Source organism: Stegostoma tigrinum, chromosome 13 (assembly GCF_030684315.1).
Source record: "Stegostoma tigrinum isolate sSteTig4 chromosome 13, sSteTig4.hap1, whole genome shotgun sequence".
Classification (NCBI taxonomy): Eukaryota; Metazoa; Chordata; class Chondrichthyes; order Orectolobiformes; family Stegostomatidae; genus Stegostoma; species Stegostoma tigrinum.
Genome location: NC_081366.1, coordinates 8,076,580 through 8,220,758, shown reverse-complemented (window position 1 = coordinate 8,220,758; position 144,179 = coordinate 8,076,580). Strand labels below are relative to the sequence as shown.

The following is a 144,179-nucleotide window of genomic DNA, read 5'->3' as shown; positions in this document are numbered from 1 at the left end:
TTGTCAGGCTGAATTCCCTCAACTGAAAAGACTCTCTGCTTTAAAAATCAACAATGATGCCAGATGGCCAAATAACCACTGCCAAATGTCGGGAAAAACCCATCTGGTTCGCTAATGCCTCTGCAGGGAAGGAAACCTGCCATATCCTTACCTCATCTGGCCTACACATAACTTAAGACCTACCCCAATCTAGTTGACTCTCAACTGTCTATAGACAATAAAGGATGGGCAATAATTGCTGGCTCGCGCCCACATCCCATGAATGGATAAAAAGAAATCATACTGCACAGTTCATAAAATATACAGCTTTCGATTTTCACATCACAAAACTCTCCTGGTATTTCAGTTTATAGTTCCAAAAATAAACTGTAATCTCTTAAAAGGTGCACACCAGGCCAACTATTTACCTTAACTTCATGGAGAGCTGATTACTGTTAATGAAGCTGTGATGTTATCTGGCTGAGCTGGCGTTGCCTTGTTCTAAGCTGTACCCTGACCTGATTGCATGTGTGTGGACAATATTTATCTGATTTTGAATGGTTCAGTGGACTTTTCCATAGACATTAGGCAGTAGCTGCTGTCATGTGGTGTTATGTGAGCATGTTGAGCTGGATTCAGGTTAGCTAATGTTGCAAAGTGAGGCAAATTATTTCTTTTAAGTGGGATTTACTGTGTGGTGAGTAAAAGTTGTTCCATCAAGGTTGCCCTGTCTGAAATGCCTATTCTGCAAAACCTCACCCCAATTTCACATCCTTTTCCCTTTGCAAATACCGTAGACCCCAGCCCAATCGAATTCCCCTGGGAGGTCAGAGAAGAAAAATGATCCTTGTTCAAAATCCTTTGAAATTCCTCCCCAATCCACCCCAGTGCTAATCAAAAAGGTTTCACTCTGTCCTAACATAGAATCCCTACAGTGCAGAAAGAGGCCACAAAGTCTCTGAAGAACAGCCCTCTGCCCTACATAACATCCCCACCACCAACCCTCACCCACCAAAATCTCTGACGCAGTTTTTATAAATTCAGTTCACTATTGAGTCTGTTGCTATATATTTGTTTCAAATTGAACTTTTCACTCAGGTTTTAAAGGGAACACTTTCTTTTAGAACACTCACTTCAAAGATTAAATCATTTATCACAGAAGGAAGAGATAGTAGGAACTGCAGATGCTGGAGAATCTGCGATAACAAGGTGTAGAGCTGGATGAACACAGCAGGCCAAGCAGCATCAAAGGAGCAGGGACTGCTTGGCCTGCTATATTCATCCAGCTCTACACCTTGCTATCACAAAAGGAAGTTGTCTTTCAATGCCAACCTTTTAAAAAAGCTACTCACTTTATCCGCTAGATCTTCATGTTGTCTCTTTTCCAAAGATTTCTCCAGTTGTCCTTTGGATGTCACTACTGACTCTGCATCCACAGATTACTGCTTTCCAGATGCTAACTCAAGAAACGGTTATGACCCTCTCACATAACATCACCTGAGTTTCTGGATTAATAGTCTAATGATAATGATTTACATGGGAATCAAGGATTATGAGGAAAGGGCAGGAAAGCGGACATGAGTTGAGTCAGATCAGCCATGATCATATTGAACGGCAGACCAGGCTCAAGATGCTGAATGGCCTACTTCTACTGTGACTTTGTGTGGTTTTATGGGCGCACTGCATTTCATGAAGAAATTGGATGTCCCAAAGTGCTTTACAGTCTTTTTGAAGTTTGTCCCAGTACGGAGGCGTGACACCAATTTGGCACAAACTACAACATCATATTGGTATTTTTAAGCCATATTGGTTGTGCAATAAATATTGGCCAAAACAACAGGATGTCAGACTTCCACTACGCTCTGTTGAAGCAGAATATGTGATATCATTGAGATCCACTGAAGTGGAGAGATGGGGTCTGGATTTAACCTGCTGCAGAGATGGGTAGAAGTGCTTGGTGAGAGGAAGAGAGAGACAGGAGGAATAAATGACATGGTCTTCATTACTCAGCCGTTTGAGCATAGGAGTTGGGAAGTCATGTTGAGGTTGTACAGGATTTTGGTGAGGTCTTTTCTGGAGTACTGTGTCCAGTTTTGGTTGCCCAGTTATAGAAAGGATAATATTAAGCTAGAGAGGGCTCAGAAGAAAATTACTAGAGTGTTGCCAGGTGTGGAAGGTTTGAGTTATAAAGAAAGGTTAGCTAGGCTGGCATCATCCTCCAACACTTCCGTCATCTGCACTCCGACCCCATCACCAAAGACATTTTTCCCTCCCCACCCTTATCTGCTTTCCGGAGGGACCACTCTCTCCATGACTCCCTAGTCTGCTCCACACTCCCCTCCAGCCCCACCACACCCGGCACTTTTCCCTGCAACCACAGGATGTGCTACATCTACCCCCACACCTCCTCCCTCAGCCCCATCCCAGGCCCCAAGTAGACCTTCCTCATCAAGTTGATGTTCACCTGCACATCTGCTAATGTGGTATACTGTATCTGCTGTACCCGGTGTGGCTTTCTCTACATTGGGGAAACCAAGCGGAGGCTTGGGGACCACTTTGCAGAATACCTATGCTCAGTTCACACTAAACAACTGCACCTCCCAGTCGCGAACCATTTCAACTCCCCCTCCCAATCATTAGATGACATGTCCATCCTGGGCCTCCTGCAGTGCCACAACGATACTACCTGAAGGTTGCAGGAACAGCAACTCATATTCTCTTTGGGAACCTGCAGCCCAATGGTATCAATGTGGATTTCTCAAGCCTAAAAATCTCCCCTCCCCCTACCGCATCCCAAAACCAACCCAGCTCGTCCCCGCCTCCCTAACCTGTCCTGTGTCCCAGCTATCCCCTCCTCCCACCCCAAGCCCCACCTTCATCTCCTACCAACTAATCTTATCCTGCCCCCTTGACCTGTCAATCCTGCCTGCACTAACCTATCTCCTCCCTACCTCCTCATCTGCACTCATCTTTACTGGCTCCATTCCTTCCTCTTTGACCTATCTGTCTCCTGTCCAACTATCTTCTCCTGTATCCATCTTCTGTCCGCCTCCCCCTCTCTCCCTATTTATTTCAGAACCCCCTTCCCTGTCCCCCCCAATTGCTGAAGAAGGGTCTAGGCCTGAAATGTCAGCTTTCCTGCTCCTCTGATGCTGCTTGGCCTGCTGTGTTCCTCCAGCCCTACCCCTTGTTATCTCAGCTAGCTAGGCTGGGTCTACTTTCACTGGTGTGTAAGACTTTGGGAGGTGATCTTGTTAAGGTTAATAGTACATGTCCTTTTCCTAGAATGGGGGATTTCACAACTGGGAGGCATATTTATAAGGTGAGCGGAAAGAGATTTTAAAAAGATATGAGGGGCAATTTTATAACACAGAGGGTCATTTGCGCATTGAATGAACCTCCAGAGGAAGTGGTGGATGTGGGCAAAGTTATGATGTTTAAAAGACGCTTAGATAAGTACAGTATATGAATAGGGCAGGTTTGGAGGGACGTGGGCCAGGAGCAGGCAGGTGGAACTAGTTTAGTTTGTGATTATGTTCAGCATGGACTAGTTCGACCGAATGGTCTGTTTCCATGCTGTCTGACTTTATGAGGAGGAGAGAAACATAATGAGTCTAGTGCAGGGAAAGAATGTTAATTTTAGGATCATAGGTAGGGGTTGATAACTCTGTGTGTGGAGTGCCCTTACTTCCCTATTTTTGCCAATTATCTTGACTGTGTCCTAACAGATACTGACCTCCCCGAAAGTGAAAATGGCTGTTCCTTCACCAGATACACGAATGAAATATCATTACCAAAATAACGAGAGCACTTTAGAGATTTGAATTATCTCTATTAAATCTCAACTTGGTCTTCATTGCTCACATGGGAAAACCTGAGTTTGCCCACATCTATGATGTCCCTCTGATAACATCCCCTTCCTCACCCTGCCTAAAGGCGATCTCAAATTACTGGGGCTAGTGAACTCTCCAGGCCCTGTTAACTGGCTAAAGCTATCTATTATAAATACAAAGATTATAGAATAGCTTTCACATTCCTGTTGTAAAGTTGGGTAGAGGACTTGTGGACTGGAAGTCAGGAAGTTAGGATATTGTGCTTGTAAAATGCTAGCGGGGAAGGCATTGCGTGGTCCCTTTAAAAGATGATGCAATTTTTCTTTGCTGAGAGATTTAAAATCGATGTCTGTGAGCATCATCTTGAAAGTTTGCAAGTACACTATGCGCACCAGAATTGGAACATTTGTACAGAAAGGCCATACAGTTGGCAGGCCAGGTAGCAGTTTTCACAAAGACAACAAGTTTTTGAATTTAGCCGATCAATCTAAACCAAGCACTTGGATACCAAGAAACCTATTAAATTTAAATTTGATGGTTTTGACAGCAAAGGACAAATCCTATTGTAAGAAATATTGATATGTCATCAAGAGTATAAAAGAAGGGAACAGTTGGACAAAGACCCAGAGCTAGTTGTTATCCACCAAAGCTAACAGCCCTCAGCTCTCAAGGGAGACTCACTGGCTCTCATAGCCCTAGAGAAAGCAGCACCTAAATACCGACAGTACCAATCGTACAACTAGTTAATATTCCTGACAGAAGAATCGATACAGAAGACAGAGAACATTCTGGAAGATAAGTAACTTGGCCATAATTTTGAGAGATTAATTTTCTTTGTATATACCTGAGACTTGAATTGGAACAGCATAACATTAGAATCTTGCATTATCTGGGAATGAAGGGGGACAGACCAATACCACACTCAGTTCTCTGTCTTGGTGAAATTAACTGATGTCAATGGGAAGGACGTTAGCCTTTTATTTAGCTTTGATAGTCCCTGCTCAGTGATGTGAATACATTGGCTTAGGATTTGGTTTTGATGTCCTGGTTGTATATGAACAGCTCATTGCCATTTTCTGTCAATAAGCGTAGCAGCCAGATACACGAATGAAATATCATTAACAAAATAACGAGAGCACTTTAGAGAAATATTATTTTTAATCTGAAGTTGGGAGCATGTACTATAAACAAAGAGGTGAGCCATGATGACTTTGGGAAAGGGAAAATGGATGCATTAGAAAAACAAATTATTGAAGGATTTGGGGAAACGATCATGCAAAGAAGCTTGAGTTAGATTATTCTTACAGAGCAATCGCACAGGCATGATGGCCAAATGGCCTGCATCTCTGGTACAAAGGAACTAGACTGAAGGCATGGATTTAAACTGAACCACAAATGAAGCGAAGGTGAAATGAGCAAACATGTTTTCACTCAGTGACTAGGGTCTGGAATGAACTTCCCTGGAAATGTGGTGGAGTCAGATTCAATTAAGGTATTTCAGAGGAGATTAGATGATTATTTGGATAGAAATAGTATGCAAGGAAAGGGAGAAGGCAGGAGGTTGGTGCTAGGTAATGAAGCTCATTTGAAGACCAGTGCAGGCACAATGGGCTTTTGCGCTTCTTTTTAACATTTCTGTGATTCCGTGAAATCATTGAATAGAATTAAAGAATCCTTACAATGTGGAAACAGGCCCTTCAGCCCAACAGGTCCACACCGAACCTCAGAGCATCCTGGGAGAATGCCTCTGACTATCCACTCTATCTATGCCTCCCATCATCTTGGAATCCACTAATCTCTTTTATTTACGTATTATGAAAAGGCACATGTATGGTTTATCCATTAGATAATACACAAGTAACTCCTACACGTTCCCAAAAGGACTAGAACCCATTTGTACACCCACAAAAGGCTACTAACACTTCCAGAATAGTCACAGAATATAAAATCGAATACACGTGCAGATTAGCAGTAGTGGCTGCTGGGGACTGTCAATGTCCTGATGCTGCACTCTATGCCATCACCATGTCCCTGGAGGGGTGTGCTCCTGCGGAAGTTTGTCTCTAGAGTTCTTGCTGGCTGTATGCCCCGAGGGTTTACTTTCATCCTTTTTCCTTCTCTTTCTCAAGTCATGTTGCCTTTTTCCTGTTGGCTCAGGCTAATTCAATTATCGCATATGTTTACCTTATTGGCCCTGGACCAGAGGCTTGTGTAGAATTATCGCATTGTCCCTTGGCCAAATAAGGCTTTTGCATTACCTCATCTTTCTTGCATTTTTTTCTGAACTTGGTTGGCACCAAGTGGTACTGACTGGCATAGGGCAGCTCCTAGGTCTGGGTTATCCTCGGTTCACAAGCTGCTTCTTTCTTTATATCGTCAGCATTTTTTTTTACATCTAGTATCTCCTGCAAGCGATATTGGTGACTGACAGCCCCTGTCTCCCCTGTCTCCACCCTTCTCTCTGCAACCTCTGATCAGCATCTTCTCTCTCCCTCTCTCTCTCTCTGCAGCCCCTGGTTAACAGTTCAGCGAGGTATCACATGGGTGGACTGCTGAGCAAGGTCAGTTCACATGGAATACAATTGGTTACAAAATTGGCTTGAAGCTAGGAGTCAGTGGTAAGCAGTCGTTTCTTCGACTGGACGCCTGTGACCAGCGGTGTGCTGCAAGGGGGCAGTGGCGGGTCCATTGCTTGTCATCAGCTATATAAATGATTTGGATGTGACGACAGGAGGTATGGTTAGTAAGTTTGCAGGTGACACCAAAATTGCTGGTGGAGTTAACCCTGAAGAAGGTTACTTCAGGGTACGGATCAGATGCGCTGTTGGCCTGAGCAGGAGGTGATAGGGTTTAATATAGCTTAATGTGAGGTGTTGCATTTTGGTAAGGCCAACCAGGACAGGACTTATATAGTTAATGTAGGGCCCCGAGGAGTGTTGTTGAACAAAGAGACTTAGGGTTCAGGTTCACATTTCCTTGAAAGTGGAGTTGCAAGCAAACAGGGTAGTGAAGAAGGCATTTGGTATGCTCGCCTTTATTAATCATTGCATTGAGTATAGGAGTTGGGAGGTCATGTTACGGCTGTACAGGACATTGGTTAGGCCACTTTTGGAATACTGTGTGCAATCCTGGTCTCCCTGCTATGGGAAGGAGGTTGCGAAACTCATAAGGATTCAGAAAAGATTTACAAGGATGTTGCCCGGGTTGGAGGGTTTGAGCTACAGGGAGGGGCTGAATAGGCTGGGGCTGTTTTCCCTGGAGTGTCAGAGGCTGAGCGGTGACCTTATAGAGATTTATAAAATCATGGGGGACATGGATAGTGCAAACAGGCAAGGGCTTTTCCCTGGGATGGAGAGTCCAAAGCTGGATGACACATATTTAAGGTGAGAGGAGAAAGATTTAAAAGGGATCTGAGGGGCAACTTTTTCTCACAAAGGGTGGTGTGTGTCTGGAACAAGCTGCCAGAGGAGATTGTAGAGTCTGGTACAATTACAACATTTAAAAGGCATTTGCATTGGTAAATGAATAGGAAGGGTTCAGAGGAATATGGGCCAAATACTGGCAAATGGGACTAGGTCAGTTTAAGACATCCATCGGCACAGATAAGATGGACCGAAGGGTCTGTTTCCGTGCTCTACAACTCTATGAGGCTATGACTTGGGCAGTACTTTTACTGAGAGAGGGCTACCCTCTCAGAGGTACTTTCATTCAGGTGAGATGTTAAACTTTCGAGCCTGTACAGCCTCGTAAATAGAGAAAGATCATGTGGGGTTATTGCCAAAATCTTGGCCATTTTTAATCCCTCAACAACATGAGCAAAACAAATGATTTGGTCATTAGCACGGTGGTGCTTGTGAGAGCTCGTTTTGCACAATTTGGTTACAGTGTTTCTGGCATTGAATCACTTCAAAATATAGTAACATAGTAAATAAGTACAGGAGTAGGCCATTCAGCCCTTTGATGCTTTCTGCCATACATTATGATCATGGCTGATCATCCAATCAATGGTATCTTCCCCCATATCATGGATCCCTTTAGTCCCCAAGTGCTCTGTCTAACTCATTCTTGAAATCATACAATGTTTTAGCCTTGACTACTTTCTGTGGTCAATGAGTTTCACAGGATCATCACTCTCTAGGTGAAGAAATTTCTCCTCAACTCAACGTATTTATTTGGGACCAAAGAGGTTGTGAAACTTATTATATAAACACTTCCTCTGGTTCTCTCTCTCCTTCATGTTTGAGTGTTCTTTTTGAGTTTCGATGGAATCTGGACATGACCTAGTGTTTGTATCCTATCACACTAGTTTACATGCAGTATCATCATTGAAGCACAAACTAAACTAGGAAAGAGTTAATTAAACATTCAAGCTTAAAACAGAGATTATTAAAGGCAAGAAACAAGACGCTGTTGAGGAGAAAAGGGATTTGTTTGCATGTTTATGAGCTTAAGCCAATAGAAGACAATGAACTCGTCCAAAAGGCTATTCAAAATGCTAAGAGTACATATGCCCATCTAGACTTAGGAGCAGACTAAGGCTATTCAGCCCTTCGAGCTTCATGTCAGTCTTTGTCTCAAAGAGGTCAAAAATTCGTAGACGATAAGGTGATCTTCATTTGTTCAGAGATTGGGTCAGATCCCATGTGGAGAAATTGAGTTCACTTTTGGCAACTCAGGAGTGAATTACTAACCTTGGACTTGGTTCAGTTGGTTCTACTAGGATGTTGCTGGGTTAAAAGGTTTAACGATTTAACCACAGAGAATGCTGGAGGAGCTCAGCTGGTCTAGCAGTATCTGTGCACAGTGAAACAGAGTTAACATTTCAGGCCTGGTGTGTCTCTTCATTGGAAGATCCAAAGAAGAGTCATACTGGGCTTGGCCAGTCTTACTATTAGCTGGGATTGCAGCACAGTTGTGGTTTGATTAGCTCACTTGGCCGGATGCTGCTTTGTAACGTGGGATGATGCCAATAGCATGGTTTCAATTTCTAACTTAGCTGAGGTTACCATGAAGGACTACCTCCTCAACCTCACTCCATGCCTGGGGTGTGGCGACCCTCAGCTTAAACCAGCATCAGTCGTCTCTCCATCTCCAGTGAGGGGGACAGCCACTGGATGTATGGTGACTCTGCCACTTCATTGGCTGTGCAGTGCTGTGGGAGGTAATAGGAGGCGCTACAGAAATGCAAGATCTTTCTTGGACTGATCATGAATCCAAGTTTCACCCCACACGTTGAAAACCCAGAATTTTACTTTAAAATTGACACCCTGCAAAAACTGTCACAAACTTTACAGACTTGTAAATCAATATGTTGAAATCTGTAAAAATGTATTAAATAATTAGTGATTTTGGCAGTAAAATCACAAACTAGTTTATTTATGGGCTTCTGGTGTACATTCTGTAAAATAGTGAATAAAACATTGGTTCTAAATGTCAGCATCTTGTATAAAGTTGTGACGGCACATTCTTCATCCTGCTCTGCCTGGGAAGTAGAGTCTCTGAATCAAATCCATGGGGCCTCTGGGACCTGCTGTTGTCGTGGTTGCCTAGGAAACAAGCCCAAGAGCTGGTCTATGATTCAGTGGCATAAAGCAACATCTGGGAATGATTTGCTACTTACCCGTGGTCATAGGAGAAAGGGCTTGAAGTTTGTGAATTAACATGAAATTTGACTGCGTGTCTGCATGGGTCTCCGCTGGGTGCTCCGGTTTCCTCCCAAAGTCCAAAGATGTGCCAGTTAGGCGGATTGGCCATGCTAAATTGGCCATAGTGTTCAGGGATGTGTAGGTAGATGCATTAGCCTTGGGAAATGCAGGGTTATAGCGAGAGCATAGGGGAATGTGTCTGGGTGGGATGCTGTTCGGAGGGTTGGTGTGGACTAGTGCAGCTGAATGGCCTGTTTCCACATTGTAGGAATTATATGATTCTATGAAATCATGCGTTAGTGTCCTTTCCAACTGCTTGGAATCAACTCTAGAAACAGGATTTAACCCCAGACCAGCCTCAATACTGTAGAATTAACACCATGTCAGCGCTAATATTAACATCAGAAATCATTACTTCACCCAGTATTAGTCATAAATATTAGCAATGAATAGCATTCACCAACAGAGAAGGCCACTTGGCCAAACGGGTTGATATTAGTGTCTAAACCTTGCTGAGTAATTAGGTCAGATCATATGGAGTACTGTGTACAGTTCTAATCTTCTCAGGTTTTGGAGTAGATTTGTAGCTCGGGTTGTTGGTGTTGAGGTTGGTTGACTCGCTGAGCTGGTTTGTTGTTCCGCAGACGTTTCATTACCCTGATGGGTAACATCATCAGTGCAGCCTCTGATGAAGCGTCATGGTTCCTGCCTGGCTTTTAAACTCTGGAGTCCGTTGAGCTGGATTTCCTCACTCCAGCTTTCCTTCTAGCGGAGTGCATGTGGGGTCGAGTTTGGTGCGTATTGATGGCTTTCTTCGTGCAGTACCAGGCTTCTAGGAATTTTGGTGCTCGTCTCTGCTTATGGATAAGGGGAACCACAAATTCGACTGGGACAACACCAAAATCCTGGGACAATCAAAGCAGAGACAAGCACGGGAATTCCTAGAAGTCTTGTCGTCCACGAAGAAAGCCATCAATAAACACTTAGAGCTCGACCCACATACACTCCCACTATAAAGGAAAACTGGAACTGAGGCAATCCAGATCAACAGACTCCAGAGTTTAAAATCCAGGCGGGAAAACACACCAATGCTTCATCAGAGGCTGCACTGATGATGTTACCCTTAAACTCTGGAGTCCGTTGATCTGGATTTCCTCACTTCTGGTTTTCCTTCGTAGGGCATTATCATCAGGGTAATGAAACGCCTGCGGAACAACAACAGAACAGCTCAGTGAGCCAACCAATCACAAGTCCTAATCTTCATTTACTGATAAGGATGTGGAGGTTACAAGCTGCAAGGAAACTCAGAAAGAGGAAGGCCTTGGATTTATATTGCATCCTCCATGACATTGCAGAGAACTCTGTGGTCATTGTAGCGCTCTTGAAATGAAATCACCATTGTTTTTGTGTGTCCAAGTTTTGTCTAGTCAATTTGTTGACCAACGGGTGGGCTGAACAATGTTGGGGAAACATTCACAATGTGGGTGCTCATGGACACGTCATGGTTTGACATCTGATTGAGCCGAGAGGTGACTTCCAAACTTGCTGGTGCCTGATCAAGGCACATGTAACTGGGGAAGATACCTCTTACTTGGCAGTGCGAATTGCTAACGATTTCTTCGAGACTCACCAGTTAAATTGCACTAGGGGCTACACAGTTCCCACTCAGGTTTCAAAGAATTCATTCAGAGATAGTTAGGAACAGGCGATGCTGGAGTCTGAGATAACAAGGTGTAGAGCTGGATGAGAACAGCAGGCCAGGCCGTATCAGAGGAGCAGGAAAGCTGACGTTTCAGGTCTGGGCCCTTCTGGTCCAGATCCTTCTTCATGATTATGATAGAATTCATTGCTGTTCCAAGTCAGAAGTTGGCCCTCTAATTCTCCCATTCTAGGGAGATCCCAGTCAAGTTTCATTACACTTCTGCCGTGTTCTGGGAACAGTAAAATGAGGCTCACTTTATTATATGCCCACCTCCCAATTCCCCACTCAGATCCCAGGACCTAGAGCTAAAAACAACTAGAGAAAATAAAATAATCCTGCACCAAAGTTTCTGTAATCAGGATGAGTGAGTAAAAGCTGGTCATATCAGTAAGCTATGAAGGAGGATCTTAAAACGGGGCAGAGAACAGTGGGGGTGGTAAGGTTTAGAGAGAGAATTCTAGACCTTGGCATCCAGGCTGCAGAAGGCATCTTGACTACTGTGAACTGGTAAAAATCAGGATGTACAAATTGTCAGGACTGGAGGTGAGCAGGGATTTCAGAGGCTGGAGAGTGTTGCAGAATTAGTGAGCTATGTGACCATGGAGAAATTTGAACAAGGATGATAAATCTCAAATCAAGATATTGTCAGACTGGAAGCCAATGGAGATTGGTAAGCACAGATTGTGATGAATGATTGGATTTGATGAAAGTTAGACTACAAGCACCAGAGTTTTGGAGAAACCTAAGTTCATGGAAATTGCAAACATCAATAACTGAACTTTAGTTTTGGAATTGTAAAGCATGGAGATAACAAGCACCTGGATGAGGGTTTCAGCAGGGAAGAAGAACAGAAGGGATACGAGCAGGAATGGATAGTACAACTCCTCAAGACTGCTACTAAATTCATAAGATCATGAGTGATCATCATTTACTTCAATTCTACATGTCTACCTGATCACCAAACCCTCGATTCCCTTTGTGCCCAACCATCAATTGACTTTAGTCTTGAATTTGCTCAACAAGTGAGTATCCATGGTTCTAAGATCAAGAATACCAAAGGGACCTGGCTCTCCAATTGAAGGAATGTCATAGAATCATGGAAGAGTGGTTATTTGCTCCATCAAACTTGTGCTAGCTCTTTCCAAAAGCAATCCAGTTGGTCCCACTCCCATTCTCTTTTGCCATGTTCCAGGGCTTTTTATTTCCTTCAAGTATCAAATTTCTTTTGAATGCTACTGTTGTACCAAAACCACTGTCCTTTCAGGAAGTGCATTCCAAAGCTGAGGCAATTGTTGTGTGAAGAAAGTTTTTGATTTTGAAAACCCATCTTCAGGCCTTCCTTTACTATAAGGAAAGCAACCCCAGTTTCATAGAAACAGTCCAAATTGAACCTCAAAGCATCCCACCCAATCTACACATCTCTGAATACTACAGGCAATTTAGCATGGCCAATCCATCTAGCCTGCACATCTTTGGACTGTGGGAGGAAACCAGAGCAAACCCACATAGACACAGGGAGAATGTGCAAACTCCGCACAGATACCTGAGGGTGGAATTTAACCCAGGCTCCTGGTGCTGTGAGGCTGCAGTGCTAACCACTGAGCCACCTTGTGGCAGAGGTTTCTTCTAGCCTCATCGAAATGACTAACCCAATACCTGGAACTGTTTCAGATTCTCATGCTAAGGAAAGCAGCCTTGCTGTGCTGAACAATGGCTCAGGGATACTATTGTAAACCCTAAGTGTAACAAAGCCAAAATTTTCCTTATGGCTTTCAATTACCCAACAATGGCTTCATTGCTCCTTATCCTTGCAAGATCCTCCAGCCCTACCTGAAATATCAGTGCTCCTCAAACTGTGGCCTTATCTACATCCTCACCTCTCCCTAAACCACCAAGGCCCTAGTCTCTGTATTTGTCCCTCTGTCTCTATCTCTCCTTTAAAACACTGCACCAAACCTACCTCTTTGGCCAAGAATCTGCCCTCATATCTCCAGATCAAATTTTATTCCGCAATGCTTCTTTAAAGGTAAAGGCACCACAGTCCCACTCTCTCATAAGAGTCATAGAGTAATAGAATGAGATGAAAGCAGATCCTTCAGCCCTCGACATCCGTGCAACCAGACATCCCAATCTGACCTAGTCCCATTTGCTAGTATTTGAGTAATATCCCTCTAAACCTTTCCTATTCATGTACGTCTCCTGATGCCTTTTCAATGTTGTAATTGTACCAGGGTCCACGCTCTTTCTCTGGCAGTTGGTTCCATGAAAAAGTTATCCCCCGGATCCCTTTATAAATCTTTCCATTTCACCTTAAACGTATGCCGACCTTTGGTAAAAGAAATTGGCCAGTCAGACAGGGGGTGGGTCTAACCTGAGGGTCGCCACACCTCAGGTGAGGGGCAATGCTTAGAAGGTAGTATCTGTGTGGTAACCTCAGCCAGCACAGGAATTGAAGCCACATTGTTGGCATTGGTCTGTATCACAAACCAGCTGCCTAGCCAATTGAGATCACCAATTCATCTTGGAATGCTTTGTTAAATGATATAAAGCTGTAGTTGTACTGCTGGCCTATTGCCATTAATTTACACAGAAACTCTGCATCAGTATGAAACTCATTTCCTTGAGAAGGCTATCTCCCTTGCTATTATTTTGTCAATGTTGACACACAGACAACACACTCATGGTGCTCGAAACAGAGTGAATGAAACTGTCTGTTCTTGGATTCCATTGCCCACAATTTCCTGTTAGTCTTGGCTGCTGAACCCTAGAAGGCAATGTAACTAAATACGAGAGGCCAAACACAAGAGTGTTACTGGAGGACAAGTGAGCAGGCTGCATTGTACAAATAGCTGTCCTTTTGCATGGAATGTTTTCTGATGGAATTCCACCATCAGTCTGATGCCAGCATGATTGAATATCTCCCTTTCTGAGTTTCAATTTCCTTTTCTTCCTTCTCATATTCTCACTACAGCTCAGAATCACTAATACATTCAAGTTCCACTCCAGAGACTCATGCACAAAATCGAGGCTGACATCCCTACACAGCACAAGGGGAGTGCTGCGTTGCTTGGAGGTGCTACCTTTCGGATAGAATGTTAGACTGAGACTCCATCTGTTTTCTCAGTGAATGGAAAATATCCCCTGCTATTGATCCAAGGAAGAGCAGGACAGATTCCTTTGCAGCCCTGGTCAATATTTATCCCTTAAACAAAATCCTAAAAAGAAACAGATTAATTCTTATCACTTCCACAAGCATCCACTCTCAGCTCCACTGACATTCAGTAATAGTACTGTGTATTCTCAACAGAAATTCACCAAAGACCTTTTGTCATCACCTTCCACGCCTATGACCACTCCCACCTAGAAGGGCAAGGGCAACAGATACGTGGGAATATCACCACTTGCAAGTTCCTCTTCAAGACACTCATCATTCCGACCTGGAAATATATTTCTGTTCCTTTAGTGTCGCTGGGTCAAAATCCTGGAATTCTTTCCCTTAGGGCATTGTGGATCAACCTACAGCACATGGACTGCAGCAGTTCAAAAAGGAAGTTCACCACCACCTTCTCAAAGGTAACTAAAAATGGGCAAGAAATGGTGACCAAGCCAGTGATGCCCACACCCCAGGAGTGTATAAAAATTCATGTTGCTACATGTAGGATTTTGATGGGTACTAACCAGCTGTCCCACAGAAGCATTGCTGACTGGGACTATAACTATGGTAAGCTGGGTGGTTTATACATATACTCAAATATACTTTTGGAGGTTGTCTTTTTTTCTCGAAACAATGTACAAAGGAATGGAGGAAAGCCTTGAGAATAGCACTAAGTAATGATGTAAATTTAGGGAACTGGTATAGGCAAGATGGATCAAATGGCCTCCTTCTGCACCGTCACTTCAGTGATCCAAACTAGTGGCATATGGGTATTGGTTAATATTTCAAAAGGTTTAAAATAAAACAAGATCAAACAGTCCTTCCAGAACCATGACCTCATCAAGTATGTGTCAGAGATTAGGTGATTGCAAACCCCCAGAGTGTTAATGGAAGATTGTTGATATCAGGTGGTTTATGAAAGGGAGAGAAATCATTTAAAAGCATTAGCTTGCATTTGGATGAAAACATCCAAAGATTTATTTTCGCTTAGAAAACCCAGAGGCTGAAAGGTTTTAGGACAGTTTTGGTGGAGACCTGGCTGAAGTTAGGATATAGTGCAGTAATTGTAACAAGATCAGCCAGCTGAGCTCTACGGAATATGAGTTCCCTGATTGGGGCTGTTAATTTGGTTAAATTAGGGAGCCCTGGCTGACAGATAAAAAGGTCGAGTGTTAGAGATATTGACACTCTGGTACCTGATTCTGAATGAGGCAGTACTAAAGGACTATTCATGTATTAGTAAAGGGTGACTCAGTGATGGTATACCAGCCCCAGTGGAGTTATTTCATACAGTGTGCTTCCTAGTAGGGAATATAGGACAGTTCAGGAAAGCTCAATTACCTTCATGTAGAGGTTTAACTTGTGAAACTTCCAGACCACAGTATTTGATTAGAAATCTGCAGATTGTCAAGAAAAAACTGAGAAAAATGACTGACTAAAATTTGAGAAAGATTAAGCTCTTATTTTTATGAGCATTGATGTAAGATGCCTTCACAGGTCACAAGTCAGAACTGGGGAGATGTAATTAAGTCAAGTTAACAATTTGACACAGTATGATCATTTCTCTGAGTTTTAATCACTGTGAAGTGATGGTTTTGGGGAATAGACACACTGCCTGTGTTTTAAGATCTTTCAAACCATGTTCTCTATTTAAATCATTTGATTCCTTTCCCTTTTGTATAATAAATTTTGTTTTCTTGTTAAACAAATTCTGCAATCTTGTGGCACAATGTTTCAGTGAATGACTGTCAAAATAAATAAAAATACATTTCTGATCTATCAAGGCAGATTTCATTCTGGGATCTAAATTGTCCAGTAGTGGCATCAACTGGGCCCATTCCTCCATGACACCCCGGTCCACTCCTCCATCACTCCCAATGCTTCCTCACTCCCCAACGGCACGTTCCCATGCAATTACAGAAAGTGTAACACTTGTTCATTCACCAAATTGCCCAAGTCACCAGACACACCATCCAGGTGAAGCAGCATTTCCCTTGTACTTCTTTCAATCTAGTCTATTGTATTCACTGCGTACAATGTGGTCTCCTTTACATTGGTGAGATTAAGCGCAGACTGGGAGACTACTTCATGGAACATGTCTACTCTGTCCATAGGATTGATCCCGAGCTTCTAGTTCATTACCACTTCACTAAACCATTTTTGCTGTCATTGTCATATTTCATGTTCCAAGCAAGCACAACACAAGCCCAAGGAACAAGATTTCATCTTCCATTTTGGCACTTCACAGCCTTGGACACTCAATATTGAATTCAACAATTTCGCAAACGGACTGCATTACATTTGTTCTCCACTTCTCTTACATTTTCTCCCCCACAGCTTTGTCTTGTTGACTTTGCACTTGGTGGAGAGGACCAATCCTCTTCCTTTCACACCCTAATTTACACCCACTTTAAATCTCTTCTTCTCTCTTCACTGCTAACAACACCTTTATCTTTTGAAATAGGCCACTGCCTCTGTCAAAAGTATTTAAAAACTTCATTTTCCAACACCTTTCAGTTCTGAATAAGTCATGCCAGATTTGAATATGCTGAGTTAACTACATTGGCAGGCACTCTCTGAGTAAAGAATCTGCCTCTGACTTAAATGTATCACCCCTCTATTTGCAGCTATACCCCCTCGTACAAGCCAATGTCATCATCCTCGGAAAAAGACTCTCACTGTCCACCCTATCTAATCCTCTGATCATCTTGTATGTCTCTATTAAATCCACTCTTAGCCTTCTTCTCTTCAATGAGAACAGACCCAAGTCCCTCAGCCTTCCCTCATCAGACCTTCGCTCCAGGGGCATTTAAACAGTCCTTGGATAAGCATATGGATGATGAAGGGATTGTGTAGGGGATGAGCTGAGATTAGTTCACAGGTCGGTGCAACATCAAGGGCCGAAGGGCCTGTTCTGCACTGTATTGTTCTATGTTCTATTAACACTGCTTCTTTTTTTCACAGAAGCTGCCAGATCTGTTGAATATCTCCAGCATTCTCTGTGTTTGTTTCAGTTGGAACCATAATGCACTTCAAAAATGCTTCAATGACTCGTTGGGATCTTGTTAAAATGCTCATCCGTGCATTCATTATCTCCAAGTTTGATGATTCTCATACTCTTCTGGCAGTGTCACATGTTGCATGTTGCGTGAACTTGCTGTTGATAACAACTCCTGTTTGGCCATACAAAAATATACCCAAAGAACTGCCGACACTGGAAATTTATGTTCTAAAGAAGGGTCACTGGACCTAAAACATTAACTCTGCTTCCTATCCACATATGCTGCCAGTCTTGCTGAGTTTTTCCAGCAATTTCTGGTTTTGTTCCCGTTTACCTGTCACCAGTTCTGCACAATAAATTGCATGGCCCTGATGCTTTGTTTTGAAAATGTGCAACCTTGGTGTTCAAATCTTTAATCGACCTCACTTCTCCTTACATTGGTAACCTCTCCAACCCTGGTCGACCTTATGAGATCTTGACATTCCTCAATCTTTGTCCTCTTTCTCATCTTCCTTTACTTGGCTGTAACGTCCGTTGCCAGGTCCCCAAACTCTGCAACATTTCCACTCCGCATTTCGCGGCCTGAATAATTCTCTCTATTTGGTCAGAAGTCACATGACACCAGGTTATAGTCCAACAGGTTAATTTGAAATCACAAGCTTTCGAAGCCTCACTCGTTCTTCAGGCGTTAGTGAGAGAGGTAGTGTCAGAGACAGAATTTATCAGTAAAAGATCAAAGGGTCATACCACTGATGTGGATGTATTAAACAAACCTAAGATACTGTTTAATCTTTAATCAGTTAGATTAATATGTATGTGTAAATCCCCGAATTCCACTCAAGTCACTGTTCGGAGAGTTCTAAAGGTTTTATCAGCGTAAAGAAGAGGTGACAGTTCAGGTCAGACACTGCATGTTACGTCTGAGACCTTGTTTAGAATCTGTTTGTGTTTTGGAGTCAGATTGATTTTATTTCTAAAGTAGGAATTTATAAAATGCCACATTGACCTACTGTCTATAAATTGTGTGCTTTTTGAAAAAAATCGAATGCATCTGCAAATACAGATTCAACCCATAGATTCATGTACAGTGTGTGTTTGTGTGTGAGAGCAAGAGAGAACGTGTGCATCACAAGCTTCAAAATCTCCCCTCCGCCACTGCATCCCAAAACCAGCCCAGCTCGTCCCCTCCCCCCACTGCATCCCAAAACCAGCCCAGCTCGTCCCCTGCCCCCACTGCATCACATAACCTGTTCTTCCTCTCACCTATCCCCTCCTCCCACCTCAAGCCGTACCTTTTCCTACCTACTAACCTTATCCCACATCCTTGACCTGTCCGTCTTCCCTGGACTGACCTGTCCCCTCCCTACCTCCCCACCTATACTCTCCTCTCCACCTATCTTCTTTTCTCCCCATTTTCGGTCTGCCTCCCCCTCTCTCCCTGTTTATTTCAGAACCCTCTCCCCATCCCCCTCTCTGATGAAGGGTCTAGGCCCAAACAGCAGCTTTTGTGCTCCTGAGATGCTGCTTGGCCTGCTGTGTTCATCCAGCTTCACACTTTGTTATCTAGTGTGCATGCGTATGTGTGAGAGTGAGAGTGTGCTTGCATTTGTGAGATAGAGAGAGAAAGAGTATGTGTGTATGTGTGTGAGAGAGAGAGTGTGCGTGTAAGAGAGGGGGATAGAGAGAGAGAGAGAGAGAGAGAGGGGAGAGAGAGAGAATGTGTTTACATGAACGAGAGAGTGTGAGTGAGAAAATGTGAGTGTGAGGGATTGTGCATATGAGAGAGCGTGTGTGTGAGCGTGAGAGAGTGGGGGGAGAGAGGGGGGGGGAAGAGAGAGAGTGTGTGAGTATGTGTGTGCGAGTGAGAGAGAGGGGGAGGGAATGTGTGTGTGTGAGAGACAGTGTATGATTGAGAGAGCAGGAGGGAGCGGGGAGACAGAGAGCGTGTGTGTGTGAGAGAGGGGGGGGTGAGTATGTGTGTGTGAGAGAGGGAGCAGGAGGGAGGAGTGTAGAGAATATATGTATGTGTGTGCGTGTGTGAGGGATGAGAGAGGGAAAGGGAAAAATTGTGTGCGTATGTGTGTACGTGAGAGGGGGAGGGAGGGAGAGAGTGTTTGTCTGTGAGAGAGAGAGGAGTGGGAGAGCATATATGTGTGTGAGAGAGAGAGACAGCAGGGAAGGAGGAGGGGGGAGGGAGAGAGAGAGAGACAGCGTGTGTATGTGTTAAAATGGCACCTAAAAATCAGACCTAAAATGTCACCTCTTTTTACACTGATAAAGCCTTTAGTACACTCAGGACAATGACTTGAAAGGAGTTTGGGGATTTACAAATACATATTAGTCAATTAAAACCTTCTAAGTGATTAAAGATTTAACAGCAGCTTAGGTTTGTTTAATACATCCACATCAGTGGTATGACCCTTTGATCTTTTACTGATAAATTCTGTCTCTGATACTACTTCTCTCACTAACGCCTGAGAAAGGAGTAAGGCTCCAAAAGCTTGTGATTTCAAATAAACCTGTTGGACTGTAACCTGGTGTCGTGCGATTTCTGATCTTGTCTGTCCCAGTCCAACACCAGCACCTCCACATCATGTCTCTATTTGGAGATTGCCGTAATCTTATTAAAAGGTGGAGCAGACACTCAAAGGGTTGGGTAGCCTCCTCCATCTCCTTTTTATAAGTTCGAAAGACCTTAAAACGTGGCTCTTTGACCAAGGTTTTGTAATGATTTATTTTTCTTTGGCTTAAAGTCAATTCCTATCTGAATGTGTTCCTGTGAAATGCCTTGGCAGGGTTTAATGCATCAACCGTGTGCTATAAATGCAAGATTTTGTTTTTGAGACATGTTAAAGAGTGCTTTCATAAAATACCTATATATGAGTTTGGAGCATAAGTTTAGGCCCCACCGTTCAACTCAGTAATGATCTGATTAATCCACATCCCCATGCACCTGCAAAAGCTTTGCACACCTCCCGTACTTATCAAGAACCTATCTCCAGCCTCCTCAAAAATATTCAAAATCTCTGTTTCCTCTGTTTTATCAGAAAAAGGGTTTCAAAGACTTATAGCTGCCTCGGAGTAAAATATTTCTCCTCATCTCTGTGCTAAATGATGGTACTACTAAGTTTTTAGAGTGACCGCTGATTCTAGATTCTCCCACAAGAGAGTACATTCTATCTATATTTTTGGTTTCAAGTCCCTTCAGGATCTTACACTTACGTAGAGTCATGGAGTTGTACAGAATAGAAACAGACTCTTTGGTCCAAGTCATCCATGCTGACCAGATATCCTAAATTAATCTAGTCCCATCATTCTCCATCAAATGTCATAAGCCACAGTTCTGGGTCCCACTCCCATTAACAGATATAAACTTGTCTGCCACCTCAGCGTGTTACTGAGGGAGTACAGCATTTCCTGGGAATCAGTTAGGCACCTTTTTGCCTTTTCTGGCAGACATGAAAGATCTCCTCATCGTCGTAATTATAGGCAGTTACTCACTAATGAGTAGGATCGTTCGCCTTGGAAATTTCATATGACTAGTCGTGGGCTCTATGGGTGCTTGGGTGATTAATGAGGCCAATCCTAGAGCCACACATTTGGCGGGTGCTCCTGGGAGGTGGAATTGGTCCGAGATTGAGTTTGACTTTAGTTTTCAGGCTGCAGGTAGATGGGCCTGCCGGCCATAGCTTTCCAGCCAGATTGATGCTGGAACAGCTTATTTTTACAGCACTTTTTCTAGTCCCTTCGCATGCAGGGGTGGGCAGAGTAGATCCTGGAGAAAGCTATTCGGTCATGAAGAAAGCTGCCAAAACACTGTCCAGTTTCTATTGAAGTAGCTATTGAAAGATGTATGAACAGAGGGGTTGGGAGAATGATTTCTCGTGTCAAAACAATTATGTAGAATCCACAGATGAGAAACAGGCCATCCAGCTAACTGTTCCATCACAGTATTGATATCCCACATGGCCTCCTCATACTCTTCCTGTCCTGTCCCATATCCCTTCCTCCTAACATATGGGAGAATTTAAGACTGGAGTCACCGTTTAAAAGACAGAGCTCAGGATAATTATTTTCTTTCAGAGGGTTATGAGTCTTTGTAACACTCTTCCAAAAAAGCGGCAATGGACCAAGGTGGAGTGAGACAGATTCTTGATTAGTAAGGAAGTGAATAGTTGCTGGGACTGGGGAGTAATCAGATCAGTTGAGATCTGACGGAATGGCGAAGGGTTGAGCGGCCTGCTCCTGTTCCTTGTCTGTACGTTTCCGTGTAAACTTACCACTTGCAGGAGGACCAGTAACTAGAGGACATGGCATGAAGATTATTGCCAATAGAGCCAAAGGGGAGATAGGGACTCTTTCCCTCTACTACAGCAAATTATGATCTTCATTTTTATTCTTTCCTGGGACATGGGCCCACCATTTGTTACCCATCCTAAATTGCCCTTGAACTGAGTGGCTTGCTGGGCCTTTTCAAACTCAACCTCTTTAATGTGTGCCAGGAGTCAGGAGTAGATCAAACCAGGAGAAGGTGGCAGATTTCCTTCCCTCCAGACCATTTGTGAGCCTGATGAGATTTTACTCTGCAGATGGGTTAATGGTCAGGAGATTTGAATACTAGTTTAACCAGTCGGATTTATTGACCTGCAGTGAATTTCATTTGTAGAGGAACATGCATTTATATAGGATAATAAAATGTGAGACTGGATGAACACAGCAGGCCAAGCAGCATCTCAGGGGCACAAAAGCTGACGTTTCGGGTCTAGACCCTTCATCAGATGAAGGGTCTAGGCCCGAAACGTCAGCTTTTGTGCTCCTGAGATGCTGCTTGGCCTGCTGTGTTCATCCAGCCTCACATTTTATTATCTTGGATTCTCCAGCATCTGCAGTTCCTATTATCTCTGATGCATTTATATAGCTTCCTTTTACAAACCACAGTGAAATATTTCAAACATTCACGGGAATATCATCTAACAAAATTTAACACATCTGGACCACATAATAGGGTAAATGATGATCACCATGAGAGATTCCAAGGAGCCTCCTAGGTGAAGGGAGGGTTAGAGGGGTTCAGCAAGGGAGTTCCAGACCTTACAGGCAGGTCTATTTGGTCCTTTGAGTCTGTTCCAGTCTTCGATAAGATCAACTCCATCTTCCTGCCTGACAAGGGTGCCATAAATCCACTCTCCCACTCAGCTGCATGGTGGTATTATTGCTGGGCTGTTAACCCAGAGATCAAGGTATAACATTCCAGGGACCTGGGTTCGAATCCCACCACGGCATATGGTGGAATTTGAATTCAATAAAAATCTGGAATTAAGCATCTGATGATAACCATGATGTGGATGCGCCAGTGTTGGACTGGGATGGGCAAAGTCAGAAGCCACATGACACCAGGTTATAGTCCAACAGGTTTGTTGAAATGGTTGGCAACCAGAAGGTGTTGTTGATAGTAGCGTTCGGAGCGCAGATGCTCCACAAGTCAATCACTCAGCCTGCGCTTGGTCCCACTGATGTAGAGGAGGCTACATTGGGAGCAACCGATACAGTAAACCAAGTTGGAGGATGTAGAGCTGAATCCCTGTTGGACCTGGAAAGTTTGTCTGGAGCCTTGGACAGAGGTGAGGGGGTAGGTGTACAGGGTAATACCTGCTGCAGGGACGGGCAGGTTGGTTAGCTCAGTTGGCTGGGTGGCTGGTATGCAATAGTGACGCTTTACAACATGGGTTCCATGCCTGCACTGACTGAGGGTATGGCTCCGCACCTTGTTATCTCGGATTCTCCAGCATCTGCAGTTCCCATTATCTCTGATCAGGAAAGGACTCTCTTTCTCAGCCTCACCCTTTACCTTGGGTGTGGTGATACTCAGGTTAAACAATCAGCTATTTCTCTCAAACGACAAAGTGTGGGACTACGGCGAGTGTTACCTTTATTTTGGCCAACCAGGCTATAAGGACCAGGTTCAGTAGTAACTTACAGAAAGGGGACGGGTTTTGTGGGGGGTTCACAAGTGCATGGAAAGGTTCAAAGCTTTGAGGAGGGCCTGGATAGGACTTTCAAGGAGCGGGCACAGACGCGACGGGCCGAACGGAATGTCTGAGTCTATCTGGGGATGAACCTGGCGGCTGGACAAAGCAGGCGGAGTCAGTTGTTGCCGCCTCCCCCGTCTCTCTACATCAGCCGCCAGCGACCTGACGAGATCCTCCTGCCGACTGCGTGGCTCAGACTCTGCAAGGACCGGGCGTACGACCGTTTGCTGATCAATTTCATTCGGAAATTAACGGGTAATTAACCGGGCACCGCCTCCACACTTCCTGTACCTGTCCCTCCCCCGTTCATCTGACTGTGAATTACAATCGGTGAGTGTCTGTGCTGTAATGTTTATAAGAGCACATCTTTATCTCTGCCTTCTTGCTGGCGCTGTGTTTTCTCTCTCTCTCTTCCTTCCTCCCTCTCTCTCTCTCTCTCTCTCTCACTCTCTCTCACTGAGGGAAAGTTTCAGGAATTTGCACCTTTGAATCTGCCTTAAATTTGCCTTCAAATGCTGTGTAAGAAATGGTGGCGGGGTTTCTGGATCTGGGAGGTCCCGCCCCGGAGTCTCAATGCGGTTTGCGGAGTTAATCTATCGCTGTCTTTGTGACTCTGCGTGTAAGCCTGCTTCTTGTTAACTCCCAACTGCACTCCCCATCCACCTAACTCTCGGAAAACCCCTCCCCCTGTCTGTGATGTTTCCCTTTTTGCCCCTTTCAGTCTGTGAGCTGAGGTGATAAAACACCTTAATAACATCCTCAAATCACCTGTCAACATTTCTGGGTTTAGGGGGACAGAAATGTTTCCAGCATCCACAGCGTTTTTAAAGCACTTCAAGTTTTTTTTTCTTAATGCAGGAAAAGACAGGGTAGATAAACTATTTTCACTGGTTGGGGATTCCAGAACTAGAGGGTACTGTCAGAGAATTAGGGTCAGCGCCTTCAGGGAGAGATGTTAGGAAGCATTTCTGCACAAAAAAAAAGCTGGTAAGGATTTGGAACTCTCTTCCACAAATGGTAGTTGAAGCTGGATCTGTTGTTAGTTCTAAATCTTGCTTTTGTGCCCTTAATACCCTGGTTTGACAGCCAGACCAGAAATTGCTAGAGAAACTCAGCAAGCTTGGTAGCATACGTTGGGAGAATACAGTTACACCCTGTTCTGAAGAAGGATCGCTGGACTCATCTTAACTGTTTTCTTTCCACAGATGCTGCCAGACCTGCTGGGTTTCTCCAACAATTTCTGTTTTTGTATTGGATCTTCAGCATCTGCATTTTTAAAAAAATTTAAGATATGAAGGGATATGGGCCAAAGGCTGGCATACAGAGTTAGACCACAGATCGATTGCGATTATCATTCAATGATGGAACAAACTGCATGGGCTGAATAGCCTATTGCTGATCCTGTGTTCTTACTTTTGCTGTTTTGGGAGGAGGGATGGTTTTGTGGCAATTGAGAGAACGCATAGATTCAATCTTATCTTTAAGTTAAAAAATTACTTTGAAGTTGGAATTCTACAGCACTGAAGGATTGGATGTATGCTGTACTGTGAACAGACAATTTATCTAATCCCTTTTACAGCTAATTAAGAACATATTTTTAAAAACTGCTCCTGCTGAGACCAGGTGATGACAGTCTATTTCTACACAGCAAGATTCCATGAGCAGCTGTGAGATAAATGATCAAGTCAGTCAGTTTTTAAATGATGCTTGTTACATAGTGACAAGCAAAATAGGAGCAAGAGTAGGCCATTCAGTATGATCAAGGCTGATCGTCCAACTCAGTCCCCTGTTCCTGCTTTCTTTCAATACTTTTCATCCCTCTATAAGAATTCTATTATCCCCATCTAGAAAGGGTGCAACGTTTTGGCTCTGAAGAGCATCCCACTTGGAGACAGAGACACATGCACACGTGTGCACACACACACACACCTCCTCTCTTTCCCCCCCCCCCCCCCCCCCTGCATTTCCCATATTGAACCTGGGTCCCTGTCTCTGCGAGGCAGCAGTGCGAACCACTGAGCTACCGTGCTGCCTATTGCAGTCTTAAATGGCTTGTCCTGTTTCCTTCTACCGTGACCTCTGGTTCTAGACTCCCTGGTCATCGGTAACATAAAACCAGCCCAGCTCATCCCCGCCTCCCTAACCTGTTCTTCCTCTCATCTATCCCCTCCTCCCACCTCAAGCCGTGCCTCCTAACCTTATCCCACCTCCTTGACCTGTCTGTTCTACCTGGAATTACCTATCCCCTCCTCACCTGTACTCTCCTCTCCACCTATCTTCTCCTCCATCCATCTTCGGTCCGCCTCCCCCTCTCTCCCTATTTATTCCAGTTCCCTCTCCCCATCCCCCTCTCTGATGAAGGGTCTAGGCCCGAAATGTCAGCTTTTGTGCTCCTGAGATGCTGCTTGGCCTGCTGTGTTCGTCCAGCTCCACTCTTTGTTATCTTGGATTCTCCAGCATCTGCAGTTCACATTATCTCTGATCGGGGACATACTTCTGTGTTTCCTGTGTATGGTCCCAGGAGAATTTTATAGATTTCTGAGACTCCCACATCATTCTTTGAAACTCCAGTGAATATAGTCCTAACTGATCCTGTCTCTCTTTGTGCATCTGTCCGGCCGTTCTGGGAATCAGAAGGGTAAACCTTTGTCCTGAGTGTAAAAGTTCCCACCCGGGTCAGTGAGGGGGAGCCACACTCACCTTTTGAAGTGAGCATGGGATCTTTTGGACTGTAGTTCAACGTCTCATGCACAAGATGGCACTGCTGACAGTGTGGCACTCCTTCACCACTGCACTGACGTGACAGGACTTGAGCCGCCAGCTTGACACAGCCGTGATAGTGTTCTCCACTCAATCGTGACCAAACCTACACTGACTTAAATGACAGAAGCCTGTCATTTCTTGGGTTGACTGTGGGTATGGCTGCGGCTGCCCAAGGTTTTGACTACCCTCCTTTGCCAGTGCTCAAACTGATCACCCACGCCCTCCACCTCCTCCAGGACTTCCAATTCCCTGGCCCCCAACACCTCATATTCACCATGGACGTCCAGTCCCTGTACACCTGCATTCCGCATGGAGATGGCCTCAAGGCCCTCCGCTTCTTCCTGTCCCGCAGGCCCGACCAGTCCCCCTCCACCGACACTCTCATCCGCCTAGCTGAACTCGTCCTCACACTCAACAACTTCTCTTTTGACTCCTCCCACTTCCTACAGACTAAGGGGGTGGCCATGGGCACCCGCATGGGCCCCAGCTATGCCTGCCTCTTTGTAGGTTACGTGGAACAGTCCCTCTTCCGCACCTACACAGGCCCAAAACCCCACCTCTTCCTCCGGTACATTGATGACTGTATCGGCGCCGCCTCTTGCTCCCCAGAGGAGCTCGAACAGTTCATCCACTTCACCAACACCTTCCACCCCAACCTTCAGTTCACCTGGGCCATCTCCAGCACATCCCTCACCTTCCTGGACCTCTCAGTCTCCATCTCAGGCAACCAGCTTGTAACTGATGTCCATTTCAAGCCCACCGACTCCCACAGCTACCTAGAATACACCTCCTCCCACCCACCCTCCTGCAAAAATTCCATCCCCTATTCCCAATTCCTCCGCCTCCGCCGCATCTGCTCCCACGACAAGACATTCCACTCCCGCACATCCCAGATGTCCAAGTTCTGTAAGGACCGCAACTTTCCCCCCACGGTGATCAAGAACGCCCTTGACCGCGTCTCCCGCATTTCCCGCGACACATCCCTCACACCCCGCCCCCGCCACAACCGCCCCAAGAGGATCCCCCTCGTTCTCACACACCACCCCACCAACCTCTGGATACGACGCATTATCCTCCGACACTTCCGCCATTTACAATCCGACCCCACCACCCAAGACATTTTTCCATCCCCTCCCCTGTCTGCTTTCCGGAGAGACCACTCTCTCCGTGACTCCCTTGTTCGCTCCACACTGCCCTCCAACCCCACCACACCCGGCACCTTCCCCTGCAACCGCAGGAAATGCTACACTTGTCCCCACACCTCCTCCCTCACCCCCATCCCAGGCCCCAAGATGACATTCCACATCAAGCAGAGGTTCACCTGCACATCTGCCAATGTGGTATACTGCATCCACTGTACCCGGTGCGGCTTCCTCTACATTGGGGAAACCAAGCGGAGGCTTGGGGACCGCTTTGCAGAACACCTCCGCTCAGTTCGCAACAAACAACTGCACCTCCCAGTCGCAAACCATTTCCACTCCCCCTCCCATTCTCTTGATGACATGTCCATCATGGGCCTCCTGCACTGCCACAATGATGCCACCCGAAGGTTGCAGGAACAGCAACTCATATTCCGCCTGGGAACCCTGCAGCCATATGGTATCAATGTGGACTTCACCAGTTTCAAAATCTCCCCTTCCCCTACTGCATCCCTAAACCAGCCCAGTTCGTCCCCTCCCCCCACTGCACCACACAACCAGCCCAGCTCTTCCCCCCCACCCACTGCATCCCAAAACCAGTCCAACCTGTCTCTGCCTCCCTAACCGGTTCTTCCTCTCACCCATCCCTTCCTCCCACCCCAAGCCGCACCCCCCGCTACCTACTAACCTCATCCCACCTCCTTGACCTGTCCGTCTTCCCTGGACTGACCTATCCCCTCCCTACCTCCCCACCTACACTCTCTCCACCTATCTTCTTTACTCTCCATCTTCGGTCCGCCTCCCCCTCTCTCCCTATTTATTCCAGTTCCCTCCCCCATCCCCCTCTCTGATGAAGCGTCTAGGCCTGAAACGTCAGCTTTTGTGCTCCTGAGATGCTGCTTGGCCTGCTGTGTTCATCCAGCCTCACATTTTATTACCCTGATCTTTTGCTGTTGGGTTTGACAGGGACTCTGTGCTATGAGCATGGCCAGTTTGTGATTCAGAATGACTCTGACTCTGTATTTAGGGTTGAAGTGGAAAGCGCTTCAGTCAGTACCTTCTCATTCCCAACCTCCCAACAGGGAGTGGCTCCATGTTGTAAGCAGAAAATTATTCTATTCCCCAGTATTGACTCCAATCACAGAAATAAATGCTCATGCACTGCCTGTTGTGTTTAATATATTGTATCTGCAACTGCATTTTCTAACAACTAGAATACTTCATTACCACAGAGTGTCAGACTCATTATGGTGCAGGAAGCCTATCATCTGTAAAGTAATTTGGGGAGCTCTGAAATTATGCATAGATTTATACAAGTGCAAGTGTTTCCCAAATCAAAAAGACCCTAATCCGAGAGCAGAAGTTAAGCCATTTATTCTGCCAGTCAATAATTCAACTGTTTAGTATGTTCAAACTGTACAGGACACTACAGATCACCACTGAAAACTCATTTTGGCCTCCTTATTAAAGAGACACTGACATTGGAGACAGTCTTGAGAAGGTTCACTAGGTTGATAACAAGGTGTAGAGCTGGATGAACACAGCAGGCCAAGCAGCTTCAGAGGAGCAGGAAGGCTGACGTTTCAGGCCTAGACCGTTCTTCAGCCCGAAACATCAGCTTTCCTGCTCCTCTGATGCTGTTTGGCCTGCTGTGTTCATCCAGCTCTACTTCCTGTTATCTCAGATTCTCCAGCATCTGCAGTACCTGGGCCTGGAAGGATTTTCTTATGAGGCAAAGATGAGTATGTTGGTCTCATACTCATTGGCATATGGAAGAATAAGAAGCCGCCTTGTTGAAACATACAGTTGTTAAGGGACTTGACACGGTAGGTACAGAAAGGTTGTTTCCCCAGTGGGAACGCCTAGTTAGGAGAGAAATGTTGAGATTTTATTTTTCTGACTGTAGTGAATCTGTGGAATTTTTTCCCACCAAGAGATGTGGAGGCTGGTCATTGAATATATTCAAGGCTGAGACAAATTATAAATCAGTCAGGGAATCGATGATTATGGAGAAAAGGCAGGAATTGAGAGTTAGAGGATCAGTCATAATCTCACTGGCTGCTGGAACAGATTTGATGGGCCAATGGCATAGTTGACCTTCTACATCATAGGGTCTTGTATGTTGCTTCAATGATGCAAATGTTATAACTAACTAGTTCCATTTTCACTTCTGGGCTAATTACAGTCTTCAGTTACATCTAGCATATAGCTCAAATAGGCCATTCAGCCCAACCGCTCTGTGATGGTATTGGAGGGAGAGAGAATTTTTTTTCCTGAATGGCGATGGGTTTCTTGAGTGTTGTTGGAGCTACATTCACCCAGGCAAATGCAGACTTCACACTCCTGAGTTGTGTTTAGAAAACAGTGGACCTGCTTTGGAGTCAGGAGGTGAGTTACTTGCTGTGGAATTCCTAGCTTCTGTTCTGCTCTTGTGGCCACAATATTTACTTGGTTGGTCCTGCATCATTTCCGGTCAATGGTCAATCCCCAGATATTAAAAAATGGTGGATTCAGTGATGGTATTGCCATCGAAGGTGAAGGAGAAATGGTTAGATCCTCTCATTGTGATGATGGTTACTGCCTTGGCATTTGTGTAACATGAATATTGCTGCAACCTATCAGCATCAGCCTGAATGATGTCCAGGCCTTGCTATAGTTCTGTTTTCACCCTTGTAAATCATCTTCCCCCAGAATATCTGTATTCTTTTCCATAATATGGAGAGCAGAAGTGTTTATGGCACAGTTAGCTGAGAAAATCTTTTTGACACTTACTATTCATTCGTTCGTGGGTTGTGGGTCTCATTGGCTGGGCCAGCATTTATTGCCCATCACTAGTCGCCCTTGAGAAGGTGGCGTTGAGCTGCCCAATTGAACCACTGCAGTCCTCCTCTAGGTAGACCCACAACACAATATTATTCAGCACCTAATGAGAAGGCGATGTGAGCGGGTTGGGGGGTGTCTAAGAAATTTCAGTGCAGTGCTATAGTTTGTTTGTCATGTTTACCTTTCTAGAATCAGCACCAATTATTTCTCTTCTTTTTTTTCTCTTGCTGATTTCACACTAGGTTCAGACGATGGTCCAAGTCAGTAAGATTTGCTGTATTGGAGCAGGATACGTTGGTGGCCCGACATGCAGTGTCATTGCACAGATGTGTAAGGAGATCACCGTTACTGTGGTGGATTTAAATGCCGAACGGATTAAGGCCTGGAATTCCAACCAACTTCCTATCTTTGAGGTGATTCTATTGACTCCCTCCCTCCTGTGGAAGGTGTATCCCTCCCTCCTCCCATCACTGAGGTGGGAGAGGTAATGCTTCTGCAGATAAGCCCATCTTTTAGCATTTTGTTTTTGAGAGTTTAATCTGGGTTCTGAACCCAGTCCCCTTGATGGTGTGAATTGATTCAGGATCTGTAGAAAACTAGTGATCTGTGAGGTCGTGGCTGATTTGATCTGTCAATGCCAATGCAATCCTTATTTGCTCAGTCTTTATGGGTTAGGCTGCAGAGAGCTTTGGGACTTGGGGGATTCTTTTTTGTGATCCTGAGAGGCTGCATCTTTGAACTGTTCTGCATCAACTCTCAAGGTGCTGCATCTAGACCTTTGTCTTAACTAAGAGCGACTATAGTCGGATTCCTGGGAGTTTGAACAAACATTTATTTACGTAGAATCGTACATTATACTGATCTTTGTAATACAGCTGTCAATTGCAGGTTATTCCATCCTCTTTTGAGAGTCTCAATGACATTTGACTGCTGATGTCAATGTTACATTGTCTGATACATCATCATCATCATGCCATTCTCAAAATACATTCACTGGGATTCTTGTCGCAGTATAAAAGCTAGTGATTTTTGAGAAGATTTGTAGCTCAGGTTGAGGTTCTGTATGTGAGTTTGCTCGCTGAGCTGGAAGGTTAGTTTTCAGACGTTTCGTCACCATTCCAGGTAACATGTTCAGTGAGCCTCCGATGAAGCGCTGGTGTTATGTCCCGCTTTCTATTTATCTGTTCGGTTTCCTTGCGTTGGTGATGTCATTTCCTGTTCTTTTTCTCAGGGGATGGTAGATTGGCTCCAAATCAATGTGTTTGTTGATGGAATTCCGGTTGGAATGCCATGCTTCTAGGAATTCTCGTGCGTGTCTCTGTTTGGCTTGTCCTAGGATGGATGTGTTGTCCCAATCAAAGTGGTGTCCTTCCTTATCTGTATGTAAGGATACGAGTGATAGTGGGTCATGTCTTTTTGTGGCTAGTTGATGTTCATGTATCCTGGTGGATAGCTTTCTGCCTGTTTGTCCAATGTAGTGTTTGTCACAGTTCTTGCAAGGTATTTTGTAGATGACATTTGTTTTGTTTGTTGTCTGTATAGGGTCTTTTAAGTTCATTAGCTGCTGTTTTAGTGTGTTGGTGGGTTTGTGGGCTACCCTGATGCCAAGAGGTCCGAGTAGCCTGGCAGTCATTTCAGAAATGTCTGATGTAGGGGACAGTGGTTATGGTTTCTGAGCCCGTTTTGTCTGTTTGTTTGGGTTTGTTGCTGAGAAATCGGCGGACTGTGTTCATAGGGTACCCATTCTTTTTGAAAACGCTGTATAGGTGATTTTCCTCTGCTCTGCGTAGTTCCTCTGTGCTCCAGTGTGTGGTGGCTCGTTGGAATAATGTTCTAATGCAGCTTCGTTTGTGGGTGTTGGGATGGTTGCTCCTGTAGTTCAGTATTTGGTCCGTATGTGTTGTTTTCCTGTAGACGCTGGTTTGAAGTTCCCCATTGGCTGTTCGCTCTATTGTGACATCTAGGAATGGCAGTTTGTTGTTGTCTTCCTCCTCTTGTGTGAATGTTATGCCAGTAAAGGGTATTATTGATGGTCTTGAAGGTTTCCTATAATTTGTTTTGTTTTGTGATGACAAAGGTGTCATCCACATTGCGGACCCAAAGTTTGGGTTGGATGATTGGCAGAGCTGTTTGTTCGAGTCTCTGCATTACTGCCTCTGCTAAGAACCCTGATATCGGAGATCCCATGGGTGTACCGTTGGTTTGTCTGTAGGTTTTGTTATTGAAAGTGAAGTGGGTGGTGAGGCACAGGTCCACTAGCTTGATGATGTTGTCCTTGCTGATGAGGTTGGTGGTGCCTGGTGTATGTGTCTTCGGTTCTTCTAATAGTGTAGTCAGTGTTTCTTTGGCCAGGTTGATGTTGATGGATGTGAACAGGGCTGTTACGTCAAAGGAGACCATTATTTCATCCTCTTCTATCTTGGTGCCTTTGATGTGCCTGAGTGAAAATTACTTCACACATCAACCAGTCCACCTCATCGCAAACACACTCTTTTCACCCCATTCCTATAATATTTATAATAGTGATAAAGAGGGAGAAAATAAATTACATGGGCAAACTAGCAAGTAATATAAAAATAGACTGCAGGAGCTTATTTAAAAATATCAAAAGGAAGTGCGAGACTAAATTGGGACCAGACCACTTCAAGAACAAAGCTGGGGAAATAATAATAGGAACACCAAGAAATTGTAAAGAAGTTGACTGAATACTTTGCATCAGTCCTCAAGGTAGAGGACACTAATAGCATTCCAAAAATACAATATTATGATGGTGCTAAATACGAGGAATGGGGAATAGAGAAACAAATATAAAAACTATCAGTAGTGAAAAGTGCTAGGGAGGTTAATGGGGTTAAAGGTCAAGAGTATCCAGGATCTGAGATGATGGGAACTGCAGATGCTGGAGAATTCCAAGATAATAAAGTGTGGAGCTGGATGAACACAGCAGGCCCAGCAGCATCTCAGGAGCACAAAAGCTGACGTTTCGGGCCTAGACCCTTCATCAGAGGAAAGGTCTAGGCCCAAAACGTCAGCTTTTGTGCTCCTGAGATGCTGCTTGGCCTGCTGTGTTCGTCCAGCCTCACATTTTAGTATCCAGGATCTGATGGGTTGTATCTCGGGATTTTAACAAAGTAGTACCAGACATAGTGGATACATTGATAGGATTCCTGGAAGATTTCTTAGGTTCTGGAAAAGTTCTCGAGGATTGGTAAACTGCTAATGTAACACTTTTATTCAAAAAGTGTGGGAAATATGCAAAATAGGCACCTATACACCAATTAGTCTCACATCTGTCATTGGGAAAATGTTTGTCTATTGCAATGGATAGAATAGCAGGGCATTTGGAATCACATCATTAATATATATTAACTCCGCTCGATTATTTTCGGGGCAAATCATTATTCAAGTTCTTTTGAGGAGCTCACAAGCAGGATAGATAAAGGTGAACCAGTAAATGCAATATATTTCCAAAAGGCCAGCAAGGTACCAAGCATAAGGCTACTTAATAAGATAAGAGCTCCTGGTGTTGGATGTACTATTTTAGCATGGATAGAAGATTGAATAACTAAGAGAAGACAGAGCTGGGGTGAAGGGAGGAATTTCAGGATTGCAAATTGTAGCTAGTGCTGTGTCATAGGAATCAGTACTGGGACCACAATTGTTTACAATACTTATTCATGAGTTGGATGATGGAAGTGAATGGACTGTAGATGATACTGAGAGAAATGACAGTGGGCAGGCAATGGGAAAAATAATTGTTTATTCCTCCCTAACACAAGAGTACAATGAGAACAGTGGCCAAACCATGGCTTACGAGGAAGGTTAGTGATAGTATTAGATGCAAAAACAGAAACATACAAATTGGCAAGAAAAAGACAATAGACCTGAGGATTGAGAACAGTTTAGAAGTCAGCAAAGGAAGACCAAGGGATTGATTTAAGAAGGTGAAAATAAGAGTTGGAGTACATTTACAGGGAACATAAGAACTGACTGCAAAAGTTTTCATAGTTATGTAAAGAGAAAAAGATTGGTGAAAACCAGTGTAGGTCCCTTACAGTGAGAAATGTAGGAGTTTCTAATGCGGAACAAGAAATGACTGACAAACTAGATTCATACATCGCTTCTGTTTTCATAAAGGAGAACACGAACAATGTATCAGAAATGATGGGTTTAGTGTGAGGGAGGAACTGAAGCAAATCTGCATTAGTAGAGAAATGGTATTGGAGAAATTAATGGAATTGAATGCGATAAGTCCCCAGAGCCTGATAATCTACGTTCCAGAGCGTTTAAGGAAATGGCCCTAGAAATAGTGGGTGCATTTGTGGTCATCTTCTAAATTTCTTCACACTCTGGAACAGTTTCTACAGATTGGGAGGTAACTAATATACTCTCACTTTTTAAAAAGGGAGGTGGAGAGAAAACGGGAATTATCAACCAGAATCTGACATCATTTGTGGGGAAGATACCACAGTCCATTATCTTTCTGGCTGCTCTGTTTGGTGAACTTGGATTCTTCTATCTAAGAGTTGCTAAAGTTTGATTTCTCGATAGTGTAACCTCTTCCTTAACTTGGATTTTACAGGCTGATGATAATTTAAAGTCCTTGTTCTATTCTGAACTGCTGTTAAGCGCTTCCTGTGAGTTCCTAACTCTGTCTGTTCAAACAACTTCATATTGCCTTAACTGTCAAATTAGTTTGCATTCTGTCTAGCCTCATACCCATCGTCCACTGCTTTGTCCCAGCATTGTCGTCATGCTTAAAGCAGTCACTACCCTAAAGCAGTGCAGTTTCTTGCCCTCTGGAATTTCCTCCCCAACTCTCTTCTGTTAGGAGCCCTCTAAATAACTATGGGTGTTGGGCACCTGAACTAATCTCTCTTCCCTTTGGCTTGCTATTGTATTTTCTTTGTAGGTATGGCTCCTGCAAAACACCATGGGGCATTTCTGCTTGGTTACTTTGGTCCATATCTCTCCAAACCTTTCCCATTCATGAAATTATCCAAATGTCCTATAAACATTGTAACTATACCTGCATCCACCACTTTCTCTTACAGTTTGTTCCACACATGAATCACTATCTGTATTTCAAAAAAGTTGCCCCTCAAGTCCTTTTTAAATCTTTCTCCCCTCCCCTTAAAAAAACCCTAGTTTTGAATGGATCTTTGTTCACCTTATCTACCCCCCGCATGATTTTATAAACCTCAGTAAGGTCACTCCTCAACCTTCTATGCCCCAGTGAAAAAAAAATCCCAGCCTATCCAGTTTATTTTTATTTCCCAAACCCTTCATTCCCAGCATCATTCTGGTAAATCTCTTCTGAAACCCTTCCAGTTTAATAATATCCTTCCTATAACGGGGTGACCAGAACTGCACACAGAAGACTGGAGTAATGTATACAAGTTTCCTCCCTGTATTTAAGAGAGGATATACTGGCGCCGGAGGAAGTTCAAAAGAGATTCCCTGGTCTGATTCCTGGGATGAGTTCTATTTAAAGGACCAGCCTTGACCAACCCCTGCACTTTCCTATAAACCTATGATTTTTTTTTTCCAGACCCTCCAGTCAATTTTATCACTGTTTCCATAAGTCTTTGGAGTTTCAAATCCTGTCTGTACAAATAGGCATTTAATGAATATGTTGATGAGACTGTGAGGTAAGCTTTGATGTCACAATAACCTTAGTAGCCATGCGTTAGTGTTCTGTTCAGAATTTGGACTGTGTACGCTCGGGCTATGCCACCCTGTAGCCTTACCATTGTGTATAGTGTAATAATAACCAATATGTAAGAGACCATATTTTTCATTTTTTTGGATCTACACATTGAAATGGAAATTGAACTGCTATAACTGGAATACCAGGAAAGTTTGGCAACTTGAAAATCAAGCGTTGTATATTGTTTGAGCTGTGTAATGTAATGTTGGTTTTTGGAGGCAGTAAGAGGGGAAGCTTGAGAATGAACAGCGCTAAGTGTGTCTTGAAATCAGAAAATTCTGCCTGGCAGTAGCCTGCTGGTTATGTTTTAAGTGCCAAGAACAGCAGAGATTGAAAAACATTCAGAGCCTCCAGTCAGAAAGTATCTCTCCCATCTCCCACACCCCCTCGTGCTCAGAAGTAGACAGCAAACCAGAGAGAGCTATTCAGGCACCAAAAGTCCTAAGTTCAACTGATGAGCCACTGAATCTAAATGATAATCATCACCTTACAGACTACAGTTTTGCAAAAATCGAGAAGTCAGACGAGGAATAACTTTTCATTTTGCGGTCTAAACTTTTGACTTCTGGAATTTTGTTTGCCCTGTATAAGTACAATATTTTATGCTCTTTCCCACCAATTGTATGTACGTCAAATTGTTTGTCTTAATTGTGATTAAGGGTACACACGTTTGGAATTTGAAAGGGTATTTTTTAAGTTGTGTAAATTAGGAATCTTTTCACTTTTCTTGTTTAAAGTTAGTTCTGTCATTTTTTTCTCCGTTACTGCAGAAACCTGCTGTGAAATGCTTTCGTCCTGAGTAGCAGTCATTCAGGAGAATTGGTCTTTTGGTCGTCTCACTGGGGTTTCACTAAACATATATTTAATGGTAGTAAGAACTGCAGATGCCGGAGTTAAAGATCAACCCGAAATGTCAACTTTCCCATTCCTCTAATGCTGCCTGGCCTGCTGTGTTCCTCCAGCTCTGCACTGTGTTATCCCATCTATGTTTAGTGATGGTTTGTGGAATAGTGGAACACAGTTATGAGTGCAGTCTTCATTGTTAAGTTGTGACAAAAGTTGCTAAGACGTTTGAGGTTTTATCAAAATCTGAAAACCCACATTGGAATACACAACGTGTGTATGACTTTCTATTAAAACAAAAGTTTGCATTTATGATCTCAGAACATTCCAATGCTTATGAAGTACTTTTGAAGAGTAATTTACTGTAGTAATGCAGCAGTTAATTTGCCGACAGTAAGATATCACACTAAGTGTACCATCACCAACAAACAGGCAGGTGGCCGTGGGTTGAAGATAGGTTTGGAGTCCGAGCTATCTGGGTACTGATGGCGATATAGCAGGATGGTTCTCAGCAAAGCTGGGGAGACAGTCAGGAAGAGAAGGTGCAGTTCAGCTGACTGACACCCCAGTGCAGTACTTGGGGGAGGGCTGCAATGTTAGCAGTGCTGTCTTTCAGGTGCCATGTTAAACTGAAGCTCTGTCTGGCCTCCCTGTGATACTATAGTAAGAAACACTTATAAATTGAAAGAGAAAGGAGAGACCTTCCATCCCTGTGTTCTGCTTAACCGCTATCACAGTAAACAAATCCTTTTGGTGATTTGCACTAGTCCTCTGGGTGCTCCGGTTTCCTCCCACGGTCCAGAGATGTGCAGGTTAGGGCCGATTGGCCGTGCTAAATTGCCCAGAGTGCCCAGGGATCTTTAGATTTAGTGGGTTAGACATGAGACATGGAAGGGAATGGGTGTGGGTGGGATGCTGTTTGGAGTGGACTTGTTGGGCTGAATGGCATGTTTCCACACTGTACGGATTCTATGAAGTGAGTGGATAATCTGTTTTGATGATATTTGAGGGACAAACATTAACTCAGGACACACAGAGAGAAGTCCCACCTCCTCTTTGAGATGATGACTTTGTTGAGAGTCTCATTCATAAGATAATACCTCCAGAGAAGCAAGCCTGACCTGATGCTGCACTGATTAGAAACAAAAACAGAAGTTGCTGGAAAAGTTCAGCAGGTCTGGCAGCATCTGTGAAGTGAAATCAGAGTTAACGTTTCGGAGCCGGTGACCCTTCCATCAGAGCTGATCGGTACTGGCACCTGGACTGTTTGCCTGAATGATGTTACCAAAGCTTCTGGAGCCCACAAACTAACTTGTGAAGGGAGAGTGCTCCCCACTAAATCACAGCTAATGTTCTTTGGGAAATGGGAGGAAAAGAACACTAGATGAGCTGCAAGGATATTTTTCAGGGTAAGCTAGGCAAGTTCATGGCAGAGAAATGAATAGGAGGGTGTGTTGATGAGGTGAGAAGAAATCGGGTTTGGGAGAGTGGGGAGAGACAAGTGAAGAGCAAAAATGTCAGATGGATCCATTGGCTGATTAGCCTATTACTGTTTGGTGCTCTCCTCTGCAATAAGACATCGCACATACTGGTTGGCAGGTTCAATTGACCAGTTATAATGAATAAACAATAGACATGGTGAATGAAAATGAGTAACCAGAGGTTGCAAAGGCAGCTGTCTGTCATTGAAATACAACATTAAGACTCCACTCCCACATTGCTAAATGGGTGGAATAGCTGTTGAGACACATGGTGTATGGTGGACTGTGGCCATGTGATTGTTGTCACTGTCAACATTATCATTGTACAATCTGCCACAGCCTTGTTAACTGACCCAGTTTCTCCCTGGCTCCCCTGAACGTCTTGGCACGATCTTGGATTTAATTCCCCATGTCCGAACTTCCCTTCTGGCAACTTGTCCAACTGATGCTGTGCAAACGTAGTTGGCGTGGACCAGGACAAAACATTAGAGCAACCCTGAATCCTGCACTGTCCCAGCAAGCGGGGCCGTGTGTGTGTGGATGCTGAGGGGTTGGTGTTTTCAGGCTCTGTTTGGAACTGAAGCTGAAAGGATCAGGGGTTCAGGTGGTTAGCACTGCTGCCTCACCATGCCAGGGACCAGGGTTTGATTCCACGTTCAGGCAATCGGCTGTGTGGAGTTTGCACAGGTGCTCAGGTTTCCTCTTTCAGTCTGAAGATGTGCAGCTAAGAGTGGATTGGTCATGCTAAATTGCCCATAGTACCCAGGGATGTGCAGGTTAGGTGGGCTTGCCATGGGAAATGCAGTGTTACAAGGATTGACTAGGGGGGTGGGTTTGGGTGGAATACTGTTTGGACGGTCAGTATGGACTCGATGGGCTGACTGTCCAGCTTCCACACTGTGTGGGGATTCTATGAATTACTTTCCACTCCCCATTTCCATTAACCCTCCTGCATCCCTCCCACAAAACATAGCTGTAACTGAGAGAGATAATGGGTGATTCTGTTAACCCCCTTTTTTCAAAATCAGTTGGTTCAGAGGAGTTTGGTATCCCATCATCTCTTTTATGTGGTTCAGCCACGGATAAGAATTGTTGGACAAGGAAAGACTCAGGTTCATCCAGTTTGTCTCCAACCATTCAGGTCAATGAGACAATAATAATACATGTAGTTGTCCAATCTTAGCAGCCGATAATTTTTATAGGTGAATCTCTGGCAGATTCGGACAGGAAGTGAGAAGATTCCCAGTTGAGTTGAATTTGTTCCTCCCAAGTGCAGAATGCTCGTCACCTGAATGCCCATTGGGTTTATGGAGATACCAACATACTGGAGACATGAAATGCTTTGGTTGTTAATGTTGTAATATCCCATGCTTGTTTTTTATGTTGTGAACCAATGTATGTCTTTTCTGATTCTACACACAGCCAGGTCTTCAGGAAGTGGTGGAGTCTTGTCGTGGGCAGAATCTCTTCTTCTCTACTGACATTGACAGTGCGATTAAAGAAGCAGATCTGATCTTTATATCGGTGAGCAGACTTAGCAGCCAGAGATTTACTGTTTTCTCTAGGAGTGCCTTTCTATCTCCTGGTTATAGTTTCAGACCTTCCTCTCCCATCTCTTCCTAATAACTTGGGACATTTTGAAATTTGTTTGCACAGTTGTTGTCGAATCCTGTCAAGGGACGTCTCCTTGTTCCCCTAAGTTAGAAATATACACAGTTTGTTTCAGACCCTCATGCTGGAGCTCCATTTTGTATGGCTCCTACTCCTTTCCAATGAGACTGGTAGACTGATCTTTCGGCACATGACTGAAAAGCAGCAGTGAATGTGACATATATTCACAGAACAACTATCTTCCAGCTCTCTTAAGAAGAATGTAACACTCTATGCTGTTTGCTTCATCTCCCCTAACAGTAAATCCACTTAATTTTCCCTTTATCCCCCACCAGGAACAGCATTTCCCTGCAGTGAATGGTACTGCCACGACCCAGTCAGGCTGTGTAAGGGAAGTTGCTCAATGGTTTCAAAAGGAAATTTTAATGGGCGTTTGAAGGAAATATACATAGAGGGATAGGCCATTGGGTGTGGGAGTATTACTTAAGGAGGCGATGGTCTAGTGTTATTATTGCTGGACTGTAATCCAGAGACCCAGATAATGTTCTGGGGACCAGGGTTCAAATCCTGCCATGGCAAATGGAATTTGAATTCAATAAATATCTGGAATTAAGAATCTAATAATGACTATGAATCCATTGTTGATTGTCAGGAAAACCGATCTGGTTCGCTAATGTCTTTCAGGGAAGGAAACTGCCCTCCTTACCTGGTCTGGCCTACATGTGACTCCGGACCCACAGAAATGTGGTTGACTCTTAACTGCCCTCTGGGCAATTAGGGATGGGCAATGAATGCTGCCTAGCCAGCGACGCCGTCATCCCATGAATGAATAAAGCAAGGAACCAGCACTAACATGATGGGTGAAATAGTCATCTTCTCTGTTGTAAATCACTCTGCAATTCCGGTTTACTCTCTCAAAACTCTTTGCATATTTGAACACCTCTATTAAATGTTTGTTTTGACTCTCATTGCTCTGAGGAGATTAATCCCAATTGTTTTTTTCCCTTTCTCCTCACAACCGAAGATTCCCACCCTGATGCCATTCAAGTAAATCGCGTTTGGACCCTCTACGTGGTCTTGGCATCTTGTCTCTGAATTGAGACTGAAATCTGACTGGTGGCTGGCTAAGTGCACCTCCCATTGGTACTCCTGTCCACTTGAATCACTCAGTCATCTTCCTCTCTTCCTTTGGTGATTGTAAATAGGTGAACACTCCCACAAAGACCTTTGGGATTGGAAAGGGTCGCGCCGCAGACCTGAAGTACATTGAGGCCTGTGCCCGGCGAATAGCAGAGGTGGGCAATGGGGGCAAAATAGTGGTGGAGAAAAGCACGGTGCCAGTGAGAGCAGCAGAGAGCATCCGGAGGATATTCAATGCCAACACCAAGCCCAACCTAAATCTTCAGGTAGGAGAGCACCTTTGCTTTTATTTCTTTAGTGGGTGTGAGTGTCATTATGGTTGATTGCCCATCCCTAATTGCCCTGGAGAAGGTGGTGGTGAGCTGCCACTTTGGATTGCTGCTATCCCAATACGGTGTTCCAGGATTTTGACCCAGTGACAGTGAAGGAACGGCAATATATTTTGAAGTCAGGATGGTGAGTGGCTTTGGAGGGGATCTTGCAGGAGGTGGTGTTCCCATGTATCTGCTGCCCTTGCCCTTCTAGTTTGTGAAGGTCAGGGCTTTGGAAGATGCTGTTGAAGGGGGCCTTGGTGAGTTACTTGTAGACGGTATCATTCTGCTGTCACTGTGTGTTGGGGACATTCCGTCATGGTTCTGCTCATGTCCAGCTGCAGGAGAACCTCTTAAACCTTGATTGTGGTAGGTTTTAGCCCCTGATTTACAATACTGTCCAGATGTAAGAAAATCGCCTTTCACAATCACCACTCGTCCCAAATAACCACCACGTGAGCAGTAATCACTGTTGTAAAAGTAGGAAATATTGCAGACAACATGCTAAACAATCAGGTAATTTGTTTTTCCTTCATTGTGTACTTTTGCGGTGCTGTTGGTTAAAGAATAAGTGTGATCGGGCAGCTGAGGAAAAATCCCTACTCTTTTTGAAATTTGCACTATGTAGTTTTTATATCCGACTGAGAGAATAGGCAGGCTTTTTGGTTTAACGTAATTTCAGAAAGATGCCACCTCAGAACCTGAAGGAGTGTCCTATCAATCTTTCCACAAACACTGCCGAACCTGCTGAGTTTCTCCAGGATTTTCTGTTTGTTTCCTTGTAAAGTTGAGGTGTATGAAACTCACAGGTCTCTGTAACTCCAGGTGTGGTCAGGCCAGGCTTTTGTTAGCTGAAGCATGACGCCTTTACCTTTTTGAATTCTCATCTGGATATAAAAACCTAGTTTTTTGTTTGTCGTCGAGAGAGAAGTTGCCTGATTATCGTTGATCCTTGGTAGAAGAGGTTCTGTACAATGCTCTAGCAGAAGAGAGTTGAGTGTAGCTCAGTGTATTGATATGTGAATCTGTGTATCCCAAGGTGCTGTCTAATCCGGAGTTCCTGGCTGAAGGGACAGCAATTGCCGATCTCAAAAATCCAGACAGAGTTTTGATTGGTGGAGATGAGACTCCTGAAGGGCAAAAGGCCATTCGGGCCCTCAAAAGTATCTATGAACATTGGGTCCCAGAGAACAAGATTATTACAACAAACACCTGGTCATCAGAACTCTCTAAACTGGTGCGTAGTATCTTAATTAACTACATCATTCTCTTTCTTGGCTACGTTCATGCCCAGGTGTCCTTGGAAAGGGAGCATGTTGTCCACCAATACCCTCAATGCTTTTAGAGAGAAGATGGCACCACAGGGGGTAGAGTGCATTATCTCCTCTTCCAATTCCATTTTGATTTAGCCTCCTTTCCCTCTCCCAACCTCTTCCTTGTCCTTGGTCTGCATTCTTAACAGGCTTTGCACGTAAATTAATCAGTTAGAGAGCACAGGTGATTTACTGGGGGTGCTTAATAGGTGGAAAATATGTTCAGTTGTGTGTAAGAGCACATTTGGATATATTAAAAAAAAAGATGCATTTCTAAATGGGGGCCCTTCAGTGCAAGAGATTGAAACACAATTGTAGAAAGGGGTGGTACTGAACAAGGTCCACGATGTCTGCATAGCTATCCAATTCATCATAAAACCCTATAAATGTTTTCCAAGGAAAAGTTACCCATCAGTCTGTTACTGGATCCTTTTCAGAAAGCACACTCGATGGCTCAGTGGTTAACACTGCCACCTGACAGCGCCAGGGACCCGGGTTTGATTCCAGCCTTGCGCACCTGTCGGAGTTTGCACCTTCTCCCTGTGCCTGTACGGGTCTTCTCCAGGTGCTTCGGTTTCCTCAAATTATCTAAAGATGTGCAGGTTGGGTGGATTGGCCATGCTAAATTGATCTGTATGCGCTGAGGGATGAGCAAGCTAGGTGGCTTAGCCGCGGGAAATGTGGGGTTACAGGGATAGGGGTAGAAGGGTGGGAGGGTCAGTGTAGACTCGATGGGCTGAATAGCCTGCTTCCATACTGTAGGGACTCTATGATCCTTCATGACTTATGATAAGAAGCTAGTTGTTGATTTGCATTGGGTTATGCCCATGACAGTGTATTTAGTCTATTGGGCAACCTATAACAGGACGCATTAGTTTAAAATTAAAGTCACATCATTTAGGAGTTAAGTCAGCATGGACTTATTCCATTCCAAACACGGTGGTACTGTTAGCCCTGACCTGGAAGTTGGGGGAGGGGGAGTCATTAAAATTTTTGACAACCTTCTCGACAGGTCGTTATTGGTAACAGTGTTAAAGGATATGTCTGAAAGTTGGGTAAGTATGGTTTGAACCTGATGATAACGTTTTAAATTGGACACTGATGTGCTATGCGTAAGTAGAGATGGTAGTGTGGTGGTAATTCAGTAACCAGAATGTGGATTTAAAATCTGGTAAAGGTGACCATGAAACTATTGCCAATTGTTGTGAAAACCCACCTACTTTATTAATGTGGAAATCTGCCGTCCTTTTCTGGTCTGGCCTGTATAGCAGCTGGTGAGATCTAAATTCTGTGAGAAAGTTTGGAATTGAAAGCTAGATTGTGTATTGGTGACCAGGAAACTATTATCAATTGTTGTAAAAACTTTCCTGGTTTAGTAATACCATTTAGGGGAAGAAATATGCTGTCCTTGAGAAGCCTGGCTTATAGACCCATCAAGTCATACAGCACGGAAACAGACCCTTCGGTCCAACCCGTTCGTGCCAGCCAAGTTTCCCAAACCAAACTAGTCCCAATTGCATGCACTGGCTCATATCCCTCTAAACATTTCCTATTCATGTACCTGTCCCAATGTGTTTTAAATGTTGCAACTATACCTGCATTTACAACTTATTCCGGCAGATCATTTCATATACAAACAGCCCTCTGTGTGAAAAGCTGCCCCTCAGGTCCCTTTTAAGTCTTTCTCCTCTCACATTAAAATACACCCCCTAGTTTTGAACTCCCCTACATGAGGGAAAAGACCTTTGCGATTCACTTTATCTATGCCTGTCATGATTTTATAAACCTCTATAAGGTCACCCTTCAATCTTGTACACTCCCAGTTTATCCATTTTATTTAAACTCAGGAATTAAGCCAACTCTGGGATGAGGACATCACCTACTGGGCCAGCATTTACTGCATTTTCCCAGAGCACAGTTTAGAGTCAACCACATACAGGCCAGACCAGGTAAGGATTGTGGTTTCCTTGCCCAAAGGACACTAGTAAACGAGAGACAGTAGGAACTGCCGATGCTGGAGAATCTGAGATAACACGGTGTGAAGCTGGATGAACACAGCAGGCCAAGCAGCATCAGAGAAGCAGGAAAGCTTGACGTTTCAGGTCGGGACACTTCTTCAGAAATTTTCTGGGGAAGGGTCCCAGCCCGAAACGTCAGGCTTTCCTGCTCCTCTGATGCTGTTTGGCCCACTGTGTTCATCCAGCTTCACGCCGTGTTATGACATTAGTAAACTAGATGGGTTTCTGTGACAATTGACAATGGATCCGTGGTCATCATTAAGCTCTTAATTTCCAGATTTTTATTGAGTTCAAATTCTACCACATGCCATGGCGGGATTTGAACCTGGGACCCCGGAAGCACCTGGAGGCCATCGCCCTCCTCCATACTCCAGACCTGCAGTGATGTGGTTGACTCTTAACTGCCCTCTGAAATGGCCTAGCAAGCCACTCCAGCAGGGCTGCGCAACCAGTCCCTTTCTAGGGATGCCGAGACGCTGGAGAAGTATAAAGGAAATGTAGTGGTTAATGAAACATCTTTCTGTGTTTCTTCCCCATCACCTCCACCCTGTTCGTCACGGTGACCCTTCTGTAGGCTGCCAATGCCTTCCTTGCTCAGCGGATCAGCAGTATTAACTCTATCAGTGCCTTGTGCGAGGCAACAGGGGCTGATGTGGAGGAAGTAGCCCATGCCATCGGCACTGACCAGAGAATCGGGAGCAAGTTCCTGAAAGCCAGTGTTGGTAAGGATCCTGTTACGTAGATTTTACAAAACAAACGAGCCATTCTATCCAATGATGATACTGTTATCTAAGCTGCAATTATGCTTCCTGTCACGCTATTTCATCAAACCACATCAGCACCATAATTATTCCTTTCTACCTCCTGTCTTTATCTAGCTTCCTCTTAAATGTATCGATGCTGTTTGTCACAAGAACTCTCTATGGTGGCAGATTCCACATTCTAACTGCCCTCTGGGTGTACAGGCTTCTCCTGAATTGGATTCATTACTGACCGCTATTACATTATGGCCTCCTGCTTTACCTTGCTCACAGATTGTAATATATTCTCCATACCTATCCTATAGAATCCCTCTATAATTTATGAGACCTCTGTCAAGTCACCCCTCCACCTAATTTTTTTTTATTTCCGGGGTAAAAAGCCTCAACTGAATCAGTTTTTCTGGAGTAATCTCATTGTTTTGGCACCAACTTTGTAAGTCACTGTAAAAAGGCACATGTTGTTAAAGCTTTTCATCTTACATTCATCAGGAAAATTTGCAAGAATATCAGTTCAAGGGGAAACCAGCAAATGTGCTACATGAGAGGACAGTGTTGATTGGGTGGTGAGGAGACTCTGGTAGAGGCTTCGATCGTAAGAACTAGGAGCAGGAGTAGGCCATTCAGCCTCTTGAGCCTGCTCCACCATTTAATACAATCATGGCTGATCTCATCGTGAGTTCAAAGCTCCATTTTCCTGCTCTCCCCATTATCCTTTGATCCATTGCTAATTAAAAATCTGTCCATCTGCTTCTTAAATTAGTTTGGTGTCCCAGCATCCATTACGCTGAGGGAGTGAATTCCAATGATTCATGACACATTGAGAGAAGTAATTTCTCCTCTTCTCAATTTTAAATCTTCTACCCCTTATCCTAAAACCATGACCCCTGGTTTGCTAGTGTCCCATATGAGAAACCAGACCTGAAACATCAGGTTTCTTGTTCCTCTGGCGCTGCCTGGCTTGCTGTATTTCTCCAGCTTCACGCTGTGTTATCTCTGTTCTGTATTTATTTTGTCAATCCCCTTTTGGCATCTTATAGATGTCAATTGGATTTCCTTGCATTCTTTTAAACTCCAGAGAATATAGGACTAAACTGCTCGATCTCTCGTCATAAGACAAATATTTCATCTCTCAAATTAATCGAGTTAACCTTGTCTGAACCTCCTCCAGTACAATCTCAACGCTCCTCATGGAGGGGGCCAGAATTATATGGAGTACTTCAGGTGTGGTCTCACTAATATCTTGTATAAGTCAAACAGAGACACGCACGAGAATTCCTAGAAGCATGGCATTCCAACCGGAACTCCATCAACAAACACATTGATTTGGAGCCCATCTACCACCCTCTGAGAAAAAGAACAGGAAATGACATCGCCAACCCAAGGAAACCTAACCAGATAAATAGAAAGCGGGACATAACACCAGCGCTTCGTCGGAGGCTCACTGATGCTGTTACCTAGAATGGTGACAAAACATCTGAAAACTAAACTTCCAGCTCAGCGAGCAAACTCACATCCAGAACCTCAACCTGAGCTACAAATCTTCTCAAATCTTGTGAATGTCTTGTATAGTTGCTACAACACTTCCCTACATCTGTACACTATTCTTTTAGCAATGGATGCCGCCTTAATTATCTGTTGTCTCTGCATACTACTTGTCTGTAATTCATGCTTGAGGACTCCCAAGTAGGTCCCTTTGCACTGAAGCACTCTGACGTTTCTTTCTTTTTAGATAACAAGTTGTCTTTCTGTTCCTCTGACCGAAATGGATAACCTCGCACTTATCTACGTTAACCTTCATCTGCCACCTTTTGTCCCATTCATCTAACTGATCTCCATCCATTTGTAAATTTCTTATTACTTGCAATTTACTTTCCCACCTATTTTAATATCATCAACAAATTTGGTTACAGTACTTTCTATCCATATTATTCAAGTCATTTGTATAGATTATAAATAGTTGGGGCCTGAAGGACCAAACCTACTGACATCCCTGTAGTTACATCTTGCCAACTAGAAAAAGACACATGTATCTCGATTCTCTACTTTCTGTTGGTGAGCCAATCCTCTATCTGTGCTAATAAATTACCCTAATCCCATATAATCTTACCTTTTGTGCAGCACCTTTACCCACGACATGTTGGAAGTCTAGATATACTACATTTACAGGATCCCCATTATCCATATCTTCAGAGAACTCTAGCAAATTAATCAAAATGTGACTAACATTTCTTAAACCCATGCTGACTCTGATGGATTGTGTTTTGATTTTCCAAATGGCCTGTTAATACTACTTTAGTAACAGAATCTATTTCCCAGTAACACATGATAAACTGACTGTTGTATGCTTTCGTACTTTCAGCCTCCCTGCCTTTTTAAATAAGAGTGTTATATTTAGCATTTTTATAATCGAATAGATTTTTCCCACATCTGAGGAATTCGGGAATATTATTACTATTAGGTCCATCATCTCTCCTGCCACTTCCTTTAAGACCCTAAGATATAGTCCATCAGCCCATGGGGACCTGTCTGCCTTCAATTCCAATAGTTTTGTCTACACTTTTTCATTTGTGACAATTATCGTTCTAAGTTCCTCCCTTGCTATACCTCTGCATCACCTGTTGCTATTGGGATGATATTAGTTTTCATTGCCATGGAGAATATACCCAGTAATACTGATTGACAGTTAACTGTCAGTCTTTTTTCAGGTTTTCATGATCATAGAAGCATGGAATTTTTATGGTGCAGAAGACGACCATTTGGCCTGTTGTGTTTGCATCAGCTCTATTATTTGGTCCAACTGTATTGCCTAGTGCCAATCTCCTGCCATTTTCCCCATTTCCTGCACACAATTTCGATCCAAATAACTATCCAATGCCCCCTTGAATGTTTCAATTGAACCTGCATCCTCCACATTTCCACACAGTGCATTCCAGACCCTAATTACAGTCTGAAAAGTTTTTTGCCTGACATCACTCTTGCTTTATTGGTTCATCACTTTAAATCTATGCTCTCTCATGTTTACGAGTGGAAACAGCTTCTCCCTATCCACTCTGTGCAGCCTGCTGATGATTTTGGAAACCTCAGTCAGATCTTGGTGGCACGGTAGCACAGTGGTTCGCACTGCTGCCTCACAGCGCCAGAGACCCGAATTTGATTCTACTCTTGGGCACCTGTCTGTGTGGAATTTGCACATTCTCCTCGTGTCTGCGTGTGTTTCTTCCCACAGTCCAAAGATGTGTAAGTTTGGGCGGATTGGCCATGATAAATTGCCCATAGTGTCCAGGGATGGGCAGGCTGGCTGGATTAACCATGGGAATTGCAGGGTTACAGGGATATGGTCAGGGTGTGGGTCTGGGTCGGTTGCTCTTTGAAGGGTCAGTGTTGACCTGATGGGCTGAAGAGCCTGTTTTCATGCTGTAGGGGTTCTATGCTTCTACAATCTCCTCTTAGCCACATTATCTCCAGGGAGAACAGCCCCAACTTCTCCAGTCTATTGTCATAATTCCACGCCTTTATTAATAAAGCAGCAAACACTGTGAGCTTTATTAACTGCTCTCTCCACTTGTCCTGCCTCCTTCAATGATTTGTGCGAATATAAACCCAGATCCTCCTGTTCCTGCACCCCCTTTAGAATTGTGCCTTCTGTTTTTTAATGTCTCATTTTCCTTCAGGCATTGTAAACCAGGTGCATTGACAGTAGTCGGGGCAATATCCTGAGAAATGAACTGGTGAATTGCTTTCATCTGCTTTGTTGAGTTGAAAATACATAATGCATGTTGCTCTTCTTTGTGTCTCCAAATAGCAGGACCCTGTGTATGGATACAGAGAGCTCATGCGCTACACTGTGAGCCTGACTGACAATCCTAAATTGGTTGTCAGTGTAATCTGTCACACAATGAGGACTGCCCAAAAAATGCTGACCAACAATAGATATTAGACACTCTTACAATTTTTGACTAACAAATTTTTAAGTTTTCCACTTAAAGGGTAGATGACAGCTATTTGGTGATTTATTGATTTGTTGCTCAGGGCAGTGTCCTGACAAATCAAATTCAACCTGTCAGGTTTAAAATTTAAACAAAGACTGGCTGTTAACTGTCAATCATAGCTCTACTAATCAGAGTCCACTTGTGAACCAATCAGCACTGTTCTCTCATCCAGTGTAATTGTTGGTTTTCCCCTTGAATTGGTATTTTCATCAAATGTCCTGATGTGAGCAAGATGAAAAGCTTTGACAAGATATCTTCTCCTGGCTTCAGTTGAGTTCTGTACCACCAAATGATGATATGAGGAAAATTTGAAACTTCAGAATAGATTGCTGGTACTCTCCCAACCAACTTCCAACCCAAGTCAAAACGAAAAGAATTTGTCTTGATGTAGAATCTTGCTGAATATCTTTTGTAAGTTATTTTAGATTACTTCCTTAAACAGTCTTATTAGTGAGCTCGTCCAAAAGATGTATCAACTGGGTTAGTCATCATATAACTTGTCTTTAACACAAACATGTCATTCTGGTCAGCCCATTTTCACTCCAGTCCTTATTCAGTATCTGTAATGACATTCACCACAAATTGCATTCACCTGATAGGCCAGTAATTCTCTCTCCCATTCTTCTTGACGTAATGCAGTAATATTATAGCAAATGTATAACTTTGTGGGTTTCCTAAATCAGGAGGGCTTGGCAAAAAAGTCTGACAACTTCGGTTATATCCTCACCCACTTCTTTTACTATATTGTTGTGGAAACCCAAAACTTCAGTCCCATTATTTTCTCCATTATTATTTTGTTACTTTATATTGAAATACCCCAAGGTCTTCTCCATTGTCAGTTTCTTTTCTATGAGCGTTAATTTATTCAGTAACATTTCCTTCAGAATTGTCTGTTTCAATTGCAGGCTTCGGGGGCAGTTGCTTTCAGAAAGATGTTCTCAATCTGGTTTATCTTTGTGAAGCCCTCAATCTGCCAGAAGTGGCCAGATATTGGCAACAGGTGAGAATCTACTGAGGAATGAATGAAATTGTCATGACCCTAGTTGGAAGTTTTCCAAAGAAGCAAGATACAAATGTATTCTTTCAGCAATCAGTCTCAGGATAAGGGGTCGATTGTTTAGAACAATGAGGAGAATTTCTTTAACTTGGAGAGTTGTGAATCTTTTGGCTTTTTCTGCTCCATCGTGTATTTTCAAAGCTAATATCCATAATTTGTTGATCTTAGGACATCAACAGATCGCGGTTGGTTAAAGGGTGCGAATGAGAAGTTGAGCAAAGTATCACCTGTGACCGTATTGAATCATAGGGTAGACTTGAAGGGTTGAATGGCCTACTTGTGATTCTATTGATTGCCTTGCAATGTTCTTAAATGGAAACCTAGATCATGGGAACATCTCTGAATGTAGGTCTGATGCTTGGGAAAATCTAGTAACCAAATTAGGGGAAGAAATTCACCAATAAACCCAAAAAAGAACTGGCAGTGGGTAACTTTCTTACCCATATAGTGGAAAGTGGAACTCACTCCCACTGGGATTAGTCAGGATGGAAAGCATAGATGCATTTCCAAGGAAATGACAGAAACTCAAGGGAGAAAAGATTAGAAGGATGTGTGGACAGGGCAAGAGGAGGTGGATTGGGTAGATGATTGATTGCAGCACATTGGTAGTATAGCCCAGCTGGGCCGAATGGCTTCTATCAATTTTCTGTAATCTTATGTGGCAGGTGATTGAGATTAACGATTACCAACGGAGAAGATTTGCAGCACGAGTAATTGGTTGCCTTTTCAACACCGTCACCGATAAAAAGATCGGATTGTTGGGTTTTGCCTTTAAGAAGGACACAGGAGACACAAGGTATGGTTGATGAATTTTTACAGACCTTACACTGAGATACACAGTCCTGTACAGATGGATCCTGTTGTTAATTCACTGCAATCTTCGCCAGTCTTTGCAATTTGCTCTGCGATATCATTGTCAATTAATCTCTGTCGCCCTCTACCTGACCTCAGACTTTCCCTTTTATTCTCTCATCCTCTTCCCACTCTTAACGGTATAAAAGCCATCACATTTCTATCTCTAGTTCTGGGAAAGTCTTCTTTCAACTCAAAATGTTAACTCTCCTCACAGACCTGCTGAGTTTTTCCAGCACTTGGCTGTTCATGTCCACCATGTTGTTTTGGGAATTTTTATTCGTTCATGAGATGTGGGCATCACTTGCAAGCTGAACATTTATTACCCATTCCCTGGCTACCTCTGAGAAAGTGGCCGTGGACTTTCTTCTTGAATGCAACTGATTGGCTTGTTGGGTCATTGCAAGAGACAGTTAAAAGTCAGACACATTGCTACAGTCTAGAGTCACATGTATGCCAGATTGAACATAAGATAACAGTGTGGAGCTGGATGAACACAGCAGGCCCGAAACGTCAGCTTTTGTTCTCCTAAGATGCTGCTTGGCCTGCTGTGTTCATCCAGCTTCACACTTTGTTATCTTGGATTCTCCAGCATCTGCAGTTCCCATTATCTCCGTCAGATTGAATATGGCAGATTTCCTTCCCTTAAGGACTCATAAATCTATTGGCTTTTTTTTATTATCAAACCTTATAATTGTACAAAATATTCCCATAGTTTTCCTTTTTACTAATGTTTAATATTTCATTCATTGCAGAACTGGAAGTAAGTTTGACTTTTGAATTGATTTTAGCCAGTAAGATTTCTTTCTTTGTGTAAGGAACTTCTTTCCTGTGAATTAGACTAATGGAGAAACTGGAGGAGGTTGTAAGGATTCTAAACCGGGAGCAGGAGAAAGCCACTCAGCCCCTAAAGCGTAGTTCACCATTTTACAAGATTGTGCCTGATCTGATTATGTCTTAGAGCAAAGGTGATCAGATGGCCAAGGAGAGATGTGATACAAAGTGTTACAAATCATGAATTTCAAACAAAAATGTGAGGGGGTGGGCGAGAATTTATTTCACCTGGTGCGTTGTGATTTTCAATTCACTTCCTCATGCACCTGCAGAATGGTTCTCGCAGCAGAAGGCTATTCAGCCTATTGTATTCATGCTGACATTTTATAAGAGTCAATCAGTTTTTTTTAAGTCTGTCTTTTCCCTGTAGTTGGGAAGTTTTTAGAAGGGTTTTCTTTTCTGGTAATGATCTAATTTCGAAAGGGAAGTGGGTAATTGTTTTGAAAAAACATAAAATGTTGTAAGACATAGGGGAATAGAAGGGGTATGGGACTGATTTGGATCATTTCTTCAGAAAGCTAGCAAAACCACTGGCCCGAGTGGCCACCTCCTGAGCTGTACAATTTGCTAAAGTGCATGGTTTCAAACCAGATCGCTGTTGGGTCTTTGAATCAACAGGCCTCGAGTTTCAAGAATGCTTTCTGTTGCAGGGAGTCATCCAGTATCTACATATCTAAATATCTCCTGGACGAGGGAGCCAGGCTGCACATATTTGATCCAAAAGTGAAGAAGGAGCAAATTATTCAAGACCTGTCTCACCACAATGTTTGTGATGATGATCCTGACAGGGGTATGTATACAGGACAACAGAGAACTTGGGAATTTTCGATGTGATAAGCATTAAATGAAGGAGGTTCACGTTAGCTCATCCATCCGGTGAAACCAGCAGTCATGGTGTGTTAAATGTCAGGTTTCTGCCTGTACCAAGCCTCGCAACCTCATTCCAAACATTCATTGCAGTGCGTGCAGTAAATTTGAGGGAGTCGGGAACATTTGTCATGACTTAGGCTATGGGCACATTTAGCCAATTTTGGTGGTGCAGACTCAATGGGCCAAAGGGCCTCTTCTGTATGATTGTGTGGTTGTTTGTGGCCAATGTGACCACTAGGTGGAACCCACTTTAAACAATGAGCTCCTCCTTTGGTCCGCATTCATTATTTTCGATTTTTCACCTTTTGTGAAGCTCGTTAGCCCTGGTGGTTTATAAAGTTTCTGCTGTTCGTGGACGGGCAATGCTGTCATTTTCCTTACCAGCAGAGTCACTCCTGGATTCTGGCAGATTACTGTGGATAGACTGACTGCCGTTCTTTCTGACTGAAACTGAATTAATGAAGATACCGACATCAGCACAGTGTTTTACCTTTTAAATGTATGCATTCTTAACCTGTAACTGAAGGTGGTATCCATGAATATTTTAAGCTTTATTTGTGCACTTTAAAAGGCCTCTGAGTTCGGAACTGATGTGATATCAGAGGCCTGGATAGATTACAGCACCATATTTGAATCAGAGAGAGTGGGAAAATACACTCTGATCAGATAAACATGAGAAAGGTCTAAACTGTAGCAGCACAGCAATGGGACTTAGAAACATACAAATTAGGCACTGTTCGCCCCATCCAATCTGTTCCACCATTCAATATGATCATCTATCCTCTCTCTCAACACCAAACTCCTACTCTATCCTCATACCCTTTTCACACATTTAGGTTTTAGAAATATATCTGTTTTATTATTAAATAGATTCAGTGAGTTAGCTTCCACAGCCTCCTGCAGTAGAGAATTCCATAGGTTCCCCACCCTCTAATGAAAGTATTTCTCTTCATCCTGCCTAAAATGGCCTTTCCATATCCTGAGGCACCATCTTGGGTATAAAGGTACCTAGGTACAAAAAAACTAAGGTACAAAGTAGTAAAAGAAACAAAGTTAAGAGTTAAGTATTAGAGATCTTCATTGAATAAGCAGAAAAATAAAGAAATAAGTTAATAGTTAACATTAAATGCCCCTTTAATATGATCTGGAAAAATAAAGGAATAAAGTTAAAAGTTTACCAGTTCTTGCTGGGGCCCCAATCTCTACCTTTTAGTTCCCTCTCCGCGAAAACTCAGCTGCCTGTTCTCAATCGCCATCACAGATACTGGGAGATCACCCTCACTGCTTGAGTGACCAAATTACCTCAAAAAGCTAGCACCGGCATGATGGGGTGAATGACCTCCTCTTATTCCGTATCATTCTGAGAGTTTTGATTTATGTCATCTTACTGAGTGTTGGGTAACTCTCTTTTTTTTAATGGAGAGGTTTGGGAAGCAAAGGGCATTCTCATCCTAGTCATCTGCACCTGTGACCCTTGGTTCATCTAAAGACAATTGCACCAATATTTATGTTGCACTTCATTGTCGCTCTGTGTTTCAGGGTGTCCCGAGGCGGTGTAGGCAATATAAACGTATGTATATATTAAAAACCACACTATCCACTGAGACACGGACGCACGCACACACGTGTCTCTCAGTGGGTGGTATTCTTGGTGCAGTCTTTAAGCTGAGATGTTAAACTGAGGCACGCCCCCTCGGGTGCATGTGAAAGGGCTCATTACCATAAATTTAAAAGGTGGTTTATGCCACTACATTTGACCATTACTAATGCCTCGACTAATGTACCAAAAAAACCCAGTTCTCTGGTCATTATCACATGGCTGCTTGTGGGATCTTGCTATGCACACATTGGCATCTAAGGTGTCAATGTTACCACAGGAACTGCCTCAAAAGTACTTTATTTGATTATAAAGTGGCCTGAGAACACACTGCAGTTTTGAAGGATGCTATGAAATGTAGCTTGTTCATCTATTAATGCAAGTTCTTTCCTTTTTATTAGTGTCACGTTTGGTCACCGTCTCCTCAGACCCTTATGAGGCTTGTAAGAATGCCCACGCTATTGTGATCTGCACAGAATGGGATATGTTTAAGGTATTAAAAATAACTGCTGCTATGGTTATTTCCTCCTCTTTATTCCTTCCTGCTTTTCACCCTGATCTTGAAGATAAGGATGTTGCCTGGATTTGGAGCCCATTGACATTAAAATCCATTTATTTGACTGTAGAGTTGTTGGAATCAGGTCTACCCTGTGTTGTGAGATATGCCTATCCCAGTAATAATTGTGTAGAGAAGGCACGCAAAGTCCTGACTTAATTTCAATACATTATTAAATACATGAATTGTACCAGACATGTTGGTACAGTACAAAGTAGTTAGCCATAGTCCACAAATATCTTCATATCTCCTTCCATTAGAGGGAATTGGTTAGTTGAACTTAAGGTGACTCCATTCCACAAGTATTGGGTAATGTGAGGAGATGCATTGCATGAAATATCATAGCCAGTGTGGGGACTGAACCAGCACTGTTGGCGTTGGAACCTTCACTGTAGCTGTCCAGCCAATTGAGCTAACCAAGCCTCTCAAAACATGTGTACATTTGCATTGAAACAGGTCTGTGTTGGTGTTTTAAGTCTGCAAGAATCTCCTCCCACCCTTCTGTCTCACCCTTTCAACAAAACTTCCTGTTCCTTTTCTTCCCCCATGTACCTCTGTCACAGAAGGGATGATATGGTCGAATTCTTCAAGGTGTAAACAGGAAAAGACCAGCTCAATGAAGAGAAACTATTTTCACATTTTAGGGATTCTAGAACTGGGGGACATTGTCTAAAAATTAGTGCCAGACTGCTGAAGAGAGATGGTTGGAAACACGTCTACACACAATGGGTGGTAGAATTTTGGAACTCTCTCCCACACATAGCAGTGGAAGCTGGATCACTTGGCAGTATTAAATCTGAGACGTTTAAGCTTTTGTGAAGCCAAGAGATTAAGTGGTGGGCCAAAGGCAGGTTTTGGGAATTAGGCCATTGTTCAGGCATGATCTTGTTGAAGGGCGGAACAGGCTAATGGGGCTGAATGGCCTACTGCTGTTCCTATGTATGTAAAGTGTTATGAAATCCAAATGACAATTAGGTTTAATTAATCAATATTCAAATACAGGAGTCACCTTTTTCGGCTGATTTCTTTGATTTTCAATTTGTATTGTAAAAATTCTGAGGCCTAACTCCCATTCTGAAGGTGGCCCATTGCCTAGACTATAGGCGAGGGTTTGAGGTAGGAACTTTCCTGCTCTGTGGCTTGCTGCTGCACCGCATACTTGGATCTATTTTTATTTACAATAAGGAGAGTTTCCCAGGACAGGGACAATAGCCCTTTTTTTATTCATTCACTGATGAGGGCGTTGCTGGCTAGGCAGCATTTATTGCTCGCCCCTAATTGCCCTGAGGGCAGTTCAGAGTCAACCACGTTGCTGTGGGTCTGGAGTCACATGTAGGCCAGACCAGGTAAGGATGGCAGTTTCTTTCCCCAAATGGCATTAGTGAACCAGATGGGTTTTCCAACAATCGACAATGGGTTCACGATCATCATTCGATTCTAATTCCAGATATTTATTGAATTCAAATTCCACCATCTGCCGTGGTGGGATTCAAACCCTGGTGCCCAGAACATTAACTGGGTCTCTGGATTAATAGTCCAGCGATAATACCACTAGGCCATCGCCTCCAGTGACTGAGATGAAAATTGTTAATGTTGTAAAATATTTGGTAGCATCCACCATCTTTAAACATTGGAAGTGATTGTACAACAAGGGAAGAATAGGTTCTGCTGTAGTTTACTCCAGTTGTGTCTTCATTCGCTTGCTTGGAAAGCCAATATTCACAAAGGAATCTGGCCAAAGGTCAGTGGAAAAATATTTCAGTTAAAATTCTGGTTATTGTTTAAAACTCATTTATTAAAATCATGATAAGGTGAAATGAGGATCATGTTAACTTCGGAGAGTGTCAGAACCATTGTCTTATTACCTGTTGAACCTTCATTCTGTATGCTGAGCTGTGTATATTCACATTTCATAGAATCCTGCAGCCTAGATGAGACTATGCAGCCCCATCAAGACTGAACTAGCTTTTAATGAGAACAATAAGTTTGTCCTGCTCACCAACCCTTTGCTCATATCTCTGTAATTTTCTTCTTATTATTTATTTAATTCACTTTTGAAGGTTACTGTTGTATTTAGGCAGTTGACTCTGAACAGGCTAACTAAGATACCAACACAGCTCCACCAATTGGATTTAAGTAGCTTAGATTCCCTTCAGTGTGGAAACAGGCCCTTTGGCCCAACTAGTCCACCCCGCCCCTTGGAGCATCCCACCCAGACCCATCCCCCTATAACCCACACACCTCTGAACATTACGGGCAATGTAGTATGGCCAATCCACCTAACCTGCACATCTTTGGACTGTGGGAGGAAACCGGAGCACCTGGAGGAAACCCACGCAGACACAGGGAGAATGTGCAAACTCTGCACAGACAGTCACCAGAAGCTGGAATCGAACCCGGGTCCCTAGCGCTGTGAGGCTGCAGTGCTCACCACTGAGCCACCGTGCTGCCCCAAAGTAACTGTCTCTGGGAGGAGCTAGCTAGTTTGTTAGTCTTGGATGCTAACAGTGTAGGTAACTTATGTTAGTCTGCTATCTCTCAGGAGATAGTCATACAGCATAGAAACAGGCTGTTCAGCCAACTATGTCTGCTGACCAACTAACACCAAACGACACGAACCCCATTTCCCAGCACTTGGTTCTTTGCCTACTATGACCTGCCATTTTAAATGCTCATCCAGATGTTTCTTAAATGTTACGAGAGTACCTGCCTTCGGCACTCTCTCAGGCAGTATGTTCCATATACCTACCATCCTCTAAATGAAAATTATTTTCTTCAGATGTCCTGAAGACAACATACTCCTCACTTTAGAGACAGCAAGAACTGTAGACACTGGAGTCTGAGATAACAGTGTGGAGCTGGAGGAACACAACAGGCCAGGCAGCATCAGAGGAGCTGGAAAGTTGATGTTTCGGGTCGGGATCCTTCTTCAGAAATGGGGAGGGGAAAGGATAGGGCGGATAGGTATCAGAGAAGATGGACAGGCTGTGTCAGGTCAAGGAGGTGGGGATGAGAGGGAGGGTTCATCATGGGATCAGGCCAGGGGCGGGGAGATTTTAAAACTGGTGAATTCCATGTTTAGGCCATTGGGCTGCAGGCTGACAAGGCAGAATATGAGGTGCTGCTCCTCCAGTTTATGGGTGGTGTCACACTGCCCCACTCATCCCACTGATCAATCCCCATCACTCCCGATCTGCACTCGCCTATAACCATCCCACCTACCTTCCTCAGCCCCACCCCTCTTCTCTATTTATTTCTGAGCTGCCTTCCCCATCCCCATTTCCTCCACCTCAACACTGTTTTCTCATACTCCACACTTTAAACTTATGCACTTTAGTCTTAGACATGTCTGCAATGAGGAAGAGACTCTTGTGATCAATGCTTCTCAATTTAGTACGCCATAATCAGACTCCCCGCTCAGCCTCCTCTGCTCCAAAGAAAACAAACCCAGTCTCTCCTCAGAACCGTGACTTTTCATGCCAGGCAACATGCAAGAAAGGGTCCCGACCCAAAACGTCCGCTTCCCTGCTCCTCTGATGCTGCCTGGCCTGCTGTGTTCCTCCAGCTCTACACTGTGTTATCTCAGGCTCCAGCATCGGCAATTCTTACTATCTCCTGGTGATTCTCCTCTGTACCCTCTCCAGTGCAATCACATCCTTCCAATAGTGTAGCCACTAGAACTGCAAAGAGTATTTCATCTGTGACCTGACCAACGTTTTATAAAGTTGTAAGAAGACTTCCTTACTCCTATATTCCATGCTCTGGCTAATGAAGTCAAGCATCCTGTAAGCTGCCTTCACCCTGTCTACCTGTGCTGACACCTTTTAGGAATGTAGGGACTTGTACACCAAGGTCCCTTTGTTCCTCAATACTCCTGAGGGACCTACCATTCACCTTCCCTCATTTGATCTCTGAAAGTTGATCAGCTCGCACTGATCACAAATAAAGTTCACCTGCCAATGCTTTGCCCAATTTATCAGTTGATCGATACCAGATTGCAACCTGAGGCCATCCTCCATGTTCCATCCTTGTTTTCTACCAATACAGTTAAATCGTTGTTGTACAACTTGACAAATAGATACTAGATGCTGGAAACAGATCAAATGATAAATTATTTCCATGTGTGCATGGGGAGAGCTAGTCATAATACTGAAGTGTAGAACCAACTCTGCTGGGCTAAAGGCACCTTTCGGCTTTACACAGGACATTATGTATTGAAATTACAACTATTGAATTATTTTCCCAGCTTACACAGGCATTGTATATCTGCATTTCACCTAAGGCTGGTGCTATCCTGCTGATAGTAGCATTCCTGCATTCCCTGCCTGCCTTTGTGCATCAGTGGTTCCCACTTGGTTTTCCAATTAAAATTATACCCTTAACTAATCTAATCTGTTTCAATCCCTTCACCAGTCTTAAGCTAATGTCATGCTACTATTTTGTAATAAATCACCTGTTACTCAAGTATATGCCCCTTCTGCCAAAGACTTATTAATGGTTAATCCTCCACCGCTTAATACTGGTAAGGCTACATACAGACCAGCATTGCAGGAAGGTTTGGTGGCAGCAAATCTGCCCAGAGAAGATTCTCACAGAGTCAGTACCCAGCTGTAGGAATCTCTTACAACAGTTACTATGAGTCTGTACCCATCAACTTACCATTAGCAGAGTCCCAATCCAAACCACTTATTGCATAATAATAGTTTCTTGCTATCTTCTCTCTGGTCATTTAGCTTTTTCCCTTGAATTTGTTTCCTCTGGTTACTGACCCTTCAGCAAATGCGAACCATTATTTCTCTTTATACTTCCTATAAAACCTCTCTGTGATTTTCATTGGTTTGATCTAATTTGAGTTCCAGTACTATTTTCATAAACTGTTGTGCACACTCACCAAAACCTTCACATTTCTTCCCAAAGTACAGTCCTCAGAATTGTACACGGTATTCTAACTGGGATCAGACTGGTGTTTTGTAAAGTGTTAACTTAAAATCCTGGCTTTTGTGCTTTCTGCCTCTACTTGTAAAGCACAGGATCCCGTGTGTGTGTGTGTGTGTCAGCTGTGGCTTCACTTGACAATGTGCTGGTCTAAAAGAGTTATGTCAATCCAGGCAAACCATCAAGTTGAAAACTGCAATGTAGGACTGAGGGAGCACTGCACTTTGAGGTGCCATCATTCAGATGAGATGTTAAACCAAAACTCCAACTTGCCCTTTGTGGTGTATCACAGGCCACTGTTTTGAAGATGAGGAGAGACTGATCTCTGATGTCTTGGCCAAAATTTATCTCTCATTGAGTATCATTAAAGAACCGATCATCCGACTATTATCACATTGTTGTTTGTGGGAGCTTGCTGTTCATAAATTTGCCGCACCATTTCCCACGTTACAACAGTAACTGGACCTTCATCAGTCGTAAAGGGCTTTGAGACATATAGTCCTGAAGGGTACTATAAAAATGGGAATGTTTTTCTTTGGTGCTGTTAATCTGTCCCCTTGAAAGATTTCTGCACTGATACTATTCTTGCATCTCCCTCAAAAATATAATTAGTTATCTGGTGTTGTCTTTTCTCATTCATCATATCAAAACTTAGCAGCTCTCACTTTCCTTCATTGAGTTTGATCTGTTGTATGTCTGCTCACTCCACCAGCCTATCTGTGTCTCCTGGGATTCACTGTCTTTCTGAACTTTCTTATTCACTAACATTAATGTGGGTATTGCCTGTCCCTAATTGCCCTTGAGAAAGTGGTGGTGGGCTGCAGCCTTGGACCTGCTGCTGTCTGTTTATGCTCTTGTGAAGAGTCATACAGCACAGATGAGGCCTTTTGGCCCATCAAGTGTCACTGACCTATCTGTACCAATCCCACCTTCCAGCACTTGACCCATAGCCTGCAGTGTTATCATATTTCAAGTGCTCTCCAAGTACATTTTAAAGTTTGAGGTTTCCTGCCTTCACTAACCTCATACTTTATACCATCTGCAAATTTTGAATTTGTACCCTGTATCTCAAATCAAGGTCACCATGACTGAGACTAGCTTTATATTCCAGAATTATAAATTTCCACCAGAAGCCATGGTAGGTTTGAAGATACACCCCCAGAGCATTAGCTTGAGATTACTAGTCCTGTGATATCACTACTGCACACTATCTATCCATATGAAGACTATACACTGGTGGGAAGCCAGGAATGTTACCAAGGAGTCATAGTGCAATTGAAGGGTGTGTAAGGGAGACGAGGAAACAGATGAGCTTGAGGAACACTTTATTTCTATCCATGTTGTCGTTTAGTTGTAGGAATTAATGGACTGCAGTCTCAGTACTGATAGCCCCTTCCTGCCACTTCAAGTTCTGCGACTGAGTAAAGATTATTGAGTTCAAGTCCCACTTAAGAGCCTTGAGTACAAAATCTAATTTGACCCTTAGCACAGTGTTCCGTCAGGGGTTTTGGCCCTATCGGCCTCCTAAGGTGAAGAGGATCAGGAGGTCTCCTTGGTGTCCTGACCTATCTTTTGATCAACATTACAAAAATACAGGATCTTGTCACCTTCACATGGTTGTTAACGGTGGTTGCTGTATGTAGATTGGCTGTTGGATTCCCTATGTTGCTACAGTATGTAACATTGAGTGAATGTAACGGCATTGAGACATCTGAATGTAAAGAAGGCACTTCACACAGGAAGACCTTTTTTTAAGTTGGGAAATGCACATAATGACACTGCTATTCTTGGCCTAAAAGCATATGTTGAAGTTGGGGAAGATCTGTAATCTGAATGCTGAGTGCTATTACAGTAACTCTGCATGTTCAGATTTAATTTTTGTACATGTTTGTGCCTCATTTCAGTCTGTTCTGCAGTCTTGAGTAGACTGATTTTGTAAACTTGCATTTACTATCATGTTGTGTATAACGAGGATATTATTTGCAGATTCTGTCCTTATCTCTGTTTAAATTTGTGGCCTTTCAGGAGCTGGACTATGAGAGGATCTACAAAGCAATGCTGAAACCTGCATTTATCTTTGATGGCAGACGCATTCTAGACAGTCTCCATGAAAAGCTTCAGCATCTTGGTTTCCAGGTAAGGGAATAAATGGCAGAAAAGGACTCAATCCAGCATTGGGATGGATACTTTTGGTCAAGTCCATGGCTGGTTGAGGTGGCTAGGCTAGCAATAGCTCTGATATTCTGATGATTATTCACTTAAAAGCCTCAACTCTGTTTAATGCCTTTCACTCAAAATGGACAAAAGCATTTGATTAGCCACATCAAGGCCCATGTTTATCTAATGTTTGGCCACTTCAGCTAAAATTCCTCCCATGTTCGGCTGTGCTTGTGAATGGAGTGTTATTTACTGCCAAATGTGTGAAATAAATCCACATCGCTGTTTTGCTGAATTTTAATTTTAGGAGAGCCTTCTTATCTTCCATTGACCCTGCCTGGAGACCAGCTTAGAGGAAATGTTTGGAATGCTCAGAGCCACAATCTAGTGCCTTTAATGCAACTTTTGTTTCCCAAATTCCATTTAACAGGTTGAAACTATTGGAAAGAAGGTGACTGAGAGGATACCATTCACAGCCAACAAAGATATTTCCAGGATCGACTTGCAAGCTCCCCCCACCAAGAAGCTAAAAATTTAATGGTTACCCACTCCTTGTGACTTTACATTATGCATTTTGTACACTCAGTATTAGTTGTTTTTATAAATGAGGAAAAATTTTCAATATATATCCATCATGCTAAATAACACTACTTGACAATTTTTAGGTAGTTTTTATGAAATTGTTATGGGGTTGGGGGGGGATAGGGATGAGGGGGGCCGTCACCTCAATTTGTGTTTTATTTTGTAACCGTTTCTTTTCGATGGAGTCCATATACAGGGCCCATTTGAGCTAGCAGATGTTTGCACAGGTTACACTGTCTAACCTGCAATGTTGTTACTAAGTTATTCTGAATTTTTAGTCATAACTCTTAAGTAAGGTTGTAGTCAGGGGAGGACATGTGGAAAGTTAGTCCTTTGGATATATCGTCCTAGTTTCTTTCCCCGTCGACTAAGCATGGGTGCCAACTATGAAAGTATTCACAAAGGTGCCAAAACAGAATCTCCTGCCTTCAACCTCACCATCACCCATACTCCTGACTGTGGTTGCCTAACATTACCACCTTTGCAGGGCACTGCCTTCCAGCAGCCATTGGGAGAGCAGGTAGGCTCTCCTGTTATCCAAATGAATGATACATGACAATCAGACAGCATGATCGTTGCCCCTCCCAACAAGAACGATGTTTCCTAAACGCATAGCTTTGTTTAATGACCTGACAATTTCTTCCCTGGGGTGGCCTGCTGCCCTTTCTCTGTGGTAACATTTGAATCCCTGGAGAGTTTATAACCCAGGACCAAGTGAACAGAATCTTCATGAATTGTCTTCCCTTTTCTATCCCTTTAAGGAGCCCTGATTTTGTAACCTTCAATCCAGACGTAAGTTTCCCGAAAGGCTGCCACTTTGTACAGTTGGCAGCCTTGGCTGCTGTTGTTCATTGAAGATTGCTATCTTCATGCCAAGTCCAAAGCCACGCAGGGAGGGGGAGGAAGGTACTAGGCTTTTTGATTTTTTAACTTTGCTTTTTTTCTGTAACAAGCCCTCCATGTGAGGTTCCACTTCAAACATCCAAACTTAGAATTTTCCAAAATGGAAACATCAACAGTCCACTCAGAAACTGAAGATGTTGCTGAAACAAGATTGTCAAATCGGTGTCTTTAATATAAGTAGCATGCATTCATACACTGAGGTCCCCCTCTGGAAACCAGAACAATATTTTCAATGGCCTCGTGACTTTTTGAAATTACCCAGGAGCTGAATTTCCTTCAGGGGTGACTCTAGTTCCCCATTCCTTTCTCCATGGCAATGCTTCAGCCAATCAGCATTTTTCTTTTCTCTGTGTGGTATAACTTGTTGTGATTATTTGAAATTTGGCATTCTTGCATTTGTCTCGATGAGTGCAAGACGAAAAGCTTTGATAGCAAGTCTTTTTTTCGGTAAATTTCTGTATGACCAAACGGCGGCCTTACTATAGTAGCAGCCTTGGGTCCTTGAACCATAGCAGGTTGCTACCTTTAAAGGGATTTTTATAGGGGTGTGGTTTGATCCTCCTGTTATTGGTCAAAGCAGAGATCCTTAGGTTGTACACCCGCTGATGGCGAAACGAGGAAATCCTCGAATCTCCCTCACCACAGGGAGACACTTCACTCCCATTCACCAGGCAGTATCCCACAGGATGGAGAGGGGCACAGGTTCTACACCTTTGCTGAGGACTTCAGTAGCAAGTAAAATCAAAAACGGTGTAAACATGTCACATTCGATCATATAGTTAGGTTAAAATTACTCCTGTAACTCACAGATGGAACGGTTAAATGGTGTTGGGAGGAGGTCGCAACAGCAGTTGAGAGGAGCCATGGTGCAAATTGAGATCACAGCACAGGTTCAGTTTACACGCTAGCTGAGTTAAACGTGGGAAGCGCCTCCTTGCCTGCCCCATGTCTGATGTAGAGAGCTGCTCATCAATCTATCTCACCAGTTGTACCTCACATCAAACAGAGAGCGAGCGATGTTACAGTCTGTCCTGGACTATGGCTAATTACCTTCCTAGAAGAATGGAGCTTCGTTCAAAATGATCAGAGTCGTCACTGGCATACTTAACCCTTAAGAAAAAATACTTTAAAAATGTATGAGTGGATTTAAAAACCCAAGGGAAACAGCCAATGAGAAATTAGCAACCAGGGATTTTTAATACAGAATTTTTATCCATTGAATTATTGTTTGCAAACCATGAAGTTTGGACATGATCAAAATTTTAGGTTTTTTTTTAAACAAGGAACTGGAGTCAGTAATCTAGTTTATTATGAAATGTGAAATATAGAACCTGTTCTCTATTTTAATAAAAGCTGGTTTATCACAACCTGTAATATTTGGATGAACTTTTTTCTCCAATACCACAGGATCAGATTTTATTGCCATTGAAAGCAACTTGATAAATAAAAGTAGTAGAATCTTTAATCAGAGGGATGAAGTATGTATAGGTTGCGAAATGAGACAGAAAAGGATTGAGTCATAAATCCCAAGTTAATAACTTTCAATAGTGATGTTAGGTATCGATTAATACTGTGAAAAATGTACATGGTACGTACTCCTGTATTGGCTATACCAAGTGACTTTTCTATAAAGATGACTTCTGTGTAAACCTTTTGTTTTGTGTTCACATTGAAGAATAATCCTATTTGATACGCCTTTTTCATAATAAAATTGAGATTTGGAAACTGAAAGGATTTTGTTCACAAGTTTGTTTTCACGTACACCATCAACAATGAGGGTCAACACTTGTCCCAGACATATTCACTTTAGCATCAACAGTCCCTCTTGTTTGAAATAAAACTGGTCTCAAAGCATATGCTTTGGTTGGACCTGCATTTGATACTTTGTGTGCAATGATGTACTGTTTGGTTGCTAGAGCAAAATATACAAGATTTCAGAGGAGTTGATGTCCTCGTGATATTATTGCTAGCCAACGAATACAGGGACCCAGGTAGGTTCAAATCTCACCACGACAGATGGTGGATTTTGAATCTAATAAAAATATAGAATTAACAAACTAATAATGACTATGAAACTTGTCAAATATCATAAAAACCCATCTCGTTCACTAATGCCCTTTCAGGGAAGGGAAGTGGGTCTGGAGTCCTATTTAGGCTAAACCAGGTAAGGATGGCACAGTGTTACAGAGATAGTGGGAACTGCTGATGCTGGAGAATCTGAGATAACAAGGCGTAGAGCTGGATGAACACAGCAGGCCAAGCAGCATCAGAGGAGCAGGAAAGCTGACGTTTATTTCTACACCTTGTTGTCAAGGATGGCAAAGTGGTTGATTGTTAAGTGCCCTCTGAAATGGCAAAGCAGGGCTGTCCAATTATAGCAATTGCTACAAAGTCCCCAGCGATTCAAGAAGGCAGTTCACCACCACATTCTCAAGTAACTAAGGAAGGGCTGTATATGCTGGTCCAGCTGGTGATGCCCATGTCCCAGAGTGAATAGAGATAAAAGATTTTAATTGGTGTAAACACACCAAAAGATGAGAATTTCCTACTAACAAGACACATGATGGAATGCACTGCCCGAAACAATGGCAGCAGCAGATTCAATCGTGACTTTCAAAAGGTTGTGTTGCAATAGGCTGGGCTGGGCTCACTCCCTGCACCTGAGCAAACATGTTAAAGTGACTGGAGTTACTGTGCTCCACCTGAAATGTACGACGTTTGAGACAAGGTCCGAACTCTGGGGAAGAACGTAGTGGCTCAACAACTCGGGATCTGGGTGGCTCACAATGCTAGGATCAGGGGCTGGGGCTGGAGGTCCAGGCCAGCAACAACAGGACCTGTGATGAAGAAATACAAAAAATAGAAGCAGGAGTAGGCCATTCAGCCCTTCAAGTAGGCTCCACCATCCAATATGATCATTGTCTGATCATCCAACTCGGTTGCCTGTTCTTCCTTTCTCCCCGTACCCGTTTGATACCTTTAGCCCTAAGAAGTATTCCTGTCTCCCTAAAAATGCATGTCCTGGTCCCTGCTTTGTGGTCTTCTGAGAATCTTTTCACCAGTTAAAAATTCACCAATACTGTGCCACCAACCAAGCACAAAGATGCCTGGCAGGGTTGTGTCCATGCTGGGGCCTGCAGTGCAGGTTGAGTGCAGCCTTTCCTGTCTGGTCAGCAGCAGGAGTGAGGCAGGTTGTTTCGAAAGAAGGAAAATTGGCAAAGGGCCAAATGGGGGTGGGCAGTGCTAATTGAAGAGCTGTTTTATCGAGTTAACATAGCCATGCTAGGCCAAATGGCTCATTACTTCTCTGCTGCAGATTCTGTTCTCTGATTATGTTTGATTTTTGTAATGTCATGTCAACGCAATGTGTGGTTTAAAGTTTTGGCAAAGATCTGTAGCTCGGGTTGTGGGTGATGTTGGTGACTTGCTCGCCGAGCTGGGCTTGTTCTCGTTCAGACGTTTTGTCACTGTGCTGGGTGACATCATCAGTGGAGCCTCTGAAGAAGCGATGTTATTCTACTCCGCTTGGAATTTATGCTGTCTGGTCCGTTATGGTGAGTACTGTGATTTCCGGTTTTGACCTGTATAGGTTTGTATATGGGGTCCAATTCTACGTGTTTTTTGGTTGAATTATATGTGGAGAACCACGTCTCTAGGAATTCCTGTGCATGTCTATGTTTGGCTTAGGCTGCTGTGGTTACTTTATCCCAGTTAAACTGATGGCCTTCATTGTCTGAGTGTACGTATTATGCAAGCCAGATACAGGGTCAAAACTTGGGTGTGAGTTTGCTCGCTGAGCTGGAACCTTCCAGCTCAGCGAGCAAACTCACATCCAGAACCTCAACCTGAGCTACAAATCTTCTCAAAACTCGCTAGGGTCAAAACTTGCCCTTTCTCCTCTCTGAGTTCCCTATCAAAAGCTGCATCCTTTTTTTAAACTTATGTACGGATTGAGGGTATCACTGGCTAGGCCTGCATTCCTAGTTGCTCAGACAGCAGTTAAAAGTCAACCACATTGCTGTGGGTCTGGAGTCACATGAAGGACAGACCAAGTAAGGATGGCAGTTTCCTTCCCTAAAGGAGATTAGTGAACCGGGTGCGTTTTTCCTGTCAATCAACAATGAATTAATTCAACTTTTAATTCCAAATTTTTATTGAATTCAAATTTCACCATCTGCCATGGTGGGATTTAAATGCTTGTCCCCAGAACATTACCCAGGTCTCTTTAGTAATAGTCTAGTGATAATAGCACTGGGCCAACACCTCCTGTTTGCTGTAACCCCAACCAGACACATACCCACTGCAAAAAGATTTTTAAAGGAAGTTGTCATCTCAGCACCATCATGTCTATAACAACCCAAATTTAAACAAGTACAATGAAGCAGCGAAGGAAAATCCAATTTTATATTTCTTTTACTTAATCTTTGTCCATCGATCCTCTGCTATGCTGTTACTTGTATTTTGCCAGCTTGTAAGGGAGGCAGAAATCAGGACTTATTATCTTTTAATCATTTTCTGTATGCTTGAGTTTTAGAGACAAAAATGATGACTTGTTTAACTCAAGGATTCTAACTGGTATATTTCTTTACATTGAGTACATCATTAAACACATACTCATTCTTTTAAGCATTCAAACCCTTTTTTTTAACCAAGCCAGGAATGGAACAAAGAGAAGAGTCAGTTTACAACCTTCCAATGCGGTTGTGTGTTTGGTTTAATCAGCATCACTGGACTTTCTCTGCGAGGTACTGGGAAATAGACATTACCAGCAGCAGGAACCAATCTAAACTGTCTGAATAAGTGGTGGAGGCAGGTTCAACTGAGGCATTCAAGAGAGTATTGAATTTTGTTTTTGGACAGTAATGATGTAGAATGATATGGGAGAAAGGCAGGTAATTGGCACTAGATAATAGAACGGAGTCAGGCACAATGGGCTGAATGGCCTTTTTCTGCACTGTAATAATTCTGTCATTCTGTGACTAGAGGCTAAAACAATCAAACTTTATTTTTAAAATGTACAGTAATTTTTAAAAACTTGTTGTGTAAGTAAGGTTGCAACTCTCCAACACCATTATTTTGAGTGTTGCTAATCTATGCACAATAGGAATCTCTGTTTTTACATGATCACAGAAACAGATTCCTGGGTAAAACCTCCAGGCGGATGTACTCGGCCAGCTGTTCTGGTTTAGTAATGAAGATTACTTTTTTGGCGGTGTTTTCGTCCAACCTGGAAGATTGGAGTTGAGAAATGCTCACATTGCATGTCAGTTTAGCACTAAACTTCAGTAGTGACTCAGTGGGGACCACTTTCATCTCCTGAGTCAACAGGTTTTAATTTAAATAACCCCCCCACTCCCTAGAAAATTGCTCACAAAATCTGAGCAAAAACAGATTGGTGGAATGTTGCTTTTTGGATTGGAGGGATTGGTACTGGGTCCACTTTTGTTTGTCATTTATACAAATGATTTGGATGAGAATATAGCAGTCACAGTTTGTATGTTTGCAGAGGCCACCAAAATTAGTAGTATGGTAGTCAATGACAGGATTTATCTAAGATTGCAAAGAGATCTTGATCAATTGGGTCAATGGGCTGAGCAGTGGCAGATGGAGTTTAATTAGGATTAATGCAAGGTATTGCACTTTGTTAAAACAATCAAGGGCAGAACTTACATAATTAATGGCAGGGCCCTGAACAGAGTTGTCGAACAGACAGAAGTAGGGGTTTGGGTACGTAATTCTTTGAAATTTGCATCACGTGCAGACAGGGTAGCTAATAAGATGTTTGGCATAGTTGCCTTCATTGCTCAGTACTTTGAGTATAGGAGTTGGGACATCATATTGAAGTTGTACAGGACATCGGTGAGGCCTGTTCTGGAGTACTGAGTGCAGCTTTGGTTGCCCTATTATGGAAGGATTCTATTGAAGTGGAGAGGGTTCAGGAAAGATTTTCCAGGATGTTGGCAGGAATGGAGGGTTTTAGTTATAAAAATAGGCTGGGGCATTTTTTCATGGGAGCATAGGAAGTTGAGGGTTGACTATATAAAGGTTTATAAAATTATAAGGGGCATAGATAAGGCAAAATCAAGGGTCAATAGACAGTAGGTGCAAGAGTAAGCCATTCAGCCCTTCAAGACAGCACCACCATTCATTATGATCATGGCTGATCATCCACAATCAGTATCCTGTTCCTGCCTTATTCCCGTAACCCTTGATCCCACTATTTTTAACAGCTTTATCTATCTCTTTCTTGAAAGTATCCAGAGAATTGGCCCCCACTGCCTTCTGGGGCAGAAGTCTTTTCCTAGGGTGTAGAATTTCAAGGCTGGGGGCATATTTTAGGGTGAGAGGAAGAAGATAATAAAAGGACATGAGGGGAAACTTTGTTTTACACAGAATGGTCTGCGTGTGGAATGAACTGCCAGAGGAAGTGGTTGATGTAGGTACAGTCACAACATTTAAAAGGCATTGGATAAGTATATGAATAGGGAATGTTTAGGGGGATATGGGCCAAGCACAGGCGGGTGGGACTAGTTTAGTTTGGGAACATGATCAGTATGGACCAGTCAGACTGAAGGGTCTTGTTTCCATGCTGTCTGACTCTAGGGTAGAACTCCAGGGTAGAAATGAGGAAATGCAGCAATGCTGGGTTTCATTGTTCACACCAGGATCCTGTCTCCTCTTCCCAGTGAAGATACAAGATCTGCAGGCACAATTTTGAATTGCAGGATTCTCCCCAGTGTCCTATCTGACATCTTGATCTCAGTATTTTCTAATCACCCTGTTCAGACATGTTGTCATATACCTCTGGAGCAGGTGGAACTTGACCCTGGGTCTCCTGGCTCAGAGGTAAGGACACTACCATTGGCTACAGGAACCTTCCAAGATTTCCCTACCAACATTGGTAATAATAAATCAGTCTATACGATCAATATCACCAAGTAATGTGTGCCTTCAGTGTACATATTAGCTGCTGAGTCCTGTGGGGTGACCACCAGTCAGATGTGTTCATTTGACTGGATGGTGCTTTGGGACATGAAATTTCTATAAAAATGCAACTTTTTCTCTGAAGTGATTTGGTCCATCAGTTAGTAACTCTGTTATCTCTGAACTCTCAATCAGGACCGACACTCCCAGTGCAGCATGAAAGGTGTGTTGCGCTGTCAGAGGTGATGTCTTCTTGACTAGAATTAGAACCTTCTGCCCTGGTGCAAATTGTAGAAGAACACAGTAGGGGGGTGGGGGAACAGGGGAGTTCTCCTGCATCACCACAGAACTCCACCAAAAATATAATTGACTGGTGTTTGGTTTCATTTTCTGTCTGTGCACAGTTGGTTGCTGTAACTGCCCGCATAATTACACTGTCTGCACTGGAAAACGGCTATCTCTTTGGCTGTGGTGTTTTGCACCACCGTGAGGATCAGAAGTGAACCATGAGTACTTTCTTGGTACATTCCAAGTGTCAGATCTTTTCAGCAATGATTCAGAAATAGATGTTCCTCCTTTAGGAACATCTCCCATTTGTACGTACTTTTTTTTTACCAAGTATGAGTGAGTTATGGTTGGCCTTGTCCAAGAGAATGGCAATGAGGCATGAAAGAAGAAAATTTATAAGAGGTAATGAACTTGTCATCAACTCCTACCATAGTATAAAGGGTTATTGCTTAATTTGTCTACTTTGTTAATGACATAAGAGATTGTATGACCCCACCCCCTGGAGAGAGACCTCCTACAAAGCTGACCTTGTCAATAGAAGAATGCATCATCAAAAGGTAAAGCTACCAGCAACCCCATTTGACTATTGAACATGACCAAGGACACAACCTCTTCCTAAGACCCTGCTACCACAATAACGGACTCTTTTTGTCATTTGTGGGAGCTTGCAGTGTGTAGATAATCGGGATTGTTTCCCACATTAAATCTGTGGCTACAATTCAAAAGGAGTTCTTCTGAATCGCTGTAAAGTAATTGGGAATGTTCTGACAACGTGAAGGCTGCTGTAGAAGTGCTGCGATATGTTCTGTGTACGTAGTGAAGTGAAGGGGAGATTAACTGTGGCAATAAAAGCAAAATACGGTGTTTGGAATTCAGACTGTCACTGAATATATTCAAAACTGAGTTCGTCAAGGGGGTAGACAAAGGAAGTGGAATTGAAACCTTGATGAAACCAGCCATGATCATATTGTGCAACAGACATGAGGGCTGAGCGGCCTAACCATGCTCCTTAGATTCCACAGGAGTGAGATATAACCTTGGACCCAAACCCCACCTTCTTATCTCCGATCCCTCCCAGCAATGACATAGCTGCCTAAAGATGGTTTTATTTGTAAGAAAAGAACATACCAACTGCGTATAATTACCCAGCAGCCGCTGAAAAGCACCGGTGGGTTAACGATGAGCCAAATACCTAGTCGCTCTGGGTAATAATTGGAGAGCAACCAAATTAAATTCTTAACAAATTGGTAATCCATGCTATTCATTGAAAAGTCTTTCATGTCAAACACAATGCAGAAGTTATCACAGACGTCGTCATCACACTGACTGCCTGCTGTTTCCTGTGGAGTACAGAAGATGTTAAAAGATATGGCCATTTTATTAACTCTCTGTATTAATCTTCAGCCATATCACCCCTTTCTTGAATGCATAAACAATAATTCCATCTGCCTGTTCTCCAATAGTTCATCCAAGAAACCAATCTGTGTGTGCACGATGTAGCCAATAGGCTGCATCTTAATCCTACACTGCAGCAGATGGGTTAACAGCTAAGTATCTATGAGGATTATGGGAAAAACTGGACAACTTCACAACAGCAGTAGTCACTGGCTGAACCAGGCACTGCTTCTTAAACAGGAATCTGGTTATAAAGGTGTTAAAAGACTGCTTGGCCTTCATAATTATCAAGGCTACTAAATTAGGATCAGGAGAGAGGACAATGAGCCAGGTCTATGTTGTCTATACAATCCCTGGATAGATGATCTTAAAGTCACAAGTGTCCTGGACAGGAGGCTAACTTTCATGAGAAAACATACAAAACTAAGTGTTTTGAACACATAAGCAGTGTAACCTGGGAACTATTATTGCAGAAGCCAGACTCTGAACTTTGAGTTCAGAGATGAAGGGCAGACCCAGCTGAGTGACTGAAACCTGGGCAGCTCTCCCTCACCAGCGTGGGTCATACCTCAGTCTCAGTGATGAGTCTGAGGCAGCTTTGTTTTGCAACCTGATAAAATTTATCTTGCATTGTTCAATGGATTAAGTGACAAATAAGTACGTAGATTGCAGGAACGGGACAGGTTGTAATCATTGTGTTGAGTAATGGACAAATGTGTCTTGTCTCTGGGCTTATATTTATATTTGCAGGTGGAGTGGACTCAGCATTCCCTGGATAACCTTCACACTGTCCTCCTCTTCCTCTGCTCAGCTTTTCCACAATCTTACAGTGGGATGGCCAGATGGAGAAACCAGGAAACCTTGCCACTGACACATATTGGTCCAGCTTTTCTTGTATACCTCAAAACAGTTCTATAGTAGAACCAGAACATTTGCTTCCAAGTATTACTGTTTTTACCTTCAGGAGGGTGAGGCCTAGGAGTTGGCTGGGCCTCCATTGCCCCACCTGATGTCCTAAGTGAATAATTAATGACTAATAGGTTCTAAAGAGAATCATAATGTTGGAACATTAGCAGATGCTGGCAGACCTGCTGAGTTTCTCCAGCACTCTCTGTGTTTATTTAACAACCATTTGGGGTTGTTTGCGACCGAACCTCAATTTTCAACATGGTGGGAGGAGTTCAGGAGGTATTGGAAGTGGAGGAGGAATGGACCATGGTGTCCCAGAGGGAACAATCTTGTCATTTCTGTGTCCATTTCTGTGGATAGGCTGACCACCGATGTCCATCAGAAACCTACTAATTCCCACAGATACTTTGACTATCCATCCTCACGCCCAGCTTCCTGTGAAGGCTCTATTCCATTCTCCCAGTTTCTCCATCCTATCCCTTTCATGATGATGCCACCTTCTGCAGGGGGCTTCAGAAATGTCCATTTTCTTCCTCAGCTGAGAATTTCCCACCACTATAACTGGCAGGTTTCTTAGCCCTGTGAGACCCATCTCCAATGCTTCCACCCTCACTCCTTCTCTTTTGTCCCAAAACAATGATAAGGTCCCCAGTCCTCACTTTCCACCCCACCAGCCTCCGCAGCCAACGGATCATCAGATCTGCTACTTCCAGTTGGATGCTACCACCAGACACATTCCCTTCTCATTCCTTGTAAGAATTTCACAGGACTGTTCCCCAACTCCTACTCCGCTCCCAAAACCTCCCCATATTCCCCGGCACCTTCCCATGAAATTATAGGATGTACAAATCCTGTCCATTTACCTCCTTCCTATCCAAGATCCCAGACACAGCTTTCAGGCGAAGCAGCAATTTATCTGTACTTCATTTAATCTAGTCTACTGTATTCACTACTGCTCACAATGTGGGTCTCCTCTACATCAGAGAGACAAAATGCGGACTGGGTGACCACTGTTCTGGACACCTATGTTCTGTCTGCAAAAATGACCCTGAGTATCCTACCACTTCAACTCATCGCCGTGTTCCCATGGTGACAATCGTCTCAGGCCTGGTGCAGTGTTCCAACACAAACCGGACGAACAGCATCTCATCTTCCATCTAGATACCTTACAGCTTTCAGGGCTCGACACTGAGTTTAACAATTCCAGCATGTGAACATTCTCCTCCATGTTTGTTAGCTTCACCCTATATCCCGAGAGCCTGTTATATCTGGATTGCTTCCAGCACAGCCAACCCATTTCCAACCACTTACACTTCTCACTGGTATTCTTACTCAGCATTTCTCTCTCACTCTCTGCTTATCATCAGCTATCTCCTTATTTGCCAATCCCTTGATTTTCTCTCTGTCTCTCTTTGCTTTACTAGGATGTTGCCTGGTATGGAGGGAAGGTCTTACGAGGAAAGGCTGAGGGACTTGAGGCTGTTTTCATTGGAGAGAAGGTTGAGACGTGACTTAATTGAAACATATAAAATAATCAGAGGGTTAGATAGGGTGGATAGGGAGAGCCTTTTTCCTAGGATGGTGACGGCGAGCACAAGGGGACACGGCTTTAAATCGAGGGGTGAAAGATATAGGACAGATGTCAGAGGTAGTTTCTTTACTCAGAGAGTAGTAAGGGAGTGGAACGCTTTGTCTGCAACGGTAGTAGATTCGCCAACTTTAGGTACATTTAAGTCGTCATTGGATAAGCATATGGACGTACATGGAATAGTGTAGGTTAGATGGGCTTGAGATCGGTATGACAGGTCAGCACACCATCGAGGGCCAAAGGGCCTGTACTGTGCTGTAATGTTCTATGTTCTATGTTCTCGCTATAACTGGCAGGGTTCTTAGCCCTGTGAGACACATCTCCAATGCTTCCACCCTCACTCCTTCTCTTTTGTCCCAAAACAATGATCGCTCTGGGCACCATTTCCATGTACTCTATTCACTCCCCACCTCACATTATCATCATCAGTGTAAATACCACCCCTTCCCAATTATCCAGTTCTGTCAAAGGGTCACTGGACTTGAAACATTAACCCAGTTTTTCTCTCCGCAGACGCTGCTGGATCTCAGATTTTCCAGCAATTTCTGTTTCTGTTTCAGATTTCCAGCATCCGAAATGCTTTTTTTTAATCAAATGAAGGCAAATAGGTGGAAAGGACGAACACAAATTCACACTATACGGTCTTATCGAATTCCCTCATACACTTAGAGAGAGACAGGAGAATAAATATTTTAGAAACTAAACGGCAGTAATAGTAGAGGATATCAACATCCTACTATTAATTTAGATAATCTATTTGTAAAAGGTACAGGGGACACAATTTTATACTGTGTTCAAAGACCTTTTAACCAGTACATAACAAATCCAATTATAGATGTGGCAGTTCTGTGCTTAGTCTTAGGGAATGGATTGGAATAAATGGCAGGTTATCAATTGAAGGGCATTTTTATAGCAGAGATCATAATTGAGTTAGTACGGAAAAGGATAAGTCAAGGAATAAAAGTTTTAACATGTCAAGAGACCAGTCTTATGATGTGATGTTGCAAAACTTTGGTTACTCAAAGGTAAGTCAGTGAGAGACCAGTGTGAGGTATACAAGTGGAGATGGAATAAAAACAGAAATTGTTGGAGAAACTCAGGGAATCTGGCAACACCCATGGACAGAAAATAGAGGCGACATTTCAAGTCCAATGTACCTTCTTAAGAAGGATCTGAGGGTACTGATGAAAGGTCACTGAACTTGAAATGTCAATTCTGTTTTTCTGTCCACAGAAGCTGCTGAAATTCTCCAGCGATTCCTATTTTTGTTTCAGATTTCCAGCATCCGCAGTTCTTTGTTTTATTCTGAGGAGGATCTGGAGTTCAGAATGTATCTGTTTCCGTAGAGAGAAACAGCACTCCCACCCTTGCCAGATGTCAGGAGATATGCAAGATTGAAATGGGCAAATTAAAGAAAACTTATATCATTTGACTTGAGAGTACAGTACCACAAGGCACCTTGAAGAGTTTAAAATGTGTAGGGAAGGAAATTAGGACAGCAAAGAGAGGGTACAGAAAAATATCAGCAAGTAAGTTCAAGTAATATTGGCAAGATTTACTATGGAAAGAGTAGGGTCTATGAGAAACCAAAAACTTTACATATATGTGGAGGTTCAAGATGTGAGCATGGTTCTGAACAAAGAAACATATATGTTTTCACAATAAGAAAAGCATGAATCAGACATTGTAGATAAGGTGAAGACCTGTAAGATATTGGATGGGATAAACATAGTGAGGGATGACTATTAAGGGCCTCAGCATCCCCGGTCCAAATGACATATAATTCTGGGCTGCTTAAGGAAAGAGACTCTGACAGTCACTTCCCACTCCTCACTTACCACCGTCCTGCTGCTGAAGGATAGCCAATGTTCACAGTTGTTTGAAAAAGGAGAAAGCAATAAATAGAGAGATGACAGGCCAGTCAGCACTTCTTCACTGGTGGGCAAGTCATTGGAAAAAATTTTGACAGAAGGAAGATTAATCAGGGGCAGCCAAGTATGGATTTGTTAAGGGGAGGCTCTGTCTGACTTAAGCAGATTGAGGAAGTGATATGAAATGTCACTAAGGGCAGCACATTTAATGTAGTCAATGTGAACTTTAGCAAGGCTCTTAACAAGGTTCCACATGACAGACTGGTCAATAAATACAAAGCTCATGAAAACAAAGGGAAGGCTGGATCCAAAAATTGGTGAGTGGCAGGAATCAAATAGTTGTGGTTGATTAGTGTTTTACAGTGGTCAGTGCTGGATTCCTTACTACTTACTGTTTCCAGTGTGAATCAATGATTTTAACTTGATAAAATATTTTGGGGCATGATAAAGTATTTCACAGATGATTTTGGCTGAGTTATTGATAGTGAGGAAGGCAGCAGTAGACCACGGGAAAACATCAATGGGCTGCTCTGATAAGCAAAGCATTGGCAAATGGATTTCAATCCAGTGAGTTTGAGCAAAGGCAAGTGAGGAAGTAAGAGATTTGACTATAAATAGTAGGATTCTGAAAAGAGTAGAGATCTAGAGGATTACTGAAATGCATTCCTACAAATCTCCAAAGACCAAAGGACAGTGGAGGAGGTGGTTAAGGGAGTATTTCCTGTATTCATGGAAACATACTGTACTGAAGAGATCCTCCAATAGATCAAGTGTATGGTAGCTGAGACTTATAGTATAAGATAGGAGATTACCCTAGTACTGAAAAAAACTCTACTTAAACTACAGATAAATGACTCTTCAGATTACTGATCAACACATTACTGAAAGGATATGCTGACAGTAGAGAGGATAGAGATGAGATTTATGAGAATTTTGGCTGGGCTGATATTTTTACTGATCAAGAAAGATTGGACAGACTGGGATTTCTTTTCTTTGGAACAGAGGAGGCTGACGGGAGATTGAATTGATGTCCGTAAGATTGTTAATGGCCTACATAGAGTGGATAGGAAGCATCTATACCCAGAGATGCATAGGTTCAAACTGACTGGGGTTAGGATTAAAGGAGAATTGAGGAGAAATTGTTTCACCCAAATCTCACGGTGTGAAAGGCTGGGATAGAGGCAACATTAAAACATTAAGATTAAAAAAATACACTTGGACATGCTGTAGAGGTGCTGCAATCAACAGGGCTGCAGTCTAAAAGCTGGAAGGAAGAATTAGGCTGGACGGTTGTGTTTTTTAGCTGATGCAGACATAATGGACCAAATGACCTTCTTCTATACCATTCAGCATTATATGTCCTTTGACTCAATGCGGGTAGCTATATATTAACCACTATTTAAAATGTAGTTCAGGTACTCAATGTTCAATAGTTTTAACAAGCACTTAATATAGGGGTAAAATTCTTATTAAATTGGAGTATTTAAAATGTTCCCAACATGTATTTTTGGGCATCAAATCTGAACTCACCAAAAGATATACAATGAACTTCATAAGACTTTGCAGGTTCCGATCCTTTGCATGATGGAGTTTGGCTGTTACCAATAAAATGGGCCTGAGGGAAGAAAATTACACAGTAACTTTACTTTCTTTGATTTAACTGTGTGATAACTGGGTGGTTAATTGTATTCAGTTGATTGACATTCATTTGGAATTCACTTGTATTCTTAGGGTGGGACGTGGGTCTTTTGGTGCAATGGGTAGTGTTGGGTATGGTCTGGGCCAGAAGTTCTGGGTTCAAGTCCCACCTCAGGACCTGATGACAACAGAGAATGAGGCCATGCAGATTATCAATCTCCAAATCATCGTAACAGGCTTCTGGCAGGCAGCTGTCTCACAATACATATAAATATATAAACATAAAACCAAGGATAATTTTGGGGGAACAAAAGAAAATAAAAGGCACTGTTTGGCCTTAAAAAAGCAGCAAACTCAAATACCCTCTTGTGGCACAATGATAATGTTTAAAAAGCAAAATAATAAATATGTTTTGAAAGAAGTAGCCTTTCTTGTAAAAAAATTGAATGGGACTTTGCAGGTCAGCTGGAACTGTGTGGGAGCCACGGCATAACCGTCTCCCTTGCACAGTTTCCTGCCATGAAGAAGTATTATTCTTATTCTGAAGACCTCTCTGTATCCACATACTTGTGCTCCTGTGTGTAGGAATTGACTGAGATAACAAGGTGTAGAGCTGGGTGAATACAGCAGGAAGGGTTCAGAAGAAGGGTCTAGGCCTGAAACGTCAGCCTTCCTGCTCCTCTGATGCTGCTTGGCCTGCTGTGTTCATCCAGCTCTACATCTTGTTATCTCAGATTCTCCAGCATCTGCAGTTCCTACTATCTCTTAGATATAACTCTTATGCTAAAGGGATGAGGAGAAATCACATACATAGGACTGAGTTGGATGATCGGTCATGATCATATTGAATGGTAGAGCAGGATCAAAAGGCCAAATGGCCTATTTTCTCCTATTTTCCGTGTTTAACTATTTAGATAATGGCCCTTTGTTTTAGAGTTTTTTTTTTCTCTCCTGTTTTCTATTAATGAAAGAATCCAGTTAATAAAGAGTGAGGATACCTGCCTGCCAGCATTGTCTTTCTCCTCCAGCAACACTGCTTTCCCGCTTCTCAGTTCATTCTTGATATCAGAGTCCTCAACAGTAATCGAGTCAACGCCAAACTCCTTCCTCCATTTCAGGTAACGGAGGATTGCATTGAAGGCCTGATCCACAGATCGGAAAGCCCGCAGGAACCTCGCAAATGCCTTGTCATTCAGATCCTGCAAAACATCACTCAATTCTCAGGCACACATTCTTTGATACAGCCCATTTTCTTTCCTCTCTCCTTCTCAATGATTTATGACTGTCTACTCCACAGAGTATTGGCAACCCCCATGGTCAGACAAAATGCATGCACCAGTAGGGTTTCTGACACCCTGAAGGCTCATAGACCATCCTTCCATGCAGCCAATTTTGGACAAAAACCATAGGTTGGTCTTACAAGTGTGTTTCAGTGAGCTTTGGCTCAGTGGTTAGCACTCTCATTTCTGAGTGAGAAAGTATGGGTTCCTATCCCATTCCAGACACACGATCATACAATCTAGTCTGGCATTCTGCTCCAGTATTGAGGAAGCACTGCACTCTCAAAGGTCCAATCTTTTGGTAGAGATCGTCAGCCAAAACCCTGACTGCCCTCTCCAAGGCATGTATAAGAATTTCCACAGCATTGTTTCAAAGGAGAGTAAGGCAGCTCTCCTTTGTAGGAGTAGCGATTCTTCTTCACCAGTACCTAAAAGAGATCATCAGCACATTTATTTCATTTCTGTTTAGGGAAGCTGGTCCAAAATTGTATACTTGGCTGCTACGTTTTCTCCAACAGACATTACACTTCCTAATGACTTTGTTGACTCTAAAGCACCTTGAGATATCCTGAGGTCACGAAAGACACTGTTATAAATGAGAGGGTCTTTCTTTCATTGGACTCGATGTGTAAAACGTCTCTCAGTTTACAAAGTCCATCAACAATTAATATTTACTCTCGATTATCCAAAACCTAAAGTTCACACAAGATATTTTCATTGAAGAATTCAAAGGTACAATTCACAAGCCTAGTCCTACCTTTGGAAATGTGTTGATTATACCCTGAAAAAGAAAATAAACAAAATTTAGATGATTTTTGTTAATTGGTGCTGTGACTCAGAGAGAGGTAAAACAATCATACCTTTGCCTTCTGTTCTAGCAGGACTTTATTCTCCTCTGAGTCTGATACAGTTGGACAAGGTCCCTCTTCAGATGTGAGACTTTCATTTTCCCTAATAGTAAAATATTTAAAAATTGCAAAGATATATGACACAGATGTTTAACATATCTTTGCCATAAATTTCAACAGCTGTTAATTTCCTGAATTACACATCAGGCTTCACGTATTATAGGGAGGGATGTTATCACTGAAGAGCTTTAAGAAGTTAGAATATTACAGTTTGAGGTTGTCTCTTGTGTCCATGACACCGCTAATGGATTTTGCTGATATTTTAATGAAGAATTCTTGGTGGATTGGGGGATGAATTTGTATTGTGATCTTGTGGAAAACTGTGTACCCTTTTAGAAAAAAAATAATTACAATAATGTAGTAGTTTGATAAGGGGAATCAAGTATAACTTTTTTAATTTAATTGTGGATGTACAATATGAAACAATTTATTGCACAAATTTTGTGTTCATTCAATCCAGAATTCAATTCCTCAGGTGAATATACTCCAGCTCCCATTGACATGATACCAGGAATTGTTCTTTGCACTAAACCAGTGATCAATTCAACAGCACTTATACTGCATTATTTCTTCAATTATGTCTGCTGCATGCTCTTTTTCTAATTATTGAAATCTGGGCTCTGGGCCTAATAGGTGCCAGTACTTATTTGCACTTATAGAGTGCCTACAGCATAATAAAATGCCTTTAAATACTGTACAGGAGACTAATTACAACAAGTTTTATACTGAGCCAGAGGAGTCATTAGGATAGGTGATCAAAGTATAGATAAAGAGATCAGTTTAAGGAAGAATACTAAAGGAGGAAAGAGAGTTACATGAGATGAAAGATTTAAGGAGGGACTTCCAGAACTTAGGGCCTGGGGCTCCTGTGGTGCAATGGGAGTGTCCCTACCTCTGAGGGAGAAGGTCCAAGGTCAAGTTCTACCTGCCCCAGAGGTGTGCCAAAATATTTTTAAACAGGTTGATTTAAACAAATGCAGAACGTTGGGTATACACAGCTGTAGTCACGGCTACCAACAGCGCCGCCAAGGGAGCTCAGGGTGAGACGAGAGGCCCGAACTGGAAAGATTGCAGCATTTACAAAAGGTGGAAGAAGATTAAAGCAGTTTGGAGATCCAGCACTATGGAAGGCTCTGAACACAAAAACTGAGAATAATAAAATCAAATATTAATGTGAAGAAAGTTCCCCAAACAGAAGCAGGGAACTTACCAATGAGTCCAACTGCGAGATCAATAAAACTGATGAAAAGATTGGTTGAACAATGGAACCAAAGAATATTTTGGAGATTGGTAGGCTATTTAGGGAAGTACCCGGACAGAGAATCAAGTGGCTGAGAGTTTTATAACAAATCATGGGATACCAGGAGTAAAGAAGTTCATAAAAGTCAGAGTGACAAGAGTATTGAGAGAGGGTAACAGACATAGCCACGCCTATAAGTGTCAAATGATTAATCTTTTATATGTAACGCTGATATTAGGGCAGCATCTTCCACAACTTTAGGATTGCCCAGATTGCTTACAAAGCTATGGTACATTTGACTTGTTGGAAATGAAGCACTTTAATATAACGGGAGTGAACTCCAACAAGCAGCCATATAAAATGATCAGATGGTCTGTTTTAATTATGGTCAAGTGAACTTCACCCAAGGAAGGAGCAGCACTTCAAAAGCTTGCGATTTCAAATAAATCTATCCGACCGTAACTTGGCGTCATGTGACTTCTGACCTTGTCCACCCCAGTCCAACGCCAGCAACTCCACATCATGTTTTAATTGTGTTGATTGAAAGATAAACCTCAGCCTTTATAATGAATACATTGCAAAATACATATTTACATTATAATCCAATATTAATTATGTGATAACCATGCAAGGTTATGAATTAAAAATTGAAGACAGCAAAGTGTGTAACTTTATTGAAAGAGTTGACCTCCTCCCTCCGGAAAAATCTGTGACTATTTATATCCCAGCTCCCTTCCCCCTCCCCATATCAGAAGGGTCCCGACCCGGAACATCAACTTCCCTGCACCACTGACGCTGCCTGGTCTGCTGTGTTCCTCCAGTTTCATACTGTATTGACTCTGACTCCAGCATGTGCAGTTCTTGCTGTCTGTAACTTTAATGCGTTGCACTTTCGACTGAAGAAATTATACATGTAGTAACCTTTTTAAGAACGTATAAATGTGCATGCATTACTGTTACAGCAATGCTGTGACATACTGAGATTTAAGGGATGAGAGCAGATTTCTCCCAGATCATGATCGTGGTGCACCTGTATACAATACCCTTATCGGCTACCTTGCCGAAGATGCCATTCCATTCTGACTCCGATGGTTTCTTGAAGTCATTTCTGTCACCCACTAATTGCCTTGTGGTAAAGCCGGACTCAGAGCAGAAACTCAGAGCGAATTATTCGCATTGTGCCGTCACTCGCTCCTGAGCGCTCACAATGAAACAAAGCACCAGCAACATTCCCGTGACTGCAGCAAGATGCGGGGTTGATGTGTGAGTCTGGGGGTGTGTGCGTATGAATGGGAGAAAGACACAGTTTCAAATGAACCTAACACTCATATCCTGAACAATTAACAGGGATTGTGTTACAACATTGCAGCTGTACGAAAGAAACCTCGCTCGTTTTTACAAACTCGATGTAATAACAAAAAAAATCACAGCAAGATGATTTAACATGGGAAGGTGTTGCCCTTACGTTCTCCACGTTAAGCTGCGCTTTGCAACATGCTACCTGGTGATAACTGCTGCGCAGGCGCGGCATTTCAGACCAGTGGTTACTTTCGTTCGGATCATGTGATTTAAAGTGGGGCGTCTGGGTCACTGCAAACATTCAGCGCCTGCCAGAGGGCGGGGTCTATCCATATGGGCGGGCACTAGTGTGTGTGGGCGGGCTCTGAGTGGAGTTTCCGGGCGAGGTCTAGGGCGGGGTTTGGCTGCTTCAGGGCGGGGTCTAGATGTCCCTGGGCGGGGTTTTGGCGTTTCTGGGCGGAGTCGAAATATCCCGGTGTGTTGTTTGTGTGGCCCCCGGCGAGGTCTAAATACACAGTGGGCGTGGTCTCAGTATGCCTGGGCGGGGTTGAAATGCCTCGTGGCGGCGTTTGGGTGGAGTTTGTTGTGTGGGCGTGGCCTATGTGGGCTCGTGTGATTGACGGCTCCGCGCGGCGCCGGTTGACGGTTAAGCCAGTTTTCACTTTCACGGGAGAGTATGGCGGGCCGAGCAGAGTTAGAGCTTGCATTGAAAGGGCAGGGCGAATTGGTCCGCAAACTGAAGGCGGAAAAAGCTCCTGAGGACCAGGTCAGTGACACTATTACCGAAGCAATGAGAAGTCCCGGTTTAAAATTTTTTAATGAAACCCGGCTCCTGCGGCCTGTGATAACACGGTGTAGCGCTGGATGAGCACAGCAGGCCAAGCTGCATCAGAGGAGCCGGAAGGCTGATGTTTCAGAGTTTCTGATGAACGGTCTCGGCCCGAAACGTCAGCCTTCCTGCTCCTCTGCTGCTTGGCCTGCTGTGTTCATCCAGCTCCACACCGTGTTATCTCAGATTGTCCAGCATCTGCAGTTCCTGCTGTTACCTGCGACCCGTGGATCCGCGGGCTCGAGTGGCCGTTGCAGCCGGGAGAAATGGCCTTAGCCGGGGGAGAAGCTGCTGGACCGTTAGGCCGCAGAATTTGATTCCCAGCCTGCCGAGTGGAGGGTGGGTTGCAGCATATTGTTTGTGGATCAGCTAGTGACCCTATTTCCGCTTCCAGATGAAGGGGCGAGCCCTATGCTCTTTGCCGTTCCCGATGAAAGGGGGCAAGCCCTGTTGCCATTACAATAGCCAGGTGCTGGAGAAGGCCATTCGGCCCTTCGAACCAGCACCACCATTCATTATGATCATGGCTGATCATCCACAATCAGTATCCTGTTCCTGCCTTATCCCCGTAACCCCTGATTCCACTATCTTTAAGAGCTCTTGCATCTCTTTCTTGAAAGTATCCAGAGACTTGGCCTCCAGTGCCTTCTGGGGCAGAGCATTCCATATATCCACCACTCTCTGGGTGAAGAAGTTTTTCCTCAACTCTGTTCTAAATGGCCTACCTCTTATTTTTAAACTGTGTCCTCTGGTTCTGGACTCCCCCATCAGCGGAAACATGCTTCCTGCCTCCAGATTGTCCAATCCCTTAATAATCTTATACGTCTCAATCAGATCCCCTCTCATCCTTCTAAGCTCAAGTGTATACAAGCCCAGTTGCTCCAATCTTTCAACATATGATAGTCCCTCCATTCTGGGAATCGACCTCATGAACCATTCCCAATGAGGAGGGCGAGCCCTATAGCCTTTGCCGTTCCTGATTTGGGGGCGGGGGGGGTGGGGGGGGGCGCGAGCTGTTACTGTTGCGGTTCCCGATGAGGCGGGCCAGCCCTGTTGCCATTCCCATTCCTGAAGAAGTGGTGAGCCCTGTTCCCATTTCCCATTCTCGATGAGGGGCCGAGTCCTGTTCCCATTCCTGATCAGTAGCCTGCATTCCTACGTGGCAACGGCGGTGATTCCCGCTGTTCTCCTGTGCCATCATGGATAAGTGGTTGACTGGCACATATGTAATTCAGTTCATGTTTTCCTGACTTACTTGTTTTGTAAAATTGGCTGATATGAAAGCAAAATACTGTAGATGGGTGGAGATCTGAAATAGAAAGTGCTTGAGATGCTCAGAAGGTATGGCAGGATCTGTGGAAAGTGAAACAGAGTTAATGTTTTAAATCCAATGACTTTTCAGAACTGATTCTATCTTACAGTAATTTGCATGTGTTGGAATTACCTTGAAATGAAATTTAAACTTACAGTGCACAGAGGCAGCACTGACCTACCTCCCTATATTCTGTCAATTTAAGTGTTTCCTAATGTGGTAGATGGGAAGAGGAATAAGTCATTCAGTCCCTCAGGAAGTCAGGAAAACATGAATTATGAATGCCAGTCAGCCACCCATCCCTGATGGCATGTGGATGAGGGAGATTCACAGCCATTGCCATGTTGGAATGCAGTTCTGTTCAGTTTGGTGATGAATGAGCTGTACCCCAACTTCACTTGCCTGCTTTTGCTGCATCTTTAATGGTACTGTAAAGACAACATAGAGGAGTCAACTACAGAGGGCAGGCTGGATAACATTTTGCCCTGTGTTGCAGTTCATTGAAACTGCCTGTGGTGTAAAGAGATGAATGTTTTTTAAGTGATGAACCTGGAGTTTGGGGTTGGGTGTCAGCATAAGTTAGAAAAGAAAAACTTTGTGGCCCATTTTATACTGAACTTTGAATTGAAATGCAGCATGCGAAAGCTAGTACCGCCTTCCCCCATGGAATTAGACATCCACATCCCATAAACAAACCAAAAAAATGCATAAATGTATGTTACCTGTCATGATGTATATGAGAATTACAGGTGAAATGCAAATTGCTTCAGCTGAATTAATATAGTTGTGTTAATTCTGCAGAACCACATTTATTTTAATCAGTGCTTACTAGACATAATACTGTCTTTTTTTAATAAAATGCCACAAAAGCTCACAGAAACTCCATTAGAATGACAGTAAGTAGTGATATTTGTCAGCGTTTCTCCCAATTTATTGATTGGGTGAGGCAGTAGCTAGATGATGTAATATTAGCTCAGATTGCCTCAGGCAGTGGATAGGAAATCAGATTTTTTTCATTCTTTCATGGGACGGGGCCACTGCTGCCCATTCCTAATTTCCTTGAACTGACTGGCTTGCTCACGCATTGCAGAGGGCAGTTAAAAGCCTTGAGATTACTGAGGTTAGAGTCACACGTAGGCCAAATTAATTGAGATTTACAGAGTAAACCAGATGGATTTTTAACGACTATCAATGATTATTTTACAGTCATTATCACTAAGACTAGATTTGTATTTCAGCCTCAACTGATCTGAAATTCCACCTGCTACCATGCTGGAATGTAAAAGTTTAAACCAATTAAAATTCCTTTCATGATTCATGATCAATTTTCAATACAAAACCACCAGCTTCATATCTGCTTTTCTGCTGCTATTATGGCAGAATTCTACTAAGGTGCTACCCAACATTTTAACCTGAGTTGATCAATGTATTTTTCATTTCAGTAGCTTTATATAAAAGTCTGGCTTATGTGGATGCCACATTCTTTGAACTGTCATAGCTGGAAGGAAAATCTCTAAATTTGGGTGATATGCACTTGTTCAGATATAAGAAATTGTGCAATTCTGCAGCCCATCTTAATGTTCCCCATGGAGATCTGTGTAACAGTCTTTGTACAATTGAAATATGTGTGTCATTGATAATGTACAAGATGATTAACTCTTGATGTCTACGTTTTCAAGATCACACTTTAAGAAGACTGAGAAGGGAGGAATGGAACAACAGTATTCAAGCTGTAATACAAAGAGCTAAACTCTATATTAATAGTCGATCTAAGATAATGTAGAGGGAGAGTTTGGGGTGGAATAGCAATGTTGGAGTAACTCAGAGGCCCTGGTTAATGCTCTCCAGACCTGAATTCTGATGCCATGAAGGCAGTTTGCAGAATAATGGCAGATAGCAGAATTTAAAATTGCTTAATAAATCTAGAATTAAGACCTAGTCTCGGTGACCACAAATACAATAGATTGGTATTCAACAACAATGGAGTTTAGCAGCTTCGAAACTGGGGTTGATATTAATCCTGCAGCAAATGTTTTACACGCCTGAAACTTTGGTACAAACCCATCTAGTTCCCAAATATCCTGTGAGGCAGGAATTCTACCATCCTTACCTAGTTTGGCCAACATGTGACTCCAGGTCCACAACAATGTGTTTTATTCTGCATTGCACTTTGAAATGACCTAGCATGCCATGGGGTGGTTCTAATGGGAAACGCATGTAGGCCTTGTTAGTGATGTCCAGATCCCACAACTGTACAGTAGGGATAGTCTAGTCTGAGAACAGCTTCTACAGTGCAGGACAGAACACACAAACCCCGACCCCATGATGGGCAGAATCCACAAGCACTCAGCAACCTAGGGCTGTATTCATGGAGACGGCTGAAACCAATTCTGATGCCTGTTGCCATGTTCAAAATGCATATGTGGGTGTGCTGGTGAATTGCTGGCAATGCAAGTGTATAGACTGATGATGTCAGTGATAGAGAAGGTCTAAATATGTGTTGATTGACAGCAGTGGGGCAAATGTGCACTTGAATGTCTTAGAAACCATTCTGCTATATGCATTCAGAAGGCAATCATGGTAGGAGAATTTATCAACTGTGCCAGGACTAGAAAAACCTTGCCAAAATATAAAAGCATTTGCAAAACAAACCTGATGAGGCATTGTGACATTTAAAGTATGAAGGCCAAAAGTGGGTGAAACATTTGTATTTAGGTACAAATGTCTGCAAACTTGTCCTTAGTTAATATGAAAGTCCAAGTGGGAATATTTATAAATTGAAAATGATAATTGCTTGTTATGCACCACACAGCTATCGAGATATCAACTTAATGATATTTGTATTGTTACGTTAGATGCCAAAATTGTCAGCACTAAGCTGTTGGATTTTTGATTTTTGTAACATGATACTTGGTTGTAACCATCAATAGGTTACAAAGAGCCAATGACTCGCAAGAAGTTCTTCCAGACCTGTGTGATTTGAAGTTTGTTGTTCGGTTTAGTTAATTATCATTGTTACTCCTCCCACCATGCTTTGCTGCCACCCTGTACCACTGGGTTAGTGGTAATTGCTGACCAGTTTTCTCCTGTTCCTTCATGCACGGTCCACCTGGAAATGCTTTCCCCTTGTGATATTTAATTATTGGACCTGGCGAATTCTGGATTATGGATGGAATCTACGGGAATGGACATTTTAATGGGTGAATTTTAATGGGACTTGAATGTTAACATTACTTTCTGGGACTTTGATCATTGTTGGAATTAAACTGGATTTGTGGTGCGTTTTACCTACTTTTTTGCATTGAACCTGAACCAAAATGAACAAATTTGGAACAATTGCGGCCAAATACTTGGCTGGATTTATCTGCTACGGGATTGGACACCATAACATGACTGCACGGGTGATGTGTTATCTGCCTAACAAACAGGTGCGTAACTCGAAACTGATGTTAATAAATACTAAAGAAATGTTTAGCTTGTAGATAAATGGATTTAGCACTTAATTTTATAGCCAAAATATTAGTACTCAGATGTTCAGTGATAATAATAATTTATGTTTGTATAATGTTCTAAAGTGATTTGTATTTAAGGTAAGGATAGATTTTTGAACACTAAAGGAATTAAGGTGAGTGGGCAGGTAAGTGGAGCCGAGTCCATGAAAAGATCAACCATAAAATTATTGAATGGCAGAGCAAGATCGATGGGCCATTTGGCCTACTACTCCTATTTCCTATATTCTTATGTATTGCAGGACAATATTTCACATGAAGCCACTTAGTCCAGTATTAGGGCAGATGGCCAGAACTGTGGACAAGAGTTAGATTTTATGGATGAGAGAGAAGTTTAGAGAGGGAACAGTAGGAGCTAGGAGCCTGGGCTGCTGGATGCACAATTGTCATTGGTGGAGCATGCTCAAAAGGAATGGTTAGATGTATGCAGGTATCGCTAAGCTAACGATAGAGGACATTATAGACAACATGAAAGAATACAATATGTCAAGGCTGAAATTTGCTTTTTGAGAATCTTTCTCCCAGGTTTGCTGTACCTTTACAAAAATAAATCCTCCTGAAGTGTACTTTGCCAACTCTCAAGTAATGATGATGACTTTAGATTTTGGATTTTAGATTTAGATACTTGCCTTCTTAGTTAAAGACCTGAACGGAGGCTGAAGGGCTGAAAGAGGGAGAGAGAATGACTGCTGGCTATTAGTAGTGTCTCCACCTTTGAACCAGAAAACCCAGGTTTCGGTCCTGTCTGCTCCAGAGGTAATAACAACTCTGAACAGGTTAAATTGAAAATACCTGAATGGCTAGCCAAAGCACTGAGTACATGTACCTCAAAATGACAAAGTCAAATTGCTCAAATAATTTCTTTGCATCACTGTCCACAGCCATGTTCCTCCTGGGAGAGAGGATGAGGAAAATTCAAAATTGTAATAAGATGTGTTAATGGTTCCACAATTCATCATGAACCCCATGGTCAAATAACATGTAGCACTTGCTGTTGATACTCACACTTTGTGAAGCTACCTTGACCATTGTAACCATTTTTACAGCTTAGGGATAAGGTTGCTTTTCAGTTACTTGCACCAGTGAACCTTGCGAGTGTGATTCCTGCAGATACCTATTTTGAAATGCTGGTGGCATGCAGAAAGTATGTGTTTTGGGTGTGTATTCTGATATATCTTTTAACTGGCTTTTCCAACATGTGTTGACGTTGCGTTCCAATGTTTTGTAAATTTTGATACTGTACTCTGGAAGCTGCTGGGAATTGAGTACAGGAACAGTTCTTGCATTTATTCATGTTGATTCAGTATTTTGGCTTCTGGAAATTCTTAGTGTGAAATAAGTAGCCCTGAAACATCTACAATCTTCAAACTGCACTCGCACCTCTGGAGAGTGCGTCAGATACATTGCTTCAGTTTTATTTCTGTCAAAATGCAGCAATTCTCAGCTTTCAATTTACAGCCTGAAATCAAAAATTGCATTAATAGCTTGAGTTTTAACACATCCCCATTCTTTTGAATTGCTGTCACTATTGTGATATAGGAAACTTCGAAAGACAACTTTCACATAATGACCACCCACAAATAGCCACTGTGATAAAGAATCTGATTTTGTGGTTTTAATTGAATGACAAATATGGATCGGGACGCTGAGAATAACTTCCCTGATCCTCCTTTGAAATAGCCCGTGTAGTTGAGCTTTTCGTAAAATTAGAATTGTACACTGGATGCAAGGAAGTTTTTGATTTTTTTTAGTGTTTTAAAATTATTTTTTATTCAGATTACGGAAGCATTGGCAAAGTTGTTGGAATTGAAAGCTCAGCTTGGAACTAATGATGGAAAACAACTGTTTGTCCTCAAAACACCCAAGGTATGGTAGATGTAATTGTAAATGAGAGCTTTGGGGCGTGGCAGAACTCCACATTATATTGCAGGATATTTTGAACAGCTAGATATCACAGAATGACAGCAGTCTTACATGCAGAAGAAGTGAATTCTTTTTCTCATACCACATTTATTTCTTTTCCAAATTACTTTAAATCTGTGTCCTCTCATTTGAGTTCCTTTTATAAGCAGGAACAGTTTTTCCTGATCTACTGCACCCAACTTGTTCATGATTTTGAAACTACTATCAGACTTGCTCTTAGCCGCCTTCTTTCCAACAAGAGCAGTTCCAACTTCTTCACTCTTTCTTTGTAAGTGAAGTTTCTCATTCCTGGAACCATTCCTGCAAATCACTAAGCACTCTGTCCAATGTGCTCATATTCTTCTTATACTAAGCAACTCAGAACTGTGCACAATAGATCTGAAAATAACTGGTTATCTGCAGAAAGGCAAGCGACTGAAGTTGACAGCTATGTTTATTTACCGTCGTGCCTTCAACAGGAGTGATATTTGTATCAGTGGTAGCCGTTACACACTGCAGTTCTAATGAGAGCTTCCCATTATAATAGGTTTGAATTTTAACATCTTTATTGCAATCTAACACAGAAGGGGAGTGTTTCTTTTTGTTCTCTTATGTATGTTTTCAATTTTTCAGGGGACCAGAGACTATAACCCAAAGCAAATGGCTATCCGTGAAAAAGTCTTCAGCACCATCATTAACTGCTTTAAACGCCATGGAGCTGAAACCATTGACACTCCAGTGTTTGAGCTCAAGGTAAGACACTCAGTGAGCCTGTACAATGCCTGAAACCTATTCCAATTTGAATTGGGCAAGATTGGAAAATCTCTGACAGTGGTGTTATTGTCAAGATTGTTTGGTACGTTGGTAATAGTGTTTCATGAGAAAGCTCTCAGTAGATAACAGTCAACATGCAATAGGTCTTTTTGCAGCCCTCTATGGCAAAACCTGACATTTATTCCTCTTAACAACCTATCAGTCCTGGATCTGTAACCATTGCTACTTTTTATTCATTTGTGGGACATCGCTGGCTGGCCAGTTGACCTAGTGACAGTGAAGGAATGGCGATATATTTCCAAGTCAGGATAGTAAGTGCCTTGGAAGAGAACTTGAAGTTGGTGTTCCCATACATCTGCTGCCCTTGTCCTTGTAGATGGAAGTGGTCATGGGTTTCGAAGGTGCTGTCTGAGGATCTTTGGTGAATTTCTGCAGTGCATCTTGTAGATAGTACACACTGTACTACTGAGTATCGGTGGTGAAGGGAGTAGACGCTTGTGGATGCAGTGCTAATCAAGAAGGCTGCTTTACCCTGGATAGTGTCAAGCTTCTTGAGCGTTGTTGGGACTGCACACATCCAGGCAAGAGGGATGCATTCCATCCCAGTCCTGAATTGTGCCTTGTGGACAGGCTTTCGGGAGTCAGGAGATGAGTTACTTACTGCAATATTTCTACCTTTTGACCTGTTCTTGCAGTCACTGTTTCTGTGGGGAGTCCGGTTGAGTTTCTGGTCAATGGTAACCCCCAGGCTGTTGATAGTGGGAATTCAGTGATAGGGTACACCATTGAATGCCAAGGGGTGATGGTTAGATTGCCTGTTATTCGTGATGGTCATAGCCTGGCATTTGTGTGGCATGAATGTTAGTTGCCATTGGTCAGCCCAAGCCTGGATATTGTCCAGATGCTGTTGCATTTGAACAGGGACTGCTTCATAATCTGAGGATAATAAAATGTGAGGCTGGATGAACACAGCAGGCCAAGCAGCATCTCAGGAGCACAAAAGCTGACGTTTCGGGCCTAGACCCTTCATCAGAGAGGGGGATGGGGGGAGGGAACTGGAATAAATAGGGAGAGAGGGGGAGGCGGACCGAAGATGGAGAGTAAAGAAGATAGGTGGAGAGGGTGTAGGTGGGGAGGTAGGGAGGGGATCCCCTCCCTACCTCCCCACCTACACCCTCTCCACCTATCTTCTTTACTCTCCATCTTCGGTCCGCCTCCCCCTCTCTCCCTATTTATTCCAGTTCCCTCCCCCCATCCCCCTCTCTGATGAAGGGTCTAGGCCCGAAACGTCAGCTTTTGTGCTCCTGAGATGCTGCTTGGCCTGCTGTGTTCATCCAGCCTCACATTTTATTATCTTGGAATCTCCAGCATCTGCAGTTCCCATTATCTCTCATAATCTGAGGAGTTGTGAATAGTGCTGAACATTGTGTAATCAGCTGTAATCATTGGCGAACATTCTCACTTCTGACCTTATGATAGAGGGAAGGACGTTGATGAAGCAGCTGAAGTTGATTGGGCCAAGAGCTCCCAATACTCATTGATTTCAGAGGTAGTAGGAACTGCCAATGCTGGAGAATCTGAGATAACACGGTGTGAAGCTGAATGAACACAGCAGGCCAAGCAGCATCAGAGGAGCAGGAAAGTTGATGTTTCGGGTAGAAACCCTTCACAAATCGGGGAGGGGAAGGGGATTCTGAAATAAATGGGGGGGAGGGGGAGGCAGATGGAAAATGGATAAAGGAGAATATAGAGTGAGAGGAGACTGACAGGTCAAAGAGGTGAGGTTAGAGCTAGTGAAGGCAATTTTCCTTGCAACCGAAGCAAGTACTACACCTGTCCCTATATCTCCCCTCTCACCCCCATCCCAGGCCCTAAGAAGACCTTTCACAACAAACATATGTTCACCTGAACATCTGTTAATGTGATATACTGTATCTGCTGTTCCCGTTGTGGCCTCCTCTACATCGGGGAAACCAAGCGGAGGCAAGGGGACCGCTCTGCGGAACAACTAAGCTCTGTTCGCAGCAAACAATTAGACCTCCCTGCCGCGAATCAGTTCAACACTTCCTCCTTCACCCCCACCCACCCCGACTCCTCAGACGATATTTGCATCCTGGGCCTCCTACATTGCCATCTGAAAGATGCAGGAGCAGCATCTCATATTTCGCTTGGGAACCCTGCAGCCCAAGGGTATCAATGTTGACCTCACAAGCTTCAAAATTTCCCCTCCCCCAACCACATTCCAAAACCAGCCCAGCTAGTCTCCGCCTCCCTAACCATTCCTCCCATCTCAAGCCCCACCCCCATCTCCTACCCACTAACCTCATCCCGCCTCCTTGACCTGTCTGGCTTCCCTGGACTGACCTATCCCCTCCCTAGCTCCCCACCTACATTCACCTTCTAACCCCGCATCTTTGACCTGCCTGTCTCCTCTCACCCTATCTTCTCCTTTATCCATCTTCTATCTGCCTCCCCTTCCTCCCTCTCTCCCTATTTATTTCAGAATCCCCTTCCCCTCCCTGATTTCTGAAGAAGTGTCTCGACCTGAAACGTCAACTTTCCTTCTCCTCTGAAGCTACTTGGCCTGCTGTGTTCATCCAGCTTCATTCATTGATTCCAGTTTTGCTCGTGCTCCTTGATGCCACACCTGGCCAAATGAAGCTCTTTTGTCCATGTTTGAACCAAGTCTGTAGTGAGGTCAGGAGCTGAGTAGTCCTGCCAGAGCTGGGAATTACTGAGCAGCAGCTGCTCGATAGCACAGTTGATGACATCTTCCATCACTTCACCGATGATTGAGAGTAGACTGATGGAGCGGTAATTGGTTGGGTTGGATTTGTCTTACTTTTTATGTACGGGACATACTTGAGCAATTTTCCACATTGTCGGATAGGTACCAGTGTTATAACTATACTGGAACAGCTTGGCTAGGGGAGCACAAGTCTTCAGTACTATTGTCGGAATGTTGTCAGGGCTCATGTCCTTTGCAGTATCCAGTGTCTCCAACCGTTTCTTGCCATGACGTGGAGTGAATCGAATTAGTTGAAGACTGTTATATGTAATGCTGGGGACTGTTGGAGGAGACACTTGGCACTCCTGGCTGAAGATGTTTTACACTGATGTGCTGGACTCTTCCATCATTGAGGATGGGGATATTTGTGGAGCCTCCTCCAGTGAGTTGTTTAATTGTCCACCACCATTCGCCACTGGATGTGGCACGACTGCAGAGCTTAGATCTGATCTGTTGGTTGTGAGCTTGCTTAGCTCTGTCTATCACTTGCTGCTTCTGCTGTTTGGCGTGCAAGTAGTCCTGTTTGGCTTCACCAGCTTGACCCCTCATCTTCAAGTATGCCTAGTGCTACTCCTAGTATATCCTCCTGCATTTTTCACTGAACCAGAGTTGATCCCTGGCTTGATAGTAAAGATTGAGTGGGCAATATGCCAGGCCATGAGGTGACAGGTTGTGCTGGAGTACAGTTCTGTTGCTGTTGATGTTCCGCTGTGCCTCATGAATGCCCAATGCTGAGTTGCTAGATGTGTGTGAAATCTGTCCCAGTTAGCACGGTGATAGTGCCACATAACACAGTGGACTTTGTTCTCAATGTGAAGGCGAGACTTCATTTCCACAAGGACTGTGTGATGATCACTCTTACCGATACTGTCATGGATAGATGCAGCTGCGGCTGGCACATTGGTAAGGATGAGGTCGAGAATGTTTTTCCATCTTGTTGGCTCTCTCTCCACCTTTTGCAGACCCAGTTTAGCAGCTGTGCTCTTTAGGACCCAACCAGCCCGATCCGTAGTGCTGCTGCCGCCACTCTTGGTGGTGGACATTGAAATCCCCCACCTGCGAGTACATTTCATTCCTTGGTATCCTTAGTGCTTCTTCCAAGTGTTGTTCGCCGTGGAGGAGTACTGATTCATCAGCTGAGGGAGGATGGTATGTGGTAATCAGCAGGAGGTGCCCATGTTTAACCTGAAGCCATGAGATTTCATTGGGTCCAGAGTCAATGGTGAGGTCTCCCAGCGGCAACTCCCTCCTGACTGTATACCACTCTGCCGCCACCTCTGCTGGTTCTGACCTGCTGCTGAGACAGGACCAAACTAGGGATGGTGATGGTGGTGTCTGGAACATTGTCTGTAAGGTATGCCTTAAAGTTTTTTTTACTCAACCTTAACTTCAGAAACTTAAAATCTGTCATGAGGCCTGAATTCATTGCACATGTGGCAGGTGTGAAATTGAACCATGTGGGACCTAATTGTTCTCATGTAGAGAAGACAGGGTAGGTTTGGTAGGTTTCCTCCTCAGCTGTTCATGGGCTTTTACAACTGTCCAAAATTTTGCCTGGTTTCCATTTTTTTTGTCTCCGTTAACTACTAGCTTTAATTCCACAACACTGCCTTGATGTGATTTGAACTCCTAATTGAAATCATCAATGTACAACTCTTGGCCGTCCTGATGTAACGCAGCATTTCCCTATTGAGTGCTTTGTTTTGTAGCACATTGTAGGCTGAAGTTTTCTTTAACTTGTCTTCACTGCAGCAGGACCATATACATGGTTTTGGGCAAAATTGCCATTAGCTTGACTACTACATACACATTATGCAACATGATTAAAGTATGCCTGAGTAGTCCGACACTACTGCATCTTAAGTAGGAGTTGAGAATATTTTGCTGTCAATCTATGTTGTACATTGAACAGTGGGCTTTGTGCAGAGAGGTATGTAATAAATAAAGGGAATATTTCAGATTGTACAGGCTGCTAGCTCCGAGGTTTTGATGAGAGAGGACTGAATTACTGTCTCAGCTTACATTTGTCTTATGACAGTTCAAATCCTATTGGCCACAATTCATAATTCTCCTCTGATCTGCCCTGAAATATTAGCAGGTAATCAAGAATGAGGAAAGTTATATTTCAGTTGTTTTCATAATAGTTGAAAATTTAATTGATCCCATCAGAAGTTAATATTTATTGCATGTAAATGTTGCATTTATTCTTATTTCACTCCCTAGATTCTCATAATTTATTCCTGACAATATATTATTTTGAATTATCTTTGCTAAATTACTGTTATTTCTTTCTTTAGGAAACTCTTACTGGAAAATATGGAGAAGATTCAAAACTTATTTATGATTTAAAGGATCAGGGTGGTGAGCTGTTGTCATTACGTTATGACCTCACTGTATCCTTGATATATCTGTGAACTAAATTGACCAAAGGAAACAACTGTATTGTAGTTTTAAAAACCAGGTAGGAAAACACACCGACGCTTCATCACAGGCTGCACTGATGATGTTACCCAGTAGGGTAATGAAACTTCTGCGGAACAACAAACCAGCTCGGCAATTCAACCAACCTCAACGCCCTCAACCCAAGCTACAAATCTACTCCAAAACCTTTATAGCTCTGTGTGTTAACATGTTTCAAGTATTCATTTAAATACTTTTTAAACATTGTAATGGTCCCTCCCTCTAGCACCCTTTCAGCCAGCAAGCCCCAGACACGTGGCATACTGTGTGCAAAACAATTCTCAATGAACCCTCTTTAAGTCTCCTGCGCCTTACTTTAAATCCATACCTCTTGGTAATGAACCCTTCTACGAACGAAACATTTATTCTTATTGACCTTATCTACGCCCTGCAATTTTGTAGACTCAATCAGGCTCCCCGCTCAGCTTTTTCTGCTCTTTATGAAAAAAGCCCTAGTTTATTTAGCCTCTCTTCATAGTAGAAATATAGTGTTTATCACTGTAAAGATGTTTCAAAGCACTTAACAGCAAGTGAATTACAAGCAGATTGTCAGCAGTTGTCAGGTAGACAATTGACAGTCAATTAAACTTAACAAGATCTTTCTAAGAGCAATCAGATAATAACTAGATAATCTGTTTGTGTGATGTTTCAGGGATAATTGTTGTCCAGGGCACTGGAAATAACTGACTCACCCTGAAATAGCGGTACAAGATATTTTGCATTCATCAGAATGGACAGCTGGGTCCTTGGTTCAACATCTTGTCCAAAAGGTCGCATGACTGATATTGTAACACTGCCTTGGTACTGCACTGAATTGATATTTTTGTCTTTTCTGCTCAGACCCCGGAGTGGTTCTTTGAATTCAGAACCTCTGAATTTTAACTCTGAATTGAATTGAATGATTTATTGTCATGTGTATTCAATGTAAAAGTACAGTGAAAAGTGTGTACCTTTACTGTCGATACATGGCGCCATTCACATTAACATAGAATAAGATAAGAGGATAACTTAAGAGAGTCCAACTTTCCTTTCCACTGCCGCAGTCCCACTCTGGGCTTTCCAGCCCTCGCCATGCCTCCACCATAGTCTTGTTCCGGGCTTTCCAGCCCACGCCATGTCGCTGCCAGCAACCCCCTTTGGGATGCCTCACTGGCCTACTCTTGATTCACCAGCATCGGACTGGCCCACACTCAATTCGCAGTAGCTGCAGGACACAACCTGTGCGTTCAGCTCCTGACACGCGGTTCCCAGTTGTGATCTGGCTCCTTCCCAACTCCTTAGGTAGGTAGTTAAAAGGTTTGGGGGAGTGTGGGGAATATAATTACGACAGAGGGAGAGAGAAGAGGGGAGGTAAAAAAGAGAACTGGCGAGCAGAGTGAAGCTCCAAATAGAGCAACTTACCTTGCTGCCATCTTGCCTCATTTGCTAGCACTCAAAAATCACAACTGATTTTTCATCTCTGGAAGTTAGCCCAAGTTCAACTACATACAAGGAGATCTATTGAGCAAAGCGAATTGAGCTTGAGTACATCTCTGTTAGTTTCCTAATCTGCGTGGGCCCATGGCACAGAAGTATTAGGTGCCTTCATTTGCAGGTCACAGGATTGCTTGTATAAGGAATTGTAAAACTGTTCACAGCGGTGCTGTGATAGTTGCTGTTCTGAAGTTAGAGCTCAGACAGGTTTTTGTGAAGTACTTGATGCTTTCTGTTTGATATTGGACTTGTGCAGTTATCCCTGGTCGGAAAATCACAGGTGGGCTGTAGGGAAGCAGGCAGAATGCCATTGAATTAACTTACAATGTCATCAAATTTGTCATTTGTCAAAGCTCAAAATGAAGATAAGCTAATAATGTTAGATGCTGGAGGACAATTGACAGTCAAGGCATCATACTTCCGCATTTGACATAGCACTCATGAAACAAGCATAAATACAAGCTAGTTATTTCAATTCTAAGGTTTTGGAGTAGATTTGTAGCTCGGGTTGTTGGTGTTGAGGTTGGTAGACTCACTGAGCTGGTTTGTTGTTCTGCAGGCGTTTCATTATCCTGATGGGTAACATCATCAGTGCAGCCTGTGATGAAGCGTCAGTGTGTTTTCCTGCCTGGTTTTAAACTCTGGAGTCCGTTGAGCCGGATTGCCTCACTTCCGATTTTCCTTCATGGTGGAGTGCGTGTGGGGTCAAGTTTTGCGTTTATTGATGGCTTTCTTCTTGGAATACCAGGATTCTAGGAATTCCCGTGCCTGTCTCATCTCAATCCGCATGGATAAGGAGAACCACCAATTCAACTGGGACAACACCAAAATCCTGGGACAAACTGAGCAGAGACAGGTATGGGAATTCCTACAGGCAAGAAGAAAGCCATCAATAAACACAGAACTCGACCCCACATACACTCCCACTACAAAGGAAAACCAGAAGTGAGGCAATCCAGCTCAACGGACTCCACCGTTTAAAAGCCAGGTGGGAAAACACACTGATGCTTCATCGAAGGCTACAGTGATGATGTTACCCAACAGGGTAATGAAACGTCTGCGCAGCAACCAACCACAATTATTTCAATTCCCTGACAAGCTGAAAAATTATAATATTTCAAGTAGAGCTGTTCAGCAAGTCATTATGTTATCATTCTGTGTATTTATCCTTGACCTGTTCTCAGGTTCCTTTTGCCCGTTATTTAGCTATGAATAAAATTACCAACATTAAGAGGTATCACATTGCGAAAGTATATCGAAGAGATAATCCAGCCATGACCAGAGGTCGCTACAGGGAGTTCTATCAATGTGTAAGTATATGCACAGCAGATGTTTTTGGAAATGTGTTCTACTAGAATTGCAGAATGGAATAGTTTTGGAAAAGCTGAATGTTAGTGGCTCTTCCAGAACGCTGCGTGCATAATGTGTTGATAGCTACTCCTGAGGAATCCACTATGTAGGTAGCACCAGAATAGAAGTGATGTTCATTAATGCTTGTTTGCTCCATTTATTGTTAGTCACGTACCGAACTATACACAGGTTTTCATATTGGAGGGATTCTGCAACGTGAGCTGAGGAGATCCACGAGATCATTGGTTTGTCTGTATTTGGTGCAATGGGAGTATGCTTCTACAGTGTACACTTTGAACCAGCGTAACTGGAGCTTAGGGCTGAGGGTTGCTGAGAATGTATTGTCAGTGGCAGGGATCCCAAAGAAGTTTTTCCACTTTGATAGGGAGTCCATGGATGAGAATCATTATTGGAAGGGCTAATGAGAGGGACAATTTAACAGGTACGTGCTTCTATTTAGACAATGAAATGGAATTGACAAATGTGATGCTCTTTATATGATGATTTATTCTGCTTTTGCAGAAATTTATTATTTAGTCTGATTATGTGTAGTTTGTGGATTTGTTTTGTTTTTGCCTGTCAGGGAATCGACTTTGGATATAACATGCACAAGTTGTCAATCCTAATGTATTATTCTGCTCAGATCATGCGTATGATTCTGTTTTGCTTCACGTGACGTTGGACTGCCTGATAGTTTCAATTACTGAGTGAAATTGCTCAAATTAGCTACTCAGCGTACCAATGTGTGAATTAGGAGCAGGACTAGGCCATTTGGACAATGAGCCTGCTCCACAATTGCTTTCAGTTGTATGTTGTCATCATGGGGCGGCACGGTGGCTCAGTAGTTAGCACTGCAGCCTCACAGCGCCAGGGACCCAGGTTCGATTCCAGCTTGGGTGACTGTCTGTGCAGAGTTTGCATGTTCTCCCCGTGTCTGTGTGGGTTTCCTCCGGGTGCTCCGGTTTCCTCCCACAGTCCAAAGATGTGCAGGCTGGGTGGATTGGCCATACTAAATTGCCCATAGTGTTCAGGGGTGCATGGGTTATAGAGGGATGGGTCTGGGTGGGATGCTTCAAGGGGCAGTGTGGACTTGTTGGGCCAAAGGTCCTGTTTCCACACTATAAGGAATCTAATCTAATCTTATCTAATCTTGTACAGTGTCCAGTGCTGCAATGCAAAATTTACTTATACTGCTGGTCCCATTTTTAATCTTCCTTAAAAACTCTTTATTTTCTCAGGATTTTGATATTGCTGGTCAGTATGATCCAATGATTCCTGATGCTGAATGTCTGAAAATTGTTCATGAGATCTTGAGCGAGCTGCAGCTGGGAGACTTTCTAATTAAGGTAAAGTGAGGGCATTTAAGTAATACTCTAAAGGGTTCAAACAGTGGAATATTTGAGATACACAGCCGGACATCACTTACTTCATTTTAGTCCTTTCTTGGTCAGAAGCCTGGACATCAATCTGATGGCTTTGAAGATGTTACTCTAAAGACAGATAGAGATTGACCCAGCTTGTAGGTTTTCAACACAGGCAAAGCTGAGGAACAGACAGATTTAGGATGCTTGTCATAATTATTTTATCTTGACTTTCAGGCAGATTTGAGACAATATCTAAGCTGACATTGGGCCCCAAATGATCTCCCTACTGTTAAATAATTCAATTTGCAACTTTCCTGTGCATCCTAAAGTAATTATGGTCGAATAAAAATGCATTCTCAGTTTGCATGACATCACCCTGTGGAGTCCGGACAAATCAAAGAATGGTTAAGTCCCTTTCAGGAACACTGAGTGAAATAAGTTTGAATTTTAAGGAAAAAGTTTGAGTGACAGGAAAACAATATTGCAAATGTGTGGTAGAGTGAGGTGGAGGACCATGCTGTAAAAAAGACTGCATTCACTGTAGAACGAGCAGTGTGTAGCTTTGAAAGTTGTGCCTATTTTGTCTAGTGCATTTGTTGAGCTGTCCCGTATGTCCATTGCATACTAATACCCTTTCTAAATAAGCTGATAATTCAGTTTGGAGCTTAAAATGATATTGTGTTGCTAACTGAGGCGAAACAAAACTGTAGAGGATGTTAGCAAAAGGAAGTTTATGACTATGCTATGGGTAGTGCCAGCAATGTGAGTTACTTCATGGGGTATAACTCATTAAACAAAAAGCTTTAGTTTCAGAAGAGCTAAATGCATGGTTTATAATTGCATAAATCAGAAAGGTGAAACAAGTATGAACAATTGGATTCAAGATTGAGAATGTAGATTTTAAGCAGGTAGAAGGATTGAAGTAGGAAGGATGTTGCCAGGATTAGAGGGCCTGAGTTATAGGGAGAGGCTAAATAGTCTGGGACTGTTTTGCTTAGATTGTTGTAGGCTGAGAGGTCATCTTGTAGAGGTCTGTACAATCATGAGGGGCATGGATAGGGTGAATAGTCAAGGTCTTCTCCCCAGGGTAGGAGAGTCCAAAACTAGAGGACGTAGGTTTAATGTGAGAGAGAAAGGATTTAAAAAGGACCTGAGGGGCAAAGCTTTCACGCAGAGGGTGGTGTATGCGTGGAATGAGCTGCCGGAGGAAGTGCTGGAGGCTGGTACAATTACGACATTTAAAAGGCACCTGGATGGGTGTATGATTAAGAAGGGTTTAGAGGGATATGGGCCACATGCTGGAAAATGGAACTAGATTAATTTAGGATATCTGATCAGCATGGAAAAGTTATACCAAAGGGTCTGTTTTTGTGCAGTACATCTTTATGACTACTTCTGCAAGTTCCCCTCCAAGCTACTCACCATCCCGACTTGGAAATATACCACTGTTCCTCCAATGTAGCTGGGTCAGACTCTGAGAAGTGAACTCCTAAGGACATTGTAGGTCAACCCACAGTGTGTGGATTGCAGCTGTTCAAGAAGGCAGCTCACGCACCACCACCTTGTCAAGGACGACTAGGGATGGCGTCCAGCCAGTGACTCACATGTCTCACAGGTGAATAATAAAAAGTCTGATAACTTCATCAACTGTTGCTAGCTTTTTTATTTTTAATCTAAATTCAAATTCTCAAACCCTTCATTTTTTATCCAGATATCTCGATTAATGGTAGCCTTCTGTCTTTTGAGGTAATCATTTGGTGGTCAACTGTTCGTTGAACATCACATGGTGAATTTCAGGAGTCCACCTCTAATGTGGCAATCTCTGCCACAACAGATCTCGACGCTGGGCTGAGAAGTTGCATGATGTGCTAGCCTCTGTTTTTCTCTGGGCTACCTCCTTGGCCAGCTGAACTTGTTTCTGCTTTCCTCTACCAATGCCCCTCCAAATAGTTAGCTCCTGTGGTCTGCTAGTTGTTGGTGTTAATGTGTCCCATTTTCGTATTTCACTTACAATCCAATCTGCATGGACACCCAGGGCTTGCGACCCGATTGTTGCTTTACTGTACAGAAAGTCTTGGTATGTACACTGGCATCTGAGTGATGTATATGATGAAGGCAGCACGGATGTTGTTGGCTTAGCATTTAGTATCCATGATGAAGTATCTATTTTAACCTACTTGTAACATAACCACTATGCTAAGCAACCTTGATAAAATTGGTCTGCACTTGTTTTGTGTCCATTGGGGTTTTCAGTTTTGATTTATAAAATCCAGCTGCATTTTTTTAAAAATCATGGATCTATGAAGGAGATCCAAATCTGTCGGTTCTAGTGGAAGTGGAACTGGAGTGGCACACATCAGGAACACTTCCAGAACTAGTTGGCAACTGGTGTTTTTTCGCTAAATTTATCACCTTTCTTGAGAATAGTTTAGCGAAGAGCACAAATCAGAGCTTGAATGTAATTCCTTATTGAACAAGAATAAAATAGTTTAACTGCTTGATCATGTAATATCCTTTCTGTATCAAATGTACAATGTTTTCAGGATTAAACAAGACATGAATTATATAACAAATCAGTTGAACTCTCCTAAAACCTGTAGGGGTATTACTTTTTCACAGTGAATTTCTGTTTCACTTTTACTATAAAGGGAAACTTAATGACTGGAACTTTCCAATCAAAGAGAGGGTAATTCTTCTGCAGAGATAGTGGGAACTGTCGATGCTGGAGAATCTGACATAACAAGTTATCGAGCTAGATGAACACAGCAGCGCAAGCAGCATAAGAGGAGCAGGAAAGCTGACGTTTCGGGTCTGGACCTTTCTGAAGATCTTGTTATCCTAGTTTTTTGCAACTTTTTTTGTCTTCCATGTGATGCAAGAGACAGGTTACAAATTTAAGCTTCACCCTTCCTGCGAGTTATTTTCTGCATACATATGTTTTACAAGAAGTGGTTCAGAATGAACAAATAAATATACATACAGATATACAAACCATTGTTTGATTATGTTGTGTTATAATTATATGATTTACCTGTGTGTCTGTGACCAGAACAGATAAAAAAACCTGTGCTCCACTGGGCAGGGTTTACATTAGTTGCCATGTTGCTGACTTTAAATTGAGACTTGGAATGAGCTGTGACGCCTCAAAAGATTTGGAGTCCAAATTTGTATCTTACTCTCAGAAATCTGAATCAGGAGGTAGCCTTTTTTTTCAAACTTGGTGTTAAATTGTGCATTTTCCCTTCACATCAATTTCTCGGTAAATTATAACACTGAAGATCCAATTTTGCAGCTTGCAATGAATCATTCAAAGGACTGAAACAATATCATGCAAAAAAATCTGTTCTGATTCAAAGCTTTTGTAACTATGTCCATTTGCCTATATTCAGGTTAATGACAGGCGTATCCTTGATGGGATGTTTGAAGTGTGCGGAGTGCCAGCTGATAAGTTTCGAATCATCTGTTCTGCAGTGGATAAAATGGACAAGGTAAAGGGGTTATGAGTCACTTGTTAGCCTTTTGTACAGAATAGGCGATTGTTCCAAACCCTTGTCTAAAAGCATTGGTTTATGAACTTTTATTTTCAGGTGTTTCCAGTTGATAACATCATTTTGATTTCAAAAAGGAAAACTGCATGTCAGCAGATCAGGCAGCCTCTATGGTGGCAAAGGTTCATGTTTAAAGTCTGTGACCACTTTTCACTGTTTAGCTAACAATCTCATCTAGCATGGTTAGACTTGTCCTCATTTTCTCAAACTTGTGTCCCTCTGTCTTTAGCAAAAGATCTTGAGTTATTGCCAAAGCAATGTTCAGCTGATTTCTCATTGACACAAGAAGGTGTAGAGCTGGATGAATACAGCAGGCCAAGCAGCGTCAGAGGCGCAGGAAAGCTGATATTTCGGGTCTAGACTTCTCATTGAACAGTTGTGCCCCTTCTTTCACATATTAATCCGATTCATTGACAGATGTCTTTTCTGTCTATTTGGGCCATGGGCTAAGATTTTTGAAGCAGGTAATACCTAGCACAGTTACCCAGAGTGTTAACTGTCAGCTCTGTACATGCATTACCCTGCTTTGCTTACTTAATTTAACTTTACTATATTGATCCTGACTTTCATTTATTCCTGCTGTTTCACAGTTAGTCGCCTCTTCCAAAAAAAAATAGGTTTTAAATCCCAAACTAATTCAACACACCACTTTGCTGTGGTGTCACTGTTTGATTTGTTTTTCCCAATCAATAGAGACCTGAAGCCTTCCTGCTCATCTGAAGCTGAAGAATATAGCCATACAGACTACAAATCAAAACAAAAACTTAGAGACAGTGTACCAAGAAAGCAACAAAACGTGCCTCTCACCCACTGCATTGAACTCTCACAGTGCTGCAAATTCCTAAAAAATACTCACTCCCAACTCCTCGTGCAAGGTTCACTGATCCTGAGCTCTCAACAGTCCCACTGGTGAGAGCCGGGTGTCTGAGTCGAGGGGTAAGGACACTACAACTACGGCACAGGAGGCCCCCCTCCCGCTGTTCAATAGAACAAAGTTAGGATGACTTATACTCATTAAATTTCAATAATAATCAGCGCCTATTGAAGTTTTGTTAAGTCTTCAGGTGATTAACTGATAACACCCTCATTTGAATCAGCTTCATTATTGACCTGTTACCTCAATTGTTAGGGCCCTTATGGTCGGCCGTAGTCATGTCCCTATCTTTGAGCCAGGAGACCAGGATTGAAGTCACATCTGCTCCAGAAGGATGTAATAAAATCTCAGAACAGGTTGATCAGAAAATATCCTTAACTAGACGACGACTGAATTTTAAACTTTTAAATAAAGTGGGCAAAAAAAGGACTTGCAGGATAAAGTCCCATGGTGCTCCGTATTCCCAAAAACACACACACTCAGGCTGTGCTCTGTTCCGCCTAATTGTATGAAGCTGACTTATGACAGCACCTCTGATTGTGCAGCAGTCCATCAGTACCACACTCAACTCTAAGTCCAGATCTTAGTATTCAAGTGGGAGATGATGGCCTTATGGTATTATTACTCGACTATTCATCCAGAAATTCAGCTAAAGTTCTGGGTACTGGGATTCGAATCCCACCATGGTAGATGGTGGCATTTGAATTCAATAAGAAACTATCTGTAATTAAGAATCTACTGATGGCCATGAAACCATTGTCAATTGTCTGGCTCACCTAATGTCCTTCAGGGAAGAAAACCTTCTGTGCCTTCCTGATCTGACCTTCGTGTGACTCCAGATCTGCACCAAAGCAGTTGACTCTCAACTATCCTGTGAAATAGTCAAGCAAGCCATTCAGTTGTATCAATTGCTACGGAGCCTCAACAAAGGAATGAAATCAGACAGATCACTTGGCATTGACCTAGGTACTGGAAAAGACAATGGCAGAAACAGCCTCATCAACCCTGGAATGCTGTTTCCAACATTTGGGGGCTAGTGCCAAATTGGGAGAGCCATCATGCCGACTATTCCAGCAACTACCTGACATTATCTGTAAGATATGACTGTGAGTAAGACTATGTCCCAGCACCACTTTCACCATCCCTGGATATGTCACAGCAGAGGTGGTGGCTCAGTGGTATGCAGTGGGAGGGAGTAGCCCTGGGATTCCTCAACATTGATGCTGGACCTCCATGATTCCTAGTTAAACATGTGGAAGAAAACTGGTTATCACCTACATCCCTCCCTCAGCTGATGAATCAGTACTTTTCCATATTGAACGACACTTGGATGAAGCACTGAGGGTGGCAAGAGTGCAAAATCTACTGTGGGTAGGGGTTTCAGTGTCCACCACCAAGACTAGTTCAGCAGCAGTGGTATTGATCAAGCTGGTTGAGTCCTGAATGACATAGCTGCCAGATTGGGTCTGTGGCAGGTGGTGAGGGAACCAACGAGAGAGACATACTTCACTTCATCCTTCCCAATCTGCCACTCTTGTTGAGCATAACCTCCATCAGCTTGCTAAATGCCAGGCAATGTCCATCTCCAATAAGAGACAGTCACCCCTTGATATTCACTGGCTTTATCATCATTCAGTCCCCTGTTAAAACATCCTTGGGGTTACTATTGACCAGATACTCAACTGGATTCGCCATTTTTAAAGATGGTGGTGGAATAGGTGGGCTGGGCTTGGGGTTCATCCACTGCTGTTGGTTTTCTTTCTCTGTTTATTTTCCTCACTTTTTATTCTTTTTTTCTTTGTCTGTCTTCTTTTGGGCCTGGAGAGTGGTGGGTTGAGGGACGGGTCCTCCAGCTTCACTCCAGCATGGGGTCTCCTGGCGAGTAAGGAGCAGGTCCTGGGCTGACTCCCCTGGTCTGGCATCACTGATGAGGCTGAGGCTCCAGGCCCACGGTTGGGCCTGGGCGACTGGAGGAGGAGAGTTGGTGGTCTCTGGAGATCCTCAGGCAGCTCCTTCCAAACCCATGACCACTTCCATCTCAAAGGACAAGGGCAACAGATATTGGGAACACCACCACCTTCAAGTTCCCCTCCAAACACTCACCACCCTAACTTGGAAATATATTACTGTTCCTTCACTGTCACTCGGTCAAAATCCCGGAATTTCTGACCTGACAGAATTGTGGGTCTGCCTACAGCATGTGGACTGCAGCAGTTCAAGAAGGCAGCTCACTGACACCTGCTGAAGAGCAAGTATATTTGGGCAACAAATGCTGGCAAGTCAGTGATGCCCACATCCCATGAATGAATTTTAAAAAAACAAGTCCTGGAGTGAGACTTTACCTCTGAATTATTTGCCATCCTGCTACCTGTGGAACCACAGGCTGGCCCAGATGTTTAGAAGTATTCTTCTGAGCTATGACTATTCCTTTAGACACCCGTGCTTCAGGAATAAGAATTAAGATAATGGAATGACTGGCCATCCTAGTTGGAAATATTTCCATGATTTTTCATGCAATGATGCAGATAAATCTTTTTCCTCTGGGATTTGTTTGTTATCTTTGTCAAATGTTTTACCATTGCCTGGCCCAGGTGAAATCCTGGGACTTTTAAGTGCTTTGTTTTAATTGTCTTGATCTTCATGGCCATATAAATGTCCTGTCAGATGCAAATTGCTCCTTATCTTCTTCCTTTCTGTTTGCCTGGTGACTCAGGAGAATTTCAGTGCTATTAACCTTCCCATATTGGATTGACCTTCTGAACTGCTTGTATTGCAAGAACACTTGAAATGTTTCTGAAGTGGATTATCTTCTGAACACCAACTTAATGTTGTATCTCTAGTCTGAGCTTATTTTAAGTGATAAAGCTGCCTTTCAAAACATGACTAAAGTGATCTAAATTTAAATTTTGGTACTGTTTGTGGTTTTTTGCATCCTCTTTCCCAAGGGGCTGACTCACACTGTGGTATCATTCTGTGACTGCTAATGTTGCACCCAACTGGTTATTCAATGGTGTCGGCCTTGACAGTAGTCTCTGGCAGCATTCACCACTGAAAATGATCTTGCCTTTAACCTAATTTCCTTTTCTATATGGCATAGACTTGATGGGCCAACTGGCCATCTCCCCTGCGCCGTAAATCACTCTTGACTTCCCAGTGGATTTTGGATAGAGGTCAACAGTTGAAAAAGTTGGCTGATTTCTTCCTGTGTTTCCCATTGAGACCTTGAAGTATTGACTGCAACTACTCTGGATCCAGCATGATGCTGGCTGCAGACCATAAGATATAGGTGGCCATTTGGCTCATTGAGTCTCCTCCACCATTTAATAAGATCATGGCTGATGTGACAATCCTTAACTCTACTCTACTCCTTTTTGCCAAATCTGTTATTTGCATGATACAAAGAACAATACAGCACAGGAACAGGCCCTTTGGCCCTCCAAGCCTGCATCGACACATTTTGCCCTTCCAAACTAAAACTGTCTTCACTTACAGGATTCATATCCCTCTGTTCCCTTCCTATTCATGTATTCATCCAGATGTTTCTTTAATGCTGCTACTGTTTCCACCACCAGCGTGTTCCAGGTACTCATCACTTTATATGGAAAAACTTGCCCTGCCAATCTCTTTTAAAGCTCCCCACCTGCACGTTGAACCTGTGTCCTCTAGTAATTGACCCCTCCACTCTGGGGGGGAGAAAGCCTCATGCTTTTCACTCTATCCATGCCATTCACAATTTTATAAACTATCAGGTTTCACCTCAACCTCCTATGTTCCAGTGAAAACAAACCCAGTCTATCCAACATTTCTTCAATGCTAAAACCCTCCACACCAGGCAACACCCTGATAAATCTTTTCCGTACCCTCTATAAGGCATCCAAATTCTTCTGGTAGAGTCGTGATCACAACTGTACGCAATATTCCAAGCGTGGCCTAACTGAAATTCTATGAAGCTGCAGCATAGCTTATCTATCTTCATACCCAATGCCCCTTCCAATGAAGACAAGTATGCCATAGGGCATTTTTTACTACCTCATCTACCTGCGATACCACCTTCAGTGATTGGACTGGCACAGCCAGATCCTTCTGCTCAATCAACATAATCAATTCTGCCAATCACTGTATTTGACCTTCCAAGATGCATCACCTCACTTTTGCCTGGAATCTTGTCAATCTCAGCCTTGGATATACTTAATGACACAACCTCCCCATTCTCTGTCTTCAATGGGTGATGTTTTACTCTAAATACAACCGGGTCAGCATGAATTCTAGTTCAAACCTTCCTGACCTAAACCATTCCTGGTGTTTCTTTAACCTGATGTTGTGAAGCTTCATTAATAAAAAGAATAAACTTTTTGCTGTTAATTGGGTGAGGCTGCTTTAATTTTTTCATGTAATTGAGTGCTGCATTTCCTGTTTATTTCAGCTGAGCTGAGCTGAGCATTGAGTTTTTTTTATACCTTGTATTGATTTATTTTAAAATGTTTACCTATCATTTTATTGGTAGCCAATAATGCTCAAAATAGATGTGTTTATTGTGCATGTGTGTGTCTTTGATGTCTTATTTTTACATTTCCTTAACATTTATTTAACAATCCTGCACTGGTCACTACATCAGGTTTCTGTACATTCACTCTTCATGTTCTGTTGCAGATGCCATGGGAGGAAGTGAAGAAAGAAATGGTTGCAGAAAAGGGGCTTTCTCCAGATGTTGCCGATAAGATTGGAGAATATGTTCAGCTCAGTGGTATGCTTGTTTTTTTAATATGAGTGTTTTTGACTGAACTCCTCAAAGTTGTCTCAATCTCCATAAAATTGCACCAAGTGTATGCCTGTAATTGAATACAGGATATCCTTTATTGTCACTTGTACTCCAGTAGAGTGAAAAGTTTTTTTTGAACAATGGCTGCCTTTTAACAGTGCCATCTTAGATACAATGACTGAGGTACAAACCTTTCAGAGTAAGGACGAGGATAGATGGGTTACAGTTAGGGGGAGGAAAGGGGACAGACAGACAGTGCAGAGATCCCCTGTGGGCATTCCCCTCAGCAATAAGTATACCGTTTTGGATACTGCTGGGGGGGTTGACCTACCAGAGGAAAGCCATAGTAGTCAGTTCTCTGGCACTGAGCCTGACACTGTGGCAAAGAAGGGAAGGGGGCAGAATAGAAAAGTACTCGTGGTAGGGGACTCGATAGTTAGGGGAATCGACAGGAGATTTTGTGGGCAAGATCGGGATTCCCGGAAGGTATGTTGCCTCCCTGGTGCCAGGGTCCGGGACGTCTCCGATCGGGTGTATAAAGTTCTGAAAGGGGAGGGTGAACAGCCAGAAATCGTGTTACATATTGGCACAAATGATATAGCCAGAAATAGGTTTGAGGATATAAAAAGTGATTTCAGGGAGTTAGGATGGAAGCTGCAGAGCAGGACGAACAGAGTAGTGTTCTCTGGTTTACTACCGGTGCCACGAGATAGCGAGGTGAGGAACAGGGAGCGGGCGCAGCTGAACACGTGGCTACGCAGCTGGTGTAGGAGGGAGGGCTTCAGATATGTTGATAATTGGGATGCCTTCTGGGAAAGGTGGGACCTGTACAAGAAGGACGGGTTGCATCTGAACTGGAAGGGGACCAATGTCCTGGGTGGAAGGTTTGCTCGAGTAGTTCGAGAGGGTTTAAACTAGTATGGCAGGGGGGTGGGAACCTGAGCTGTATACCAGAGGTGAGCGTTGATGCAGGTGAGGCAGTAGCAAGAGGTAGACCAGCTAGTGGGAAGGATTTTCCTGGGAAGGAACCAAGGGATCGGTTAAAGTGTGTTTGCTTTAATGCAAGGAGTATCAGGAATAAAAGTGATGAACTTAGAGCATGGATCAGTACCTGGTGCTATGATGTTGTGGCCATAACAGAGACATGGGTTTCTCATGGGCAGGAATGGTTGCTGGATGTTCCAGGGTTTAGAACATTTAAAAAGAATAGGGAGGGGGGAAAAAGAGGAGGGGGTGTAGCACTACTAATCAGAGAGGGTATCACAGCTACAGAAGCTTCCATTGTCGAGGAAGATCTGCCTACTGAGTCAGTATGGGTGGAAATTAGGAACAGCAAGGGAGTAGTCACCTCGTTAGGGGTTTACTACAGGCCCCCCAATAGCAGCAGGGAGATTGTAGAAAGCATAGGTCGACAGATTTTGGAAAAGTGTGGACGCAGTAGGGTTGTTGTAATGGGTGACTTTAACTTTCCTAATATTGATTGGAACCTCCTTCGAGCAGAAGATTTGAATGGAGCTGTTTTTGTAAGGTGTGTTCAGGAGGGTTTCCTAACGCAGTACGTTGACAGGCCGACGAGGGGAGAGGCCATTCTAGACTTGGTGCTCGGAAACGAGCCGGGGCAGGTATCAGATCTTGTGGTGGGAGAGCATTTTGGTGATAGTGACCATAACACTCTCTCATTCTACATAGCTATGGAGAAGGAGAGGATTAGGCAGAATGGGAGGATATTTAATTGGGGAAGAGGAAACTATGATGCGATTAGACACGAGTTAGGAAGCATGGACTGGGAGCAGTTGTTCCATGGTAAGGGAACTATAGACATGTGGAGATGGTTTAAGGAACAGTTGTTGGGAGTGATGAGTAAATATGTCCCTCTGAGACAGGCAAGAAGGGGTAAGATAAAGGAACCTTGGATGACGAGAGCGGTGGAGCTTCTAGTGAAAAGGAAGAAGGTAGCTTACATAAGGTGGAGGAAGCTAGGGTCAAGTTCAGCTAGAGAGGATTACATGCAGGCAAGGAAGGAGCTCAAAAATGGTCTGAGGAGAGCCAGGAGGGGGCACGAGAAAGGCTTGGCAGAAGGAATCCGGGAAAACACAAAGGCATTTTACACTTACGTGAGGAATAAGAGAATGGTCAAAGAAAGAGTAGGGCCGATCAGGGATAGCATAGGGAACTTGTGTGTGGAGCCTGAGGAGGTAGGGGAAGCCCTAAATGAGTTTTTTGCTTCTGTCTTTACGAAAGAATCGAACTGTGTAGTGAATGAAACCTTTGAAGAGCAGGTGTGCATGCTGGAATGGATAGAGATAGAGGAAGCTGATGTACTGAAAATTTTGTCAAACATTAAGATTGACAAGTCGCCAGGCCCGGATCACATTTGTCCTCGGCTGCTTTGGGAAGCGAGAAATGCAATTGCTTCGCCACTTGCGAAGATCTTTGCATCCTCGCTCTCCACTGGAGTCGTACCTGAGGACTGGAGAGAGGCAAATGTAATTCCTCTCTTCAAGAAAGGAAATAGGGAAATCCCCGGCAATTATAGACCGGTAAGTCTCACGTCTGTCGTCTGCAAGGTGTTAGAAAGGATTCTGAGGGATAAGATTTATGACCATCTGGAAGAGCATGGCTTGATCAAATACAGTCAACACGGCTTTGTGAGGGGTAGGTCATGCCTTACAAACCTTATCGAGTTTTTTGAGGATGTGACTAGTAAGGTTGATGAGGGTCGAGCTGTGGATGTGGTGTATATGGACTTCAGTAAGGCATTTGATAAGGTTCCCCATGGAAGGCTCATTCAGAAGGTCAGGAGGAATGGGATACAGGGGAACTTAGCTGCTTGGATACAGAATTGGCTGGCCAACAGAAGACAGCGTGTGGTAGTAGAAGGAAAATATTCTGCCTGGAAGTCAGTGGTGAGTGGGGTTCCACAGGGCTCTGTCCTTGGGCCTCTACTGTTTGTAATTTTTATTAATGACTTGGACGAGGGAATTGAAGGATGGGTCAGCAAGTTTGCAAACGACACAAAGGTCGGAGGTGTCGTTGACAGTGTAGAGGGCTGTTGTAGGCTGCAGCGGGACATTGACAGGATGCAGAGATGGGCTGAGAGGTGGCAGATGGAGTTCAACCTGGATAAATGCGAGGTGATGCATTTTGGAAGGTCGAATTTGAAAGCTGAGTACAGGATTAAGGATAGGATTCTTGGCAGCGTGGAGGAACAGAGGGATCTTGGTGTGCAGATACATAGATCCCTTAAAATGGCCACCCAAGTGGACAGGGTTGTTAAGAAAGCATATGGTGTTTTGGCTTTCATTAACAGGGGGATTGAGTTTAAGAGTCGTGAGATCTTGTTGCAGCTCTATAAAACTTTGGTTAGACCGCACTTGGAATACTGCGTCCAGTTCTGGGCGCCCTATTATAGGAAAGATGTGGATGCTTTGGAGAGGGTTCAGAGGAGGTTTACCAGGATGCTGCCTGGACTGGAGGGCTTATCTTATGAAGAGAGGTTGACTGAGCTCGGTCTCTTTTCATTGGAGAAAAGGAGGAGGAGAGGGGACCTAATTGAGGTATACAAGATAATGAGAGGCATAGATAGAGTCGATAGCCAGAGACTATTTCCCAGGGCAGAAATGGCTAGCACGAGGGGTCATAGTTTTAAGCTGGTTGGTGGAAAGTATAGAGGGGATGTCAGAGGCAGGTTCTTTACGCAGAGAGTTGTGAGAGCATGGAATGCGTTGCCAGCAGCAGTTGTGGAAGCAAGGTCATTGGGGTCATTTAAGAGACTGCTGGACATGCATATGGTCACAGAAATTTGAGGGTGCATCCATGAGGATCAATGGTCGGCACAACATTGTGGGCTGAAGGGCCTGTTCTGTGCTGTACTGTTCTATGTTCTATGTTCTATGTTCTAAACAAAAATCTTGTATAACAAGAGGATTGGAAGGTAAGGACTTGTGTTACAGTCTGGTAAGAGTACCAAACAGCAGCTCAGCATGTGGTGCCAAGTCCCAGTCCAACAACTGTCCCACATCACACCAGCCTCCAGTCTGCTCCTCATTGGCACTCAGCAACCACAAGCTAAGTCATGCTTTACCAGCATTTGCCTCCCTTGGTCCATCCCAGCACTAGGGATTCCCCATATTTCTCCAGGCGCCTCAGCCTACACAATGTTTGTTGGATTGCTGAAATAAGAGCAAAATTCTGTGGATGTTGGAGATCTGATGTAAAAACAAAATATTTTGGAGAAACTCAGCTGGTCTGGCAGCATTTGTGGTGAGAGAGAGAGAGAGACAGACAGTTAAGTTTTCAAATCTGACCCTTCTTTGGAATTGCTGAAGAAGAATCCAAAGAAAAGTAATTGGATTTGAAATCTTTCTCTCTCCACAGATACTTCCAGACCTACGGCAGTTTCTCCAGCATTTTCAGCATTCAGCATTTGACAAATAAAAACAATGTTAGCCTGTAAAGAAGAAGGGACAAGCACACATTTAAAGAGTTAGAATGTAAGAATGCTTCACAGTCAGAATTCAGAATAGCCTTTATTGTCATGTGCACTCAAATGAGTGCAGTGAAAAGTTTGTAAAGTCTGTGAAGTACCTTTTGAAGAATAGCTACCGCTGTTCAGGCACATACCGTGTTTGTGTGGCATGTTGCAAGATGTCACTGATAATGAGATGATCAGAAGCTTTTTTTGGGGGGTACTTGGTGGAATGTTGGTCAGAACGTAGGAGGGTAGTAAATAATGAGCACAACTATGTACTGTCCCCATTGTCAAATAAAATTCAGCAAATACAGTTAACATCCCTGACCCATGTGCTGACTTTCATAATTTCTCCTAGGGTTAGAAACATGACTTATAATTTTTGATGCAAGCAGGCAAATGTGCTTCAGCAAAAGGCGCACAAAGCTCAGACCACAATGTTATTGCAGCCTAACTGCACAGGTTTTAAAGTGAAACTGCAACTTTCTTTATCCTTAATTTATGGGATACAGATATTGCTGGCAAAGCAGCATTTATTATTCATTCCTCTTATTCGTCCTTCAGCTGGTGGCTTTAGGCCATTTAAAATGGAAGTCAAGAGTCACTCACATTGCTGTGGATCTTGAGTCACCTGTACGCCAGACCAGATCAGAGAGTCTTACAGAATGGAAACAGACCCTTCGGTCCAACTCGGGCATGCCGACCAGATATCCTAACTGAATCTGGTCCCGTTTGCCAGCATTTGGCTCATATCCCTCTCAATCCTTCCTCTTCATGTACCCATCCAGATGCTTTTAAAATGCTGTAATTGTACCAGTCTCCGCCACTTCCTCCGGCAGCTCATGCCATACACTCAGTACAGTCTGTGTGAAGAAGGTGAAAGCAGTTGTTTTGAAATTTTGAACTGATGTCCCCAAAGCATTAGTCGGGGCCAATGGATCATTCATTCAGTGACACCATCACTATATCACAGTCTCCCTCAGTTTTTATTTGGCCACTTACCTAATTTTGATACATTAATGTAAACCATCAGTATTACAGCATTTTTCTTTATCTGTTGGGTTACTAATGCCTTCATGAAGCAGAGAAACTAATTCTGTATCTTCTGCAGGTGCAACAGAGTTGGCTGATGAGCTGCTCCAGGATGACAAACTGTCGCAAAGCAAGGTGGCTTTGGAAGGTCTAGCTGACATGAAACAGCTCTTTGAGTATTTGACATTTCTTGGTATTAAAGACAGGGTAAGAGACTGAGTTTTCTAATATAACCTAATGCTCTGGTCAATACCCCTGCTTCTACTTGATGATGAGATTATCGTTTATGGAGTGTAACCCATCAGTACTGTTTAATATCGGAGTTTTGACTTATGTCTGTTTGGGAGAAATGTTGTTTTCTTTAATTCAAAGAATATATATTTATATGAAATAGAGAGTTTGCCTCTCATGGTGGATTTTGTACATTATTCACTGGAAGGAATTGGTTTGCTAGTACTAATCCTGTTTGCACCACTTTTATTCTCATAGATTCACTTTTGAATTCTTGTTTACAGCAAGTGAGATAAAAAGCATTAAAAGAAGCCCAGTTTATATTTCTATGTAATTTACTTGAAGGTCCACTGTCACCTTGCATTTTCTATAGTACTTAGACGATGGTGTAGGATGAACTGATGGTTGTTGGGTAATCTGTGATGAGAGGTCTTTAGTGCATAACTCCCTGCAAATGTCTCCCATTTAAGTAAGTTCTATGTATTTCCTGCAACACCAACTTCATTACATTTTTTGATACTCTTGTTTCTAAAGCAGCAAAAAGCAACCACGATTAGTCTGCTACTTATACAAAGCTAACATAAATAATTATTTAGCTCACTTCTAAACAATATGGATCTAATAAACGGTGTAAGAAAGATTCAAACATTTGTTTTAGAACCTTTGTTGCAAAAAATATTTTGGTCGCTATCGATGCATGCAATTTTCACTTATATTGATTTTGAATTGAGAATACTTATTCCCTTTTCAGATTGTCTTTGACCTCAGTTTAGCTCGAGGTTTAGACTACTACACTGGTGTGATCTATGAGGCTGTGCTAGGTCCGAATCAGGCTATCACCCGGATGGAACAGAATGAACATTGTGAGCCAACTGGCGTTGGCAGTGTAGCCGCTGGAGGGCGATACGATGGCCTTGTTGGAATGTTTGATCCCAAAGGTCGGAAAGTGCCATGCGTGGGAGTCAGCATTGGGATTGAAAGGATATTCTCCATGATGGAACAGAAAATGGAGGTACTGCAACTGCTCCCTTACGCTGTTTAGAGCTAAAGAAAAGCATGTTTAAGATCAGAAACATTCGTTACTGTGGCACCCTACACCTGTTGCAGCACTTTTCAGTCAGGGTTTCAACTTCCATTTTCCGTCTAGCGTGGCTGTTTTCAAATCAAATTTCATGCATTGGATTGAATCACGCCCTATAATAAAGTGTACCTCCTGGGGGGGCACAAACAATGCACTATTTCTGTGTATTTGCAATCTGGAAGATACATATCTCAGTGATTAACACTAAATTTTGATCCCGATATCCAGTCAGTTTGATGCTTAGCTAATGTTTTTTTTGAGATAAAACAGACTTTAGGTTCATCAGTATATTCCTCATGTTTCCTTTTAGTTAGCTTTTCAAGTGTGACCACCCATTTTTATCCCATTCACTGGTGCTGCAGTGATTATATTGGTTTGCCACTAACTGAGAGTCATCTAATCCAAAAACCCAGAATTTGAATGTAGTTGTGTTTTAAATCTGAAAGTAAAAAGAACTGTGTATCAATAAAGGATCAACAAGAAGCTATTGGCTTATAAATAAACAACTGGGTCTTCAATGACCACCTGTGAAAGAGAGATGACACCTTTATTCCATTAACTCCATGTAGTTGTCTCACATCAGTGCAGTTAATGCAGATTTTTCTTTGTTTGTTCACACATGGTATTTGGGTGTCACTGGCAGTGCCACTAATTGCCCATTTCAGTTGTCAGTTGTGAGTCAACCACATTATTTTGCATCTGTAGTCACATGCGGGCCAGGCCAAGAAAGGACGGTAAATGTTTTGTTTCTGAAGAACATTAATGAACCAGTTGGATTTGATAAAACTTGATAGTTTCATGGCCACCACTACTGAGTCTAGCTTTGAATTCCACTAGCCCCTGTGGTGGCATTTGAGCTCGTGATCTAAGAACGTTTACTGGTCCAGTAACATTACTACCATGACACTATCACCCCTGAAACTTGTAAAATCAAGGAAACTGGGGATAGACAATGAACCAGCAATAGCCTCAGCATTTAGCTTTGGTTGAATGGTCACTAGACCCAAAATATTAACTCTACCTTCTCTTTATGGATGGCACCAGACATGCTGAGTTTCTCCAGCAATTTCTGTTTTTGTCTCAGAGATCATTTTCAATTACTCTGCTTTAGGAAAGATTGCTTTTCCAAAAATGTTTTATTCATTAAATTTTATTTAAAAAGTGTACATAATACCATGCACTGCTCAAGATCATTTTCTCCAATAATCTGTTACTCAGTACGTGTAGATTACAGTTAATTTTTACTGTACTCATTACATGTCAAATGTGCAACCTGAGGGCTTTACTCTAGTTTGCAGCCCCTTCTTAATAGTGGCCGAAAGACATTATCTAGTGGCGTTCGTCCGTTGTGTTTTTGCTGTACCGAACCCTTCGTCCTGGATCTTAGAATGTAACAGTTGACCATTTGGTTGCCGGTAATTCTTTGCACTGGAAGACTAGCAAATATGCAGCAAACCAAAGAGCTGCTTTTATCGATTTGGCAGTTCTTCAGTTGGAGTTGATATCTGTGTTCCACACGTTGCTCCTAGGGATGCAGAGACAGAGGCCTGCATCGTTGGAACTGTTCGGCTGAACTGTGATAAAAACCACAATGTCTCTTTTCACATCTCCTTTGCAAAGCCTTGAGGGCAGGGACTCGGAGACTCCCAGTGTACTGGATTGATCTGACAGGGGCCCTTTCTCACCACCAACAAGGCTGTCCATTGTTGCTTCTTTTTGACTTGGGAACAATGTTCTAATTTTCACACTTTTCAACAATGGAGTGTAATTCCACTCAGACTTTATGGATACTTGCTTCTTTATCACCTGCTTTGAAACTTTAAGTGACATTCAATTAACACTGTAGCTGAATTCTGTAGGTTCTTTCTAATCAGTAAAAGGCAAACTTTAAATGTTATACCCTCTAAATGGAAGCATTTTCATTGTTAAGCTCCTGCATCGGTAAAAGAAACAAGACCCAGATCCAGCTCAAAGCTGAAGATCCAATATGGAAGTGCCCTTGGTTCAGAAGTGCTGGTGATTTTACAATTCATGTGGTTTTTAAACACTCGCTCACTCCTTCCCTCTCCTGAAACTCTGCTGTGAGCAGGAACTTTGGAGAGGAGCAATTTTGAAAGTCATTTTTGAAAAAAACCATTTTGGAATTCTGAAAATATTCCAATATCCTTACATTTAAAATGCATAACCTCATACTGCCCCATGTTGAATTGCACAGATTTTCCCCATCACTGAATGTGTTTGTGTACCATTTCACCTTCTTGTTCCTATCTGTACTGTCATTAGTAGTGTGAAATCTATCTATCTCTGTCTTGAACTCACTCAGAGTTTTCACAGCGCTCTGGGATAGAGAATTCCAATGATACGCCACCCTCTAAGGAGTTTCTTCTCATCTCAGCTGTAAATGATAATCAAAAGAACTGTGGATGCTGTAAATCAAACAAAAACAAAAGTTGCTGGAAAAGTTCAGCAGGTCTGGCAGCATCTGTGAAGAGAAATCGGAGTTAATGTTTCAGGTCCAGTGACTCTTCATCAGAACACAGCTATAAATGACCTGCTCCTTATTTTCAGACTGTGACTGATCATAATCTGTTCAGGGTGTATCCTGAAATCCTTTGTTTTGCTGATCACTGTGTTACTGTTCTGTTTTGCCAGACCTCTGATCAGAAAATTCGTACAACAGAGACTCAGATCCTTGTTGCCACAGCGCAGAAGCAGCTTCTGGAAGAGAGGATGAAATTGGTGGCAGAGCTGTGGAAGTATGGGATTAAGGTGTGTGATGGGCTGCAAATGTAGCAAGCAAGGGGTTGATTGAGAACTTCAGTTAAGCAGAGGGATTATAGCAGAGAAGGTTAAGGAGAGATTCAATAGAGATTTTCAAAATAATGAGGGATTTTGATAAAATCTGAAAGAACTGCAGATATTGTAAATCAGAAACAAAGATAGAGATTGCTGGAAATGCTCAGCAGATCTGGCAGCATCAGTGAAGAGAAATCCGTGTTAACATTTCAGGTTCGGTGACCCTTCCTCAGAGTGGTTCTGAGGAAGGATCACCAGACTCAAACCATTAACTCTCTGATTTTTCTTCACAGGTGCTGCCAGACCTGCAGAGTTTTTCAACCTTCTCTATTGTTAGAAGATTTTGATAGTTGGGGAACCCGCTGCCTTCAGCCCATTTATCAATAAGGATGACAAACTTTGGAGTAAGGAAAGGTGCTGAGAAGGTCAATAAAATTTAGCAGAGCACCATTTTGTTTTCATGTAGTGGATACCAGCTCCCTCTAGATCATTGCAAGCTTATGCCGAATGTAACTATTGCATTCTACCAGGTAATAGGATTCTGCTCTAAGTGATCAGAATTTGAAATATGTCTAGGAAATTGCCAGCCCTAGTGGGTAAAATAATTTCAGCGATGATTAGATACTGTTTGAATCTCAATATTTAATGATTCCTCTAACACCAACTTTGAGCAGCCTCTTGTTAACCCATTCCATAGTACTGACGGTGGTGGATTGTTTATTGTGCAACTCTACAGGCAGAAATCACCTACAAGAAGAATCCAAAGCTCCTGAACCAGCTGCAGTATTGTGAGGAGACAGGAATTCCCCTGGTGGCTATAATTGGAGAGCAAGAACTCAAAGATGGGGTTGTCAAACTTCGAGTTGTTTCTACAAGAGAGGAGGTTAGCTAAATAAATAAACAAACAAATATTTTAATGTGAAAAAAATGGTGACTGTTTCCCTAGGATTCTGTGTACGGAATACTTCAACACTGTTGAACTTTTGCAAACTAATGTGCCAAAATAATGAATCCATACAAAAAAGGCATATTGAGAGATTCCAATAATTTGCAAGGTAAAACATACAAGCGGTACTGTACAGACACACATTACAACTTGCCTACAAACTATTGGATCCTTTTCTGCCCTAAAACAGGGCACATATAATGATATAAGGCAGCAGAGAGTTTTGTCGAACATAAAGACATAAGATAAAACCAAGATCTGCCGATGCTGGAGATCTTAAATAAAAACAGAAATTGCTGTGGAACTCAGCAGCGCCTGTGGAGAGAGAGCAGAATTAACATTTCAAGTCTGATGTTCTGATAAGAGTTACTGGACTCAAAACATTAACTCTGCTTTCTTCCCATAAGAACATAAGAAATAGCAGCAGGCAGAGGCCATTTGACCCCTCAAACCTGATGCCAGGAGTTTAACTTGCAAGTTTTATTTGTGTCTGATTTTGTGATGTTCCATAAACCTCTGAAAATGTAGCCTATGTGCTTTGAGACAATATGAGCAGCCAGATGAAAGTACAATGTTTCATTTTAAATGTTGGCAAAAACAGTGAATGCGGACAGCATTGTAAGTATTTCTTGTAATTACAAATTGAATTGATGATTTCCTTTGGATTATCATCTGCAGGTTGATGTTGCAAGAGAAAATCTCGTAGAAGAAATCAAGAAGAGAACCTACACATCCTAACCTCTTCTGAAAGATGTAAAATGTCTGACCTTAAAATGTCGTTTGCACATTGAACAGTACCGCAGAATTCCATGTTACATCATTAACCTGAACCACAGCTTGTTAATATACACTGAACAAGAAAATCACCACTGTTCACAGTATGAGATGGAAAGAATATTTGTTTCTTCTGAATTACACTTTAAAATAGGATATAAATATATGTTTTATCTCAATTATGTTTAACAAGGATACACTGCCTTTCACAAAGGCAGAGAGAGGCTAGAATTTGTTGGCTAGCCAAATCAATAAAAAGGCAATGCTGGCAAAGCTACAGTCTGTTCATTGTATCAAAATATTGGTTAACATTGGATCACCAAGTCAAAAGCTTGCATGAACCCCTACTGCAGATAAACTTCATCTGTCCTGAAAGCCTATCAAATCACTTTGAAGATCCAAACAACCAGGAAGAAAACTACTCTGCTTTTCCAGTTATGGTTATAACCATTTTTGACCAACTTCACCATCGTCCCCAGGCAAACAGTTTCTACCAGTGTTATAAGATGTTGATATTCAAATGCTTTTTGCATCAATTTCTATTTTAAAATGAACTAGTGATCACAAATTCCTGCCCCAAGCTATTATAGCTCTGTATAGTTCCCTTGTGCAAAAGTGCTGCATACAAAGAGAGTTTAATATTGCTTTTTAAGAAAACCAGCACTGACTCTCAAATAGCAATGGACTGAGTGTGCCTGCTTCTGACTGGGTCCGGCTAGCTTTGATGGTGGAGCACAGATGTGGTAAAAGCCCAAGAATGGCAGACACAAGGGAACGCACAGCCCAGTAACAGCAGAGCTGATGGCATTAGGTTAAAGGGGTTGGGTAATGGAGAACTAGAGAAACTGGAGCCCAAAAAGCACCTTTTCCAGCCAGTTGCCGACTTACCTTTCAGTATGCATAGACGGCCCTGCATCAGCAACCCACTGACAAGTCTCTGTGGGCCCCAGAGGACCCTGAGATTGAGTTTGACAGTCACAGATATAAGATTATTTTACAAATAGCAAATTTTCAATATTTGGGTATTCACTCTGATGATTGCATTCTGTATTAACATTATAAAGAATTAGAACCTTTGTGAATAACTTCTGAAGAGCAATGCCTTCTTGTGCACAAAAGCAAAATGAGATGAATGCTAGAAATATGAAATAAGAACTGGGACTACCCTGGCAAAAATTTGGAGAAAGCAGCATTAAGTGCCAAGTCTAGTGCTACAACTCGAGAAGTATGATCATTGGACAATTTAGAAACAAAAGCCCAGAATTCCACATGTTAAATTCACCACTTTGAAACTCAGAAGCACAAAGCCAATAGTAAGGAGCCAAGTCAGCAGCAATGATGACAACTAATAATCATGGGACCTCTCAGTCTCATGCTCTCTACTAAAGATGTGCATGGCAGGATAGTTGCTGTCCGAACACAAAGGAAATGAGAAAGAAGCCAGACGCTACCACTGCACCACAAGAGCCCTCAGTTCCTCAGGATAGTGTCCTAGGCCTGACACCTGTCAGCTGCTTCATCAATGACTTTCCCTCTATCACAAGGTCTGAAGTGGGGACATTCATTGATGATTGCACAAATCTCAGTACAACTGGCAACTTCTCAGATACCGAAACATCTGTGGCAAATGCAGTGAGATCCAGAGTCTGGTTGAAAGGTGATAAGTAACTTTTGCACCATTTAAGTACTGGGGAATAACCATGCCCAATAAGGAAAAGATCTAACCATCTCCCCTTGGCATTCAACACCCTTACATGCAAACAGGAGGAGGCCATTCAGCCTGTCGAGCCTGCTGTGCCATTTAATATGATCATGGCTGATCAACACTTCATTGTCTTTTATGCATATTAACCCCCAAACTCTTTCTATCATTAATAATCAAAAAAATCCAACAACTTCAACTTTAAATACAATCAGACTGAGCTGCCACAGGCCTCTGGGGTATAATTCCAAGGAGCCACTACTTTCAAATTAAATAAATTTTCCTCATCCCAACTTAAGGGGTATCCCCATTACTTTTAAATTGTGAGGCTTTGTTCTAGACTTCCCAGCTAGGGAATCTTACCCGTAATTCCTAGTCTACACAAACTTTTATAGGTTTCAATGAGATTGCCTTTTATTCTTCGAATACAAGTCCAGTTTGCCCAGTCTCTTTGTAGAACAGTCTATCTGTCCCAGAAACAAGTCTGGTGAATGTTTGTTGCACTCCCTCTCTGTCACTATTATCTCTCCTGAGATAAGGAGACCAAAACCACACTCAGCACTGCAGGTGCCGTCTAGCCAAGCTCTAAACAATTGAAGCAAGACTCCACTACTCCTGCACTCAAATCCTTTTGCAATAAAGGCTAACATTTCATTCACCTTCCTAATAAGGCTTGTTACACCTGCATGTTAACATTCAGAGACTTACTGACAAGAACATATAGGTCCCTTTATATGTCTATACTTCCCAACGTAACCTTATTATTATTGAATGCCCAGTTTCGATATCCTGGAGGTTACCATTCACGACAGATTAAACTGGACCAGCCATGTAAATACTTTGGCTACAAGAGCAGGTCAGAGGTTGGGAATTCTAGAACATTGAACAATACAGCATAGTACAGGCCCTTCGGCCCACAATATTATGCTGACCTATTATCTTACAAAGATCAAACCACCCTGCATATCCTACATTATACTATCATCCATATGCCGATCCAAGAGTCACTTAAAAGTCTCTTAAAGTATCTGACTCCACATGCTCACCACTCTGTGTAAAGAACCTACGTCTGACATCGATCCTATACCTTCCTCACCTTAAAATTATGCCCCCTCGTAATAGTCATTTCCACTCTGGGAAAAAATCTCTATCTATCTACTCTCTCTCTGCAGGGATTAATTCACTTCCTCGCTCCCCTAACCCTGTCCACCATTTTCTTGGGTCAATTAAAGAATGCCACCAAGTGAGCTCTCCTCTTCGCCACTCACCATCCTGCCTTGGAAATATATTGTCATTCCTTCATTCTCACCGGGTCAAAATCCTGGAATTCCTCCCCGAATGGCATTGAGGGTCAGCGAAATCACATGACTGCAGCTCAACACCACCTTCTCAAGGGCAATTAGGGACAGGCAATAAATATTGGTCCAGCCTCAAGCCCATGACAGCTACCTCCAAGAACAGGGATCAGCTTCCAGTTCCTTTGAAGAACTTTTATTTTTAAAAGAATTGCCTCAAATAAAAACAATTGGGTATTGCAAGATGAAAACACATCACTTAAACATTAAATCCACAATAAATTGTTAGATGTCTTCAGCATAATTCATAATGCATCCTTTAGTCCAATTTTAGCAGCTATGCCTTGAACTGTTTAACCTAAAGATCAGCCAAATGCCCATAGTGCCCAGGGTTGTACAGGCTCGTTGGGTTAGCCATAGGAAATGCAGGGTTACAGGGATAGGGTAGTGGGCTGGGTCTGGGTGGGATGGTCTTTCGAGGGGATTCGATGGGCTGAATTGCCTGCTTCCACACTAGGGCTTCTTTGATTCTGTGAATACATGGCTCCAGTGCTCCATGAGAATCTTTTAACATTTCCTTTGTGACACCAAACTTCTCCAGCTAGATCACAGCGATTACAGTGTGGTTTCCTACAGTTGTTGACCATGTATCTCTAATTCAGTTACTGATGTTAAAGAATTCAGCATTCTTAATTAGTTAATGCTGTAATTTCCTATAATATGTAGATGATATCCTGAGAACTATCTCACACAGGAAATTTATTGCATTTGGTGAAGAAGTAAGTTTTTATTATTGTGCAGAAAGAAGACTAATTATTATTCTGCATTTTACAGTTTCAAATTATTATCTTAACAAAACAGATCATGCTTTAAATGTATCTATTTGAGTGCTGTAGCTACACCATGTGTCCAGATAATGTAGTTGGTTGGAGGAATAGATTTTTTAGCTTGGGACCACTTTTATTTCTCATAAAACTGAAATGAAAAATTATTCTGAATGTGATACTTTTTCGCAAGAAAAGGAATGGCTTAATTCTCTGCATCTTAAGTTATAGTTTGTTTTACAGATGACTTTACTGACAAAATTGTAGTAGAAACAATAGTTCCATTGATTATGAGCATACTTTCAATTTTTAATGTCAATTTCTTATTACGTTTTATTCAAAGTGGAAATGTGCAGTCTCCGTACAAAATAAATATAGTTCACCAACTTTGCATGTTATTTCCAGACATGCATAATTCATACAAATTGGTGCATGAAGACCAAGGCTGCTCCAACATGGGAAATAAAAAGAAAAATCAAAGAAGTTGCAAAAGAAAGTAAAAAAATCACAATATTCAGAGTTAGACCTATATCAATTTAGACATTTTCTTTTCATACATAAACTTTAATGCATGTACTTATTACACATGATAACATTACATCCTGCCAGAGACAAGGAATAGTCTGGTGGTATTGTCGTCAGTTTGGTAACCCAGCAACCGAATTCATGTTCCTGGGATCAAAACAAAGAATGCAGATGGTCAAGATCAGATTAGATCTGCTAAGTTCACAAGGAAGAAAGACTAACATCAATTAGTTTGGTAGAACTTTTATTGATCCAACCAACTCCCTTTTGCCTGATGTCAGAGTTGGGAAGAGATGAAAACAATAAAGCTGTTTACACGAGAGTAGTTAAGGCTTTTAAAGGAATATAACATGTACATTAGATGCCCCTGTGGTGCAGTGATTGTGCCCTTTTCTCTGAAGCCTGGGTTCACCCCCACCTCTTCCAAAGGTGTGTCATAATATCTCTGAACAGGTCAATTAGATATATCTGTAAAATGTGCAGTTTAAATTGAGACAAAGGTATTAGACAGAAATGAATGAGAGCAGTGCATTCATCTCTGCAATACTGCTGTTTCTTTATATCTTTAACATTGCCTCGATACTTTTTGGGAGAAATTTATTTTGACTTGTGTGGATTTGAACATAAACAGTATTATTGGCAAGTTTTCCTTGTGCTCATTGTAGCTCAGTTCGTGGCACTGATACCTCTGAGTTAGAAGGTTTAAATCCCAATTCAGTAGTTCAGCTCAGAAGCCTAGGCTGACACCACAGTCAGAAGTGCTGGCTTTTGGATGAAATATTAAACCAGGGCTCAATCTCAGGTGGATGTAAACAATCCTATGGCACTCTGTCAAGGAAGAACAGGGGAGCTGTATGCAGTATATTAATCTAAAACCTCAGAGTATATTAACCAACATTTATCATAAGACAGGGACCAAAGTGCTATTTGTGGGTGCTTGCTGAGTGCACATTGTTGCAGGTCAGTCATATGAGCTCCAGGTCTTCTCTGCAGGAGTTCCTTAGGGTATTGTCCTAGGCCCAAACACCTTCAGCTGCTTCATCACAGAATCATAGAATCCCTTCAGTGTGGAAACAGGCCCTTCTGCCCAACAAGTCCACACCGAAACTCAGAGCATCCCACCCAGACCCATTTCCCTATAACCCACCTAATCTACACCTCCCTGAACACTACGGGCAATTTAGCACGGCCAATCCACCTAACCTGCACATCTTTGGGCCGCGGGAGGAAACCGGAGCACCAAGAGGAAACCCATGCAGACACGGGGAGAATGTGCAAACTCGACACAGACAGTCGTCCGAGGCTGGGATCAAACACGGGTCCCTGGCGCTGTGAGGCAGTGGTACTAACCACAGTGCCACCGTGCCACCCATCATCAATGGCATTCTCTCCATCATAATGTCAGAAGTGGGGATGTTCACTGATGACTGCACAATTTGTGACTCCTCAGATACTGAAGCAGTCCATGTCCAAATGCAGCAAAACCATTAACATTCAGGCCACGCAATTGCCACATTTCACCATCTCCCTGGAACATTCAGTGGCATTACGATTGCTAAATCACCATTATCAACATTCTGAAAGTAGCCATTGACAAGAAACTGCAATGGTGCAAGAGGGCAACTCACCACCCCTCTTCAGGGGCAAACAGGAATGAGCAATAAATATTAGTCCAGCCAGCAATACCCACATCCTGTGAAATAACTTTTAGAAACTGGCTGATGTGCTTGTTACGCTGAACAGTGATACACTTCACAAAGTTGCTTTATGGGCTGTAAAGTGATTTGGGATGTCCACTAGTTGGGAAATGTGCTTTGTACATGCATGGTTATTCCTGCAGTTGAGCAGAAAGCTGTGAGAAATGGTTGTTCGCTGGCATTCGGCCCACACAGTTGGTTTGTTGCACAACTGTTCATGCCACCTTCCTGATCAGCATCAGCAGCTTCAGAGATGGTCTGTGGTTGCAGAGCACCGAATCCTGATTCAAATTGCTGCTAAACTTGAAAGGGTGCAGAAATGATTTACAAGGGTGTTGCCGGGATTGGAGGGTTTGAGCGATGGGGAGAGGCGGAATAGGCTGGGGCTATTTTCCCTGGAGACTTGGAGGTTGAGATGTTAACCTTATTGAAGTTCATAAAATCATGGGGGGCATGGATAGGTTGAATAGTCAAGATCTTTTTCCCCACGGGAGGGGAGTCCAAAACTAGAGGGCATAAGTTTAAGGTGAGAGGGAAGAGATTTAAAAGGGGCTTAAGGGACAACTTTTTTATGGAGAGGGTGGTGTGTATATGGAATGAGCTGTCAGAGGAAGTGCTGGAGGCTGTTACAATTACAACATTTAAAAGGCATCTGGATGGGTACATGAAACGAGGGGTTTAGAGGGATACGGGGCAAATGCTGGTATATGGGACTAGATTAATTTAGGATATCTGGTCAGCATGGACAAGTTGGACTGAAGGATCTATTTCTGTGCTGTTTATCTCTATGGCTCTGATAGAACCCTACAGTGTGGAAGCAGGTCATTCAGCCCACCAGCCCTCCAAAGAGCATCCCACCCAGACCCAAACCCCTACCCTATCCCTGCAACCTTGTATTTCCCATGACTAATCCACCTACCCTACTCATCCCTGGACAGCTTTTACTTCCATATTCTTTATCCTTATACGTATGGAACATTTAGCCATTCCAAGGTGCTTCGTAGGACTTTTATAAAGCAACTTAAAGAAATGTTCAGTGATTTGACTGAAGCTTATGCAAAAATGTGGATTTCAGGAAGTGTCTTAAAGGAGCAAAGTGAGATAAAGAGAAGAGATAACAAATGCCATTTCTGAAGTAGGGTCTAGGCTTGAAACGTCAGCCTTCCTGCTCCTCTGATGCTGCTTGGCCTGCTGTGTTCATCCAGCTCCACACCTTGTTATCTCAGATTCTCCAGCATTTGCAGTTCCTACTATCTCTAGACAGGAGAAGTGTTTAGCGGGGGAATTCTAGGTAAACTGCAAATATCTGTTAAACTTGAGGTTCTGTAGAAAATATCACAAATTAGAATTCTGCAAAACTGTTAGATTAGTATGGTTAACAAAGTGTGAAGGTGGATGAACACAGCAGGCCAAGCAGCATCTCAGGAGCACAAAAGCTGACGTTTCGGGCCTAGACCCTATCCCATTATCTCAGGCTAGTGTGGTTTATTGTTTTGCCTAAATCTGTCTAATAAACACCAAATTGTCAAAAGCTTACAAAAAGTCTCAGGATCTTGAAGTATTTCACTTCATGCATAAAAATTGGGTTCCGGATCCTGTTTCTGAAGTGTAGAATCCTTTTTCCAGCCCTCCTTTAACTGTTCTGAGTTTGCTGTCACATACATTGCCACTTTCAAAGTGGCAAGACTCTTTGATAAAACTTATCATAAATCATACAGGTTGCTATGGTTTTATTGATAGAGGTCTTCAATATAAAAGCCAGAAAGTTAAGAAAGCTATTAGAAACTATTAGTTAGACCTTATCTAGAGTATTACACCTAATTCTGGTCACTGCACTGAGAATAATTAGAGTGGGGGGGTGCAAAGGAGATTTGCCAAAATGATTCAAGGAAAAGAGGAAGATAGTTACATAGAAACAGACTGGAGAAGTTAAGACTGCCTTTATTTAATACAAATTATTCCCAGGTAAGCTTCCTAATTAACTCAACAGATTGTGATTCAGATAAACCTTACCCTGAAGGAATGAGACTTTGAAAGCTTGCATCCTCAAATAAAGCTGTCAGACTATAACCTGGAGAGAGATAATGGGAACTGCAGATGCTGGAGAATCCAAGATAATAAAATGTGAGGCTGGATGAACACAGCAGGCCAAGCAGCATCTCAGGAGCACAAAAGCTGACGTTTCAGGCCTAGACCCTTCATCAGAGAGGGGGATGGGGTGAGGGTTCTGGAATAAATAGGGAGAGAGGGGGAGACTATAACCTGGACTTGTGTGATTTTTTTACCTTGTCCACCGCAGTCCAATACTGGCACCTCCACATCTTATGTGTCATGCGCTGGGCTCCATCTAATGCGGAGAAAAGTTCTTAAGTTAGCTGTACAGTTTTTGTTAGCTTTAGAAACTTGCTTTATTTTGTAAATTGCTTAAGGTAGAAATGTACATTCCTGGCTATGTAGTACAGTGTTTCAATCTAAATTCACTCCTCCCAAGCAAAAAAAATGTCAACAGGAACCTAACTCTGATTTTAACAATGATCCCTAACGGAGTCAATACTTCACTTCTAGAGTCATACAGCATGGAAACAGACTTTTTAGTCCATCCCGTCAATGCCGAACATAATCCCAAACTAAACTAGTCCCACCTGCCAGCTCCTGGCACATATCTCTTCAAACCTTTCCTATTCGTGTACTTACCCACATTCTTTTAAATGTTGTAATTATGCCCACATCCACCACTTCCTCAGGAAATTCATACCACATGCGAACCACCTTCTGTGTAAACATTTGACCTTATGTCTTTTTTTAATCTCTCTCCTCTGACCTTAAACATCTGCCCTCCCCCAAGTCTTGAAATCTCCCAAGCTAAGGAGAAGACAACCACTATTAGCCCTATCTGTATCCCTCTTAAAGCTGTGATTTTTCAAAAATAGAGCCATAAATTTAAGTGACGAATTATTATAGTTTTTTATTGAAAATTAGGATTCAGCACTGTGAAGATTAAATTAATAAATGGAGATGATCTCAGATTGTCAGGAAAGTGGTTTTGAAACAGGCAGGGTGTTATGACTTTACCGAATAGGCTTGACCTATCACTGCTCGCGTTTTTCTTGGGAGAATGATGAAAGAGGATGAAGTTATTTAACACCGACTGTCAGAGAGACACTGTTTCTGCAGGCAAGATCTGTTAACAAAAAAATGCAGATTCAGTTGAAGAAGCCAGGAGACGGATGAGAGATGTTTACGCACGTGTTTTCATAATCTTGAACGTAGTGTTTACAAGTGTGATGGGAACAGGTTCATTGTTAATGTTCAAAACGGACTGAAATGAATCTTTAATGAAAAATGCAGTTAATGAGCAGGGAAATATGCAGAATTAGATCATTATTCTAAGAGCCAGTGCAAGCTAATTGGCCTCCGTCTGTATCTTTGATTCTTTGAGGAGGGCTGCAGCTATGAAAAAGAACACTAAATAAAAGATATAACACAGTGTGGAGCTGGAGCGTCTGGAGAAGGGTCCCGACCCGAAAGGTCAACTTTCCTGCCCTTCTGATGCTGCCTGGCCTGCTGCACTTCTCGAAATCCACAACGTGTTATCTCTAACTTCAGCATCTGCAGTTCTCACTATCAGTAAATAAAAGCCTTTTTAAAAAAAATAGAAGAATGACTGGGAAGGATATCACATGGCCTAATTAATCACAAGATAACGGAATGTTATATTCTGAGTTAGTGTCTCCAATGATTGGCGGGAGTGTAATGGCATGGCATGATTACAAAGTATAAACGGGAAATTAAGATGAAATTCTTTACAGAGAGGGTAGTTAGAATTTATAATTCTCTGCCACAAAAGCAGAATCTGCAATTTTTTTAAAAATGGAATTGGGCTAGTTGAAAAGAATAAGGTGCAAGAAGAGATGGTCAACAGTGGGATTTGACTATCTTCAAATTAACCTATTTCAAAAGGTGAATTTATAACCTGGCATTTTCTTTCACGCCTCAACTTCAATATTCTTGCTCAACACAAAGTTAGTAAATTAAGAGTTGTTCACCGAACTTCGAATCAAATTGTCAGGCTATTAAAGGCCACCCACCAGTCGAGTGCAGTTGCGACTCTAGAAGGTAGATATTAAGTGTCTGGAGGTGTTTGCTGAATTCAAAAATGGAGGCAGAAATACCTAGGAGCACTTTGTCTTACCTCTGTCGGAGAGTTTCTACTTAAGCTGCACCTTCCCCCACCTCACGCACTCCCCCTCAAAAAAAATCAAAAGCTTTCCCCGAGAGGCTCTTCTCCCCTTCAATCTCTGTTCTTCGGGCACAGTTTGACCAATGGTTACTGTGGGACTCCGGGTCATATAAAAGGGTGGAGAGTTTCAGCTGATGCTGGATCCCGGGGAGAGAGTGAATGGCGCAGTTAGTTTGGGCCTGAGTCGGTAATTAACAGGTAGGTGAAAGGGCTTTTAAATCCGAGGCTGGCAAATCCCAGTTAAAGATTTTATTTCCCTGGGTCCAGAGAGGTGACATGCTCCATGTTTTCCACAATACATAGTACATATGTGTTTTTTTTAAATTGCAACTTTGTTTGCACAAAGGACGGTAATTAGCTTTGTGATTGAGTATTCCGTTGGCACTGGTGAAAAGAGATTTTGTTTTGCTTTTGTCTATGAGAGAACTTCAACCTGGGAATCCGCCCAGCACAGTATGAACTTGAATGGGCCAGTTCTCTCCTCTGGCGCCCCTCCAGAAATTAAATACCCCTCGGGTCGGTCACCAAGTGACTTCCAGTTTTGGGAAGCTGTGAGGGTGACGCTTGCAGGCTTTCGATGTATGAGGAGTATTATCACTGGGCTTGATCCCAAGTGGCTGTCCTCACATGGCCAGCATGTTTGGGTTTGGGAGACCATTGTGCCTAGGAACCAGAAGCCACGGGCTTTGTCGAGTTCTCATTCTGCATTCCACACCTGCCCTGCTCTCTGCAGCGTGGAATATGGTGCGCTGTCTAGGTCTGATAGTGTCTAGTTCTGGTCACTACACTACCAGAAGGATGTGGATGCTTTGCAGAGGGTACAAAAATGATGACCAGGATATTGCGTGGTATGGGGGACTTTAGCTATGAAGAAAGGTTGGATAGACTGGGAGCAAAAATGGAAATTGCTAGAACATCTCAGCAGGTCTGACAGCATCTGCAAGGACAAACCAAAGTTAACATATTAGGTCTGATGACCCTTCCTCAGAATGTTCTAAGGAGGGATCGATGGAGCTGAAATGTGAATTCCGATTTCTCTTCACAGATGGTGCCAGACCCGCTTAGCTCTTCCAGCAATTTCTGGTTTTGATTTATAACATCAACTGTTCTTCTCAGTTTCTGTTTGGATAGACTGGGTTTGTTTTCACCAGAATGCAGGAAGTTGGGGGGGTGGGGGTGACCTGATAGACACTTGTAAGATTGTGAATGGCATGGATAGAATGGAAAGTATGAGGCTTTTTCCCATCGTGGAGGGGTCGATTACTAGGGTACTCCGGTTCAAGCTGCAGTGGGTGGGGGGAGCGAGGGAAGTTTTTAGAAGAGATGTGCGAGGCAGTTTTTCACAAAGAGTAGTGAGTCCCCTGGAATGTGCTGCTCGAGGAGGTGGAGGAAGCAGGCACAATAGCTACATTCAATAAGCACCTGGACAAATACATGAATAGGAAGGGACTAGAGGAATGTGGATCCTGTAAATGAAGACAGTTTTAGTATGGAAAGTCAAAATGTGTCAGTGCAGACTTGGAGGGCCAAGGGGCCTGTCTCTGTGCTGTATTGTTCTTTGTGCATTTGTAAAACTTGAGTTTCCAATTTCCAAAGCACAAAGCATTTTTAGTGTAACATTGGTTTTAAGGAAAGCAGTATTTTAACTTTAATTTTCATGTAGAAAGTCTCCACCGCTGTGAACACACTGTACATGTTATTGTGTATATATTCTGCAGAGATGCTTGATTCAATGTAGAGTTCTTGATCTTTCAAGTACATGAACAAGTTACCTTTTCTCCATTGTGCACCAGAATTTCTCTAAAGGTTTGTATGTTTTGCATTAATACTTTCCACAGAAGATGGCAAATGATTTGTTGAACACTCCAAATAAGTTGGCATTTAAAGCATGGGTAGAAGAAACTGGCATCAGTCTGGTCCAGATCAATGGCCAAAGGAAGTTTGGGGGACCTCCTCCAGGTTAGTCGTTAGGCATTTTCTCTTCACTGGCAGGAGGCAGTACAGGAATGTAGTGTGTTATCTTTGCCATTGTGTGATGAGATCACTGCTGTAATATCTATTCGATCTTTTGAGCTTGTAGGTGTTCTGAAGACTGGTCATTGTTTGAAATGTAGGAACAGGAAGAGGCCATTCAGTAACTTGACCCCATTCTAGCAGTTGTTTAATAGCAGATTTGTATCTTAGCACCTTGATTCTGTCCAACCCCCTGCCCTGGTATATATATTTATTTCTCTCTTTCATGAATATATTTAGTGATGTAGCCTCTTGTTGGGAGAGAAATCCACATGTTCATTACCCTTTGAGTGAAAAATGTTTCCTTTTCCCTGTACTGAATGGTCTACCCCATATCCTGAGAGTGAGGTCTGATTCTAGATTCCCACAAGCAGGGAAAACCCTGTTCCTACATCTAGTCTGTGTAGCCCTATTAGAATTTTGTTTCGTCGTCAATTTCAATCAGACATGCATTTCATCTGAAGGAAGGATTTTGTCCTGTTCTGGCAGTGACCATGTCTCATGCAAGGACCTACAGAAATGTAGGTTAATTCTAGTATTATTTACCAGTGCTCATGGGGGCAGAATAGTTATAAATGTTTGAGACAAAAAGAACTGCGGATGCTGGAAGTTGGAAACAGGTACAGAAAATGCTGAAAAATCTCAGCAGGTCTGGCAGCATCTGTGGAGAGAAGTGTGTCTGTGTGTCACTTCATCATTGTTCCTGCTTATTCTGCAGGTTGGACTGACCCTCCACCTCTAACTGGGTGTGAAGTCTTCATTGGCAAACTACCCCAGGACCTCTATGAAGATAAGCTAATCCCGTTGTTTCAGATGGCCGGGAAACTTTATGAGTTTCGTCTCATGATGACTTTCAGCGGCGAAAACCGGGGATTTGCATATGCCAAGTATGCTAATCGCTGGTATGCCCAGTGTGCCATTGCCATGTTCAATGGTTACCAAATACGTGACGGGCTCCCCTTGGTGGTCTGCAGAAGCACTGAGAAAAATGAGCTGTGTGTCAGAGGCATTCCCTGGGGGAAACAGAGACTGGAGGTCCTGGAAGTGCTGAAGGAGCTGACTGAGGGAGTGACTGACCTGTCGCTTCATCTCAACAAAGAGCGGAGGAAAAAGATGGCACTGTTTGCGGTTGTGACGTATGAGAACCATCGAGCAGCAGCGATGGCAAAGAAGATGCTCGTAGAAGGTAGGGTTCAGTCTGTATTTTGCAAGTTTCCATGGATTCCTGGAGCAGTGACATTGTGATGCAACCATCTTCCCATGCAAAACACACCTTGCAATTATTGAAAATTGCCTGTCTTAGTGACAGTTCCAATCCATCAGAAGAATGATCTTGGCTTTTCTCTAGATGGTTCTGCCAACATCCCTCACTGTTAACCACTACCCAAACTAGTTTTCGGCCTTTTGTCCAGCTCATTGCTGTTTGTCCCATCCTGCAGTGCTGAAAATGGAAGCTGCACTTAGTATCGTTTCACATGTTACTATCTGAAAACGCCTTGAGTAAATTCAAAAAGTGTGATTTAGATGTGATTAAAAACTTTTACTGTTTGGTTTGTTTTCTTTACATCCGTGTCAATGCATCTGAACCTTGCTTGAACATTCAGAATTAACCTCTCAACTTTGACTGCCTATTTCATTGAATCAGCAACCAAGAGCAATTGATCCCTTCCTTCCCTCCCAGCTAAGGAATTAATTATCAAGTTAAATCCTTTCAGGTCTCCATGCCCATCCCTCAACCCCAGACGAGGAATCAAATGACACTGGTTATCATAGTCATAGAGTTATGTGGCATGGAAATAAAATTCTTTGGTCTAACTCATCCATGCTGACCAGGTCTCCTAAATTAATTTAGTCCCATTTGCCCCACATCCATCTAAACCCTTCCTATTCTTGTAACCTCCGGAAGCCTTTTAAATGTTATTACTGTACTCACCTGCTCCACCAACTCTGGCAGCTCATTCCATACACACTCGACCCTCTGCATGAAAAAGTTGCCCCTTGGGTCCCTTTTTGAAATAGTCCCCCTCTCACTTTAAACCTATGCCCCTCTAGTTTCGGACCCTCCTACTTGGGGAAAAGATCTTGACAGTTCACTCTATCCATGTCCCTCATGATTTTATAAACCTCTATAAGGTCACCCCTCAGCCTCCAATGGTCCAAGGAAAATAGCCCCAGCCTATTCAGCCTCTCCCTATAGATTAAACTCTCCAGTCCCATCAACATATTAGTAAACCTTTCTTTTTTGAACCCTTTCAAGTAAAACAACATCTTTCCTATTGCAGGGAGACCAGAATTGAATGTCTGGAGGGTTATGGGTATTGTTCATACTTCCTCTGTCACAGGCCGTTCAAAATTGTGGGCTCGATCTCCCACAAGCAGCAGTAGCTCTTGTCTTATGCATTCAACTGAAAATTGCAGATTAGTGGACAAGCTGTTCATGGATATGAGGGATATGAAAAGGAGGCAGATAGATAGATAGTATTAAGTTATAAGTTACTAAAAATCTCAGTGAGAGGTGGTACAGGCTTGAGGAGCTGAAAGGCCTCCTTGTGTCTCATTGATTATTTTATCAGCCAGGGAGGATTAAATGCCAGTTTCAATGATCTGACACTTCCTTTCGAATCATTCGTTGCTGTAAATCCAAGAGGAAAGGCTTGAATTGAGAACATTTCACGTTCTGTTGGATCTCAGATTTTCAGAACCAACCCCATTGATGTTGTTTTACAACATTTAAATGATTCATGAATGAATTATTACATTTGCATGACAAATATCAGGTTTAACCCAAACTTTATGCTCCCTCCAAGTGTCCTTCTATCTTACTTCATCTCTTTTCCAGCTGCAAAACACATGTTTAAAACTGAATCTTTATGGTATGAGCTTGTCTGGCTGGGTTAGCATTTATTTCTTATTCCATATTGCTGTGGACAAGGTTGTGATGAGCTGTATTGCTGAAGTGCTGCAGTCCATCCTGTGTCGAGACACCCAGCGAGTTGTTAGGAAGTTTCAGGATATTGACCCAGCAACTGAGAAGGATCGGCAACATTGTTCCAAATCTGCATGATGTTGGTGGGAACTTGGTAACTCCACTAATGATCTGGGGACTTTAGTTCAAATCCAACCATGACAGCTAATGATTTCTACAGGACATTTGGGGCAACTGGGTGGCTCAGTGGTTAGCACTGCAGCCTCACGGCACCATGGACCCAGGTTCAATTTCAGCCTCTGGCGACTATCTGTGCAGAGTTTGCACATTCTCCCCATGTCTGTGTGCGTTTACTCTGGGTGCTCAGGCTTCTTCCCACAGTCTAAAGATGTGTAGGCTAGATGGATTGGCCAAGCTAAATTCCCTGTAATGTGTAGATTACTTGGGTTAGAGGGCGATGAGTCTGGGTGGGATGGTCTGAGGGTTGGTGTGGACTCGCTGGGCCGAAGGGTCTGTTTCCACACTGGGGATTCTATGATTGATTGTATTTTGACTTTTCAAATCAGCATGGCTTTATGAAGGGTAAATCATGTTTGACTGATTTGCTAGAGTTCTTTTTAAGTTGTAACAAGATGGAACGTGGGGATCCTGTAGATGTAGTATATCTGGACTACCAGGAGGCAATTGAACTGAACTGAACTGAATTCAATTTTCTTTATTGTCCTGCACACACATGAGTACGGTGGGAAGGTTACAAGTTGCACTTCCAGCACCATCTTATGTTCAAGGTACCTAGGTCTAGATTCTTCAGTACAACTACTGAGGGGAAACAAAATAGAAAAATAAAGAAATGAAAAGTATTTGAATGCTGCACAAAATATGCAAAATAAGATCACATGGAATTGGGTAATTAATGAGCTTGAATGGAGAGTTGGCTAACCAACAAAGGGAATTTTGGGATAAATGGGTCTTTTTCTAGTTGGCAAGATGAAACCAGAGGGTTTGAGACTTAACACCTCAGCGATTTATCATCTATACTAATGACGTGGATCCGGGGACAGAAGATACTGTATCCAAATTTGCAGATGACACTAAAATAATTGGGAAAGTAATTTTAAGAATAAGAAATTTACAAAGGGATGTGTTTAGGTGAATGAACCAAATTTTTTTAATGCTAAGTGTGAAGTTATTCACTTTTGTCAGAGGAATGGAAAGATTATTACCTAATTGGAGTCAAACTTCAGAGTGCTTCAATGCAGAGGGATCTGGGTGCCCTTGTGCATGAATCACAGAAAACTAGTTTGCAGGTACAGCAAGTAATAAAGAAGGCAAGTAAAATGTTGGCATTTATTACTAAAGGCATAGAGTATATAAAATTAGGGAAGCGTTGCTGTAACTATACGAGGAATTAGTGAGACAGTACCTGGAGCATTGCATTCAACCTACTTTCCCTTTTGCAGAGAAGGGATGTAGTTATATTGGAAGCAGCTGGAGGGAGTTCATTGGATTGATCCCAGAGATGGGGGTGTTTGTCATACAGAAAAGAGATTGAGCAGTTTATGCCTGTACTCTAGAGCTCAGAAGAATGAGAGCTGTAATTGAGATATATAAATACTAAAGGGAATTGACAAAGTAGACATGCAGTGGATGTTTCCTCGTGTGGCAGTCTAGAGCAAGAGGTCATAAGGGGTAGTTGATTTAAAACAGATGGGGAGAAATTACTTCCCAAAGGATTATGAATCCGCAGAATTCATTACCCCAGAATGTGATGGATGCTGTGACATTGAGCTTTAAGGACGTTGACAGATTAGTAATGTGTTTAAAAGTTCTGTGGCGTGGTTAGGAAAATGGAACTGAGACCAAAATAAGATTATCCATGATTGTATTAAATTATGGGGCAGGCTTGGGGTACTGAATTGCCTACTCCTCCAAGATCTTATGTTCTATTTAACCGGATGAAATAAATATCTCATGGGGAATGGTAATCTGCTGTCCTTGTTCTGAGGAGGGGTCACCAGGCCCAAAACGTTAACTCTGATTTCTTTTTCTTCACAGATGCTGCCAGGCCTGCTCAGGTTTTCCAGCAACTTCTGTTTTTGTTCCTTATTTTTTCTTTTTGTTCACTTTTTTGGGATGAGGGTGTCATTGTCTAGGCAGCATTTATTGCCCAGGGGACAGTTGACAGTCAACCACATTGCTGTGGGTCTGGAGTCACATGTAGGCCAGATGAGGTAAAGATGACAGTTTCCTTCCCTAAATGGTATTTGTGAACCAGATGGATTTTCGGACCATCAACAATGGATTTACGGTCATCATCAGATTCCTAATTTCAGATATTTTGTTGGATTCAAATTCTACCATCTGTGGCGGGATTTGAACCTGGATATCCAGGATGTTGTCTGGTCTTTAGATTAACAGTCCAGCAATAATACTGTTAGGCCGTTGCCTCCCTCCTGATTTACAGCATCTGTGCTTCTTTCGGTTTTTAATCTGCTGTCCTTATCTGGTCTGGCATACGTATGATGCCAGGTCTGTAGTAATATGGTGGAAATGAAGTGGTCTCCGAAATGAAGTGCACAAGCAGCTCAGTACAAAGTCAATTCGGTATGGGCAACAAATGCTGGTCTTCCCAATGACACCTATATCTCATGAAAGGCTAAAGAACATTTCTTTTTCTGTAGCTCGTAGTTGGTTAAGGAGTTGGAAGTTTGCCAACTGATATTAAAGCTTCGAGTCACATCAGGAAATTGATTAATTGAAACTTTTAACTTTCTTCAGACTTTTTTTGTCAATGGTGATGAGGCAGGTGAAGGTTTCTGTTGTCTCCCAATTTGTACCAAGTGCAGACCCCTGGAATAATTGTTGAATCGATGAATGAAATATTTAAACCTTGACCTGTCTGCTGCCAAATTTGTTTAGGGGGTGAATCTAGTTTATTTTTCAGTTTTAAGTTGGTTGCCATGTGGTTAATTCAATAGTTTTTATCAAAAAAAAATTGTTTAATTCAACAAACTTATGAGTGGAACTTAACTTCTGATTCTGGTTAATGGTAATTTTTTTTTGGTTTTGTTTCCGGTTTCAGGTTGTATTGAGCTCTGGGGCCGACCCATTGAGGTTGACTGGGTGAAAGTGGATGGGAGACAGAAGAGTCACAACAGCCTCCTTTCTCAAACCCAGCTGGGTTTGCCGGTAGCTCCATGGTTGATGTTGCCCCCTGGGCTCTCCCTACCATCACCGAAGGGTCTTGCCAAACGCTTCATGCCCGAGTTAAACATCTCTTCCAATTGTGGCCAAAGCACTACATCTGCCGGATCGATGGGCCTGATGACTCAATGCCTTCACTCAGAGGGCCCAGGTCTGTTGAACACCCGATGTGATGTTGTTCAAATTCTGAATGCCTATTGTGCGTATAAGGAGCTAGGGACTCCAGTGTATAATGTCCAATCTCTGAGGACTGACCAGCAACGCTTTCTGTTTAAAGTGTTCTTGCCAGGACTTGCTGCCTCTTTCAGTGGGACAGTGACCCTGGCTCCTGATGAGCTGGCTTTGGGGAAGAACAAAGCTAAGCAAGAAGCTGCCCACCAAATCTTGATGTATTTGGGTGAGTAAATGTATTTCCTTTAGTGTCGTGGACACCTGTGACCTCCAACATCTTGAAGGACAAGGGCAGTGTCAGGTAGGAAACAGCTTCCGCCCTGCTCCAGTCTCTCACCGCCCTGACTTGGAATTGTACTTGTATTATATTTCACTGGGTGAATTTTAAAAATGGAGTAATAGTTTTCGCCTCCAGAAAACCAGAATTAAAAAGTGTGAAAGTTAGAAAAAAAGCTAGACAGAGATCTGGTGAGAGATGCTGTCTGGAGTTTTTATCACTGAGCAGAAAATGAACTTGTAAGCAAAAGACTTTGTGTAGGGAAGTTGTCTCTCAAACTTTGAGATTTTTTTGAGGTGGTCACAAAGATGACAGAGGGCAGGGGATTGATGTCTGCATGGACTTGAGCATGGCCTTTGACAATGTCCCTCATGCAAGCAGAAGGTGAAGTCACATGAGATCTATGTGATCTGGTAAGATGGATACAGAACTGGCTTACTCATAGAAGATAGTAGTGGTGGAAGGATCTTTTTCTGATTGGAGATCTGTGACCATAGGTATTCTACAGTGATCAGTGCTGGGACTCCTGTCTTTTGTAATACATATAAAGTGATCTGGAGGAGAACGTAGGTGGCCTGATTAGTTAGTTTGCAGAAGACCCAAAGATTGGGGGAGCTGTAGATAGTGAGGAGAATTGGCAGAAGATAAAAGCAGGATATAGATAGGCTGGAGACTTGGGCAAATAAATGGAAGATGGTCCAGATGAAATTCCAATGAGAGGTGATTTTTGTGTTTTGGAAGGTCTAATGTAGGAGAGCAGTATACAGTAAATGGCAGACCCTTAGTAGCATCAACATAGTGGGATTTGGATGTGCAGGTCAACAGTTCCCAAAAAATGGCAACACAGGGGGATAAAGTGATCCAAAGCCACGTGTCATGTTTGCTTTCATCAGTTGGTGCATAGAGTATAAAAATTGTCAAGTCATATTGCAGTTGTATAGAACTTTTGTTATGCCACATTTGCAATGGTGCAAATAGTTCTGCTCACCACACCAGCAGAAAGATGTGGATGCTTTGGAAATGGTTTACCAGGACGTTGCATGGTTTGGAGGGTATTAGCTGAGGAGACAAAGTTGATTTGATTTGTTTTCACATGACCATCAGGCTGAGGGGCAACCTCTTTGCAAAACTGAGAGACATGGATAGCTGGGAGTTTTTTTCCTTAGAGTAGAAATTCAAGTATGATGAGACATGGGCTTAAGGTAAAAGTGGGGAGGTTTTTTATTTACAAGAGGGTGGTACATCCCTGGAATACACTGCCAGGAGCTGGTGGAAGCAGATACAATAGCATGTTTAAAATGCATCTTGACTTATGAATAATCTTGGAATAGAGGGATATTGATTGTGTAGCAGCAAATAAGCACCATCATCTGGTCTGTTCCTGTGCTGTAATGTTCTTGTTCCGTTGTGAACACAACCTCGCAAAAGGGTATGGTAATAGTGGAGGTGGTGCCACACTGATTCACTGGAATGATACCAGGGCTAAGCAACTGGAAACAAAGCCACATCCCTTCAGCCATAATCCCAGGTATTCGAGGGCTCTCTTGCGTAGATGGAGTGACTAGAGCCTCTGGGAGATCCAGAACAAGGGATTGTAACATTTTTAAAAAAAGAGCTAGGATGTGCAGGGACAATTCTAGGAAGCAGTTCTTCACATAGTGTGTTGGTAATCTGGAATTCCTCCCCACCCAGCTTGGCATCACCTCAGTATTGCTTTCTTTTTCTAAAATTAAAGTAGCCTAGAGACTTTTTAAAAAAAAATGTTGAGGTGAGCACAAGTAACCAACTCGTTTTGGTAAATTAGCAACAAGTGTTAATCGTCGATGAAATGGAAGATGATATTTCCATTTGATGAATTTTCAGATTGTGCAACTTTCAAGATGGGCTGTATATATTCAGAAAAATGTACATTTACGGTCCCAAAAGAGGTCCCTTCTCTCCTCTATCCCAGCCTTCTATACCTTAATAGTGAATATTGAAGGAGAAATGTCAACCCATACCGTAACTTCGTCCCACATTCCTTAATACTCTGTATAGGATCAATCAATACCTGAAGTAATCATGGATCAAGGTTTGGTTAAAAGGATGGACCAGCTGGATAACCAACCCTTTTCGTCACTGGGGAAAACTCATTGGAAGTAGTTTGGCATTTTCAATTCATGATGAATGTGCTGATTAAATTTGGTGTTTGGGTTGCATTTTTAAAAAAGCCTCATTTGTGGGATGTGGGTGTTGCTGGCAGGGCCAGCATTTCTTGCCCATCCCTAGTTGCCCTTGAGAAGGTGGTGGTGAGCTGCCTCCTTGAACTGCTGCAGTCCACCTCCTGTTGGTTAACCCACAGTGCCCTGAAGGAGGGAATTCCAGGGTTCTGATCCAGCATCAGTGAAGGAACAGCAGTATATTTCTGAGTCTGGATGGTGAGTGGCTTGGAGGGAAGCTTGGTATTTCCATGTATCTGCTGCCCTTGCCCTTCTAGACGGAAGTGGGCTTGTATTTGGAAGGTGCTTACTGAGGATCTTGATGATTGTCCAGCTGCCTTTAATCTGCACAGGAGAGGAATAAATTGAATATCATTCATTTCTGTCTAGCAAATGACTATACTGAGCCATGCTTGTAATGGCTGAGAGGTAGGAGGTGAAAATTGACTGATTCAGGTGCAATTCCCACTTCAGCCCCAAACAGGCTGACCGCAGCACTGGCTACAAGCAGTTCCACCAGCTCGACTCACGGGTCCAAAAGTGGTGGAATGCTGTAGCCTCGTAGTAGGTAGGGGATGTGAGATCGGTTTGACTTGGGGCATGTTTTGTGTGTGTGTGGGGGGTGGGGGGGGGGCATAAACTTCCACCATTCTGTTTATTTGTCGGATCTGCCATTTTTAATTTATAATACAGGCTACATGCATTGTTAATAGGCCCACTTAACTGCTTGTATACACTCTCAGTTCTTTTTATATTTAGCTTAAAAGCAATATTGGAGCTTTTTCAATTTATTGTACCATTTATTTTCTTCATGGGGAGAATGCTTTTTAAAAGCAACCTGCTGGATTCCCATTGTTTTCATGCTTTTTTTGTGTAAAAGCTTTTGGACTAAGTTGCAGTTTAAAAACCTTAGGGCTCCTTTTATAATCCTGCTGTTGTAAACAATGTTTAAATAATTTCTCTGGATGTGTATAGTCCATTTGTGCATGTTTGGATCAACACGGGTTTTAGTCTTGTTTGCCTAATACACTTGAGATAGAATACATAAAACCTTCTTCTCCAAGTTGCTAATGGTCTTTATTTCCATTACAGGTCATTCCTTGGGTTTTGATGGCTTTAATCCTCCTAATACTTTGACTCTGAAGAACCCATTTTGAACTCTGTTTTACTCTGAACTGTACAGTCTTTTTGTTTCTGCAATTTTCAAAGAAAAATTTGGATCTGAACACGTTTGTTATTGTTACACCTTGACATTTTGTTTGAGTGTTTTTACACCTGAGCACGTGTTTGCCACTGTTTTAAAAATGTTTAAGAGTTAGTAAGTTTGCCTACTCATTCTAAGCTCTGCCGTGATTCTTTCTGCCTGTCTTTCTGTTGCACTTAACTTGAAAGCTTGCCTCTAGTTTGGTGTTAATTCCTTTATCTGTACCCGTGTAAACTGAATTCCTGTTGTTTACATTTTATAATATTAAATGAGGAAGGACACCATCAATATTCCAATAAGCTTTTTTTTCTCCATCTTTTTTAGCCCATGTTTAAGACAGAAGGAATGGACTTTAATGCAGGATTTTCAAATAAGTGAAATTTCCTTGTGTCCAAATTCTTGACGGACCCAGTCATTTTATGAAACCTAGACTGGTTAACCATGGAGGACCTGAAGTATTTGTAGCTACCTAGAGTGTTTTATCTTCCCCATGTACATGAGAATGCTGAATTACCATTTGATGCTTTTTTTTCAGCACAATGTGAACTATCCAGAAACTGAGACTGACAGTGAATTACATTCTTTTGGTTCATTTTCAGTATCTTTTCCTAAATTGTAATTTTTTTTGGGTTTCTGTTCACTGTGATTAGGGATTTCTGCTGCATTTAGTCTGCTGACTTATGTATAACATTGTAAATATTG

General features: G+C 42.7%; 3 protein-coding genes across 5 annotated transcripts; all 3 read left to right on the top strand.

Annotated features, from left to right (window-relative positions):
* The first annotated feature begins 23,494 nt into the window (after positions 1-23,494).
* LOC125458412 (UDP-glucose 6-dehydrogenase-like) lies at positions 23,495-62,763 on the top strand. 2 transcript variants are annotated; one of them, XM_059650518.1, is made up of 12 exons: positions 23,495-23,598; positions 30,311-30,481; positions 39,525-39,626; positions 40,919-41,119; positions 42,204-42,401; positions 45,070-45,217; positions 50,151-50,245; positions 50,968-51,098; positions 52,639-52,778; positions 54,857-54,948; positions 61,972-62,082; positions 62,534-62,763. In XM_059650518.1, exons 2-12 carry the CDS (start codon positions 30,320-30,322, stop codon positions 62,639-62,641), a joined length of 1,488 nt encoding a protein of 495 aa, XP_059506501.1. In that variant the 5' UTR covers positions 23,495-23,598; positions 30,311-30,319; the 3' UTR covers positions 62,642-62,763. The 2 variants fall into 2 exon arrangements, with proteins under 2 accessions (XP_059506501.1, XP_059506500.1); XM_059650517.1 differs by having other exon boundaries at positions 23,516-23,673.
* A 20,746-nt stretch (positions 62,764-83,509) lies between these two features.
* Positions 83,510-121,474, top strand: hars (histidyl-tRNA synthetase). Of its 2 annotated transcripts, XM_048543380.1 has the most exons (14): positions 83,568-83,694; positions 88,132-88,497; positions 90,355-90,444; positions 91,114-91,233; positions 96,340-96,435; positions 99,160-99,285; positions 100,564-100,671; positions 104,079-104,177; positions 109,762-109,855; positions 115,453-115,580; positions 116,356-116,616; positions 119,338-119,454; positions 120,218-120,364; positions 121,106-121,474. In XM_048543380.1, the coding sequence occupies exons 2-14, from the start codon at positions 88,387-88,389 to the stop codon at positions 121,163-121,165; spliced, it is 1,557 nt and encodes a 518-aa protein (XP_048399337.1). In that variant the 5' UTR covers positions 83,568-83,694; positions 88,132-88,386; the 3' UTR covers positions 121,166-121,474. The 2 variants fall into 2 exon arrangements, with proteins under 2 accessions (XP_048399338.1, XP_048399337.1); XM_048543381.2 differs by lacking the exon at positions 88,132-88,497 and having other exon boundaries at positions 83,510-83,694.
* Positions 121,475-126,800: 5,326 nt separating this feature from the next.
* Positions 126,801-143,430, top strand: LOC125458410 (dead end protein homolog 1-like). The gene is made up of 5 exons (XM_048543664.2): positions 126,801-126,821; positions 133,323-133,443; positions 134,216-134,683; positions 139,506-140,024; positions 143,366-143,430. The coding sequence occupies exons 1-5, from the start codon at positions 126,801-126,803 to the stop codon at positions 143,428-143,430; spliced, it is 1,194 nt and encodes a 397-aa protein (XP_048399621.2).
* Positions 143,431-144,179: the final 749 nt, after the last annotated feature.

Coding starts and splice junctions, on each gene's coding strand:
- LOC125458410 (XM_048543664.2), top strand. CDS start 126,801: ATGCAGACACGGGGAGAATGT. Junction 126,822..133,322: donor TGCAGACACGGGGAGAATGT/GCAAACTCGACA, acceptor TACTTTCCACAG/AAGATGGCAAATGATTTGTT. Junction 140,025..143,365: donor CCAAATCTTGATGTATTTGG/GTGAGTAAATGT, acceptor TTTCCATTACAG/GTCATTCCTTGGGTTTTGAT.
- LOC125458412 (XM_059650518.1), top strand. CDS start 30,320: ATGGTCCAAGTCAGTAAGATTTGCTGTATTGGAGCAGGATACGTTGGT. Junction 41,120..42,203: donor AGCCCAACCTAAATCTTCAG/GTAGGAGAGCAC, acceptor GTGTATCCCAAG/GTGCTGTCTAATCCGGAGTT. Junction 54,949..61,971: donor CAGAATGGGATATGTTTAAG/GTATTAAAAATA, acceptor GTGGCCTTTCAG/GAGCTGGACTATGAGAGGAT.
- hars (XM_048543380.1), top strand. CDS start 88,387: ATGAACAAATTTGGAACAATTGCGGCCAAATACTTGGCTGGATTTATC. Junction 109,856..115,452: donor AGAATATGTTCAGCTCAGTG/GTATGCTTGTTT, acceptor TATCTTCTGCAG/GTGCAACAGAGTTGGCTGAT. Junction 116,617..119,337: donor TGATGGAACAGAAAATGGAG/GTACTGCAACTG, acceptor CTGTTTTGCCAG/ACCTCTGATCAGAAAATTCG.